Source organism: Mytilus californianus, unplaced genomic scaffold (genome assembly GCF_021869535.1).
Source record: "Mytilus californianus isolate M0D057914Y unplaced genomic scaffold, xbMytCali1.0.p SCAF_10, whole genome shotgun sequence".
NCBI classification, from domain to species: domain Eukaryota; kingdom Metazoa; phylum Mollusca; class Bivalvia; order Mytilida; family Mytilidae; genus Mytilus; species Mytilus californianus.
The window spans coordinates 35721879-35866057 of NW_026262582.1; the positions used below are offsets into that span (position 1 = coordinate 35721879).

At 31.9% G+C, this 144179-nt stretch overlaps 6 protein-coding genes and 1 long non-coding RNA gene across 8 annotated transcripts; 3 read left to right on the plus strand and 4 right to left on the minus strand.

The window, feature by feature from the left end:
- Positions 1-1882: 1882 nt before the first annotated feature.
- On the minus strand, positions 1883-14379 carry LOC127718027 (vacuolar protein-sorting-associated protein 25-like). The gene is made up of 6 exons (XM_052223919.1): positions 14326-14379; positions 10311-10456; positions 7724-7777; positions 6633-6724; positions 4726-4801; positions 1883-2076 (listed from the first exon to the last, which is right to left on the minus strand). Exons 1-6 carry the CDS (start codon positions 14364-14366, stop codon positions 1964-1966), a joined length of 522 nt encoding a protein of 173 aa, XP_052079879.1. The 5' UTR covers positions 14367-14379; the 3' UTR covers positions 1883-1963.
- A 180-nt stretch (positions 14380-14559) lies between these two features.
- On the plus strand, positions 14560-33299 carry LOC127718028 (NEDD8-conjugating enzyme UBE2F-like). The gene is made up of 7 exons (XM_052223920.1): positions 14560-14635; positions 18039-18153; positions 19482-19645; positions 20262-20364; positions 22412-22470; positions 29098-29160; positions 30155-33299. Exons 2-7 carry the CDS (start codon positions 18051-18053, stop codon positions 30206-30208), a joined length of 546 nt encoding a protein of 181 aa, XP_052079880.1. The 5' UTR covers positions 14560-14635; positions 18039-18050; the 3' UTR covers positions 30209-33299.
- Positions 33300-36392: 3093 nt separating this feature from the next.
- LOC127718029 (transcription intermediary factor 1-alpha-like) lies at positions 36393-40963 on the minus strand. Its single transcript, XM_052223921.1, has 2 exons — positions 40884-40963; positions 36393-38365 (listed from the first exon to the last, which is right to left on the minus strand). The coding sequence occupies exon 2, from the start codon at positions 38289-38291 to the stop codon at positions 37386-37388; it is 906 nt and encodes a 301-aa protein (XP_052079881.1). The 5' UTR covers positions 38292-38365; positions 40884-40963; the 3' UTR covers positions 36393-37385.
- Positions 40964-47668: 6705 nt separating this feature from the next.
- LOC127718030 (uncharacterized) lies at positions 47669-54621 on the minus strand. The gene is made up of 2 exons (XM_052223922.1): positions 54547-54621; positions 47669-49601 (listed from the first exon to the last, which is right to left on the minus strand). Exon 2 carries the CDS (start codon positions 49510-49512, stop codon positions 47791-47793), a length of 1722 nt encoding a protein of 573 aa, XP_052079882.1. The 5' UTR covers positions 49513-49601; positions 54547-54621; the 3' UTR covers positions 47669-47790.
- A 3068-nt stretch (positions 54622-57689) lies between these two features.
- Positions 57690-65633, minus strand: LOC127718031 (uncharacterized). Its single transcript, XM_052223923.1, has 2 exons — positions 65552-65633; positions 57690-59810 (listed from the first exon to the last, which is right to left on the minus strand). The coding sequence occupies exon 2, from the start codon at positions 59729-59731 to the stop codon at positions 58013-58015; it is 1719 nt and encodes a 572-aa protein (XP_052079883.1). The 5' UTR covers positions 59732-59810; positions 65552-65633; the 3' UTR covers positions 57690-58012.
- Positions 65634-76304: 10671 nt separating this feature from the next.
- LOC127718032 (uncharacterized) lies at positions 76305-96127 on the plus strand. Its single transcript, XR_007989534.1, has 4 exons — positions 76305-76396; positions 77429-77469; positions 80258-80473; positions 95740-96127. It is a non-coding gene; the product is annotated as an uncharacterized LOC127718032 (long non-coding RNA).
- Positions 96128-127301: 31174 nt separating this feature from the next.
- On the plus strand, positions 127302-131713 carry LOC127718033 (uncharacterized). Of its 2 annotated transcripts, none has more exons than XM_052223924.1 (3): positions 127302-127435; positions 130583-130789; positions 131391-131713. In XM_052223924.1, exons 1-3 carry the CDS (start codon positions 127418-127420, stop codon positions 131592-131594), a joined length of 429 nt encoding a protein of 142 aa, XP_052079884.1. In that variant the 5' UTR covers positions 127302-127417; the 3' UTR covers positions 131595-131713. The 2 variants fall into 2 exon arrangements, with proteins under 2 accessions (XP_052079884.1, XP_052079886.1); XM_052223926.1 differs by lacking the exon at positions 127302-127435 and adding an exon at positions 128418-128525.
- The last annotated feature ends 12466 nt before the right edge of the window (positions 131714-144179 follow it).

Genomic DNA, 144179 nt, shown 5'->3' on the forward strand with positions numbered 1-144179 from the left:
GCCTTTTATAGCTAACTGCAGTATGGGCTTTGCTCATTGTTGAAGGCCTTAGGGTGACCTATTGTTTTTAATTTCTGTGTCATTTGGTCACTTGTGGAGAGTTGTATCATTGCCAATCATACCAAATCTTCTAATTTTATATATGCAAAACATTCAAAGTCAATGAACCATGACTGAAGGTGCAGGGCCAAAGAACTTCCATGGAAATGAGAAATATTAATGCTTATAAAACCTGCATACCAAGTACCATCGACTTATCATAAGTGGTTCCATTAAAACTAACCTAAACACAAACTTAAGCTTGTGAAGCAGGCAGAAGTCAATGAACCATGATGATAGGGTGGTGCCACATAATTTTAATGACAATGAAACTTACAAATGATTATACAACTGCATACCAATATCATTGACTTAACATTAGTGGTTTAACTATAACTAATCTTACCACAATCTTTATAACTTGCGAACTATGCAAAAAATTCAAAGTCAATAAACCATCACTGAGGGGAAAGGAGCCAAATAAACTCAATGGAAAGGAGATGTGCCTATTCGAATACAAATTTTGCATATCAAATAATATTGACACACTACTAGTGGTTCCCCTTAAATACTTACTTTTCACAAATTTTTTTGCATGCTTTTTTTCTCTTGTGAAATTTGTGTGTTAAATCATGTAAAAAGTAAAAAAAAAAACATAAAATACTGAACTCTGAGGAAAATTCAAAGCTGAAAGTCCCTAATTAAATGTCAAAAATCAAAATAAATTTGTTTCTTTTCTTTTTTCTTGTGACATTCACTGTTGATAAACTTATGGTGACCTATAGTTGTTAATTTCTGTGTCATTTGGTCTCTTATGGAGAGTTGTCTCATTGGCAATCATACCACATCATCTTTTTTTATATATTGTGAGCCTTTCTTTTTTCTATAAAACCTATGCTTGTTGCTTTTTTCAAGCTATTGAGTGGTGAAAAATAGATTACCTTCAAGATTTTTTTATGTAGGAACAGAGGCATATTTGATAAAGATATCAGTACTTTTGCATATATCAAATCAACTAAAATTGGCCAAATGCTATTTTGACAGAAGCAATATAACGTTGCCATAATACAACTATACAATGAGTTATTTTCCTTACACCCCCAAAAACTTAGCACTAGTGCATTAAAAAAAACACAAATTTCAAAAAATCTTTCAAATACAACAAAAATATGATTTATTCTTCTAACACAAAAAATATCAATGTTCCTTGAATTTTTTTATTTTTTTCATTTCGGAAATTTGTGTTGATGGCGGATCCATGATAGTTTCTGTTACTGTACATTTTAAACTTCATTGATTTGTTTCACAAAAATATAGGATTAAAATTGATCATAAGTTAAAATGAAATGTTTATGACTAACAGATATTGTTTCTTGTTAGATTTTTTCCTGATAAGCCATAGATGGAGTTGTACTGACAAATCAACTAAAAGATGCATTGAAAAGCAAAATGAACTTAAATCATTTCGGGGCTTTTTAATAGCTGACTATGCGGTATGGGCTTTGTTCACTGTTGAAGGCCGTACGGTGACCTATAGTTGTTAATTTCTGTGTCATTTGGTCTCTTGTGAAGAGTTGTCTCATTGGCAATCATACCACATCTTCTTTTTTATAATTAAAGTAGAACATATAGTCAATATATATATATATATATATTGGCTGTTGCTTGCTTATCATCTACATTCATGACATGAAACTATTAGGTTGAATGGTGGGATCAATGGTATATTGGAAATAACCAGAAATTTTGCCTTACAACAGGCAACCTGAGGATCCCTTAGTTGTTGCAAGGGTTCTTTTAGGTGCACAGAGTATGACACTCTCTCATCAATATACAGAAAATATTTATATATGATAGATATTTTAATAGTACAACAATGTCTATACATACAAATTATATAAAAATTACTATATCACAGATTGCACTAAAAGAATTTGACACCTTCACTATCGTCAAACATCATTATTTCTGCTTTTCTTTGCATCTCTAAAGTCTTTATAGCTCGTAATAATAACCATTTTTCAAGACCATGAAATTCTGCAACAAAAAACATACAATCAAAAAAAATATATTAGTCCTTAAACTGTAATGTACTATATGTTTCAGTGATATAAAATCATAATTTTTCAATAAAACAATAAAAATTTATACCTTGAGGGTAGACACTAAAATCATTATTTTCAAAACACTTAAATAGTCCTTTTTCATATTACCAACTTTTGACTCTGGAGTAAATTTTTCAACAGGTTACCTACACTGTGGTAGGACAATCTGGTACATGGTCATGTAGGAGCAACTAAAAGAAGTAAAATCAAGCTTACAATCTGTGTAATTGGGGGGAAAATTAACTGTTTTATTTGTTCATACACAAAAATTATACATTAAAAATTACAGAAGCACATTGGGTGCAAAGGCTTAGTTGCAATCTTTATGGATTTGTTGTTGAAGAAATAATTTAAAATGTCAGGTACTATTTTTTTAATTTTTATGTTTATCTACTTTATTTTCCGCCAAAAATGCAAAAAAAAGTTGACTGATAATTTCCTACTTGTCTTATTTGCAGATCTTGACCTGCTGATCAATTTTGCTGTTAAAAGATTCTCTCTGTCAAATGTATTTTTCAAGATAATAAAAAAACAAAAATGGGCAAAAAAAAAATCATTTAAGAGCAATAACTCCTGTAATGAGTCAACTGACCATTTCTGCCATTTATCTATACTATTAAATGAGAAGACCTCATTTTGTGTGTCGCTTCTCTTCCTTCCACACTGAATTAATCATCAAGCCTTTATGTCCTATAGGTACCATGTATAGTTGCATTTGTCATCCTCGCTTTTGATTATTCCATATGGGTTATTTTGTGAGAAAAAAACGAAAGTAAAGACGTCCGGATAATGTTTCCGTCATCGGACGGACTTTTAAGACAGACAGGATTGTTTAAAATTAGGGAGCTACCATTTGAATTTTATGGGGGGTGGGGGTATATTGAATGATATTTGATAAAATGGGCAGAACAGGAGTTTTGAGTAAAACAAAAGGCATGGTGAACAACTTGGCAGAAAAAAAAAAGACGGATGACAATGTATGTAAAAAAAGTATTCAAAGGCTAAAATGAAAAAAGGCAGGACTGAATAGAGTGAAAAATAAAAAGGCAGGACAGAGATTACAACTGAAAAAATAGGAGGAAAATATTTTTCATCCCCCCCCCCCAAAAAAAAAACATAAAATCAAATGGTAGCTCCCTTACACAGAATATTTATAACTATTAGTAATTGACTTATTCTGTGTAATTTTAAACATGATGTCTCCATTATTCCAAGAGGTAGAATTATAAGGATTAAACGGCTTGGTTTTTTTTAATTGGATTGTCCGCTCACAAACTGAATAAAAAATCAATGTTTAATCCTATATATAATATATGACTTTTTTATATATCCATTACGCATAAAGAAATGTGCGTTTTCAGTGACCGAACCAACTCTATCTTAGGCAAACCAAATTAAATTTAAATTCACGCGGGTGTGTCCTAGTTTAATTTATTTGCAGATCTTATCTTGCTGTTTAAAGTTGTTTCATATATATTATAGCTTTTAATTTTTATGTTTATCTACTTTATTTTCCGCCAAAAATGCAAAAAAATGGTAAAGAAGTTGACTGATAATTTCCTACTTGTCTTATTTGCAGATCTTAACCTGCTGATCAATTTTGCTGTTAAAAGCTTCTCTCTGTCTTGTATTTTTCAAGATAATAAAAAAACAAAACAAAAATGGGCAACAACAAATCATTTAAGAGCAATACTCCTGTAATGAGTCAACTGACCATTTCTGCCATTTATTTAATTTATTTGCAGATCTTATCTTGCTGTTTAAAGTTGTTTCCTATATATTATAGCTTTAAATAAAATAGCAGAAAAGAACACAAATTAGTCATTCAAAGCAACAACTTCTATATTCATTAAATAAGGAGTTGTCTGAAAATTTTGTTCTAATAGAACAGTAGGTAGATCTTCATATTGTGAATATTTTTGCCCTGGTAGATTTTCTTTATCTGTAACAGTTTTGAAGATAAATATGCAATAACTGGCATTTTACCCTTATGTTGTTTTTTTAGAGTTGATAGCCAAGTTGGTTGGCAGGTGGAATCATCCCATAAATAGATTGATTGGTTCCAATTGACCCAGTAGTTTCAGGCTAGAAGATTTTTGTAAAGGTTTACGGACAACAAGAGACAAGAAATGAAAATAGTTCACATTAGCTGTTTGGGCCATGCCTAGGTGAGCTTAAAATGTAAAATAACTGGCAAACGAATTTAATGCCTCGTTCACACGTACATTTAATTTGAATTGAATTCGAATCGAATGCGAATCGAATTCACTAATCGCATTCACACACTCTTCGTTTTTAATTCGAATTGATTCGAATTAACTAAATCGCATGATCTTATTCCCATTAGAAATGCGTTTTTGTTAATACGAATTAAAAGATAACGTTGTTTGGACAGTAAAGCGAATTTGACGCGCATTGCAATTCGAATTAGAATTTACGTTTGGACGTAAAACGTTTCAAATGCGAATTAAACTAATTCGAATTACGTGTGAACGTAGCATAAATAATAAAAAGAATGAAATTTAGCAATGTTGAGTATTCCACTAACTATTTATTATTTTACTGATTGACAATTACTTACCTGTTCCTTCTGAGTCCTCTCCATTAGTTAATTCATAAAAAGTACATACAGTATTAGTCATGGACTTTGATAATATCTGAAAGACAATAGAATTGATTTATTTCTAAATAACTATTTTTTATATTATTTTTTTTAACTTTCATTGACAATATACATTGGCCTTTGTTAGTCTTGTATCATTTTTAATTTTAGTTTCTTGTGTATAATTTGGAGTTTAGTATGGTGTCCATTATCACTGAACTAGTATACAGTGTTTAGGGGCCAGCTGAAGGACGCCTCCGGGTGCGGGAGTTTCTTGCTGCATTGAAGACCCATTGGTGGCCTTTGGCTGTTGTCTGCTCTATGGTCGGGTTGTTGTCTCTTTGACACATTCCCCATTTCCATTCTCAATTTTATATATCAGCATTTATAATTTCATATACAAATGTATCAAATATTTTTAATCTGGTCTTTTGTTTTTTTGTCAATTTTTTTCTATTTTGACAAATTTTCTATATTTGGTAACTGTGATGGTTACATCTTATTGCTGGCATAGTCATTAACAGTACCAGTAATATATATAAAGGTGATCAGAAGTATGTTTTTCTTCCTTGTTTAGTTATCAACTGAATTCTCATAGTGGATGGTAAATTCTGTCATTTCCTCAAAAGTTTGATAATAATTGGCACTTTACATGATGAGCAACATGATAAAGTGATGACAATAGTTTTAAGTGTAACACCACTAATTCGGGCCAGGTCAGAAAGCACATACCAGAAAGTAGTACATATTTAACACAAAAACTTTCAAAATGTGTAGAATATTTTGGCAATTTTGGTATCAAATAAAAGCTGAATGACAGGTGATCATTGTTGAACACTTTTTGACTTATAATTTTGAAAAACAATAAAATTGCATGAAATTTAAAAAGGAGGGTACATTTTGCCTGTTTGTAAGATCTGAAGTACCTGTTCTGATACATCTGAAGTTTCTGGAACCAGTTCTCTCTTATATGCCATTAAAGGTATGTTGATTTTTTCAGTACAATACATCATGAGGTGTTGCTTTGACATGCAATGATTGTCACTTTATTTGAACTTAAGACAAAAGAGCTGTGCCTGCTTGAAATTGAGGAATTTAACATAGAAAGCTATGGGGCCATGAATTAGTGGTGTACTTCCTTAAGTTTCCAAATATACTTAAAAGTTTTTTAAATGTAATATTGCAATGCTATAATTTAAACCCGTTGGTTGAAATTTTTTTTTTACAAATATAGTTTCCGTATCATTCAAATTCTTTTTAGGTAAAACAAAACAAATCAATTTTAACTGTGAGCTATTGGTAACTGATGATACTTCCACAATAAGTACTGAGAAAACAGGAAGTAAATAAGCGATGAATGTGATAACACATCCCCCATAATACATTGTAGCATGCTGATAAAAATATTTATACAAAATTTTGTGGTGGTCTATATCATAATTCCTGAGAAAAATGTGACAAAAATATAATTTATGGTAATAATGTGTAATAATACACAAGTTTTCTGTAAAAAAGAAGTTGATGGGTCATGAATGTTAAAATGCATCACACTGTCAGGAAATTTCATATGAAGCATTTAAAAAAAAAATCAGGAATATTTGATTTGTAGTTCCTGAGATAAATGAGACACAATTTCATACATGGACTTTATGTGTAAGAATGTATAAGTATTATGAAGTTGATGAGCATTGAATGTCAAAATTCAAAATGTATCACACCCTATAGCATGGTTACAGTGGCTGAGAGGTAAATAATATTTGTTTGCCTAAAAATTTAGACAGATTCAGTTTTTAATATGAAAAAAAATTTAACCTCTTCAATTCTAATCTTTTAAGGGCAGTAACTCTTACTGCTGGAGATTCCAATGAAATTATACTACATCTTACCCATGAATATATTAAATTTCCCCATTCCTCAGGAGTTCTCCACATTACCAAACATTGCTTCTTTGTCTTGGGATCTTTCCATTCTAAGTGCCCTATAATCATATACAATAACAGTTCAGTTATTTTTCAAAAGAGCATTCAACATGTAAAACATTTTATCCTGCAATCAGCCAACTATTGTACACAACATGTACACAAATATTTTTTTTCCTTTATTTGTACTTATATTTCTTGTTTTTGTACTTGTACTCCGCTTCCATGTTGAGCAAATGGTGATGTGAATATTTCTTTTTGGATGACAGTTAATTTTGGGGTTCTCCATGTGGTCCATGTATAGACTGTCCATTTCTTTGAAAAATCAAAGAACTATTTGGATTAAAACAACTAAATCTTAAAGTTCCAGGTGTAAATTACAGGATAAAAACAATAAGCCTTGCTTTTCGTCCTGTTTCAGTGTACAAATAAATTTCATATTTTCCAACAATGTACATATATTGTATATGTGATATAAATAAATTTTTTTCATCTTAAACATGCTAAACAACTTCAATCTAACATATGTACAGGTACTAATTGTGGAAATTAAAGCAGCAAACTCTATCAGTGATCAGCTTAAAACACAAATGTTGTTCTAAGTCAAACACAGTATCTAACAATTAAAATGATACATAAAAATTGGATTAAAACAGTCAATAAGAGACTATAAATATATATACATTATCATGATTATAGCTATACCTTCATATAACATATTTTGAATTTCGGATTAATTTCTTTTTTTTCAAATTAAAAATTTGATATAGTTTGTTATTTAATTTTGGAACTAAAATACTTTGTATAGCTATTCTTTACATATACAGTTTTTTTTCACCATAAGTGTCAGGGAAGTCAACATATTTTTGGACAAATACAATAAAATATGAAAATAAACTAAAACATTTTTTTGTATTTCCTGCTTATTAAATATGTGACGATCTTAAGTTTCATTTTTACAAGGGTTTATAAGAAAATGAATGTCAGGACCTACAACATGTACAAGAAATAGCAGTAAAATGTGGTAATTGATTTTACTTATTTGAAATCAAACTAACCTGTTCTACAAAGTTCATCTAACACAGTATATAAACCATCTAACGAAAGTTTTCCTGAAAACTATTAAGGTCAACATACATTTGACAAATATACATATATATGTATTTGAGCAACACAATAGGTGTTACATGTGGAGCAGGATCAGTTTCACCTTCTGGAGCACCTGAGAAACCTTCCAGGTTATTGGTGGAGTTTGTGTTGCTCAGTCTTTAGCTTATTGAGAAGTGTTATGTAGACTGTGGTCTTTCTTCAACAAGTTAAAGAGTTTTATGATTTCTAATTACCACTCTTTTTTTTTTTAGATATCTCAATAGCACAGTAAGAGTGGCTATTAATAAATCAGGATTTTATTTACACCATACTAGATTTTTTCCTCCACCTCCAATAATTTTCCACCTTAGCCTTTTACTTGTTTTACAGTAAAAACATATAGACTAAGTACATGCTCAATTGTTAACTTTTGATGTAGATATAAATCTTTAAGTTTAATGAAAAGATAATAATGATTACAATCTGTAGTTCCGGAGAAAAATGAGACAAAAATTTCAAACATGGACATTATGTGTAAGAATATGATTACTACTGTTACAAATTAAAGAACCTTAGTGAGCGCGCTCACATACCCCAGGTCCCCACATTGTCACTGGAGAAATAAAATAACTGTAAGAAAAATAAATTGTATAAGAAAAAAAAATTAAATCATAATCTCCTGTCGATATGCACATCTACATAGTATGTCCTTATTATCTACAAAGTTTCATGAAATTCTGTTGTGTGGTTTCAGAGGAGTTGCGATGACAAACTGTTGCAGAGGTATGTTGAAACAAATAAGTTCAAAGGGGCGTAACTCCTAGAAAAAAAATTGAATCATAATTTCCTGTCGATATGCACATCTACCTAGTATGTCCTTATTATCTACAAAGTTTCATGAAATTCTATTGTGTGGTTTCAGAGGAGTTGCGATGACAAACTGTTGCAGAGGTATATTGAAGCAAATAAGTTCAAAGGGGCATAACTCCTAGAAAAAAAATTGAATCGTAATTTCCTGTGGATATGCACATCTACGTAGTATGTCCTTATTATCTGAAAAGGTTTCATGAAATTCTGTTGCGTGGTTTGAGAGGAGTTGAGATGACAAACTGTTGCAGTAGTACATTAAAGTAAATAAGTTCAAAGGGGCGTAACTCCTAGAAAAAAAATTGAATCGTAATTTCCTGTCGATATGCGTATCTACATAGTATGTCCTTATTATCTAAAAAGATTTCGTGAAATTCTGTTGTGTGGTTTGAGAGGAGTTGCGATGACAAAAGGTTGCAGTAGTATATTGGGCAAATAAGTTCAAAGGGGCGTAACTCCTGAAAAAAAATTGAATAGTAATTTCCTGTCGATATGGACATCTACGTAGTATGTCCTTATTATCTGAAAAGGTTTCATGAAATTCTGTTGTGTGGTTTGAGAGGAGTTGCGATGACAAACTGTTGCAGTAGAATATTGGGCAAATAAGTTCAAAGGGGCGTAACTCCTGGAAAAAAAATTGAATCGTAAATTCCTGTCGATATGCACAACTACATAGTATGTCCTTATTATCTTAAAAGATTTCGTGAAATTCTGTTGTGTGGTTTGAGAGGAGTTGCGATGACAAGAAACAGGACTGACGGACTGAAGGATGGACAGCCAGACGGACGGACGGACAGACGGACGGACAGACGGACAGAGGGACGGACGCGTCAAAAACATTATACCCTCCGCAACTCGTTGCGTGGGGTATAATTATAGAAGAAACGAAATCATATTTGAACAAGTCTTCATGTCTTCTTATTTGTTTAATGTGTACCAATAAATACATGAAATATGGAAGTGATGCTATAATTTCTTGAAAAAAAAATTATATTTAAAAATTCACAGTTTGAGTATACCATTGTATACGAGGATATTGTATGAAATGTATTGGTAGAAAACTGGAATATATACAGAATGATGTTTCAGAGTGAATTATCAATCAATAATAACCCGTATACACTGAAAATTTACCACCAAAAAGTATTAAATTGAAATACCTTGCATGGAATCTGATGTTCAGTAGTTGTCGTTTGTTGATGTGTTTCTCGTTTTTATATAGATTAGACCGTTGGTTTTCCCATTTGAATGGTTTTACACTAGTAATTTTGGGGGCCCTTTATAGCTTACTGTTCGGTGTGAGCCAAGGCTCCGTGTTGAAGACCGTACTGTGACCTATAATGGTTTACTTCTATAAATTTTGACTTGGATGGAGAGTTGTCTCATTGGCACTCATACCACATCTTCTTATATCTACTTGTGTGTACTGTGGTTTCATCAATATTTGTGGGATACCAACTTTGGTGGAGGATTTTATTGGTATGGGTAAACCACGAATTTAGATGTTCAACATAATACAAATTATCTAAAGGTGTGTAAGCAGAGTAAAACCACGAAATCATATATCCATGAATATACAATTTTCCCTCAATACAGGAAAATTGGTACCCACGAAAATAAATGAACCCACAGTAATATTGAGTGAACAATGTAAAATTATTTCATGTATTTTACACTTCAAAAGGATACTATCTATCTCTTTGTTATGACACAGTTGAGAGTTGAGTATCTCTGTAACATCTATGCTGTAGGACTTTTTCTGTTTGTGGTAGTTGAGAATCAGTGAACACCAAGCTTCCAATTGTTTCTTTCTCGTATCTGAATTAGGTTGAATCCTGCAGTGAAGAAAATAAATTTGTGAAAAATAACAGATTCATGTTTTGACATACAATTTCTCCATGACAGTACCTCTATCATTTCTGTTTATTTTATTCATTTAAACAAAAGTTTAGGAGGTTTCTTGTGTTTCTAGTGATTTCTGGTTATACAGGAGGTTTCTAGTGATTTCTGGTGATTAACAGGAGGCTTCTGGTGATTTCTGGTGATTACCAGGAGGTTTCTGGTGATTTCTGGTGATTAACAGGAGGTTTCTAGTGATTTCTGGTGATTAACAAGAGGTTTCTAGTGATTTCTGGTGATTAACAAGAGGTTTCTGGTGATTTCTGGTGATTAACAGGAGGTTTCTGGTGATTTCTGGTGATTAACAGGAGGTTTCTCATGTTTCTAGTGATTTCTGGTGATTAACAGGAGGTTTCTAGTGATTTCTGGTGATTAACAAGAGGTTTCTTGTGATTTCTGGTGATTAACAGGAGGTTTCTAGTGATTTCTGGTGATAAACAGGAGGTTTCTAGTGATTTCTAGTGATTAACAGGAGGTTTCTAGTGATTTCTGGTGATACAGGAGGTTTCTTGTGTTTCTAGTGATTTCTGGTGATTAACATGAAGTTTACACTGTTTCAAGACCATGTCAGTTGTCTTAAATAGTATATATAAATTCTGTATACTTTAACTGAGAGACATATATATTCTAGAGTGAATCACAAACATTCTTTGTGAAAATTCAACTACAATAGTGATTTTTACTGAAGCCCTATGTGTGAACTGTGCATACACCTTTTAATTTTTTTGTTCTTTGATCACTTTTGATCAATTTGGACATTATATTTTTTTTATAAAACTGTGGTATTAAATGTATGCGTTATTTTCTATTCTGAGCGCTATTCCACAATATTAAATGGAGTTTTGATTTTTGGATATTGGTTGTAGATCATTTAAGGTTGTATGCCATCTGACATGTCTGATGAATGCAAAATCATTCAAAGTATGTAGGATGTGGGGGGATTTCGGAAGTCCCTTTCTACCCTTAGCAGTCTGCACCAAAATCTTTTCTTACTACTTAGGTCAAAAGACCAGTATTCCAACATTTTTCTTATACATCTTTAAACAAAGCTTTGCAAAAAACTTACCAGTCTGAATTAAATTTTACTAGTCTGGGACATCGAACTAGTGGCTAACGGTGCAGACTGCCTCAAACACCTTTTAAATGGAATAGTTTTGGAAAAGTTGGAATTTCAAATAAATGGAGTTACATACTTACAATTTAAGAATTGCAATGTTGGTATTTAGACTCCTTTAGCTTTCATAGCTACTGTGTGTACATAAATTTGTGGGTTTTGCACATTACACAGTGCATGAGTTGCAAAAATATAGTGTAATCAAGGCCTATAAAATGCAATCTTCAATAACTTTTCCCATAGTGCTACATATTTTGAAAGGTTGTAGTGATAGTGGTTAGTAACCTGGTACAGCATGTACAGATCTACTCAATACAGGGATGATTTTATTGATAACATACTTCTACTCTGTTATGTAGTGGACACATTCTCTTGAGACAGGCAGTCATTTTAAAAATAAAAGCACATTTATGCATCATAATTACATCACGACTTGAAAAATTGATTCTTCAAACAGTTGTGACTAAATTTTCTATAACATACATTGTCATCATTGTAACGTGTAAGTATAAATGAAATTCAATGATACATTGATAAAGGGTTCCAGGTGCCAGGTAGACAAGGATTTTCCTATAGCATGTGTATAGTTTTTAAGCATTTTGCATTTTGCTCTTGCCAATGAATAGTACATCCATGGTCATTATTCTGGCTGACTGAAATTAGACAATTTTTAATTCCTTAATTGAAAAACACTGTAACCAGAGAGCACATTGTCTCCTCTCTGACTTGAACCCAAGATCTCTATGTTACAAGTAAGGGCTCTATCAGACTGAGCTAAAGAAGTACTTCGCTAGCTCAACTGGTTACAGTTGGCTAAGTATTAATTTACTATTCAAGGGAAGCAATCCTGTTACACTTCCCCCTGTTCAAGAGTCATCATATCACTTTGACTCTCACAAAACACCTGGCTCATACCTGTCAACCTCTAAAACTGAAAATGCAGGTCATGACCTGCATTGAAGAAGAAAATGTCAGGTCATAACGCATACGAACGTTTTCGGTCCAAGTTTAGTTCATGTATTGAGATTTTTTTTTATACACTATAACATATATATCATGTACATGTACCACTGAGTTTCCTAAAAATAATAACTTTTGTATTTGTTAAGTATATGAATATTTATCATTACCCAGTAATTAAATATCTTTCTAAAGCAATGCCCTCTTATTGTTTTATTCACACTAGTTTACTTCTTTTTATTAATGAATGTCATAAACCCAAGCTATACATGTAATTAGAAATCAATTATGGCTAATGTGCTACTATACACCATGTACACAGGAAGATAAATAGAAAGAAGTAACAGTTAGTGGGTTTCCTTTTCCTGTTCAGTGTAATATCTAGAGCATATGGATTTAAAGCTTTTAACATTTAAGTGATAACAAAATTATTCTCTCCAACAGTAATGTATTAAAAGGTTCAAATTGTTTTATAATGATTTTTACAGGATATTTGATATTTGCAAACGGCAAATCTTTAAATCAGCCTCAGGACATAGAATTGTATGTCAAGCTTGAATGGCTTCAACTTTCTGGGTTACAATTAACAATCCTCGAATTGTTACTTTTCAATCACATGTAATGTTTTGGTAGCTGTCATTGGCACGGTAAATAAGTAAATTCTAAGTTTTGACTTTTCAATTGTTTACCTTTTCAAAGGAAAAACTCCGAGAAAACCGAAAGTATATTTGTCAAATTGACTTCTAAACACCAGAAGCAATACTGGTCAGAAATACGGGTGAAAACAGGGTCATTTTATGAAATCACGGGTTATTTGAATACCCGGCGGGTATTTAAAAAATCCTGTGTGAAGCAGGAAATTCTCTGGTGTGATCCGCAGAATACGGGTCAGTTGACAGCTATGACCCGGCTAGATATCTTCTCTTACCACCGTGGGTTTTTTAGTTGGGCACCAAATGTTACCGGAGAGTAATTCATTTTAGAAAATCCCATAGGTTCCGCCTCGGACCGTGTTACATTAGGCCCTCTAACCGACTGAGGTAAGGAAGTATTTTTGCAAGCACAACCAATGATGACTGGCTAAGTGTCGACTTTTGAAGTGAAGCAATCCCGTCACACTCAAACATGACAAATGAATGAGAAAGTTCAGGCTTTAGATATTTCATTGGGAGAGTAAATCTAGTTTCAGCATTTTATTGGTATCTGGTGTCTAAGAAATGTTTCTTCTTATTGTGTTGAATGCACTTCTTATGAGCACAATAATTATGGAAATGTATAGGGTAGGAATGCCCTTTATCGTCAAGCGTCAAACATCTGTTTTTTCACTACCGTTAGCATCAAATCAGCCTTAATTTTTTATAGTCATTTGTCAAATTTCATTTTGTAGCTACCCTTAGCATGATAAGCGTCCACATGGAGTAAAATGTTTATCGTTAACGTTATTTTAACAAATGTAATGTGGGGTACCCCATTCTTACCCTCATGTATCGTGATTTTTTTGGGGGTACGTATGGATAGTAAACCTGGCAAATTGTAACAAACCCCTGTCCTGTGCAGCTGTAGCCTGTACAGTACTACTCACTGAGTGTTAAACAGCGTTTGACAACATCATGAACATTGACAATTGTTTGTGACATTCAATATAAAATATAATGTAGGCACATTCGAATCATCAAAAAAGAATGCAACCTCAATTTAAATGGGTTCAACAAGTTACAAGTGTGTTATTACGTGAAGAAGGGTGGGAAATTGTACTGCCAGGGCCATTCCATTTTAAGTGCGTTCCTTATATCCCTAAAAATGGTCCATGATATTAAATATCAATAACAGATCAAACACGTTTAAACACAAGATGTTTGAACTTTTTCTGTTTTTAGCAATGATTTAAATATATATCTTGTTTTATATTTCTACAATTATGTAGTGTTTTATTTTTTATTGCTGTAAGCAATTTTTTTTTTCAGAGTGTAAACTTCCGGTTCATGGACCTTTCAGACAAAAATCTGTTTACAACGAAGAAACTCACAGAACTGTCGAAATTGTACGAAATCGAGTCCTTATAAGTTATAAATAGGGAATTGTAAACTAAGGAATTAATATATTTACATTAACAGTTTGATAAAACTTCAAAAGATCAGTGAGTCAGAAGGTTCCCCTTACAATTTACAAACAATCTATATAATAAATAAATTTACTAAGGTATCCACAATAAGATGTATAAAATAATATGAGACATGTGTTTCCTGTTGATCCTACTCCTAATTTAATTGCTGTATGATTGTTTTATTTATCATCATACTTTCTGTTGTAGGAATTCATTTGCGTATTTGATACAAATGTGTGGGAAGTCGTATGCTCTTTTATAACGAATTCACAAATCCCTATAAGAACGAACCAAATCAAATCAAATTTATTTAAAGTCGGTAAAAAGCATACAATTAAAATTTATTTAAAGTCGGTAAAAAGCATACAATTAAAACGGACATACTAAAAGTTCAAACATACATGTTACAAAATAACATCAGACAAGCAAGAACACAGACACATGCCAATCAAAGCAATAATCAGTCAGGAGACTTATTGAAATAAGTGATTTTTAAATCGCTTATTTAAGTAGCAAATTCAAAGTTTTGTCACAAATTGTGATTTTGTAGTTTTACCAAAATTTTAAACACATATATAGGTTTAATTTAGATAATATCTTTTCATTAGTAAAATTGAAAAAAATGAACTTTTTGCTTCTTTTAAGGTGGATCGGGACTATTTGACTGGGCATAATGTCACGCATGAATTACCATGCACACGAAAAGTTCGTGTCGTAAATTCACTATCATTTTTTTTAATATTTTGATTGATTAAAAATATTAAATCATTGTACTTTTGTCACTCAAAAATTATTATCTGTGAAAGACTCAAAATGATATTTCACCCAATTGCACCATTTTCCCGCCAAATTTTGGGTTTTAAGGCAAAATATTTTTTTTTCCTTATCGGTGACCTATGTTTTTTATTTGCTCATTCTTTCAAGCTATATTTCAGCTTTTTATATTACAGTTTTGGACCAAGTATCACAGAACGTTTTTTTGATATTCCGATAAAAATATGTCAACACCTCTTTTTTCCCTATCATTTCATTGAAAAAACGGTCCCTTTTACATACCTCTTTTAGAGTAATATTTTGAGCTTAAATGGTCCGGGACCCCCTATTTTTTTTCGAACAATTCGATTCACTCTCTGTAAAGATTAAAATAACAAAAAATACGGCACTTCTGACAGAAACTTCGAATAGGCCCGAGCCACCTTATAAGCAGCAAGGTTTATGCCTTTGATGCAATTATATAGCTGCAAATTCTATTTTAGTTGAAAAAATGCTATAAAATGGCTTTGCATTAATGAACTGATACTTTCTTGAGATTTTTCCCAGCAGTAGGAGTATTTTTCCTGTAAATTTCAAGGTTTCATCTTATAGATTATGTAATAAAATTCGACTGTTCGCGATAAAAAATTCACTGTTCGGGGGTGTTGAAATTAGTGGGGGTTATTAAAATAATGATACTCAAAGCAGTGATTTTTTGGAAGGAAATTGAGGTATGATACTTAAACCTGACATGACCCGGTCATCCTATCAACACAGATGTTGGTCCCTGGATCATTAGTATTCTATATTTAAAGCTACAATAAAATTAAATCACTTACTCTAGTGATTAATTTGTACTACTTAAATAGGTGATTATTAAAGGAAGACAACTCTTACTTCCAACCTTTATGGACATAACGTTACTTGAATCAGTGATTTAGAAAATCACTCATATAAGTAAGTCCCCTGACTGCTTAAAACAAGGAAATCTCAAATTTAATTTTTAACAGTATAAATATAAGTTTAGTCTGCAACTGCATAAAAATGAAAAACCTGAAAACACTGCCATGTTTTTGAAGGTTTGTCTTACAGTTAGTGGTATGATCCAAATTGACCCATATAACATATAATTTACAATATATACTCCCTTCAGACATGTCAGAGTGTTGTAAAAAAATAGCATTTAACTATGTGATAAATTGATTGATTGATCGTTGTTTAACACCACTTTCAGCATTATTGTGCTATTTTGTGGCAGTCAGTTTTTTTGGTGGAGGAAGCCAGAGAGAGTCACCGAAATTTGATAGGAAAACAAACAATTCTAGTCAATTAAGTTTGCAGTTGAGCGCACCTGCCACATGCGGAATTTGAACTCACAACCTCAGTGTTGACAGGCTAGTGATACAGGCATTGTAGTTAAGAAAATTGAGCATGTTGAGAGGCTGTCAAAGACAGTTGTACATGTCTGCATTGTTCAAAATCAACCTAATGTAAGCTGGTGTATAAGGGCATACAGACAAAGAAGTTGTCATTAAGTACCCTTCAAAGTTTTCTTTATCATGTTTATATGGAATTTTTCATAGAAATTATCACTTACCTGCAACTTCAATTGACAATTGGACCTTTTTGCTGACTATAAATTAAAGCGATACCTCACTTTATCGCTCTTGATGTTAAAATCAACCCAGTACAAACTGTTTAGGTTATGAAAAAACTTTTATTCTATAATGTACCATATTTATCAGGCCAATAATAAAGCAATGACTACCAGATGAATACAACTGTTTAGTTTTTATTGTGCAGCAGTAGTCATGGTAGTGGGATGGTACATTTGTACATATGATCATGATTTTGTTATGCACAACCATGATAACACATGCTTGTAGATAAATTATACCTTCATAGATGAAAGATAATAATTTCACAAATAACCAGTATCCTTAATTGGATTGTTACATATACTTATTTTTATGAAATGTATGACATGCTGATTTTACTTGTGCTTAATTTGTTATACATGTATTTTATATATCATTGTCATATTTTTTAGTTTCTTCTGTTACCTATTCAGACATCGGACTCAGACTTCTTTTAAACTAAGTTTTACTGTGCGTATTGCTGTGTGTTTGTTTAATCTACATTGGCTAGAGGTATAGGGGAGGGTTGAGATCTCACAAAACATGTTTAAACCTGCCGCATTTTTGTCCCAAGTCAGGAGCCTCTGGCCGTTGTTAGTCTTGTATGTTTTTTAATTTTAGTTTCATTTATATGTTTAGGAGTTTAGTGTGACGTCCATTTTCACGGAACTAGTAGATATTTTTGTTTAGGGGCCAGCTGAAGCCCGCCTCTGGGTGCACGATTTTCTCACTGTGTTGCAGACCCATTGGTGGCCTTGAGCTGTTTTCTGCTCTTTGGTCCGGTTGTTGTCTCTTTGACAATTCAATTTTATGTATATTTGTAATTTTGTACATTTATCCTCTATACCTTCTATTGTTTAATCAATTCCATTAAACAAGTTTTTATAATTGTTTTTCAATTTATTTGACATGTCAAATAAGAAGATGTACATAGTATTTTATAATTTCAGACACTACAGAATATGATTACACTGTCAAAAAAATTAAAACAACAGAGTTCCACAGGAAAGAAAGAAAATGAAGAAAATAAAAGAATATCTATCAGAGATAAACTGTTAGTGAAAGGTAAACGAGAAGGTTCCATAAGGCCCCAATTTCATAGCCTCTATTTCTTGGTAAAATTTCATTAACAGTCATCATGGTCATATACATTATGATTATGATTTATGAAAATTTATCATAGTTAAAACAATGACTACCCACTGTCACTATTAATGATTGAATAAGTCTTCCTATTTTTGATTTACATATCCTCATTCTTTTTAGGAAGTCAAATTACGCATCAAATCAATTTTTCACCAAAATCCATTCAAACCTGTAGGCCAATTTCTATGGCTTTTTAGGACCAAAAACATATAGCCTGTTTATCCATGGGAAAGATATTTAATAAAATTATAAAATGAAGGAGATACAGTATTATTGCCAATGTGACAACTATCAAATGAAGTGAATATAAGCAATTATAGGTGACAGTAGGGCCTTCAACAATGAGAAAAACCGATACCGTATAGTTGTCTATATAAGTCAATTATTAACTTAACAATGTTCTCATAAGTCAGCTATAAACATGATAAAAGGCAATTATAATATTCACAATGTAGCTGTCTATTTCAAAACCTGTAGTGTTTAGAGCCATGCATCACAAAATATTTAAAAAAATGTAATTTTAAAAATAATGTTGACTATCATATGTGAAATAAGGATTTGAACTGAGTTGTTTGCTCCACTATGAACATTATATTATCTATTATTTTTCATTACAATTAACAAATAACATAATGTTTCTTAAGTTAATTGAATACAGCAAAAGTTTACTAAGGAAATTTATTTTATTAATGGAGTTTCTTAATTAAGTAAACACTTTCTTATCTGTTATCAGTCTTTAAGATATGGATATTTTACTTTGACAGCATCATTATACATCTTACTAAGTTACTTGTCACAGAATAATAAAAATTTTAGATTTTAATAATTTTCTTTATATAAGATACCAATGATGTCAAATAATTAACAATTCACACTACAAAGCACTAGATTACAATGCTATGGTAACAATTAACAATGAAATGAAAACAATTTAACAGTCTCTGTAGAATACACTAAAATCTTCTGTCAGTGACTATACAGTAGTATCATTGTCAAGTGGTGTTTGTCGTGGTGAACCCTCAGGTGTGTTCTCAGACTTCATGATCAGGGTAGATAACTCTTGGACTTTGTTCCATTTCTTCTCTGTGTTGGTTGTAGTCTTATGGATACCAAGTGTAATTTACTTTTGGGACAGAAGACATGTACTGTAACTTTTATGTATGCTTGGTATCTGTAACAGTAATTTTATATATGCTTTGTATCTGTAAAAGTATTTTTATATCATGAGGTTTTCTTTCTATTAACAGAGGTTCAAGAAATGGAGGAACATTTACCTAAGACTTGTAAAGTAAACTTTGAGGATCCTAATACTCTTCATAAATTTTCTTTGATAATCACACCTGAAGATGGATTCTGGCATGGAGGAAGATTTAAATTTACGATAAATATACCTGACGAATATAATATATTGGTAAGCTTAAGTACACTGAGTAAATAAGATTGACCATGAAGGTTATTTGTCCAATAATTATTTTGCTCATTTAGAATCGAGGTTACAAAGGCAATTTAAATGAACAAATAGATTTATGGATAATGTGTCAAATACATGAAATAGATTGAATAGTTTATAGGCTAAAAATTTACAATCAAGATGAATCATTGAAATGTTTCCAGTACAGTATCACTGTCAACTATGCATATATCACATATATTTCACCAGCAGAGGTACAGATCCAGTGGTAGCAACAAAAATATATTATACTGGTCAATTTGAATAAATGATTGACTTTTGGTGTCTAAGACCGCTGAGAACACTCTTAGTTATATCATGGCATTATATTTTTATAAGGGGCAGAATCTAGAGTACCTGGAGAGAACCACAAACCTTTTACAGTTAAACTTGCAATCCTAGTCAATTCTAATTTGAGTCTAATGCCCCTTGCTACGAGAGGGGTTCGAACTCGCAACCTAAGTATTGAAAGGCTAGTGGTCACTAGGTGAACTACTTTAATTAACCACTCAGCCATTGAGGCCCACATGTTTTGTATGAAAGGTAATGACAATTAAACTTTGATTTTGTGTTACAGCCTCCTGTTGTAACATGCCAAACCAGAATATGGCATCCAAATATAGATGAAGAAGGAGAGGTCTGTCTTAGTTTATTACGCCAAAGTTCTTATGACAGTTTAGGTAAGGTTGAAGTTCTTACGTAAGATAAGATAGGGTCAACATGATACATGTATGTCATGCCTTAAAAAGAAACAAAAATGGATCAGAACAAAATTTAAGAAAAAAGCGATACTTCTGGTTATCTTTTATTATATGTATTATTAAAGTGATGGTCTCTTATTGAACTGGTTTTCCATTCTTGTCATTCTTTTTTGAAACAAAAAGATATGAACTGCATTGGATAGAAATCGACCTTATTCAATTGAATATCAATACATCTGTTAAACTTTTCTGGGTTGAAAAAATCTCTACAGAAAGTCTGTAACTGTTTGAAAATTGAGTTGTTTAAGAACCCTACAAAATGAAACAAAATTCATCTTTTATTTTGTATTTGAATGTTCCAAAAATCAAATCAAAATCTTATACATTTACATGTATACTTGCACTTGCATAAGGTCAATTTCTATCTGATGCAGCACATATTAAATAAAATGGTATTTAAGAGGGATTTATAGATTACAATATATGGTATTGCCAGTTGTCTATCTTTGATGAAAATATTATAAACTTTTGCTGTATACTTTTGTTTTGGGGTTATCACATTGACAATTACCCATCTAATCATAGGAGTTTTGCAATAAATTTCTGTAAAAACACTTGAGGTCAAATTAAAAGTAATAACACATTATAATATTATTCTTATAGCCATTAAAGAAAAAACCAGCTGCATAGGCTTTTATTAAGCTTTGCAACAGAAAGTGAAACTTTAAATTAACTATTTAAACACAAGTGAACCAACACCTGGTAAATCTTCTGTCAGTAGATTCCATAAAGTGGATACCTCGGGTATGCAGGGTCGTTACGATAAAAACATAAAAAGTAAAAGGTCCAGTAACAACAACACTTTAAGGAATGCTCCAGTAATTTATTGAGATCGACATGTTTCGGTGATGAGCCTAGCCACCGAAACATGTTGATCTTAATAAATTACTGGAGCATTCCTTAAAGTGTTGTTGTTACTGGACCTTCTACACTTTAAATTAACTGTTTTATTACCGGTATATATGTAGATTAAAAACAGAATACATCAATTTGAATGCATATATGTATATATTAAGGTCAAGAAAATTAAATGACACTAAACTTTAATCAATCAACATGGACAGGTTTGAAAAATAATAAGATGTAAGTTTTTTCAATTTGATTATTTCATTTTCTTCAATGGAATTCCTGAAAAAATTGCACCCAATTGTGTTGTAACTCATTTGGTACTCACTCATTACACAAAATCCTTACTTACACACATCAAGAGACATTTGCAAAGGAACATCACTTTGATTGCTATTCTTCATCTCAAAGTCAAAATGAGGTTTTCAACTGGAGCAAAAGTTTAAACTTTAAAGAAATCACTAGCAATGCCTTTGTCAACTTTAATGATAGCAACAACTGTATGTATGTTAAGGAAACATTTTCTTGTCCAGTTTTTTATAGAGTTTGAAAAAAGGATACATACATTGTACTTTTTAACAAATATATAAATTATCATCTATGAAAATGGTTTTGCCAACAAGACACGAACAATTTTGAATATACATTAATATTGTATATCATATATATACGAGTGTTCAAAATTAATTTTGATTTCAATAATGATTTATACAATATAGCAGTACTACCAGTTACACTTTGTTTTTTAATTCTGTAAGCAGTCACTTATGTAACAGTTTTGAAATAATACTGTCAATTGATACAAATCATTTTTAAAAGGTACATTCAGAGAGAATAGATTTTCAGACATGTTGAAAGCCATTAATGTTCACAGATAACAGATTTCCAGACATGTACATGTATGTCAAAAGCAATTAATCTGTTCTCCTTCAAATGCCATTCATCTGTTCACTTTCAAAAGTCATTAATCTTATTCTCCTGTGGTAATTTTGAAGACTTTCATTACAGTAGATAGATATATATATATACAAATGCAACTAACTTAACACAAAATTGTATTGTACCATGTTGATTGTTATATGTATATTTTAATATGGATATTCCTATTACTTTTTTTCAGGTTGGGCTCCTACAAGACGATTAAAAGATGTGATATGGGGGTTAAATTCTTTGTTTTCTGTAAGTATGCATTAATATTTGTTGATATGTTGAATGTCTACTTTTTCATTCATAAATCATCCTGATTGTCAGTTTTGTTCAGGGAAGAAACTATATTGTTCCAGAATAAACCAATGGTTTAATAACTATCACATTAACTGACATGCTCTAATATGATGCAGGTATTACTTAGAAAAGAGGACAAAGTTCATACTGTCGCAATGATACTTATGGGTAATTAGATATACATATTGGGGGAAATCTCATCTCCTTTATGTACTTGAAATTGGGTTGAGAGTACAAGTAGATTTTCAAGGTACTAGTTGACGTGCATTTGGATTCAACCAGAACAAGTGGCTGCAAGTAACTGAATTGTGTTGTACAGTGTAGATGTACACAGCTACACACTTATTTGCATTGTTGTTTAGTATTTTGGTCTTTTTATTAACATATTTGAAAAGGTACAAACAGTTAAATTTTTCAAACTAATTCTTATTCTAGGGAATGATCTATGACAAATTACTGTAAACCAACTTACTTTGCAGACACAGTTTTGATGTTCAATAATTTTTAGCTGATTTTGCGGCAATTATTTTCTCAATTTCTTGTTGTATATGTATAAGAAAATTGCCATGTTTAGAAAATTTAAAATGATTTATATAAAAATATTTTTGTGCTTCTGAAAATTGCATAAAAATAAAGATTGTGAAAATTGGTTGGTTTGCAATAGCTTGTTAAGGGAAGTTAGTATTGTGCACAATGATGAAATTTTACTAAATAAGAAATAGGATTTATCTCCCCTACATTATACAAAATGTTCAAACTTAAATACAAGGAAATTTTAAATTAAAAAGCTTAAAGTAATTTCAGAATTAATTTCTTATGCTTTGCCTGTTGAAAGTAATATATTTTAAACATGTTTCTTTATCTATTTTGTTGTTTCTTGTAAACTAAAACACCAAAATAAATGCAAATACAACATGCACCTTTCATGTCTGCTTTTTCTTGTGATAATTTTTTGATACATTCAATAACTTACAATTTTTTTTTCTTTTCTCAGCAGTTCTATTTTTTAAACAGTGTAAGACTTTTCAAGATTATATTGTAAAGTGGATTTTAAAGGGTTTCATTAAACTTGATGGGTGAAAGTTATTTGAAAGAAATTAAAGAAATAACCTGTTATAATTTGATGTGTAGTGTGATAAAATAAAGGTTCTTTCCAGACACAAATTCACACAAAAATACACAAGCACACACTCTGAAACACATCTATTTCTGAAAAATAACATCGAAGACATATAAATATAAACGTTAATCTTCTTGGGTAAATCTGTGTATAAAAAACTCGTTCAATATTCCTATATAGTTATTAATACATTTTTAACCGGATTTTCGAAGGAAATATTAGTTATTAAAATGGTGACATACGGTGGGCGGATGGGCGGATCTACTGGCAGCTGCCAAACAGCTTGTCAGCAGAATAACAAGAAAATGCTTTAACAAATTTTTTTCAAATTTAAATATGTTGTTTCCTGGGATTTAATGAAGGTCTGTATAAATTTTCAAGATTTTAGTATATCTCCTTTGTGAGTTATCACCATTTTTAATATCCAAAAGTAGAATTTTTAAATATTTTACTCTTGTTATCATGTTATGATTTGTCTTATCTCAGAATAAAAATTGGAATGACAGATTTATTTGAAAATTATCTATTTCCTAAGTGGTAATGATTATAAGCTATATCATTAGACATTTTGAAGATTATTACATTATTAATTATGTTAGAGTACTATGTTAAACAACCATAGTTCTGTTCAATTAGATATAAGAAATATTTTAGCATATGATAATGATTTATTTTCATTATTAATTAGATTTTGGAAATATTTTAGCATATGATAATCATTGGAGTGACAGATTTATTTAAAAATTTTCTGTTTTCTGATAAGATCTGTAGGAGTGTATATATAAAGTTTGAAACTTACTAGTATTACTGTATAAATGAAGTTTGGAATTTACTGTTCATTATTAGACATTTTGTAGATAATTAAGTGTCCGTTAATCATATATATTCTTACCCCTACCCCCCTTCAATTTGATAATGTGCTTATTAGGGTCGAGATCCCTACTCCTAAACCATATATATTCTTGTATGGGACAATAAAACAAATCAAATGAAATATAAGGATAGTCCTCGGGTTCACATCTACCCTCCTTTTTTCGAAAACTTGTAAATGTGCAAGCTCCCCACCCTGAAACCATATATATTCTTGTATGTTGCAAATCAAATGAAATAAAAGGTGAGTCCCCTGGGGTCACCCCCAGCGTGTCTGTTTGAGAACTTGTAAATGGCCGAGATCCCCACCCCTAAACCATATATATTTTTGTATGGGACAATAAAAGGATCAAATGAAATATAGGGGAAGTCCATTGTGGTAACCCCCCACCCCCTTCTGTTTGAGAAATTGTAAACGGTTGAGATCCCCACCCCTAAACCATATTTATTCTTGTATTTGACAATATAGCAAATCAAATAAAGTTTAGGGGAAGTCCACGAGGGTAAACCCCACCCCCTTCTTTTTGAAAACTTGTAAATGGTTGAGATCCCCACCCCTAAACCATATATAATCTTTTTTGGGACAATCAAACAAATAAAATGAAATTTAGGGGATGTCCCCTGGGGTAACCCCCAACCCCTTTTTTTTGAAAACTTGTAAACAGTCAAGATCCCCACCCCTGAAACCATTTTTCTTCTTGTATATAACAAAACAAATCAAATGAAATAAAAGTTGAGTCCTCTGGGGTCACCCCCACCTTTTTCCTGTTTAAGAACTTGTAAATGGTTGAGATCCCCACCCCTAAACCATATATATTCTTGTATGGGACAATAAAACAAATCAAATGTAATATAGGGGAAGTCCATTGGGATAACCCCCACCCCCTTCTTTTTGATAGCTTGTAAACGGTCAAGTTCCCACCCTGAAACCATATATATTCTTGTTTGGGACAATATATCAAATCAAATGAAATATAAATGAAGTCCACGGGGGTAAATCCAAACCCCTTCTTTTTAAAACTTGTAAACGGTTGATATCCCCACCCCTAAACCATATATATTCTTGTATGTTACAATAAAACAAATCAATTGAAATAAAAGTCAAGTCCCCTGGGGACATCATACCTTCTTTCTGTTTAAGAACTTGTAAACGGTCGGGATCCCCACCCCTAAACCCTATATATTCTTGTATTGGACAATAAAACTAATCAAATGAATTATAGGGGAAGTCCGTTGGGGTAACCCTTACCCCCTTGTTTTGATAACTTGTAAACGGTCAAGATTCCCACCCAGAAACCATATATATTCTTGTATGGGACAAGATATCAAATCAAATGAAATATAGGGGAAGTCCAGGGGGGAAAACCCTACCCCCTTCTTTTTGAAAACTTGTAAATGGTTGAGATCCCCACCCCTAAACCATATATATTCTTGTATGGGACAATAAAATAAAGCAAATTAAATTTAGGGGAAGTCCCCTGGGGTAACACCTACTCTCCTTTTTTTTTGAAAACTTGTAAACGGTCAAGATCCCCACCGCGAAACCATATATATTCTTGTATGTTACAGTAAAACAAATGAAATGAAATAAAAGGTGAGTTCCTTGGGGTCATTCCCATCTTCTTCCTGTTTAAGAACTTGTAAATGGTCGAGATCCCCGCCCCCTAAACCATATATATCCTTGTATGGGACAAAAAAATCATATGAAACAAAGTGCAGGTCCCCTGGAAAAATTAATCAGTTTGTGTGTGTTATATTTGAACATAAATCAAATATATAGAGGGTTCTTTAAGTGCAGAATCTAAACTTGTTTTTAATTAGATAATAATCTATTTTTATTATGAGATAAAGTTTTTGACATTGATAGATAAGTTGCAGATCTGTATTATTTTTTGACACATGAAAGAAACAATATTAGCAACTATTGATTAAATTTGATTATAATATGGAAATAGATATATCATATCTGATTTTAGAGAAGTATTTTGCTTGTTTTTTACTGGTTTATGGAAATAAGTTTGAGTTATTTGTTTTGAAAAGTGATTTGTTTAATTGATAGATATAAAATCATATCTAATTTTAGAGATTTATGAGTGGTTAAGTCATATTTAATTTTAGAGAATTATTTTGGTGTTTTGTTACTGGTTCATGGTTAAGTCGAGATCCCCACTGCTAAACCATATATATTCTTGAATGGGATAATAAAACAAATCAAATATCATTGAGGGGGAGTCCCCTGGGGTCACCACACCCCCCTTTTTTTGAAAACTTGTAAACGGTCAAAATCTCCACCCTGAAACCATATATATTCTTGTATGGGACAATAAAACAAATCAAATGGAATACAAGGTGAGTCCCCTGGGGTCACCCCCACCTCCTCCTGTTTAAGCACTTGTAAACGGTGGAGATCCCCACCCCTAAACCATATATATTCTTGTATGCAATAAAACAAATCAAATGAAATATAGGGGAAGTCCATAGGGGTCACCCCACCCCCCTTCTTTTTGAGATCCCCACCCCTAAACCATATATATTCTTGAATGGGACAATAAAACAAATCAAATGAAATATAGGGGAAGTCCATTGGGTTAACTCCCACCCCCTTCTGCTTGAGAAATTGTAAACAGTTGAGATCCCCACCCCTAAACCATATATATTCTTGTATGGGACAATTAAACAAATCAAATGAAATTTAGGGGAAGTCCATGAGGGTAAACCCCACCCCCTACTTTTTGAAAACTTGTAAACGGTTGAAATCCCCACCCCTAAACCATATGTAATCTTTTATGGGACAATAAAACAAATCAAATGAAATAAAAGGTGAGTCCACTGGGGTAACCCCCACCCTCTTTTTTTGAAAACTTGTAAACAGTCAAGATCTCCACCCTGAAACCATTTTTCTTCTTGTATATTACAAAAAAAACAAATCAAATGAAATAAAAGTTGAGTCCCCTGGGGTCTTTTTTGTGATTGAGTTATTTTCCTTTGAACAGAAATTGTTAATTATATGCATTAAGTTTGATTACACTAAGCCTTTATAGATAATTTTCACCTGTTTATAAGTCCTGTAATCAGTTTACTAAACATATGGTTAATGTCTTATCTTGAGTGACAGATTTATTTGAAAATTTTCTGTTTTCTAAGTGTTGATGATTAAAAGCTTTATAGTAGTAAATATAGTTAGAAATTTACTGTTCATTATTAGACATTTTGAAGATAATTACAGATAAGTTTTATAGATTTTTAAAAGACATTGTATTAATGATAAATAAAAGTTTTGATTTTTTTTTTCTTTACTTTGGTAAATTGTAAATTGTTTGTTATTCTGCAAAAACTAATTTTCTGAATGCTATATATATTTTTTGGATTAGGTGAACTCCCTTTAAAACTTAGCTTAGATTGTCTATTAATAAACATATATTTAGATTTCTGATTTTGAGCCCAGTTATCAAGTTGGTCCAAATTAGGGTCCAAAATTAAACTGTGTTTGATTTCAACATAAATTGAGTATATATAGGGTTCTTTGAAATGCTGAATCTAAACCTGTATTTATTTTCATTATTAGTTAGATAATACCACATCGAGGTACTAAAGGTCCTAAATTAAACTTTTGTTTAATCAACAATTGAATTCTTGGGTTCTTTGATATGCTGATTTTAACAATGTTTGAGTGTTAAATCATATCTAATTTAAGAGAACTTAGTCATCGCTGGTTGTTGTTATTATACTATTGATTATAATTTGAAAAATTACATCATATCTAATTTTATAGAACTTAGTCATCACTTTATTCATTATAATCATATCTATTTATCAAGTTTGAGTTATTTCCCTTTGCACAGAAAATATATGGATAAAATTAAATTGTGTTTCATTTCAACTTAAATTAAATATATATAGGGTTCTTTCAAATGCTGAATCTAAACCTGTATTTAAATATTAGATTTTTGGGCCCAGTTTTCAAGTTGGTCCAAATCAGGGTCCAAAATTAAACTTTGTTTGATTCACAAAAATTGAATTTATGTGGTTCCTTGAAATGCTGAATCTTACCATGTATTGAGAGATTTTAGATTGTGAGCTCCTTTATCAAATTGGTCTACATTGTGGTCCAAAGGGTCCTAAATTAAACTTTTGTTTGATTTCATTGAAAAATGAATTTTTGGAGTTCTTTGATATGCTGATTCTGACAATGTACTTAGATTTTGGATATTGGACCATAGTAGGTAATTAAATAAATGTCCAATTTCAAATATTTCAGTTCTTTGACCACATTCATTTTGTGTCACAAACCTATGCTGTGTCAAATATTCAACCACAATCCAAATTCAGAGCAGTTTTAAGCTTAAATGAAGTGTCCATACTTGCTCAACTGTTCAGGGTTTGACCTCTGCAGGAAAATCTGGTTTGCTGTCACTCTGACAGCCTCTTGTTAAATATATTTTATAAATGTAAAATCTGTTGGAAAATGACAGAATGACAGCTTCCATTTCTATATTTTTTTTAGAAAGTCCAGAATAGTTGGAGAAAAAATTGTATTACCTTCATTAGATATGTTTGTATTGTAGTTGATTATAATGTTTGTATAATTTCAGGATTTATTAAATTTTGATGACCCATTAAATGTAGATGCAGCAGATCATTATAGCAGGAATAAGGTAAGATGCAGCAGATCATTATAGCAGGAATAGGGTAAAAAAAGACTATTTTACAGAATGACATTTAATCATATGTATCATGTGTACTGTAAATTCAGGAAAGTGCCAGATTAATAATTGCAATTTCAGAAACACCTGCATAAAGATATATGTATAAGATTTCAGAAAACAAGTTCCTATTATTCCGATACTCACCCAGTCACATTATTCACATTAATAAAAACCATGCAATAATTTCTGAATATACGGTTTTAAAAATAAGGAAATGTGGTATGATTTCCAACGAGACAACTATTCACAAGAGAATAAATAACTTGGATGCTAGCATGTATTGGTCACCCTTTGGCCTTTAACATGAGCAAAACAAATAAAGAAAGAAAGCTATAAAAAGCCCTTACATGACAAAATTTAAAACAATTCATACAAGTAACCCAACAACCTGATTTATATACAAAACAAACTAAAAACAAATATGATTTACAACAACAAATGACAATAATACAGCTATATTTTACATATTAGAGTAACTAAATCAATTTTTATAATTATAAATGATAATTTTTGCCATAAGTAGTTTTTTTAAGTACTTTGGAAATGGGAAAAGTATATAACTTATATACTCTAAATAATAAGCCATTTTTGGTAATAAATTTTGGTGTTTTGAAAAAATATTACAATAGCCGATATATTAGTTTAAGCGATATCCGATTAGGTGGAGTTTACTGTATCACAATTGTGATAAAAGAAGACAGGAATTGTAGTTACGACAAGTGGAACATATTGAAAGTTGTATGGGACATCAATTTTCCATAACGGTCAACCAAATCATTATGGTTATTGCAAGTATGGTGCTAGGATTTATGGGATACAGTGCTTTTGTTAAATCCCATGGTGCTTTATGAAAACTTATGGAAAACACTGAGTTCTGTTAAAAGTAGAAACTTATCAGTTAGATTATAAGATTTCGTTTAATATGATTCTTTTTTTTTTACAGGAATCATTCAAAACCAAAGTGAAGGAATACATAACTATGTATGCCACTAGATAGTGATACCTAAAACCTCCAGTTATTGCCATGTGTTCATTTATCAAGACTTCATTTTACATCATGCCCTTTCTTAAGGAAAGGGAGATAATTTGATATTCAGGTGATCTGATACCTTTTAAAGGTATGCTGAATATTGGAGCATGAGACATGCTGTATGAAAAGGAGATGTTCTCTCATCAGTTGAAATGGAATTTGTGATAATTTGTGAAAATGATTTGCCGTGAACTAGAATGATAGAGATTGCTACATGTATGTAGTTTGTATGACTGCTTTATATTTACCATCTTATCCTGCCAGCTCAGTGATTATAGACTTTTTTTTAGTGCATAATCCCTGAAATTAAGAATCCAGTATTTATAAAGACAGTAGTGTACATACTGTCTAAGAAGTTTCCTGTGAAACTTTATTATTTATTTGTATACTGGGAATTTTAGAAATTGTTGTATTTGATGACCAACTGACAAATATGCCAGATTACTTTGGATTCATTATTAATCGTGGAATACAAATTTTCGTGGATTTCCTGGGTAAGGGTTAATCACAAATTTAAATGTTCAATAGAGTCCACATTTTCTATAGGCTTGCATATGCATGCAGACTTTGGTAAAACGAGGATATTAAATATCCACGAAAAATACAATTTTTCCTCAATGCACGAAAATTGGTACCCACAAAAATAAATCAATCCAAAGTATTTCATGTGATATCAATAAATGCAACAAAAAAATAAAAAAATGTTTGGGGAAGATTTTAAACTGCGTATTTAAATTGCAATATAATTGCATTTTTCAGAAATAAGAAAATTGTTTAAAAAAGATGGTTAGTTTAGGAAAATTGTAATTCTAAAATGCATCGATCAGTTGTATAATCTTATGTTATGACAGTACTAATTTTCGGATTCATTACATATTAATTTTTCATCAATTGAATATTTTAAAATTTTAAGACATGAGTTTAGTACTATCTGAATGTAAATTTGGAATTTTTGTTAGCTATTTAATTTGGTGATTATTGAACCATTGAAAATATACAGAAATTTCTTAACTAAGAGTAAGACTACTTTATCTGAATAAAAGTTCTGTTTATTTACTCAGGGTTATATTTAGATTGTATCAGCATGTGTATTTATACAATAAAAAAAAAGGATAGGGGAAATGGTTATTTTTATTTGAAAATTTATTATGATCATGTCTTTTACTGCTATATGTTGATGTATGAATTACTGTAAGGTTTATGCTGCAATAAATGAATGTTTAGTTCTTCAGATTTTTTTTAAACAAGAACATAAATTAGGTTAAAGAAGGCATTTTTCCAACAGGAATAAAGTGAGAGCAGATCTCTAGATTTTCACTTCAGATTTAATTTCATAACATAAGTGGCAGTACTAGTGCTAATGTAAAAATGTATTTAACCCTTGTTCATGAAAATGTGATGATAATAATTTGGTGTTTAATTCTATTTATTTATCCTAACGTTATTATATTGTAACAATGACATTTCACCATCGTAGCCCTTTTTGTACAGAATTGGTCAGTAACATTTTAATATCTTTACTTAATTTAAGTTTTTGGAAAACTTATTTTTGCTTTCAATCTTTTTTCAGAACTTTTTGATACACAAAATGTATTAAAAGTAAATTGGATTTTTCGTTTTGCATGTTCTATATTTAGTATAACACCTTTCCATTACAATCTTCAATTGACTCATGAATGATTGTGGTTTAGTGCTGCATTTAAATTTTATGTTTCATCAAACTTTAACTTTTCTGATATAACACTGATAATTTACAATTTTAACCCTGTAACATGGTACAATACATGCGATATAAAGACTGGCAGACATACATATTTTGCTATAAAAGTAGTCATTAGAAATACTTTTGGGTAAAACCCATAGTGTGTGTTAGTGATATTTGAATGCTATATATATATAGCTAGGATTCACTTTTCAATCTTTGGGTCAACATGATCTACCTATTGTATTTGATTCTTGGAACAATTTTGCTTTTTATCATATTATTAAGGTAATTTTAATAGACTTAAAATGCGGTATATGATTTTGCATTTTATGATTGAAATTAAATGCGCATATGCTTTAAACAGGGTTCTTTTTTCTATCACCAACTCATTTTACATTTGTTTTGATGATTTTTGTTCAGTTTTGCGTTAAAATCTATATCTCCTCAAAAATCGGTTGTAATACTGATATTTCACAATTATAAATCATTTTGCAATGTGCTTCACAATTATTGATTATGTTTCAAAATATGTAAGACTTCTGTGAGATTATCCTCTGTTAATTAAAATATAATTTACTACATTTGTACATTATAATTGCATAATGTCTGTTTAGTTAAACAGTTACTGAACATTCAGAAATTTTTGCATGGATTTATTGTTGATTGTTGAACAATAGACACAAATTCGAGATTAATTTGTCAGATTTTGGAATGCTGATTTAGGTCAGGCCATATAGTTTTTCCCTTTTCCTTCATTCTGCCATTCTGACATTCCACAATGAACAGCTATACAGACTTTTTTAAATACCTTCACACACTGTGCTGATTTTTAGTATGCAAGTCTACTATGATGAGTTAATGATTGAGTTTACATTTAGTTCGCTCCGCTGATTTATCTCAAAATTGCGGACTTTGAATATTTTGTGAAAATAATAGTTATACAGACTTTTTTTCTAAATACCTTCACTATTGAGCTGATTTTTATTATGTGAGTCTACTATCATGAGTAACAGATCGAGTTTATATTTGGTTGTGCTCCTATGATTTTTGCCAAAATTACAGTCTTTAGACTTTGAAAATTTCCACTCCTATTAATGGCCTCAAGCTATTTTGGAAAGCGGGCCCATTCATGTCATTCCGACACATCTAGTTTTTATTGCATCAGATATCCTGTCACAATTTTTTGTCATAATAAAAACTTTGCAAAAAATTCAGAATGTACAGTATCTCAAATTCATAGAAAACTATACATGCCATAATTGCAAAATGTGATGAAATAAATGGATTTATAAAAAAAAATTAATATCCTTTATTCCTATTGCTTCCATTAAATATGGTTATTGTTTGTTTGTACATATGGTGTCATTTGTTATTTTTTTTTAAAGACAACTGAAAGTGGCTGTATTAGATGACCACACATTTGTTGGCTCACCAGAGCCCAATTGTCCAATGTGAGCTCACTACACCCATTGTCATCTTATCTTTTAGTTGTAATTGCTAAGCCGTTTGGAATGGTCATTAACATTATATACATGAACCTACCAAACACTTAATGGTCACCACATCATTTGATTTGCTTAGAAATTTCTTATGTATCAGTTTGACCAAATAGAATTATAGTTTAATGTATAGTATTGAATTTGCCCTTTAAAACCGAATATTCATCTGTGTTCTCTCCAATGCTTTTTGGATCTATATACGTTTTGTCAACTTCTCTACATCTGCTAAAAGATATTTTAATATGTGTTTTAGAATACCCTTTTGAAATGTGAAATTCTGTTCGGCCTTTTATTTTAATAAGATAACATATTGCCCATATATCTAAACATTCATTGCTTTTTGAAGATACCAAGGGAACATTCAAAAATTAAATGCCGTGATGAAATGACAACGCAATGGCAAAAAAAAAATAAGACGACAAAAAGACCAATAAGTTCCCAAAACACAACATAAAATACTTAATACTAAACAATCACAACCCCACCAAAAACCGTGGATGGACTCCAGTGCTCCTGAAGTATAAGCAGACCATTTTCCACTGGTGGCACCCATCTTGTGGCTCGAGGTAAGTACAAATTCGGTGATGATTCTCATTCAGTAATGTCACAATTGAGGTAAAGAAGACCTGGTTGTAGTTACGATAATTAGAACATTCTTATAAAAAAATGCAGAAGATACCAAGAAGACATTAAAAATTCAGAAGTCGAAAAAAAACTGACAACAACATGGCAAAAAAACGAAAAAAAAAGACGTAATTACGAACAAGTGAACAAAACATAACATAGGAAACAAAGATTGAGCAACACAAATCCCACCAAAAATTGGGAATTAACTCAGGTGCTCTGGAAGAGTGATCAGTTTCTGCTCTACAACAGGCACCATTCTTGCTCAAGTACAAATCCGATGATAAGTATTATTCAGTTATGTCACAATCGAGATAAAGAAGATGGAATTGCACTAAATAGCAGAAGGCTAATTCAACAGTCTAATAGTATTAAATGTTAAATAAGAATGCAACTCATTTATAGTTTACTACTACAAGTGTATTTTTTGTTAAAAAAAGATAGAACGAAGAATTTAAATACCGTCACTAGCTCTAGCTAGTTACCTCTTGGTCTATTTTTTGTCTAGGAGCATCACTGTACACTATAATAAAATTAAATGTAGACGCGCTCTTAGGTAAGCCTTACAAACTGGAAATGATTTAGATAAAGATAAAAAAAAAAAATTAAGGTACATTCATCCTTCCTCATTCTATATTTGCGTATTCGGGTTTATTCCCCCTATATTGCATATGTATAACTTTTACAAATAAGTGTATAAAAAGAAATTATTTGACAGATAAATCTATACTCTATTGAATTTCATAATACTAAACATCTTACAAGCTGGATGCGATTTTTCTCTTTTGAACAAATTTCTCCAAGAGGAGTTCCATAATAATTCATTTAGTAAAGGCTTCAATCTATATTTCTTCATTTAGAACCTATAGATCACGCAAAACACTCATGCACTAAGAAGTTGCCATTGAAACATCAGCATCAGATTTATGACTTAAACAAGACAACTAGTACTCCAAAGAAACATGTATTACTTTAAACTAAATGCATAGCCAAAAGACTTGAAACGTTTAAATTTTGTGCTTCTCTGAGGGAAAGTGAAATTATATCCTGCATGAATGCAAGTCTGTTATACCTAAAATATCATTGATGTATCATGGGTACTTATTCTATTCGGAAAATATGTTAGAGTTGATGCCGGCAACGCGGTTGCTATAAAAGTAACTCCTCTGACTCGTTAAAGGAATCGTGTCAGTATTTTGTACTCATTGACTGTGCATGAGTGGAAAAGTTAGTTTATTGACCCCGAGGTGCAACTATTGCCCTTATCGCGTAGCCGAAGGCAATAGTTGTATCGTAAGGGACAATAAACTTATTATTCCACGAATATCCAGTCAGTAAGTGTTTTATTATGCCGAAAGAGACAACAGCCAATAAATATCGGGGCTAAACCAACTATCGCAATATAAAAAGAAGAACTCAACCATACTGTTAACTAGTTGTTTTAAATGGTTGCATTTCGTGTGCCAGATAGTACGACACCTGTACGTTTGTGACGTTACATGCCTAACAAGAACGTCGTTCTATATATGACGTCACACACTAATGACGTTATTTTGGGGCCCACGACGAAAAATATTACACTGCTTAATTTTTGGTATTTTATTTGAAAGAGATGAGCAATGATGAGAACCTTGCATAAATTAAAACACGGACATATGTATTCCTCCGACACAGCCGCTGTGGACACATGTGTTCCTCCGGCGACAAGAGGGTTAACGTTTACTTCATATATATTCTAAATGTTAACGCATTGACGTCAACCCTAGATGCAATAGGTAAAACGCGACGTCGTTACTCTAGTTGTATTCTCAACATCCTCCAAAACCGTAGCTGCAGTTGAAATTCCGCGAAATATAATAACGCTTGCGGTCAAATAGTTGGAAACTATTGACTGGTCAAATAGTCCAACACTTGCAATTTGAAAAATAGTGAAAATATTGTGTACTTATTTTATACAAAAAATGATAACTGAGGTATGTTAAAACGGACTATAACCATTTGTGATACAATCGTGGGAATTAGATTACTATAAAACAGGGTTTAACCCACCATTTACTTCGGGAAATGCATGTACCAAGTTAGTCAGGAATATGACGGTTGTTTTTTTACTCGTTCTATTGATTGGCAACTTTTGATTTTGTCAGTTTTTATTGTCTTCCCCTTTTTGAGTTTACCTTGGAGTTTGGTATTATTGTTATAATATTTTGATTCATTTGTGGAAAGAAATAAAAAATTGCAAAATAAACAGATTATTTTAGTGACTGACTGGTTTGCTTTTTCTACCCACGATAACTTATTTATCACATTTTAAAGAAACACCAAATATTCCAAATACATTTTATTTTATGTAACTTCAATACATGAAAGATAAATTGTGATACGTTAAATGTAAGTTGACCCTTTCAGTTTAATCCTTATTCGATAAGACATTATTGAAGATATAATTGTTTTCAGGCGCAGAACGTTTACAGGTGAATTGTACATGTATCAAACATCAAATAGGAAGGCAACTCCGTCATAGTTTGCTACTAAAAGCAAGTTTTTCGTTTTATCAAAATAAATTGCACGAGGATTTAAAATTCCATCTTTAGCTCCAATAAGCTCTATTGCATTCTTTCCGTCCGTTGATATACATGTAACTACGATATTGTTTGATTCAGAACCAGCAACATAAATGTTCGAATGTGAGTCTAAGGTTATGCCGTACGGTCGTCTGAGCAACGAACTGGAATATATCCATTTCACCTGCCCACAGAAATCGTAACATACGACAGAATGATCACGCCAGTTAGAATGAAAAATGCAATCCTCAATGGAAGCAACGTATGCTTCATTTGCGTCTTTAGGTGCATTCGGCAGTGTTTGAATGTATGTCAAATTTTGTTTTAAAAGGTTAAATATTTGAATGCCTTTCTCAAATGTACAACAAATCAATGACCAATCGTGATAGCTTAAACCAAAACAGAAGTCATCAAGATAAACAACTTTGTCGAGTTTCTGTACTATTTATATCAATTAAGTAAATTTTGTGTGGATAATTTTCACCAGTTGATACAGCTACCGTATTTGAATCGACCACTGCGAGGCCATATCCAATGTTGAACGGCGCACTGTTGATATGCAATTTTGAATGGAATTCACCATTCGGTGCATATTTCATTATACAATTTTTGTGTGCTTGTAGAAATAGCATTTTTCCAGCGTCTGCAATTACACATCCAGTAAGACCGTTGCCATCTATGTTAATCTTACGTACCAGCCTGATATTTATGTTTTAAATCAATTTCTCTCGCGGAAACGATTTTAAGATTTGTGCTTATTTGTTACCTTTCCAGATAAAAGCAACATGTTTTTCACGATTGTCAATTTCTATCTCCCCAAATGTCTGTATTTCTTTGATCAACCCGTCTAGTTTATCATTAAACGTACATTTCATCGTTAAGTTGTTAAAGCATCCGTTATCGTTTAATAATTGGACGTTAGTTTCATTGGTGGAAACTCTTTGCTGGAATGACTTTGATCCGATGAAGATTTGTAGATTGGATGCAAACATTTTAACAGATTCAATTTCTTTTTGAATTTCCTTTACTTTCTTTTTTTCGTCCTCTAGTGCCACTATCACATCTTCTATACTCTGACAGTATTCTTTTTCTATTGCAGATACTTTTTCTAGTAAGGCTTCTTCTAAATTGTCTAATCGTGTATTGATTTCTTGACGTTTTTCCTTAATTTTCTCTGCAATCATCTGCTTCTGTTCACGCAATTCAGTTAAATTTCGATGTCTATCCTTTAAAGTGGAAGAAATGTTGATTTCAAGATCTGTCAGAACGTTTTCAATATTGTTTAAAGCTACTGACTGGTGTTCTAAAGATGGCGTTAGAAAATTTTCAACGAAAATAGTTTCTTTGCATTCTTTATGACCTGATATCAAACAGAGTTTACAACAAAGAGATTCATGAGATTTACAATAAAATTCAAGGAAGCAGTCATGCTCCTTACAATTATGGCTAATTTTCTTGATAAAGGACGGTACTTTGTTATAATTCTCTATAGGGATGGTCTGATGTGATTTTGTCGACTTCGATATCTTATGGTGATGGCGACAGTCTCCACAAAGAACCTCTTCACATTGTGGACAGTATTCTTCCGCTGACTTATTAAGGTCCCTGCTTTGGCAAATGACGCAGAATGATTCTCTTTCGTTTGTGGCCATTTCTATCATAGCTTGTCTTAGTTGATGTTGAATAGAGTGCCTTATAGTTTTGACATTTCTTCATCTGCAATCCACTTTTTGACCTGAGGAAAAAATATGAATGAATAAAATGATGATCATTAAAGAATTATACTATATGTTTCACGTGAGTGAAATAAAAGTTGAAAGGCTGTCCTTTCATAAAAGACAATACATCGTTATGGTATTAGCCTTCAAGGTTCCCACAATCCATTACCATTTTTTTCAATATGACAAAACTATGGGTCCTACAAAGAAACTTTTACTCAAGAGAACTTCACATGACTATCACGTGAAATTCAAGTGAAAATTGTAACGTGAACTTCACCTCAAATGAGCTTGTACTTGAAAACATTCACGTGAATTTCACGTGAACTTAAAAAAAAACAAATTGGTAATTTTCATGATATTAATTGAGTTTGAAAATTGAGATATAATTTGAATAACTTTAATTTGGATATCCGTAAATTCAACGTGAAAACAAAATCATTTTATTTTTATGTGATATTCACGTAAATTTCTCATGAAATTCTGTAAATTCTATTGATTTCGCGTTATTGCGGCATTTTCTAAGATGCAGAAAATCTTAAGTAATTGGTTTTGTTTAATCATTTACAAGAATGGTACATTGAAAGACGATTTGCTATCAGCAATTGGTGCGGTTCAATATGCCAAAAAATCAACACTTTGATAAAACGTTCGTTACTTGTTGATTGCACATTATTTCAACCTCATTTGAATCCGTTAACATGCAAAAATAAGAGACCAAAAAATTAATGACACCCACTTTCACCATTTTGTATATTACGATAATGTTTAAACATCACTGTTTTAGGAACAAGTACTTTTCAAATAACCAAAAGTAAAAGAGAAAATAATAAGCTAATAGTTCATTTGCTAATTACCGATTTGATTTTGTTATCACACACATTTTAAACTTCTCTTTGTGAATCGTAGACTGGTTCTAACCCGGACAAAATTGACTTTTTCCCACGCAAAACATGATTGAAAGTGATATATCGGCGTTTTAACAAATTTTTAGTGGAAATAACTTCTGGTATCGAAAGTATTTAGCATCACAACAAAATAAATGTAATTAAAAGATTTGAAAAACTAAAATGTTACACAAATTACGCACAGATGAATTTACGTTTTCCGCTAGCTCTCCATTGTTAATGAGAATTTTGTCCCTCCTAACGGAGACAACTAAGAAGGGGGTATCTAATTACAGGGTCAATTTCGGAAATTGGCAAACAGACTATTAAACATGTAAACGTCTTTTCTTAAAAGTAGTATCTCACACATACACATAATATACAGTTACATGTGAACTCAAATCAGACTTAAATACAGGCTCTAGGGGTAATATGGAACCTCTTTTAGTGTTCGTGTTAGTAAATTTTCTTTAATATTTTAACTCAATCATTTAATGTGATTACATTAACAATAATTAATTTGCTACCCCACTTTTCTGCACTTTTGTCCTTTTGTTAAAGAATAGTATGTGCGTAGGTGCTAGGGAAAGGTCAGCACCTCTTAAGATATAGGTAAAGGGTAAACCCTTATAAACATGATAACAGAGCAATTTAAATAAGCGTTAAGATATGCGTGTCTTCATTTACACGCGTATATCATTTAATAACAAGATAAATTATTTAAGCGGTTTTTTAAAATAATATACGCGTATATATTTCAACAAAACGCGCGTGTACTTTTTACATGCAGTATAATGTAAGTGTTGTTATCCAACCAAGAAGATTATACTCTAACTTGTTAATCATCTAAGTAAAATTGAGAATGGAAATGGGGAATATGTCAAAGAGACAACAACCCGACCAAAGAGCAGATAACAGCCGAAGGTCACCAATGGGTCTTCAACGCAGCGAGAAAATCCCGCACCCGGAGGTGGTCCTCAGCTGGCCCCTAAAACAAATTGTGTATTAGTTAAGTGAAAATGGACGTCACACTAAACTCCAAAACATATAAATGAACTAAAATTAACAAACATACAAGACTAACAAAGGCCAGAGGCTCCTGACTTGGGACAGGCGCAAAAATGCGGCAGGGTTAAACATGTTTTATGAGATCTCAACCCTCCCCCTATACCTCTAGCCAGAACTGTAGATTAAAGAAACACATAGTAATACGCACAGTAAAACTCAGTTCAAAAGAAATCCGATGTCAGAATAGGTAACAAAAGAAACCAAGCAAAATGACCATAAATGAACAAAGGACTACTAGCAGTTACTGACATGCCAGCTCCAGACCTCAATTAAAATGATTGAAAGATTATGTTTTCATCATATGAAAATCAAGTACAATTCAAGTAACTTTTTGCTTCTATTCAAAATAATTCTTATCATTCTTAACCGATGTAAAATGTTCACGATGAATCAACAATGATACTGATTTCTTTTTTTAAATGCCGCCATACTTTGTGTACTGTTTGGTGTATGGTGTGTTTTTGCGTGTACTTTTTGTTTTGCTGGCTGGAAGGTTTCGAACATTTGGTTTGATGCGAAACATTTGAAAAACAGATTGACCCATTATGTAATTTAGAATTTTTGTTTTCCCCGTTCTTACCTGCTTATAACATCATACAAATTTTAGTTGTTGTGTATCGGTATACATTTATTTAAAACTTTACTATCATTGATTACTGATTTTACCTGTGTACAAAAGTGTGTAAAAGATCGGTACAAGTAGGATACATATAGATATCAAAATATTTGAGATATTTAACCGTCCTTCTATTGTATACGTAATTCAATACAATTCATTACAATTATTACATGAGGAAAAATCTCAATCATTTCTCCAAACTTTTAGGTTAATTTAGTACCTTTTGTTGGAACGTTTAAGGTTTTGCTCTCCTTTATATACGCATAAAACAATGTTTGTATTCTCAATTAAATCAGCCACCTTTAATTTGACAGCAATGAACCAAACTACCAAATAACCTTGAATTTTGTAAGATCAATCGAGACAAAATTTAAAGGTCAAGACTGATTTGAGAGAGGTCGAGACTGAGTTCAGACTATACCAAGAATATCAAGTACTCAATCAGACTTATATAGTAAAGTCGAGACCAAAGTCAAGTATAGTTAAGCACAGTTAAGTAATGTCGAGATTATGCCGAGTCTTGTTAAGTAAAATATGGTCTTTTCAGACTCTGAGTAGTTTGTAGTGTAGCCTTCAACACTTATGTTGTGAGTTCACACTTCACATTTAGAACATGCAAACATGTGACTTTGAGATGAAGAACAGCAATACAATTGGTGTTTCTTTCGCCTTTTGATTTTTTTTTTGGTGTGCACATACTGATTGTGTGTCATGGATGGATACATCATATATTTTTTTTCTATTGAAGAAATGATAAAAGCTATTTCTGTTTTTCTTGAGAAATATATTTTCATTTCTTAGATAAAGCATATAGGAAAGTATTCGGATGGGAACGTAGTGCTCCGTTTAATGCAAATGTTTTCCTTTACTGTTATGAATCTCAAAGCTACATAAAGACATAGCAAAACACCAAACTTTATAGATATATTAACAGCACAATATATATACAATTTATGATAAACATGATAAACGCACGGTTTTATTTCAATTTTATTTTTATGCTGTTCCATCATTTTCTTCGTGTGGAGTGTAAGTTTCTCCGTTCGATCGATATGCTCGTGTTTGCAATGAAGTCTTGGATTTCAATGAACATAGCATACCATAATATTATTGATGAAGTCAAATTATTAAGAATCGTCCTTTAAATTTGCCACCTTGACTTAATATACACATGATACAAATCTCTACAGATTATGATTATTCGTTATTTGTTCAATAAATGTCTCTTGTATGTACGTGTTGTTTATCTTCTTATAGTGATTGATGTATCATACCTAGTTCAACTTTTGATGTGGTCTGGTCTTCTCCGCAATAAGTTAACTTGTGACAAGGGCTGCTTCACATCGATTTTTCAACTATTAAATAAATATCCTTGTGTCTCATTGTAAGAAATACGATACACATAAAACTTGGATTGTAACAAAATCACCATAAGATCTGCCTCTTAAGAAATTAAAAAAATATATATATACTGATTACCATGCTAAAAGACAAACGTCCTAGGTACATTGCTTTTTTGATAAAAATCTAATTCTGCAAACCATGATATAGAAATAGGCATTCCACTTTTTCTTCAATATGTCTGCAATAAAAATCAATAGTCTTTATATCTCATGATGATTTGTATACAAAAAACTGCATAGTCAGCTATAAAAGTCACCAACATGACAAATGTAAAATAATTAAACGAGAAAACTAACAGCCTGAATTATGAACACAATTATGAACGAAATACGAATATGATATACGGCAAATTCCATATAAGAAATTGAAATGTCTGTCAAAATGAATAAATAAATAAAAATAATAATTACTGTTATTTTAAAGATAATCTGTGAATGTTTTGAGGAATAATGATGTTAGAAGAAATTATAAAAATAATTTTTGGATATGATTGTTTCCGTTTAAAGTAGAAATGATTAAAACAAGTTGAAAAAATGCAAAAATTTTGACAGAATTAACTCCCATTTTTTTACACAATGTTTATGTGTTGCAATGCTTTATGTTGACACTTGTATACTGGTATTTACTAGTGTAGTCTGGTTATTCAAACATCCCTGTTCCCAAATTTGTTACTTTTTTTAGTCAAAAACATCTGTGATATATATTTTTTTTCACTTTCAAATATCTTGCTTTATAGCTCAGTGTCTGTCAATAAATCTTATGTCAGGAACATAGCTGTAAAAACTTTCAAAATCATTGCCAGTTAAATTTGTAAGTCATGCTGTGCATAAGAAAACACACATGTTGATTCTTTCATTTAACTTTATTCAAGCAATAGTTTTAAATTATATGTTTCCTACATAAGATCTGTCAAACTTGTTTTCTTATGTCTGAAACATTTGAATGTGCTAACAGTTGAAGTTCTTTGACCTGTAGTGAAATCTTGTTAGATGTTAGGCTGCAGTATTTTCCAGGAGTTTTAAAAATGACTTTCAACTAGGATTTGATTTCCAATGTCAGTCAAAAAAAACAAATATATATTGTCTGTCAAAATATCTTATGTATGAAAAATCTTATGTCAGAATCAAGTCTGTCAAAATCTTGTGTCAGAAACTCAATTTGTCTGTCAAATCTTATGTCAGAAATAATAAAGTCTGTCAAATCTTATGTCAGAAAAAATAAAGTCTGTCAAATCTTATGTCAGAAATAATAAAGTCTGTCAAATCTTATGTCAGAAAAAATAAAGTCTGTCAAATCTTATGTCAGAAACAATAAAGTCAGTCAAATCTTATGTCAGAAACAATAAAGTCTGTCAAATCTTATGTCAGAAACATAATATTTAAGGCTTCGTTTATTTAAAAAGGATGATGCTCATAATTTTTTTTTTTGTCAAATTGTCTTTATCTTTATTATTAAAGCATGTATTCAAAAACAGAAGTTCATTGCTTATGATTTTTGCCTAACGTGCTTATGGGAGTTGTTTCACTTTCTTATATGGAATCTGCCATACAGCTATAAACGCGACCACTGAATTACAGGCTCCGGACTTTGGAGAGGCACATATATAATGTGGCGGGGTAAAACTAGTTTGTTTGCGCCAACCCTCTTCATAACCTGGTTCAATTGTGCAACGACACAACACAAGAACAAACTAAACGCTAAACAAATATGATAAACAGCACTTAACGACAACCACTAAATAAAAGGTTCCTTACAGGCACATATTCATATAGTTTGTTTAATAAAATTTATATATTACTAGTTTTAATTTATGTGGGCAAAATTGTATATAAATTCAACCAGAAAACCCGAAAACATAGTTAATTCGTTATAAACAATAAATGCAAATAAAAAGATAAAAAAAAAACGCGCTTTCTCAATAATATTTTTACAGTGTGGTGTACTACTTTTGGGACAAGTCATATCAAACTTTCAGAAAAACTTCAACTGTAACTCAAAATTTTGACATTTTATGCCGAGGGTGTCTTTAAGTCTGTTTGACAGCTTCAGACATGCTAATTTTTAATCTTTTTTTGACTCGACCAAATCACTTCTTTACTTTGAAAATCGTTGCCAACCTGTTTTTAGTGTAATTTCATTCCCCTACTTGCTATTTTGGGAGCCATAATACATGAGGATAAATTGGGAACGGGTATGAAAAAAAATATTTTAAAAGTTATACACTGTCCACACAAGAGACTCTATTTGTAGAAAACGAAAATATAAGGACGAAAACTGTGTTGCCAGATCAGATGGGAGTGTACAACGAGCGGGTACACATTGAATATGATAAATTTTCAGCTAAGACTCAAACATTTTTCCTTTTTTTAAGTTTTAACAAGCATTACAGAAGTGTTGCTATCTCAGGATTGTTGTATAAACATTGATTGTCAGCTTCCACCAAAACTGCCATATCTTTTCTTTCAAATAATAATAATTTGCCAGTGTCTCAAATCAAAAATTAAGTCACTACGGGACTTATGATTGGAATTTGGAACTAAATGACTACAGAATACTTTTTTCATTAGTTTAGAGAGTGAGACATTTAAATTACCTATACTACAGTTTTTAAGAGCAAAGAAACTCACATTATCGTGTCTATTACCGGCGTCTTGTACTAACAATACAATTTTCTAGGAACGGCTTGGGGGATGATTTTGGAAATAAATATCCTGGCAGAGTACGAACTGGAAAAAAAATAATCTTCTCCACGAGACAAATAAAAAAAAAAAGACCTACAAATTGTTGAAATTAATTTGTAAATTGTGACAACTAATTGGTGAAGCGAAATAAAAAAAAAATGTAACCTGGCAACAGGTGAAAATGATTATTCCACGCAAAATAATCCTAAATTTACTTAATCAAGCACTGCGCTTCAAATTGAAGATTGTACAATTATTCAAAATAGCAATATATAATACTAGGAGACAGATTTGTAAAAGCAAATTTGCTTGTTTCTGAATCCTTAGTACTTATTTCATTTGTATAATATCGTTTAATGTTGATTTATCTGAATAAATATTGTTTAAATGAATACTATTACTTTATATCTTGATAATAATGATAATGAGAAATATATATGCTTATTGTTTTATGATGTACAAATGCAGCATGGTTGTTTATTATATGGAAATGTCTTTAATATTTATATCAATTTGAATTCTTAGATTTGAGATAGATTAGGTAACAGATGCCAGAAACTTGTTTTGGATTGATTTTGTCTCCTTAAAGTATATCAGTACAGGAGTACCTCTAGTAAACAATGTTTGGTCCCTTTTTTACTTAACCTTATTATGACAAAAAAAAGAAAATATACTTTTTTTACCTGGATAAGTCTTTGATATTCAAAATGATTTGAATACATAGATTATAACACGATACTCTAGTGGTCTAAGTAGTCGAACTACTTTATTAATAGCCTGTCAACACTTATGTTGTGAGTTCGAATCCCGCTTGTGGCAGGTGCGCTCGACTCCAATCTCAATTGGCTAGGATCGTCAATTTTCTGACCGTTAGTCGGTGGTTCTCTCTAGGCAACTAGTTATTCAATGATGATTTTGAAAATGTATGAACATTTTCTTATTGTTACCACTTGTCATTACGCAACGAGCAAATAATCGGTCAATTAAAATGATACCGTACCTCAGTTCAGGCCAATTTCATATTATACAAGATTCATGCCATGTGTTATTAAACTCGAACGAAGAGGATCCTAATTTGAAAAAAATGCTTTAAAAGTAAGAAGTGGTATGATTGCCAACTCTCAACTAGAGACCAATTACCGAAGAGAATAAGTAACCAGTATAATCCGATAAAAATGAGATATAGAAACCATAACCCCAATTTCCCTCTTTTTTAGTATTATTAATTATCAACGGCAATATGTAAAATGTGTGTTCATTTATCAGTTGTTTTTCTTCAAAAAATGCCTTTTTTGACACTGGACGTAAAACAACTATCTTAGTCAATTTTACATTGTTTTGATATGCATCATCCGACTAGAAAGTTTTCTACCCGACTTGAATTTTTACGAGTTACGAAATGGTATTAGATAGAGTCATCATAATCATTAGCTGCTGTCATCGATATCTTTTTTCTTTTACTTAACTAACATTATTCATTTTTTCAACAGTTGATTTCTTCACTGTGCCTCTCCATCAATGAATTCAAGTGTACCCCCTTTCTAGTTATAAACACAAAATAATTATTCTTCTTCTACAAGTTTTTAGAAAAGTTTATCAGAAATATACGTCCTGCATCTTACAAATGTAGGATTTTCGTCACTATAGTTATATATATATCTGTTTAATCCGCGTGGTATTGAATATAAATCTGTCGATGATAATTGACAGTATGTAGCCCTGTAGCTGATTTTCGGTACATTTTGTCGTCAGGTTATTGTTTCATTGACATATAATCTATCTCTCTTTTTAAGTGCTCAGCACGAAAAACTAACTTTAAAAGATGAATTACAATATGAGGACAAATTCAGTCAAAACTGTCAGGTAGGTATGACCATCTTAACAATCATTCTGTCAATCCATTACACATGTTACAATAGCATTTTTCATAAATTTTTCCCACAAATGATCTGATTATTTCATATTTCCAATCTTCTTATTTTAAGTATTTTGTAAAGAATTTACAAAAACTTCATCGGAAATTCAAGAACGATGTAGTTTTAGAACCAAGACGGAAACAACTTGATTATATGTACTATTACTATAAAAGTTATAAGTTTCATCCAACTGTCTGGGAAGGTATTGTGTTAATAGAACATGCTGCAAAGATAACAGGTGCATTTTTCCATTGACGAGTAGAATATGTAATATGTATAAAAAAAATCTTGAACAAATTACACGTTAACAAAACTAGGTCTATAAAATATAAGAAGGTGACTTAATAGAGACGAAAGAAACCAAAGAACACTCAAACTCAGTAATTAGAAATATGCTGACACATCCATGGCAAAAAAAAAAAGACCAAAAGACAAACATCTTTCCACTTAGATAGGGGTACTTATCAATCGTGTATGTTTTTTATATTACATACGTTATAATGACCGTGTCCGTTTTACTACTTTTGTTACCAATATAGTGACTTGGCAATACTGGAGATATACACTTTCAAATCAGGTGACTAATATTTGAGCTTGAACATCGACTAAACAGTTATAGATTCAAAAAGATTAATTATATATTCCGGAATGATAAATGTGTAATCTGGCCTGATAGTCGTCATATAAACATATAAATGCAGTTGTGAGTTAGCTGGTCCTTTGTACACATCAATGAAGCCTGAAAAAAGTGATTTATTCTATAAGCTCAATAGAAAATTTAATCTAAGACATTTATTTTATTCTGAATTTGATAACAAAATTGTGATTCCAGTAGTAAATGGTTTACTCCATGTAAAACTATATGCTTTATATAACGTCATACAGGAAGGCAACACTGTTATAGTTTGCTACTAGAAGCAGGTGTTTGGTTTTATGAAAGAAAATGGCACGAGGACTTGAAATTCCATCACAAGATCCAATTAGCTCTTTCGCCTGTTTACCATCTGGAGATATCACGACTATATTGTTTGAATCAGAACCAGCAACATAAATGTTCGAATTAGAATCTAATGTGATGCCGTACGGTTTTCTGAGCAACAAATTGGAATATTTCCACTGTACCTGCCCACTGAAATCGTAACATACGACACAATGATCATGGCAGTTGGAATGAAAAATGAAATTGTCATTTGAGGTAACGTAGGTACTACCTACTACGGAAGGTGCATTTGGCAGCTTCTGCATGGCGGTTAAACGGTGATATGACTTGTGACATATGTTAATTCCATTGTTATATGTGCAACAAATAAATGAACCATTGTGATGGCTTAAACCGTAGCAGTAGTCGCCTAGCTTAAACACTGGACCGGATTTTGCACTATTCATATCAATTAAGTAAATCTGTTTTAGAAAATTTTCACCACTTGATATAGCTACTGTGTCAGAATCAATCACTGCAAGGTCATATCCAATGCCGCCAGTTTTAGAATTGATATAAGATTCGGACAGGCGTTCTCCTTTTTGCCCATATTTAAAAAGCTTATTATTGTGTTTTTGTAGAAAAAACATGTTTCCAGATTCTGACATTGCACATCCAGTTAGATCATTGCGATTTATGTTAATCTTGCGTATTAGTCTAACATTGATGTTTTCAATCGATTTCAATACCGACAAAGGTTTGAAAATTTGTGCTGATTTATCTCCCTTCCATGAAAATGAAATATGATTTTCACAATTGTTCACCTTTATATCACCAAAGGTCTTTAGTTCTTGTATAAACCTCTCTAGCTTTTCATTGAACGTACACTGCATTGTCAAATTGGTCAAGCTCCCATTATCATATAATATTTTGAAGTTCATTTCATTGGTTGAAACACTTTCCTGAAATGCTTTTTTTCCCATGAAGATTTGAAGACTAGATGCAAACATTTTTACAAAATCAACATCTTTTACAGTTTCGTCTATTCTCTTTTTTTCGTTCTCCAATTTTTCAATTACTTCTTCTATTTTCCGACAGTATTCTTTCTCCATTGCAGATGTTTCTTCTTGTAATGCTCCCTCTAAATTGTCTAATAGTGTATTTATTTGCTGACGTTTTTCTTTAATTTTTTCTGAAATCATCTTCTTTTGATTACGTAATTCGGTCAAATTTCGAGTTCTGTCCTTTATAGCGGAACAAATGTTACTATCCAGATCTTTTAGAACTCTTTGAATGTTATCAAAAGCTGCTGATTGGTATCCTGAAGATGGTGTTAGAAAATTTGCAACGAAAATAGTTTCCTTGCATTCCTTATGACCTGATATCAAACAAAGTTTACAACAAAGGGCGTCATGATATTTGCAATAAAATTCAAGGAAGCAGTCGTGCTCATCACAGTTTTGCTTTATTTCCTTGATAAATGATGGTAGCTTTCTATAATTGTCGACCGAGATTGTCTGGTGCGATTTTGACAATTTCGATATCTTATGATTGTCTGTACATTCTCGACAGAGTGCCTCTTCACACTGTGGACAATATTCCTCCGCTGACGTATTAAGGTCCCTGCTTTGGCAAAAGTCGCAGAATGATGCACTTTCGTTGGTGGCCATATCTTTAATAGCGTGATCCTTTTTTTTTCTGTTAAAAGAGAATGCCTTACCATTTCGATATTTCTTCTTCTGTAATCAACTTTTTCAATCTAGGACAAAATATGAACGAAGAAAATTATGCTTATTAAAGAGCAATAATATCTGTTTTGTGTTGCTGAAATGAAATTGAAAAGGCTGTTCTGTAATAAAAAAAAATGTTATTGTATGAGCCTACTATATGTCCAACCATCCTTTTTTTCTTATAATAAGAAACATATTTGGGTACTTCTTAAACTCAAAATAAAATTCTTTCAAAATCATTTAATCTAAGGGTATAACTGATTGATAAGTACAAGTTTTAAATGATAACGTTTTTAAAATTTAAAAATGATTGCATCAATTTTCGAAAAACGAACAAATTTCGGAATCCCATTGTAGGATATGCATGCAAACGCAGAATACATTCACCTGGTCGCCGCACTCGGGATCGCTTCATTTTGAGTTCATGTCATTTTTCTCAGTTTTTGTTTCAACCTTTCTTCTAAATGGCTTTATGAGATTTTAGCATAGGTAATTTTCTGTTGTCTGTATTTGAACCTATGCATAGGGTAATATCGAGTGAAAAATGAAAAGTGACAAGGTTTGCTTCCAGAGACAAAGACCACGTGAAATTATTTAATTTAAACTCCCATGGGAGCTTTCATCACAGTTCAAAAACAATGTTCAAAATTGAACAAAATCTATATATATTTCAATTGATTGATTGTTGATTGTTGGTTGCCTAACATCCACAGGCAATATATATTTCAATTCAACACATAGAGGTTTTTACATGACGTCATCATTTCATAGATACTCGATTACCTGCTTTTACTTTTTATAATATAAATTCGACACCTGTGTCATTGTTTTATTATAAATTTATCAGTGTGTGAGTTTTTGTTGTACACAAAGGGGTTAATATACGGTTGTATGAGAATTAACCACATACAATATATATTTATTCACTTCCAGATTTTGTACCGTTGTGTTTTTTTTCGTGGACACTCTTAGTCCCTATTTTTTTCATTTACATTCATTGAAAACCCAAATTTCTTATCGTAAAATGCATGTTGTCCTGTAAACAAAAATATAAATTCAGCAGCTTCGTCAACGTTTTGAAGCAGGTACTTAACAAAGAGGAAAGTAATGAAAATAAAATTAATATTTCAACTGCATGTTAATTAATTTAGTATTTGACGTTTTCTTGTTCCTATCTATACGATATTTCGTTAGAAATAGTTTTTATGCTGACCCAATTTTTCTGGTTTTCCACTTGCATCAGAATCACATCAACTTAGGTGCAAGAGAAGGGCCAGTAGCGCCTAAAATATATTGTGTATATCATGTATCATGTTTAATGCAGTCCTTTATTAAAGACCAAATCTTTAACGAGGATCTTTTGAATTTATCACTATTAGACACCTGATCAATTATATTATATTATCTTTTATATACGCTTTTAGGTGTAATACCACCAAATCATAGTACGTCACATCCGGTTGCATACGAAAATAGGTCGAAAAAAAATATTTCCTTGAATTTGACAGTTGTAGGTAATTGATCCTACATTTCATTGCAGTAAAACATTTCTGGGTCATAAACATATATCTTGGGTATTTCACAGCACCATTATTTTTTTATTTGGGGTTTCTATAGAATATTTTGGAAACTTGAGGTTACATGGTTACTAAAGCTTGTACACAGGTTAAAAAAGGGGGAAAATTTGATTGGTTAACTTCCAGTGATGGTTATTTTCTTATATGCAATGAAATGTAATGTGAAATTTTTTCTATAGTACTGGACAGGATCAAACTTTACTCATGCCAAGTATTTCTTTATTTGAAACAAAGATAAATTCTGCACAATTTTTTGAAAAGTGCAAATTTAACAAAGACTAATAGGGGAAAATCAATGGTGGTATTACACCTAATATGGGAAGCTGTACATGCACCTTTGACCTTGTGAGTACTCTCATGTGTTAAAATTTCTTGCTATTTAAGTGAAATATTACTAATAATGAAATATTCTGAGTGGATTGAGTCTCCAAAACACATTTTATGAGAAAATTTCCTTGAAATAGGACTTTACCATGAATATTAGTTGATAGAATAAGCCATACTTAGAGTTTTGGGGAGCTTTTTCTCCTTTTTTCTTATATTCTGCTATACTAGAAAATTTTTCCTAAGAAATACTTTAATAAATATATAGTTTTAGGTAAATGAAATTATTTTTAAAGCAGTAACAACAAATTATTCACCAAAAGAGAAGCTTTTTATGTCCCTCTCTGGAACGCGGCGTAAATTTAAGTTTTACGTAAGGACTTATTGAAACCTCCTTGGAGACAGTAAACTTTTATACGGATAGTTCATTCAGCTTGAAAACTTCAATTAATCATTTATTATAACATTTCTATCATAAATGAGTGAAAGTTACCCCAAAATTTTTATTTATTGGCCTATAAAGTAGAAATTTGAGGAAATGAGAGGTATAAATGGACCAAAAGAGACCTTATAAGGAAGACAAAGAGGTCCATTAGTAGTATTTATCATCCTAAAGTCATCTTTTGTATCATATTCAACTGTTTTTAGGCAGATGAGATAAATATTTGATCATTTATTGGTCCACACTATATTCTAACATGATACGGCTTGGTTTGGATTTTTCGAAGAAATTTAGCTCGAATCGCTGTAGATGTCGTCTTACATTATACTAGATTTTTCTCAAACTATTGAACTGATTATGACAAAACTTGACAGGAATGCTTGAAATAACCAGTCTTACAAAGGAAAAAAGTCACATTCAGTTTATTTAACAAATAAGTCTTCTTTAGGTGTAATACCACCAAATCATAATACGTCACATCCGGTTGCATACGAAAATAGGTCGAAAAAAAATATTTCCTTGAATTTGACAGTTGTAGGTACATGTAATTGATCCTACATTTCATTGCAGTAAAACATTTCTGGGTCATAAACATATATCTTGGGTATTTCACAGCACCATTATTTTTTTATTTGGGGTTTCTATAGAATATTTTGGAAACTTGAGGTTACATGGTTACTAAAGCTTGTACACAGGTTAAAAAAGGGGGAAAATTTGATTGGTTAACTTCCAGTGATGGTTATTTTCTTATATGCAATGAAATGTTATGTGAAATTTTTTCTATAGTACTGGACAGGATCAAACTTTACTCATGCCAAGTATTTCTTTATTTGAAACAAAGATAAATTCTGCACAATTTTTTGAAAAGTGCAAATTTAACAAAGACTAATAGGGGAAAATCAATGGTGGTATTACACCTAATATGGGAAGCTGTACATGCACCTTTGACCTTGTGAGTACTCTCATGTGTTAAAATTTCTTGCTATTTAAGTGAAATATTACTAATAATGAAATATTCTGAGTGGATTGAGTCTCCAAAACACATTTTATGAGAAAATTTCCTTGAAATAGGACTTTACCATGAATATTAGTTGACAGAATAAGCCATACTTAGAGTTTTGGGGAGCTTTTTCTCCTTTTTTCTTATATTCTGCTATACTAGAAAATTTTACCTAAGAAATACTTTAATAAATATATAGTTTTAGGTAAATGAAATTATTTTTAAAGCAGTAACAACAAATTATTCACCAAAAGAGAAGCTTTTTATGTCCCTCTCTGGAACGCGGCGTAAATTTAAGTTTTACGTAAGGACTTATTGAAACCTCCTTGGAGACAGTAAACTTTTATACGGATAGTTCATTCAGCTTGAAAACTTCAATTAATCATTTATTATAACATTTCTATCATAAATGAGTGAAAGTTACCCCAAAATTTTTATTTATTGGCCTATAAAGTAGAAATTTTGAGGAAATGAGAGGTATAAATGGACCAAAAGAGACCTTATAAGGAGAACAAAGAGGTCCATTAGTAGTATTTATCATCCTAAAGTCATCTTTTGTATCATATTCAACTGTTTTTAGGCAGATGAGATAAATATTTGATCATTTATTGGTCCACACTATATTCTAACATGATACGGCTTGGTTTGGATTTTTCGAAGAAATTTAGCTCGAATCGCTGTAGATGTCGTCTTACATTATACTAGATTTTTCTCAAACTATTGAACTGATTATGACAAAACTTGACAGGAATGCTTGAAATAACCAGTCTTACAAAGGAAAAAAGTCACATTCAGTTTATTTAACAAAAAAGTCTTCTTTAGGTGTAATACCACCAAATCATAATACGTCACATCCGGTTGCATACGAAAATAGGTCGAAAAAAAATATTTCCTTGAATTTGACAGTTGTAGGTAATTGATCCTACATTTCATTGCAGTAAAACATTTCTGGGTCATAAACATATATCTTGGGTATTTCACAGCACCATTATTTTTTTATTTGGGGTTTCTATAGAATATTTTGGAAACTTGAGGTTACATGGTTACTAAAGCTTGTACACAGGTTAAAAAAGGGGGAACATTTGATTGGTTAACTTCCAGTGATGGTTATTTTCTTATATGCAATGAAATGTTATGTGAAATTTTTTCTATAGTACTGGACAGGATCAAAATTTACTCATGCCAAGTATTTCTTTATTTGAAACAAAGATAAATTCTGCACAATTTTTTGAAAAGTGCAAATTTAACAAAGACTAATAGGGGAAAATCAATGGTGGTATTACACCTAATATATACCAACAACATACGCATATAGATAAATAGAGCAATAGTACACGCAAATTGTATCCTACCAATGTCATGATTACCATACTCCCACTTGTGTACTGGTTCAGTTATATTTTATTGAATAGAAAAATAATAATGCTTTACTAAATAATGTGGAATTTACTTGATAAAGTAACGACGCGTTGGTTAGGTTTTAACGCCTTCAAAATGAGTGAACTGTTTCGGTATATCAGTAGATGTTTTTTAATGGTAGGTTTCAAAAATGTTACAGGATATAAAACATTTGAAAACATAAAGATATAGCCCATTTTGAAACTAAAAAGCATTGATTTCCCCTTTCTTACCTGATTGTAATAGTGTAGGACATCAAGCTGTTGTGTGACTTCATAGATTAAATCCACAGTACCTATGACTATTTATTTTACCTGCGACAAGTGTATAAACGATCAATGCAAAGAAGGACACAATAATAGATAAGAAATGTTTAAGATGTCTATTGTCCTTTTTTGTATGTCAACTAATAAAATTCACTACATTCTTTCTGAAATTCTTCTTTATTATGTTTATTTTAACATCTTCTGTGGGAACCAAAGAAAAGAATCTAAAAATATATGAAAGATTCCAATTTTCTGAAACATAAAATGCGTTTAATTGTATATATCTAGGTCCTGTCATGCCTTTATACTTGTACAGATGCACAGGTTTGTTTATACAATCATTATATCATTTTATGTAAACACGGCTATATTTAACAACTGCTTCTGATGATTTCAAACTGATAAATTATGTGTGCGACGATGAATGTGATTACTGAAGATAAAATACAAAATTAAAACACTTTATGATGGAAATCATTTGATTGTCCACTAAGAAGAGTACAGTTATAACTATCAATTAAAAAACATAATTATTGCTGATTCGTGCTAACATTACAAATTTCTTTTTTGCATGACAATTTATCTGTTCAGTGACTGATTAATTCAATGATACCAACCTGTTAAAGTATCGATTTTTATCGACTTTTTTTATATCTAGTACATCATGAATATTGTCAATTATCAAACGCAGCATGCAGAAAAGAACAGAACAATCAGCGCATCTGAGCTGAGATACTAACCTGTACGACAATACTTGAGATCAATCCCAGCTCTTGGTGGGGTTCATGTAACTGTATGTTTAGTTTGTCATTTTTTAACGAATGGGTCTTTTCGTATTATTTTCCAAATCTTTTTAGTTTTTCTTCGACTAATGGGTTTCGAAAGTCCTGGATTGGATCTTCCGCCTGTTTATTTGAAATGCAAATATATTATCAAAAATGAATTTGCTTAATAATATCTTGCCACTAGTGGAGCAGGATCTGTTTACCCTTCCGGAGTACCTGATATCACCCAGTTTTTGGTGGGGTTCATGTTGCTCAGTGTTTAGTTTTCTTTGTTATGTTTTGAGTACTTTTATTTGTCTGTTTGTCTTTTTCTTTTTTAGCCATGACGGAAAATTAAAAGTGTTTACTTGTATTGATATACTTTGTAAAAAAAAAATGACGGTCAAAACAAAACTACTTTTAACTCAAATTGGACAATTTTGAATTTGACGAAAACTAAACGTGCTACTTCGACACCGTACCTGTTGCCAGATACATAAGCTAGGCTCCATTCAATACACTTATTTCGCCAAGTCAAAGACTGGCGTGTGTACCTAACAATAGTTCAATATATCAAATATATTTCACCTTCCTGTATAACTAATCGTATCTGAGACGTAGATATAATCAATGAAACGTAATGGTAACTAACTGAACCGTCATCGCGAGGTGAAGGCTAAATTATTTTCTGTCAGGCGGAAAAGTCACTTCAAGGATACCGTTCAGCTATCACATACAGCGTCTGACAAGAACGTGTTAAAATCAACAGAAAATGAATTCCATCTCAGTAGGAGACTGACACACTGAACCAGATTTTTAACATGCAGTTTCATAAGATAGCAGACCGCGGAACATCATGTATAATTTCATAGACATACTTATCCAACTCCGGATGGAAAACTTCTATATGCAACGTGATTACTGGAAACACAGCAAATACAAAATGTTCTAGTCTATAATGGTTTACTTTTTTAAATTTTGACTTGGATGGAGAGTTGTCTCATTGGCACTCATACCACATCTTCTTATATCTATTAAGTATGTCCCGACGGGGGTCGAACGCACGGACTCTCATAGGATGAGAGCAAACTGCATCGAATGCATCATTTGGAGATTACCAAGGTGACATATGCCAGATAGATGTTTTCATGGGGTTTCTTCCTTTACAGTGGAGAAGTGCACATAGACTGAGTGTTGTATCCCTTCCCTTTCTTTATCTTAATAAACAATTATACCGAAAATATCAGTAGCCATTTTAGATTATTTGCAGATGACATCTCTTTATATGCCATTACTAATCAGAATGGGATTTGATATTTATTTCTTAGACATTAAGTGATGATCTTAAATTGCATGATAATTTCTTAAATGTTGTCAATAGACGTTGGGCAAACATCAATCAAATATGATGGTCAGGAATATGAAAGTTGTTTTCTGTTCGTTCTTTTGGTTGATAGAGTCTAACGTTTGATTCTGTTAGTTGTTATGGACTTTTTTGAAATTATCTGGGAGTGCGGTATTTTTGTTATACATTTTAAATCAATCAAATTGATACCATTCAACTTTGCAGGAGAGTTTTATACTATATAAGATTCCTACCCTATGTTGCTAAACGTCAGGAACGAACTGGATCCTGATGTGAAATTTAAATGTCAATACACAATTGTAAATCTAAACTCGATTACTCATATCATGTTTCATGTGTTTATATTTATTTCAATTTGATTTCGTTCAGAAAATGCATGTATTATTTTCGACTAGATATTAGTTTTGTTTTTAGTTTGTATTATGACTTTCAAGCCAACTAGATTATTCATGAGATAAGACATATTGTAAATATAGATATCAACATTATACATGGTAAGTAACAGATTTGTCAAACTCAAACATTTATTTAACGGTTGATACAATGTAACTGTACGTTAACCTCTATATCAATCAACCGAGAGTTGTCTTATCCCGATTTACGCACTTATAAATACAATACAACCTGAGAATGTTCTTCTAATTCCTTTACAGTTTAAGAATATGATTTTTACTTAAACCTATCTTGGGCTGTTTGTAACCACAGAGATTGAACAGACTCTTGTCTTTGGTTGCAGATGCTATGTTACCCTTTATATGTTTCTTTTTTAATTTTTGTTGTTCGGTTGGATATTCATTGACGTGTCCTCTTTTATTAATATCAATCACGAACAATTGACGTTGTTTGATGAACCATCAAATGAGAACAAGGCCATGCAAAGCTGTCAGACGGGCACGCACACTTTTCAATCAATATTACTCTTAACTTTTTATAGTGTCTAAGAAACGTCGTAACTGAAATTATTAAAAAAAAAACATATCATACATAAATCTTTATTGGATGACATTTTCTGCACACGTTAATCTTTTTTCTTCGAACAGGGAAAACATACTTCTAGATCTTCATCAAATAACTGATGAACATTTTTGCATTGTTAATTTTTTATCATGGAACAAATATTTCCAATAAGATTCCAACTTTTATTCGGCATAAACGATAGAAAAAGACATTATTCCAATAAACAATATAGTTGTCTATATACGGCCTTTTGGTTTATTGTTAGTGAACTCTTTTTTTTCCATTCAATATTATACGTTGGACATATGGTAGTTTTAAGCAGCATACCGTTTACACGTTTACTGTATTAAACGTCAAATAGAAAGGCAACTCCATCATAGTTAGCTACAAGAAGTACGTTTTTGGTTTTATGAAAAAATACGGCACGAGGATTTAAGATTCCGTCACTAGATCCAATGAGCTGTTTGGCCTGCTTTCCATCTTTGGATATCACAACGACATTATTTGATTCTGACCCAGCAACATATATGTTAGAATAAGAATCTAAGGTGATGCCGTACGGTTTTGTGAGTAGTGAATCAGAATATGTCCATTGTACTTGGCCACTGAAATTGTAACATACGACAGAATTATTCCGACAGTTGGAATGAAAAATGCTGTTTTCATTTGAGGTAACGTAGGTTCCATCTACCATATTGGGTGCATTGGGCAATATCCGCATGTTAGTCAATTTGTGGAACAAAGTGTCATATAGTTTAATGCCATTGGCAGATGTACAACAAATAAATGATCCATTATGATAGTTTAAGCCGTAACACCAATCGCAAAGGTCAAACACGTGACGCGTTTCTGTACTATTCGTATCAATTATGTAAAGTTGTTTTGGGTTATTTCCACCACATGATACAGCTACTGAATTAGAATCAACCATCGCCAGGTCATATCCAACATTGTACTGGCCTGAGTTGATACGTGATTTGGAATGGAATTCACCATTAGGTCCATATTTCAGCAGATTATTCTTGTGTAATTGAAGAAAAAAAAAGTCTTCATTTTCTGAAATGGCACATCCACTAAGATTAAAGTGCTGTGTACTTATCTTACGTACTAATCTGGCGCTAATGTTATCAATCAAAATCGCTTTAGGAACAGTTTTAAAAATTTGAGCTGATGTGTCACATTTCCAGGAAAACGAAGAATGCTTTTCACATTTGTTCACCTTTATATCACCAAAGGTCTTTATCTCTTTTATAAACCGCTCAACATTTTCATTGAAAGTACATTCAATTGCCACATTGTTTAAGCTACCATCGTTATATAAACTTTGGACATTTGTTTCATTGACTGAAACACTCTCCTGGAATGCCTTTACTCCTATGATGATTTGAAGATTGGATGCAAACATTTTTACAGAATCAAAATCTTTTTGAATTTTGTTTACCTTCTTTTTTTCGGCCTCTAATTTAGCAATGACTTCATTTATTTTCCGACTGTATTCTTTCTCCATTGCAGATGCCTTTTTTTGTAATGCTCCTTCTAAATGGTCTAACATTGTATTGATTTCTTGACGTTTTTCCTTGATCTGTTCTGCAATCATCTGCTTCTGATCACGTAATTCGGTCGTATTTCGAGTTCTGTCCTTTATAGCGGAACAAATGTTATCATCCAGATCTTTTAGAACTTTTTCAATGTTATCTAAAGCTGCTGATTGATGTCCAGAAGAAGGCATAAGAAAATCTTCAATGAACATAGTTTCCTTGCATTCCTTGTGACCTGATATCAAACAAAGTTTACAGCAAAGAGAGTCATGGGATTTACAATAAAATTCAAGGAAGCAGTCGTGCTTCGCACAATAATGCTTTATTTGCTTGATGAAAGAAGGTAATTTTTGATGTTTTTCTACTGAGATGGTCTGATGTGATTTTGATGATCTCGATATCTTATGATGGTCTCTACATTCTATACATAGAGCCTCTTCACACTGCGAACAATATGCTTCCGCTGACTTATTGAGGTTTCTGTTTTGGCAAACGTCGCAAAACAATGCACTCTCATAAGTGGCCATTCCTATAATAGTTTGTCTTAGTTGAGGTCCAATATTGTGACGTACAATATCGAAAAAATCTACGCTCTACACTTTGAATCTAGAAAAAATTGAATGTAGAAAATTATACTAATTAAAGAGCAAAAATATCTGTTTCTTGTAGATGCTAAGAATATTGAAAAGCTGTTCTTGAAAAAAACATTGTTATGGTAAACGCTTTCTTCTTGTCCCAACATTCATTAATTAGTTATCAAAGGTACCAGAATTATAATTTAATACGCCAGACGCGCGTTTCGTCTACATAAGACTCATCATTGACGCTCAGATCAAAATAGTTATAAAGCCAAACAAGTACAAAGTTGAAGAGCATTGAGGACCGAAAATTCCAAAAAGTTGTGCCAAATACGGCTAAGGTAATCTATTCCTGGGATAAGAAAATCCTTAGTTTTTCGAAACATTCAAAGTCTGTAACAGGAAATTTATAAAAATGACCATATAATTGATATTCATGTCAACACCGAAGTGTTGACTACTGGGCTGGTGATAACCTCGGGGACGAATCGTCCACCAGCAGTGGCATCGACCCAGTGCTGTAAATAGTTATCAAAAGTACCAGAATTATAATTTAATACGCCAGACGAGCGTTTCGTCTGCATAAGACTCATCAGTGACGCTCAGATCAAAATAGTTATAAAGCCAAACAAGTACAAAATTGAAGAGCATTGAGGACCCAAAATTCCTAAAAGTTGTGCCAAATACGGCTTAGGTATTCTATTAAATTCGTTTTTTATAAAATGAAATAAAAAAAAATAATAGTCCTATTTGAACTCAAAATTAAGGTATTTCAAAAATCATGGATCTTAGCGTCAAACTTACTAATAAGTACATCCAAAGTTTTACACTGTAACGTTTTAATTAAATATTTGAACGATAGCATTAATGGTAACATGCATCATATTGTATAGGATCTTGGTAGAAGGGTAAATAAAGTTTTGTTTTCTATAAAAAGTTAAATCTACTTCATTGGACTATCTTCCTATACAGGTCCCAAATAATCTTTTTTACAAATTCGTACGCCCAATCTTGACTGACAGCTCAGAAATTTCATTTATGGATAGTTATTTGATCTATCATAGGGCTAAAATTCGGGAAAAAGTGGGAAAAATTTAGATCCAATCTTTTTATAGACAAAACTCCATTTGAAAAAGTTTTTTTTGAAGTTTCGTAAATTTATATTGGGAATAAAAAAGTCTGCTTCAAATGTTGGGGCACAATCTGAACTTGGAAGATTGCCAGTAGAACATTTCATTTCAATTCAGTCTTAATTTATTTAGCAAGACTTTACACCGAAAACATAAACCCCCTCCTAAAAGAGGCTTTTGGGTTGTCAAAATCTATTGACAACACCGATACATATTCTTGGTATACATATGTCATGAATATTGTACCTGGTAGCGATATCTTATTTAAAATAGAACATTGTAAAAATCTGAAAGAAGTTAAACCTCTCAATATTCTTATCAAGAAAGAAATAGAAAACAGAGATAAAATTTTAGTTAAAAATAAATTTAATAGTTATGTTGAAAAAAGTAAGTTATTTTTATACAAAAACATAAACTTGGTCAAGATAAAGAATTTTACTTATGGTACAACTATTTTATTATAAGAAAGTGTTTCAACACACTCAGTATAAGTGACCGCAATCTTGAAATTGAAAAGGGTAGATATTTAAAAATCCTCGAGGAAATAGACTTTGCAAACTATGCAATGCTCTTGAAAACGGGAAAAATTTCCTCTTGGAGTGTAGTATAAATAATAGATTAGGATTGGATGTAATTACAAAAGTAAAATGGGAAGACGAATTTATGTCACTTCCAGAAAACCAAAAAAATATTAAATTGTTAAACCCTATATCAACATAACATTTGAAACTAATCGGCTATTTTTTTAAACAGTCATTAGAACTGAGGACAGAAGCAATTGTTATTGCATTGATATATGTATATATGTGTGTATGTTTTTGTCACAAAGATGTTTTAATTGTTTATATGACAATACAGATTATTACATTTAATTTTCAAATGTATCAAAGTGGCTTAGTTTGAATTCGCATCGCGGGTGATGTATGCATAGCAGGAAACGCTTCTCCTGTCGACGATCCGGTCTCGCTCCTTTTTCAATTCATGTGATTCCCTCGGTTTTTGTTTTTGTTTTTTTTTTTGCTATAATTTATATCTTCATCATGTTCATAATGTATTGACGAAATTTGAACATCGGTAAACTACTGTTGCCTTAACTTGGACGCATGTCTGTGAATCTGAATATCGAGCAAAAATATTGTCAAGTAAGAGGGTTTGTTCTAACGGTTTCTAACGGAAAAACCCCGTGTGAAATCCTTCAATTTGTACTTTGATGCGAACTTTTAATGCAGGTCCGTAACAATTTCCTAAACTGAACAAAATCTTTGAATATTTCACAAAACGCATAAGGGTTTTAACATAACTTCATCACTACATGAATCCTTGATTAGCTGTTGTTTTATTTACTCTTACAGTACATTTACCCTTAGAATGGAATATAGAATATAGAAAACATTTTATCAAAAGTTTAAACTAAATGAGTCATACATGTAAGGCTCAATGTTGTTGACCTGACTTTCCCGAGATTCAATTAATGATAATTACTCGTAAAAGTGGCATTAGCTATGATTTTGATAGTATAAGATGAAAAGATTACTTGCTATTATCATACAGGTTGGATCAATGTTGTTAAATACATTGATTTGACCTCATTTGAATCCGTAAGGATGTAACCTATGATATGGCCTCAGTCGAATATCGATTACGCATTTGCCCAGTGTTTTGAACGATTTGTGAAGAAATAAAACTATCTAGTAAATCGAGAAGACCCATTTCAATGCCTGAATTGTCTCTCTATAAAATCGTTCTTAAACAAGTAATTTTCTAACGATGAATTGCGTTACCAATGATATGAATCAAACAGAACAAGAAAAATCGCCATTGGTGCACGTAAGTATCTAAGAATCATATTCTAATTTTGTAAATGCATACTTAGATAGCAATGAATATTGGGGGTAATATGCTAATCTCCAATATTCGAAGGACATTACAATGGTTTATTAAACAGCATCCAGTCCCAAAATTCGGATCGAATGATGATACATCATGAACATTAAATAAAATTGAGAATGGAAATGGGGAATGTGTCAAAGAGACAACAACCCGACCATAGATCAGACAACAGCCGAAGGCCACCAATGGGTCTTCAATGCAGCGAGAAACTCCCGCACCCGGAGGCGTCCTTCAGCTGGCCCCATAACAAATATGTATACTAGTTCAGTGAAAATGGACGTCATACTAAACTCCAAATTATACACAAGAAACTAAAATTAAAAATGATACAAGACTAACAAAGGCCAGAGGCTCCTGACTTGGGACAGGCGCAAAAATGCGGCGGGGTTAAACATGTTTTTTGAGATCTCAACCCTCCCCCTATACCTCTAGCCAATGTAAAAAAAAAACAAACGTACAACAGTACGCACAGTAAAACTCAGTTCAAGAGAAGTCCGAGTCCGATGTTAGAATAGGAAACAAAAGAAAATAAACAAAATGACAATAATACATGAATAACAACAGACTACTAGCAGTTACTGACATGCCAGCTCCAGACCTCAATTAAACTGATTGAAAGATTATGTCTTCATCATATGAATATCAGGCACAATCCCTCCTGTTAGGGGTTTAGTATTATACAGTCATAAAATATATGAGAAAAACATAACCCGTGTCATGCCAACAACTGGTTTTAGAATAAATATGTTAAATTCCGATGCAAAGACCCTATAAGTGAATCAATATTAAAGCCAAAATATGCAATCTTTAATGACCTGACAACAGTATCGTAACTATATCCCTTCTTAATAAGTCTGTTTAAAGGTTTTGTTAGCTTTTGAGGTGAATACTGACATTGTTGTGCTTTGTAAAGAATATTACCATAAAAGATTGGATGTGAAATACCCGAACGTATAAGATGTCTGCATGTTGAGTTATATTTACGAATGATGTCCTTATACCGATGATAAAATTTAGTAAATGTTTTGACTAGTTTATGATATCGAAAAACCTGGTGTAATTATTTTTCAGTAATACATAAATTTCTTTCGCTAAAATCTAATACGTTGTTACATACACGAGCGAATCGTACAAGTTGAGATATATAAACACCATAAGATGGTGACAAGGGAACGTCACCATCTAAAAATGGATAATTAACGATAGGAAATGAAAAATCATCTCTTTTATCATAAATTCTTGTATTAAGCTTCCCGTTAATGATATAGATATCAAGATCGAGAAAAGGACAGTGGTCATTGTTAGTATTAGCTTTATTTAAAGTAAGTTCAACAGGATAAATTTCTTTAGTATACATACTGAAGTCGTCATTATTGAGAGCCAATATATCATCCAAATATCAAAAAGTATTGTTAAATTTTTGTATCAGATGTTGTTCCGATGGATCTTTGCTAATTTTAGTCATAAATTGTAACTCATAACAATACAAAAACAGGTCCGCAATAAGTGGTGCACAGTTAGTCCCCATTGGAATTCCGACAATGCATTTTTTTATAGTTTCCAATGGAAATTTTTAAAATTTTGATATACTTTATGTTATAAATCTAGTTTTAGAGTATTAGTCAATATGATGGACGTGACTTTGGGGGTATATGCTGTTTAAGCTTTAAATGAAAGTTACGCTTTTCTCCATTGAATCTCGCTTCACATGATTTAAACGTGACAATCTCTTCATTACACGTGAAATTTTAAAATGGATTTAATATATAAACTTTATTAATGCAAAATTTACAATAATTTATAGACTTCATTTTCCCTTAAAAAATTTCCAGCTAAAGGCCTCTATTATAATATTTTTTTCTCTGTACCCTCACCAATCAAAGATAAATTGTGCACTTCATCTCGAACATTAACCATAACGCAAATATTTGGTATTCTAGTAGCATAACATTGTATTCAATATTTTCCAAGTATGACTTTTATAATGTATGAAATTTTCAAAACGATTTAATTGCAAGCTGTTAATTTGTTAACGATTTTGTATCGCTATGCTTTAAGACGAATTTAAACAAAAAATATGTTATACATTGAAAAACTTTTTTTTAAGGTAAAATGCATATTTTCTTAAAATTTGAAATCCAAATTTAACATTCTTAAGTCCTGAATTAAACTACTTGTAATACATTTTGAGAAAATGAAATTAACATGTATGACAATACTTGAAAATTGTTAATATATTTTCTGTTTTTCGTGACCGTATTATAACAGGCACATAAATATCTTTAAATCCCCCCCCTTTCCCATTCTTTTTTAAACAACAGACATCTACGTCTTGAATGGTGGCGATGTTTCAAATGTATATATTTCTATCTACAGAATATGCGTATATATATAGTACAAACATACGCGTATATATTTTATGTACGCTAATGTTACCCGAACAATTTCATGGACGGCATACTCATATTATGTCTTGTGTACCACCCAAGTAATCGTTCTATTTTTCAATTTGAAAACATAATTCTTTACTGATGTCAAATTTGCTTGATGAATCAAGAATGATATATATTTTTTTTTTGAAAAGTTGTCAAATTTTGTGTACTGTTTCGTGTATATGTACAGTTTTGTGTGTAGTTTTCTTTTCCTTGCTGGTAGGTTTCGATAGTCTAACTGGTTGCACAAATGCAAATCAAAAATAGATATTGCCCATTTTTAAGTTTAGAACAATCATTAATTTCACTTTTCTTACCTGATTGTAACATCGTCGGACTTGAAACTGTTGTGTATCTTCATATATTAAAACTAAATTATCTGTGATTATTGATTTTACCTGTAGTTGTACAAGTACATATGTGTATAAACGATCAATACAAAGTACATGTAGGACATATAGATTGAAAAAAATGTTTAAGATATTTGGTGTTTCTCTTTTTCGTGTCAATTAATACAATTAATTCCACTAATTATTTGAAAGTGACTTCTCAGACATTCTTTTTAATATAGTTTATTTTTGGCATCTTCTGTGGGAACAAATGAAAAGGAATCTCAAAATATATGAAAGTTTAAAAAATTGTAAAACAAACAATTCATTTAAATCAAACTTATCCTGTCATGCCTTTATACAGGTGCACATGTTTGATGGTACAAGGCTTACATTTGTGTGTGTAAACACGGCCATATTTGGTAGTTCTTTCTGATGAATTTTAACTGATATATTTACAAATTATCAAGTTAGTCTATTTACTTTTTTTTTCTTAATTTCTTTTCTTAATGTACACGTCTGGTCTTTGTTTTTGTTTGATGTTTTTCTGCTTTGTGTCGATCTGATGAGTTAAGCCTTTTTCAACTGATTTTTATAGTTTGTTCTTATTTTGTGCTGTTACACCGCTGTCCCAGGGTAGGGGAGGGTTAATCACTCACAAACATGTTTAACCCCGCCACACACGTTATGCAAGAGCATGTAGTTTAGTGGTTGTCGTTGGTTCATGTCTGTCATATTTGTTTTTCGTAAATTGTTTTGTTATGAATTAATATATTAGGCCGTTAGATTTCTCAATTGAATTGTTTCACATTTTTCATGTCTAGGCCTTTTATAGCCGTCTATACGATATGGGTTTTCTCATTGTTTAAGGCCGTACGGTTGCCTATAATTGCTTACATTCACTTTATTTGAACTTTGGTAGATAGTTGTCTCCTTGTCATTCATACCACATCTCCTTATTTTTACATAAAAATGATTTTCTTGTCCATTAAAAAGATGAGAGTAATAACAATCAAAACCCTTCAACTTCATACCTTATTTGGCCTCGTATCTTTGATGATTTTTTATCACTATAATTATTTATGATTCGAGACAGTTCATCTGTTTGCTGATTAATGAAACCAATGATATTAACCTGTCGAGTACCCCATTAGGTATCGTTTTTCGTTAATTTATTTATTTTTTAAAAATCGATACCTTTCTCTCCACACCAAAAAATCGTCAACAATCAAATGCAGCATAAAAAAAGAACAGAAAAATCCACGCATTGTAGCTCAGATATCAACCTTATTAACAGTATATAAGAAGGAAAAGCGAACTAAATTTACATTACTACATACAATGTATGTACAGTTCTATGAACGGATTGTCATACATCGATACTGTTTACTTATAGTTGGACATTGCACACGACTGTTTATGACATTGTTCTTCTAAATCCATTGGATTTCCACTAATTATTACTTACGTCTTGGAGAACATGACATTTATTAGTTGTAATTTACTTTGAACTAGCTTTCAGTAACTGCGAATATTCTTATATTTATGGTATTTTTGTGTCTATTGTTTTTTATGTTAGTTGTTTTTGTGCCTCGTACCAATCTTTTGTGTTATGCCAATTGCAACTGATTTTTACAGTTTGCTATTATCTTGTGCTGTTACTCCACTGTCCCAGGTTAGACGAGGGTTAAGTGATCACAGAAACGTTTAACCCCGCCACATTCGATATTTGCCTGTCCCAAGTCAGGAACCTGTAGTTCAGTTTATGTCTGTCATGTTTGTATTCCGTAAATTATTTTGTTATAAATTAGACCATACGACATCTCTTTACTTTGATATGTAAACCGAGCAATGGATATAAGAACGTGTACAATCCATATTTTACTTATCACTAAAACTGAAAAAGCACGTTATTAAAAGACATTTTAAGTGGTCATTGAACAATTCGAATGAGATTAGGAACAACGGCTTTATGTCGTACTGAAATGTCTGACCGACAGATATGTATAATCAAGACATTCTACATTCTAAAATATGAAGTTTTAAACAACACTTGAACAAAGGGCTAACGCTGTCACCGCTTGGTTATCAGCCCTGTATCTTGCATTATGCGACGTTGAAGGCAAGACAAAAAGATAACAAACCATCCATTTGAGTTAAAGAATGATTGGTTGGTATGTACAACTTCCAGGTATATTGCTGCATTGATGAATCAAAAAAGCAATACATGAGGAATACTTGCGTTACAAACTTGGTGACGGATACACAATTAACCATGTAACCGTTATTTCCAATCATCAGTTGACTATCAAACAAATAAATTTAAGGCGTTTTTTTCTGAAATTGATATATGTGTAAATTTAACAAAATACTCTCATAAACTTAAGGTTAATTGAAATCTATTGAATGCAATCAAGAGTCATGAATGCTGATGCATCTGAATGATGCATATACTAAATATTATTAATGTATTAAAATATTTAGTATATGATTCTTGTGTAGGCTTACTCAATACAAACCAAACATATCACTTTATTGGAAAACATTTTCCGCATATGATATCGTTTTGCTTTAAATAGAGAAAATATCTTCTTACACAATTTCATTTTAATTACTGATTATGAAATTAATGAAAGAAAAGTGCACTTTTCCAATTAACAACAGATATGTCTTTATACAGTCACATTAGTTTAACGTGTTACCTTATTTTTTTTTTCATCGATAAAATTAAACATTAGACATTTGGTAGATTTCAAACATCAACAGAAAGTTCACACGTTTACTGTATTAAACTTCAAACAGAAAGGCAACTCCGTCATAGTTAGCTATAAGGAGTACGTTTTTGGTTTTATACAAAAATACGGCACAAGGATTCAAAATTCCGTCACAAGCGCCAATGAGCTGTTTGGCTTGTTTCCCATCGCTGGATATTACTACGACATTGTTTGATTCAGATCCAGCAACATATATGTTGGAATATGAATCTAAAGTGATGCCGTATGGTTTTCTAAGCAACAAATCAGATTATATACAGAAAGTATTAATTTTCGAAAACTTAAAATTCATTTTTAAGATATTTCTAGGTGTACAGTATTAACTTTACTCGGGCTTAATAACCCGTTAACATAGCACGTCCATACTCGTCAAATTCCCTTGCGAATCGTTACTGATATATGTACAAAGTATATATATTGTATAAAGTTAATTTTTGAGTCAAATAGGTGACTTATGGGTTCAATGGGTCGGGTTAAACCTGAATTTACAAACTCTGTAATTGTGTTATATTTATTTATACATATTCACAAGCCATCGTGTCTATGACAGTTCGTATTATCGAAAAAATATACCACAAGACTAACAATCCTCAACTTGCAACGCCTTTCCGTAGACAAAAAGAGGACTACTGGATTCGACAGTTGGGAACTGCGACACCATATGGTTGCAATGACAAAATTGATGGTATAGGTATTTTATCTAGTCCTTCCTGTAGCTCGGTGAATGTGATGAACATTTCCAACTCTACTCCTCGACGTAGACGCAGTCATAGTCATCGTCATTATACATCACCTACTTTGCATGATGTCCCTATTAATGACTTGCTGCCATTTATACAAAAGCCGTTAGGTATTCATCACATTCGCACGAAACTTTATTCATTACCCCTTTCAAAACTTCATTCTCTGTTCAATTTATGTTTGGAAACCACTGTTACAAACCCTCATTCAAACCAATATTAACTTACAGCTATCATTTCGGATATTGCTAGTCACAGACTTTTCAAACCAGTTTGCATTGGAAAAGATGAAAAAGAGAAAAGATCTTTTCTTAAACTTTCCTTTGCCAACAAAGGTCTCGATGGCGTCAACTTAGGCAATATCCTTCATCATAAATTAGTTCAGTCGAAAATACCTCCTTATTTTAAAGATCAGTCTGTACCAATAATTTCTTATACCTATACCAAACCAATTTATTAACTAAAATTTTCAATTACAAACACGTTTTGCAGGATCTCAACATTGACGACATCAAGTCTAAACCTCCTGATTGCATCTGTGCTAGTTCCCAATTCACATATAATCCGGCTGGCCACGTTATTACCGGAGACCTCAACATTGTCAATAACACTTCCCTGCGAAATTTGTTATCCAAAGGTACGAAATATCGTGAGCATAAATCCATCAATTGGAAATACAACTTTAAAATACTGATGGATTCAGTCGAGGATTATGCCATGCAATGGGCTAAACGCGAGAAAGAAGACGTAGATACCCTTTCCGTATGGATTAAGGCTGTGAGGTCGTTGATACAAATCCGAATTAAGAAACTAAACGGGTCTATAAATACCCACGCTACGTCAATTTTAAAGACCAAAATGTTGCAAAACACTTGTCCTACCGCCATGACAAAAATGTTGTTGTCCCCGCAGATAAAGCCCCAAACAACATCGTTTTCGTGTGTAAATATCATTACATAAACTGCTTGATAAATGAATTAGGTATTGACAATTCTTTTGGAAACTCAACATATACCCTCACGACACTTACCAAAGAGGAAATCCTGGATAATCATAGGTCTGTTCTATGTTCCTTTGGAATTTCAACCAACGTTAAAGAACTGGATCTTCCATCACTTTATTGGATACCTAAACTACATAAGTGTCCTTACAACCAACGGTATATTGCTGGGTCTTCCAAGTGCTCCACGAAACCTCTTTCTTAATTATTAACATCTTTTTCATCAGCAATCAAAGCCGGGCTCCAAAGTTATTGTGAAACTGCCTATTCTAGAGGTGGCTTGAATCAGATGTGGATACTAAAAAATTCCAAAGATCTTTTAGAGTACATACAATCTAAGACTCTCTCATCTTGCAATAGTATTAAAACATTTGACTTTTCTACACTTAACACAAGTATTCCTAATTCCAAACTAAAAGACAAATTGAAAGAGTTGGTATTACTAAGTTTCATTAAAAAGTATGGCGAACGTAGATACAAGTATCTTGTCTTGGGGAGGGATAAATCCTACTTTGTAAAGAATAACTCTGATTCAAACAAAAAATTCTCTGAAACTGACATTATCAAGATGCTTGATTTCTTGATTGACAACATATTTGTTACGTTTGGAGGACGTATTTTTCAACAGACTGTCGGAATTCCAGTGGGAACCAATTGTGCCCCTCCTCTTGCCGACTTGTTTATTTATTATTATGAGGTTGACTTCATACAGGAACTTCTTAGGAAAAAAATTAAGAAGTTAGCAATATCCTTTAACTTTACGTTCCGCTATATAGATGATGTTCTCTCACTAAATAATACATACTTTGGTGACTATGTTGAACGAATCTATCCCATCGAACTAGAGATAAAGAATACTACAGATACAGTTAAGTCTGCCTCATATCTTGACTTACATCTAGAAATTGACAATGAGGGTCGGTTGAAAACAAAACTTTACGACAAAAGAGATGATGTCAGCTTCCCAATTGTGAACTTTCCATTTCTATGTAGCAACATTCCAGCAGCGCCTGCATACGGAGTATATATCTCCCAATTGATACGATATTCCCGGGCTTGTGTTTCCTATCATGATTTCCTTGATAGAGGATTGCTGCTTACAAGGAAGGTATTAAACCAAGAGTTCCAAATGGTGAAGTTGAAATCATCCCTTCGTAAATTTTACGGACGCCATCACGAGTTGGTTGACCATTATGGAATAACCGTTTCACAGATGATATCGGATATGTTCCTTATGTCGTAACTACAATACCCTTCCCTTTTCACGAATGTGACCTACCGAATTAGACTACTTACCGGATTTGTAATAACATAAGCAACACGACGGGTGCCACATGTGGAGCAGGATCTGCTTACCCTTCCGGAGCACCTGAGATCACCCCCAGTTTTTGGTGGGGTTCATGTTGCTTAGTCTTTAGTTTTTTATTTTGTGTCATCTGTACTCTTATTTGTCTGTTTGTCTTTTTTTATTTTTGGCTATGGCGTTGTCAGTTTGTTTTCGATCTATGAGTTTGACTGTCCCTCTGGTATCTTTCGTCCCTCTTTCACTATAGTAAACTAATTACTTACTTACTGTACGAAAATGCCTTCGAAAACGCAGTCAAATAATTATAGTGACTGCTGAAGAGGAAATATCAAAAACTTAATGATGCAAATATAGAATTACAGTTGTGTAGCTGGTAATTTTATCTTATTTCTTTGTTTTTCTTTTTCTCTCAACTTAAATTACACATGCCAGAAATAGTTTATTGTCAATAATAAGAGAGCAATGATCTATCTTCAATATCTATGGCCGACTCATGATACTGTGGATTCATTATTATTCGTTGGATACCAATTTCGTGGAAATCGTGGTTATATGTTAACCACGAAATTAAAAGTTCAACGAATGGCAAATTTACTATAGGCTTGTATGCAGACATTGTGAAAAACCACGAAATTAAATATCCACGAACATGTAATTTTTCCTTAATCCAGGAAAATTGGTACCCACGAAAATAAATGAATCCACAGTACTTGTTATAACATTTGATTGAATTGTTCCTTATTGAGGATCTTTTTTTTTGAAATTAGAATTTATTGAAACATGAACATCTAACTATAATTGGGGATAAAAATAACTATGTTACATATTAATCTAACATGAACATCTAACTATGATTGGGGATAAAAATAACTATGTTACATATTAATCTAACATGAACATCTAACTATGATTGGTGATAAGAATAACTAAGTTACATACTAATCTAACATGAACATCTAACTATGATTGGGGATAAAAATAACTATGTTACATATTAATCTAACATGAACATCTAACTATGATTGGGGATAAAAATAACTATGTTACATATTAATCTAACATGAACATCTAACTATGATTGGGGATAAAAATAACTATGTTACATATTAATCTAACATGAACATCTAACTATGATTGGGGATAAGAATAACTATGTTACATATTAATCTAACATGAACATCTAACTATGATTGGGGATAAGAAAAACTATGTTACATATTAATCTAACATGAACATCTAACTATGATTGGGGATAAGAATAACTATGTTACATATTAATCTAACATGAACATCTAACTATGATCGGGGATAAAAATAACTATTTTACATATTAATCTAACATGAACATCTTACTATGATTGGGGATAGGAACAACTATGTTACATATTAATCTGACATGTACATCTAACTATGATTGGGGATAAAAATAACTATGTTACATATTAATCTAACATGAACATCTGACTATGATTGGGGATAAAAATAACTATGTTACATATTAATCTAACATGAACATCTAACCATGATTAGGAATAAAAATAACTATGTTACATATTAATCTAATATGAACATCTAACTATGATTGGGGTTAAAAATAACTATGTTACATATTAATCTAACATGAACGTCTAACTATGATTGGGGATAAAAATAACTATGTTACATATTAATCTAACATGGAATCTAACTATGATTGGGGATACAAATAACTATGTTACATATTAATCTAACATGAACATCTAACTATGATTGGGGACAAAAATAACTATGTTACATATTAATCTAACATGAACATCTAACTATGATTGGGGACAAACATAACTATGTTACATATTAATCTAACATGACTATCTAACTATGATTGGGATAAAATTTACTATGTTACATATTAATCTAAATAATAACACATAGATAAGAAAAACAGATTATAATTGAAAATAGAGTATATTAGACCTGGAAGCCTTATGTGCTGACAGGCACGAAGAGGATGAGTGAGTCAGTGAGAGTAGGCTATACTGGTTTCTCTGACAATAGTAGATCGAACAGAGGATACCAAAAACTAATAGCACATGATACAGATATCGGACTTGGTAAATAGACATTTGTATAAACTATGTTAACATACTTTCATCGTTTTCTTTTCATTTACTAGTATGTCTGGTAATCATTCGAAAGTCAATTTACCCCCGTTAACACACATTGTTCTGTTTTCTTTTTACTACACTAACACATAATATAGTACAGTGTAACCTGCCTTATCCGAAATCTGAGGTTTTCAACATCCTGCATTAACCGACACATTTTCATGGTCCCAAAATATGCATATCTTTGCAGGAAAACCTCAGTATTCCGACACCCTACTTAATCCAACATTTTTTTCTGCCCCCCCCCCCCCCCCCCCCCCCCCACCCCCCCCCCCCCTAGTGTGTCGGATAACAAAGGTTACACTGTAAGATTAGAATATTTGAACATTTAAGATATTTACAAGACAGTAGTTCTAATATTTTTCTAATAATGTAACATGACTCACAATGTTTACAGAACTAAGATTCACCTACTGAATTTTCAAAGAACTTTAAACAACATCATATTTAAGCAACCCGTAAGTGTATTTTATCTTTTTGCCGTAAATATTTGCAATTCTCTTACACTTACATTGACACATTTTGTATAAGAGTTTAGTCTAGTTCACATGATTTTGGTCAATATTCATGAGTTTTCTAGTACATTAAATGCCTTCATTGTGCAATTCGTATGATAAATATTCTATAAAAAACATTCATAAGCTTTTTTTAGATCTAAAATATACTATCAATCTTGATATAGATATGTTTTTGTTCAGAAGGATTTGATATATGGTTGCATCATTATTATATAAAAATCATCGCAGTGTCCTTGACAAGGAACAATAAGTTGTATAAAGGAAATATTTCTTGTCAGCGATTATTTTTATCAACAAACGGAAGAAGGTAGACTGATAATGTACACAAGGAATAAGAAACAGAGTTGTTGTGTTTTTTGTAACTTTTAAAGTAAAAAATACAAATGTTATTGATTTTGAGTACTTTAGATTTGTTTATCGTTGGTTATTCCTATACGTAGATTGAAGTTATTATGTACTTTAAGTAGATTTTCCCCCCTCCTATAGGCAAATGATAAGGAACAAACATTGTGAACTGATATCTGATTTCATTTAAAATTTTGAAATATGGTCTTGTTTCTAAACAAGATAAACGATGGACAGCAAATGATAACGGTATTTGGAAATGTCTAAAATCTGAAATATTTGGTAAATTTGTAAACTCGCGGGTCTATGATGTTGGTATAATGAGTGAATAACGCTAATACGTCAGAATAATATATGCAAAAGACTATGTAGTTTGATTTCGAATTGTCACTGTTTTGTACCAATATTTATCGACCAGATATTAATTTTCAAAATTATAATATGATGTATCAATTTCATCTCCCAGCGGTTTGTTATTCTGTATACATAGTGGATATTGTTCTCTTTCTTGTTATATGGCACTGCTAATGGAGTTTAAGTCCTTTTGCCTGGAAGCCATGCGTTGTCAACCTTTTTAATGTCTTAAAATAATTTTTATTTTGAAAAAAAAGGATAATTCATTTTGTATCCCCGGCAAGAACTATGCTCATTTTAAAAATATTTTAACATGGTTTAAATTATATGGGGAACAATTTTCTAACCGTTTGTTAAAATGGATACATGTAATGCCTTGTTAAACTTGTATGAGAAATATTCTAAGGACACATCAAAGGATATTAATAGATCTGAAACGTCCTATCAATTTGAATATAGATATGGGTTTTCCATGAGCTTTCGTGTTTATCAGTTGTGACATAATCATGAGTTTACATATTAACAATATCCTTGAATACAAATAAAAAGATATTTATAGCATTAATGAATTTCCTTTTCAATTAAAAAGGCGTCTCATGAGTTAGCATATCTCAAAATTTACGAATAATTGGTTTTGTAATAAATGTGATCTGTGTTTTAACATTTTAAATGGTTGTTCTTGTTTTTTCTAAAATAAATAATCTTGCTGTCCCTATACGTAGATGTGAGCGCAATGTTTGAGAACTGATAATTTATCAATCAAAGTTAGGAATGGTAGATACAGTCCCCTTTATACTAGCCCCCAGAGCATATCAAAACTCTTTTACAAAACAACAATAACGGATTCAAAAGTAAATCTTCTTATCTTACATTCACCGAATTGAACGAATTATCAGAATGTATGACGTTATTGGGAAAAGTATCGATACTGAAAGTGAGGCAAACGATTTCTAAGTGTGATTTAAATTCATAAATCGAAGTGTCAAGGCCTTGGCTCAAAACCGATTAAACGATGAAAAGTCAAACAACAGTCTTCAAAACACATGAACGCAAACTGAAGACAGCGCACAACGAATCCTCACCGAAATTAAACATTTAAAGTGAACTGAGGTGTTTAAAACAAGGTAAGCAGGTTCTGCTCCATCGTGTTGCTCATGTACACATTCGGTGATAAGTCTCATAAGGTGATTTCATATTGGGTAAAAAATGGGATTGTGATTCCAATCAATATGTTCAAATGTCACAAAATAGCAAATATAATGTCGACCTTGGTGTAAATAAGAATACCTAAAGCTTTACCCAAAAGAACTAATTCTTTAATGAAAAATTAAGACTGTTATGTAAAGAGCATGATGAATAATATAAAAACATAAGAATGCTATTTTAAGATTTCAAATGCAGCTATGTATCAAAATATAAAAAAAAGATTTTCAAAAAAGTTATCGTGGTTATTACGCACCTGAAAATTGTTTACTTAGTGTTATTTTTAGGCAAAACTAATCTTTGATTGCATCATTATTATATTAGTGTGTATTCGGTTCCCTTTAATAAAAAGTTAATATTAGACTTTATTAAACGTTTCATATAAAAAGTAAAACAGCAATTGTAAACCTGTCAGTTCATATTTGAAAAGGATGAAGTGGGCTGATACGGTAAGAAACAAATCTGACAATATATTTTAGCACCAAATGCTATTGTTTTTATTTTCTACTACGATTATCCCAGCAGGTAGAAGATGTGGTTAAAATTAAACCTATCTACATTCGTTTTTATAATTGATTTATTTCTTTTTTGTCACTTTTCTTATATTGTCTGCTGTTAACATGATAACATGATTAAGGAATATTCAAGATATGTCATTATCTAAGTCAGCAGATCTAGGGATAAATACCTAGCCGTTCTACAACTCTGCACTCTTCAACCAGGTTTGAGAACGTACGAACGATCACAACAAATTCCGGAGGATATTTCAAAAAAGACATTGTTTGTTGTGAATTCGTAATAAACATAAAGTGCTCTTGGTGAAAATATGACAGTATAAGACTGCTGTACACTATGTACATACTGTTTCTTTATTTATAATTTCATTAATATGGTAGTATGAATTTCCAATCATATAATACATCATTAATGGCAGACATGCATAATATTTTCTTTAAATTATTCAGTTTACGCACACGTATGACTTAAGCAGCTATTGTTAAAAACAACATTTGTAGATATTTTAGTATTTATAATGCTAATCTACATTGCACATGTATACAGTATATACAATATGTATATGTTATCAGCAAGTGCTGTGGAAAGGTAAGCACCTGAGATCACAATATCATAATCCATACATGTGACAGCCATTGTGTGCAACTTTTCTAAATATGTTTTTATTGGAAATCACGCAAAAGCGATAAATACAATTATAAACAAACTATTTTCAAACAATAATGATTGCGCAGTTGAAAAATTGTGTCTGAAGTGTTATTTTGAGACACATATCATAGACTTTATCTAACGTTCTATATAACATGTATAAATAAAAAGAACTGCAATTGTTCAACTGGTCAGTTCATACTGGTTCAACATTGGCTTGTAAAAAGTAGACAGATATGGTAAGGAAAAAAGCCGACTTTACACTTCAGGAAAATAAAATTATCATTTTTTATATTGTGTTTGCTAATTTGGAATAGGATTATACCAGAAGATAGGAGATGTAGGCAGACAGCAGCAGGTAAATTCAATGGTCGTATTCCGCTATACATTTGATTTATTTACTTTTTAATTCATTGTTTGATATAAATGAATATCCAGAACTGTTATTTGGGAAGTCAAAAGATATAAACACACACCCCGTTATACTACCCTTAACCCTTCAACCAGCTTTGCAAATGTGAAAACGACAAAATCTTTTGCGATGGATAAGGAAAACCTGGAAAATATTGTAATGTTTTTTTGTGACTTCTATTCATTAGAAAACGAAAATGCGATGGATGGAGTGATGACAGGTTGGAAAAGCTGTACATGCTGCTTCTATATTTGTTATATATAGATATTACGGTGAAATCAATTCCCGAAAATCAGAATCATAAAAAATAGTTTATAAATGTCAGACATGCAGAATAACTTTGTTTGGAATATTTAGTATACGCACACATATAATTCAAGACAGCTATTGTTTTATACCAACTATGTAGATATCTAGTTGTTTGAAATTAAAATTTGCCATATAAATATATCTGTATTATGAAAAATCTTTTATCAAATTTAAACATTTTTGCTTCCTTTTTAGTGTTAACTATTACTTAGGTGAAAGATATCAATTGGATATAATTAAACATCATAAATCAAAGAGAAAGTGAAATCGGGATGACAAAAAAAACAAACGACGAAAAGAAAAACAACAGTCTAAAAAACACCATATAGAAGTGAAAACTAAAACTAAAAACAAGCACACCAAAATTGGGGTGCTCTGGAAGGATAAGCACAAGATCCTGATCCACACATGTGACACCCGTCGAGTGCTATTCCTATCAGATATGTTGTTATATCAATTTGAATTTGGTGTTACGCCAAAGCTGATTGGCAATTGATTCATTTCATTTACAACCCTTTGATATAACCATATAGAAATTTTAAACTCAAAACATGTTTTTTAGGACGCATGATAGACATGACTTTTGTCGGTAAAAACAACACAGCCGTAAAATAATTTAAAGACACAAATCACAACATTGAAAACTAAACTAAAACAACACGACATCGTTAAAACAAAACTAAGACTGATTGTTTGTGCGTCGAAAGGATATGCAGATCGTGCTTCAAATTGAGCACGAGTCGTGTTGCACGATGTGCCTAAAATTTGAGGATTAATATTTGCAATTCTCTTACACTTACATTGACACATTTTGTATAAGAGTTTAGTCTAGTTCACATGATATTGGTCAATAATCATGAGTTTTCTAGTACATTAAATGCCTTCATTGTGCAATTCGTATGATAAATATTCTATAAAAAACATTCATAAGCTTTTTTTAGATCTAAAATATACTATCAATCTTGATATAGATATGTTTTTGTTCAGAAGGATTTGATATATGGTTGCATCATTATTATATAAAAATCATCGCAGTGTCCTTGACAAGGAACAATAAGTTGTATAAAGGAAATATTTCTTGTCAGTGATTATTTTTATCAACAAACGGAAGAAGGTAGACTGATAATGTACACAAGGAATAAGAAACAGAGTTGTTGTGTTTTTTGTAACTTTTAAAGTAAAAAATACAAATGTTATTGATTTTGAGTACTTTAGATTTGTTTATCGTTGGTTATTCCTATACGTAGATTGAAGTTATTATGTACTTTAAGTAGATTCCCCCCCCCCCTCCTATAGGCAAATGATAAGGAACAAACATTGTGAACTGATATCTGATTTCATTTAAAATTTTGAAATATGGTCTTGTTTCTAAACAAGATAAACGATGGACAGCAAATGATAACGGTATTTGGAAATGTCTAAAATCTGAAATATTTGGTAAATTTGTAAACTCGCGGGTCTATGATGTTGGTATAATGAGTGAATAACGCTAATACTTCAGAATAATATATGCAAAAGGCTATGTAGTTTGATTTCGAATTCTCACTGTTTGCTACCAATATTTATCGACCAGATATTAATTTTCAAAATTATAATATGATGTATCAATTTCATCTCCCACGGTTTGTTATTCTGTATACGTGGTGAATATTGTTCTCTTTCTTGTTATATGGCACTGCTGATGGAGTTCAAGTCCTTTTGCCTGGAAGCCATGCGTTTTTAACCTTTTTAATGTCTTAAAATAATTTTTATTTTGAAAAAAATTGATAATTCATTTTGTATCCCCGGCATGAACTATGATCAATTTAAAAATTGACTCTTAATTATCACGAGATTCATTTCATTTATAACCCTTTGATATAACCATATAGAAATTTTAAACTCAAAACATGTTTTTTAGGACGCATGATAGACATGACTTTTGTCGGTAAAAACAACACAGCCGTAAAATAATTTAAAGACACAAATCACAACATTGAAAACTAAACTAAAACAACACGACATCGTTAAAACAAAACTAAGACTGATTGTTTGTGCGTCGAAAGGATATGCAGATCGTGCTTCAAATTGAGCACGAGTCGTGTTGCACGATGTGCCTAAAATTTGAGGATAATTCTCTTTGGTGATATCAAGGACAGAATTGTGGTTTTGACAATACAATATATCCGTGGTCATCAGTATCATAGATAGTTCATAACAATCCACTCTTTATTAGTGTTTATACAAAACAGACGTCGATCATTGTCGATATGTATGCGCAATAAAATATATGTAGATGTAGGGCTGTAGTAATTTACGATTGCTGATCACCGATTACATATGAATTAAAGAACGGGCAATGTCTTCGTTGACTTAAGTTTATAACCATGGCCATATTTTTGTAAACGATGGCAAATTGAATTTCTTATGTTTTGCTTTTTTTCAGGAAACCCCTTGTTCATATTGTACAAAACCAATCATAAAGTGCAAGAAGAAAAAACAAGTTTGGAAAAAATTACTAAACAACAGTTATAATGCTTGGCTTCTTCGAAAAACAAGAGATGTTCCCAATACATATGGCCTTTACTGCATCAGGGCCAATGATGAAGACGAAGTTCTGTACATTGGGTACTCAAACCGGAGTGTTCGAAAGAGATTGTTGGTAAGTTTTCTAAATTGAAATAATAAAAAACAATGTTTTCTATATTCCTAGTAATCTAACCAACTAGTTTCTTTTCGGAGTATGTGTACTTATTATTTCATTTTGCTATTTTGTTATTCAAAGTTTGCAATGGGCAGCAATTGCTCTTTGATTAAGAGTTTAATCCGTCGACATAATCAGGTTACAAAAAGGCAACTTTGTTCGTACAAAAAGTGCAAGAAAGGTTAGACTTTAACTGTTTTCACACTACCGAGCTATTGGTTATTTTGAAAAAATAACACTTTATAAATTAGCTTCTATCGAATCGCTTTACATACCTTACAGTCATAAGGAAGGCTTAAAACAAAATTTAAAGCAAAATATGAATAGGTATTTGAAAACGTCAGAAACTTTAACTTTAAATAAAAGAATAGCGAAATCCATGGAAGGTCAAAATTTGCATGTAAGACCCTTAGCTTCTAAATGATTTCTAAATTTATGAACGGAGAATAAATGATAGGTATGTAATATATCAACCCAGTAGCAAAGCACTGATGATACCTTCGAGGACTTGCAGTTCAGAGCACTTTTCTGTAATTATTTATAGTGGTTTCTAAATGGTTAAATCAAAGTCCGTAAAACAACGTAAGTTTAAATTATAGTTGCACCTTATATATTTGCTAGTTAATATCTACTAATACCGGTTTAAGATGATTTCTACTCTTGTGGTGATTAATATTCCAGAGTTAACACATGAATGGTCTGAAATTTTTAATAAAATGTTTTTAACGCTAGTTTAATATAATTTTTGATTTCATAGTTTTGAAATCTCATATCTATCTATAAAAATCTATAGCAACATTCTACATGTTCTAGAAAATTGAAGTAGAAACCATATTGTTTTATGTAACTTCTTTTTAGGCACACACGGGTGGTTACGACCGCCAAAAGATAGGAAAGTTCTTGAAGGGCAAGGACTTAAAAGAATACTCAATATCTTGGGTAAACGAGAAGAAAGCGGAATGTTTGGAGGAGAACTTCATAGACTTTGTAACAATAAAGCAAGGATTTCGCCCGATGTTTAATTTAAAACGGGGACGATCATGTGGGTCAAAAGTGGAATGAAAACATATACTGTATAACCTTTTGAATTATATGCTTTATTTTACTAAAACTTATTTAAACTGTCAATTGAAAAATAAGTGTTGATCAATAAAATGACTTGTTATTCTTAACCTTTATTTTAACTTTTCCTCGATGTATTTATAGTATTTCACCATTTCACATGAAATTTTCACGTTTGTTTTGTTTTTAATTTAACTAGCATTTTAAATTAAAAAATGAGAAGATGGTAGGATTGGCAACGAGACAATTAAAGTAAAAACCAAAGATGTAAACAATTACAGGTCACATTGAAAATATATACCGTAAAGTAAGATTGGAGAGAACTACTGACCTTCAACATGAAAAGTAGAAATCGTAGTCAATTATGATTGGAGTCAAATGAACTCACAACATAAGTGTTGACAAGCTTGTAATACAGTAGATGCAGTACTTCATAGACATGGCCACCCAGGCTCCGAACCTTAGATTCTAAATGTTTTGAATAATTTTGAAAAGTATGAATAATTTTTATTTTATTATGACAAATCTTTCTTAGACTGTTAATAATGCTTTAATAATTCTTGTACCTTATGGGCTGCCTATTATTATAGCAAAAAAAAAATGTTTCACCTTAACTACTTTTATTTAGACCATTTATTTTAAAGTTCATTTGTCAATTATCAATCATCAGGTTTAAAAAGCAATATCCTTTTGAAAACATTAAACCGCCAAAGCCTAAACAAAACAGACAAAACCTCTTAAACCCAAGCTTTGCTCAAGAAGTTGCATCCTACGTTTTAACATACTTCACGAATTAAAACTTTACAGACACAATATATCATTTTATCATTCTACTTTAACTTCATTACTATCTCCTTCTCAAATTCGTAATTAGTCTGTTGTTTTTGGCTTGATTAATATATTTTTTTTTATATCAAAATAAAAGTTACCTTCATTATATGGTTTATCGGTGACAAATTAAAGACCAACGAGCAGAAGGTGTGATTTCAACTAAATATTTCTGTCTAGTGATCTGATTATGTGCAGATCTTACCCTTACGGAACACCTTAGATCACTCCCAGTTTTTGGTTGGGTTCGTGTTGCTCAGTCTTTAGTCTTTTATGTAGTGTTCTGTGTACTATTGTTTGTTTGTTTGTCTGTTTGTCTGTTTGTCTGTTTGTCTGTTTGTCTTTTTCATTTTTAGCCATGGCATTGTCAGTTTATTTTCGACTTATGAGTTTGAATGTCCCTCTGGTATCTTTCGCCTCTCTTTTACCTTCTTCCCTGTATGCTAAATTATTGTCTCATTTCCCATTTCTCACGACAGTTGCAACTAGTTTAGCAGGTATAATCTATCCGTCTGCTGTACTTGAATTTAACCTCACCTGGTTTTTGGTAGGGTTTCAGTTTTCTCATTTAAGTTATATTCCTTAAAAAAAACAAAAAAACTGAAGAACCCCAAGTGTAACCAATGACATGTTATTATTCCACAACTTATATACGACTTCAAGGGGCTTATATGACAAGTACAATATTATCTAGACTGTTCTTTCGATCATTTATAATGAACAAACATATATGTTTCGGTTATAACAATCGACATTTGAGACTTGGATATTTGAAACTCCTTTTCAGAAATTGATTATAAGGGTACTAATAGTTCCGTTTATTGAAATCAGAAACGCGACATTGGAAACGGGAAAATCTAACAAGTTGTGAAATATACACAACGTAAGAAAGGGTCGAACGAACATAACCGTCCAAAAATGGAAAATTAAGAATCGGGAACAAAAAATCGTCTCTTGTCATAAATATTAGTATAACGTTTCTCGTGTTAAACTAAAGCAATCAAATCAAAAACAGGACCTTTTATGTTATATGTATTAGATGTAATAAAGTTAGTTCCTTTGCGTAAATTTCAGCACTAAAATTAGAAGAATTTTGATTATCGTAAGCAAAGGTATTATCAAGGTAACGGTGAGTGCTTTTGAATTTATTACTCTTAGTAATTTAGATGGATCTTTACTGAGATTGTCCATAAAATATGATTCATAACGATACAGCAATAAGTCCGCTTTTAAAGGTGTGCCATTGATGTTATATGAATAACAAAAACCTGTTGACATACTTTATTGTCGAAAGGTACATAGATAGTGTCAAGATGAAAATTTACAGTTTTAGTCATTATCACAACTCCAGCAAGTATATTTAGCATATTTGCCTTTTTCATTATAGAATAAGGCTTTTTATGTGTTGCAGGAATAAAATCTGCAACCAAAAAAAAAAGGGAACAATTGATTAAATAAGAGAATTTATGTTTAAGATTATTGTGTGGTAGTGTAGTGTACACTACAGTAGAAAAAAACTTAAACGGTAGACCGAGTTAAACACACTATGAAAAGCATTTAACTTATCCAAAACATCTAAAGAGTCTGTCGTGAATTCACGGGAGTTGTCAGTTGTTACTCTGTGGTTTACATGTTGGTATGTACTAATATATTATCTATTTATGACTTAGAAACACCAGGCGTCCGTCCGTCCGGTCTAGTTAGCGCTCTCACGTCTACAATTCTCGTCAGTATTTTATAAAATCTATATCATAGGTTTATAACAGCAATGTCTTGGACAAGTTTGAAAATCAGTGCCGATCATTTATTTTTAAATGAATTATGCACTTTGGAAACATTAACGTAGCTTAACTGTATTCAGCCATTTTGGATTGTACAATAGCAATACATAATCGGTCTAGTTCTTTGCCTAAATTTGCAAATTTTGAGACAGATTCACAATTTAGGTGTAAGACTGTTTAATTGAAAAAAAGAAAAATAAGTGATTTATTGCATTATTCAAATTGTTTTAACTAATACCGAATATATGTGTGGTTTTAGAATCAATTTTTCAACTTCGCCACTTAAAGGGTGATAACTCTTAAAGTAAAAAGTTGTATACTATATTGATAGTGAAATTTTTATTTTTTACTTGTAGCAAGAAAACAAGATCGTTGATTCAATATTCATTTTTATTTTCTTAAAGCATATTATAAAACCTATCTTCTCATATTTTATTTCAAAATTATATCTCATAGATTTCTTTTTATTCACAAACATGTGTTTTTTCATGAACAATCTCTGCAAATTTGTGCAATTTTACACGACTTGTAACTTGAAAAATAGCACGGTGACCTATACTTTTTATTATATTTTTTTGACAAAAAGCATAGTAAAATCTTCATTTTGGCAAAGTATGAGAAAATTTTATCTGAGGAAATGTATACCGATGATCCAACTTAATTATATGGACATTTGCATTGTTAGCACACTCTTGTGTACAACTCTTGCCAGAATTTTTATGAAACTCCTGTCAAAGGTTTAAATTAGCAAAGTCTTGGATGAGTTCAAAAATAATTGCCGATCAATTACGTTTGTAATTTTAAAATATATGCCCTTTTGAAAAATTGAATATATGGAAAATTGCATCGTTAACGCTCTCATATGTTCAATTCTTGCCAGAATTTTTATGAAACTTATATCATAGGTTTATATCAGCAATGTCTTTGATGAGTTATGCCCCTTGGAAACATTCATTATATGGAAAATTGCATTGTCAACGTTCTCATGTATACAATTATTGCCAGAATTTTATGAAACTTTTATCATAGGTTTATATCAGCAATGTCTTTGACACTTTCGAAAATAAGTGCTGTTAACGAGTTATGCCCGATGGAAATGTTAATTATAATAGAAATCATATTGCATTTCCTCTGAAGCCTTCATTGCTCTAAGATATTATTTTAAAGTTTAAAGAACAAAAACAAAGTACTTTTTTAGTTATTGCCCTTGTACCTTGGATAGATAATATATTTGCATTGCGAGGGACATTGGGATTCTCTTCTTTTGTTAACATTGCTATATAAGCAGGTTGTTTGGCTAGACATAAAACTAGGTCCAACCCACCATTTTTTCCTTAAAGTGTCCTGTACCAAGTCAGTAATATGGCAGTTACTATCAATAAGTCCGTTTCTATGTATGTTGGCGTTTGTTTTTGTTGCAGTTCAGTGTTACTCTTTGTCCGTTCTTTTTCTCTTATGGTTGATGTGTTTCCCTTGGTTTTAGTTTGTAACCCGTATTTATTTCGCTTAATCGATTTATGACTATAGAACAGCGGTATGCTACTGTTGCCTTTTTTTTTAGGAAGAACAGCTAGATTTGATTAAAATTGAAATTGTTTTTTTCTCACTACAATATGCAGTCGACTAGTTGCAACGGAAAATTTACCAGATAAGATCCTTTTTTTTTGAAAGATTAAATGATAGAATGTATGTAATTATTTACTTTCTTGATATTTGACCTTTATTGTTTGCAATATGAAATGTTTTGCAACAGCGGCCTCTTTTTTCTTATGCTTCATCTCTATTTTCTTTCATCAATTTTTTCAACAATATCTTTTCTAATTGACATAACAACTGGGTCATTTCAGGTTCTTTTCATGTCGCTTCAAGTCGATTTGTTCTGAAATTATATGATTAGCGATCGTATTTGTTTTATTATCCTCATTTGTCCCGACTAGCGGTAGTGATGTTCATTTCCACATCAATAAGATGTTTTTCCCAATATAATATAAAGCTGTTGACGGACTTCCGATGGAAGGTGTTTCTTTGAAATCCTTATGACGTGCTATAATGTTTACAGAACGAACAATTAAGACCTTTGCCATGAATTCTTATAACAGTCGTTCTCTACATCATTCTAATGAAAGACATACGCTTTTCATAATTTCAAATGATAAATGTCTTCTATAGAGAACGTCCCCACACAGTGCGGAAAATATTTCTCTACCAATAGAATGCACTTATAGTATTTGCCAGGTTCATATCATTTGTTTGTTAAAGATACGAATCTTCTCGTTTTAAGTACTGAAATTATTTTGTTATAGTACACACTCTAGCGCTTGAATTGAAAGGAAAAGCAAGAATACAAATGACGATTAGGCATATGTTCATTAATTATCATTTTCCAAGGACACTTAAAATGAAAGAAATAACAGTTTTACAACTGTACAAGCAGAGTGACTAACGATTGTTTTGGCTTTTTGTATAGATTAAACAAACAACTTGCTATCTTGATGTTTATATACAATCAACAACAGACAAATCACACACCGGTTTAACCTTAATGAAAAGATTATGTCCGATTAATTTGTTTTGGCATTTTGATAAAAAATGATTCAGTCTTCCCACGAGCATACTTGCATTTTGATTCGTATGTCGGTTGATGCATGCAAAGCAAGAAACGCTAGCTGTCGACGCATCCGGTATCGATCCTTTTAGGGCTAATGTGAATCTCGAAGTTTTTTTGTTGTTAACTTACTTTGTCTTCGTTATCAGTTTAAGCGATTTGAACATCGATAAACTCATGTTATTTATATATAGCCCAGTAAACATGACATTAAGGATAGTATGAAACTAGAAACTCTGCTTCATTATTATATCTAATATTTGAAATGACACAGATTGACGAATTAAAATTAGGATCTGTGACAAATGTGACGATAGTAGTTTTTCCATTTTACAGCACCCACAACCCTCATCGTATGGCGTTTTTATTTTTCGATATATACGTTATGCACGTGGGTGTTCAAAGACAACTATTTCTTCAACAGGAGTGTTCTATTTCCTATTGTAAAAATTTGACTGAATTTGGATCGCAGGACGGAAGATACATAACTTGCAGACGCCTTAACTCTCGATGCCCCGCGTTTGTGTAGAGTGTATGCAATACCCGCAGTTTTTTTTTAAATTTTGCTCTGTGTATGAATAATGGACTTAATCATCGATTTGATGGCTTTGCCTTAAATTTAGAGTTCTGTACTCAAGACCCAGGCACAATCAATTTAAACATTAGGTTAAGGTAAACAAATAAATTCATGCAACATTTAAAAGTACTCAAAATATATTTTAACACAAAGCACAACACAACCAAAACAATCTATGATACCAAATTAAACAAAAAATCAAAAAAATGTATCTAAGCTACTTGAACTGAATAGTATTGTAAAAAGTAAAGTGTAATGAAAACTCAGTGTTTAATTCACCAATTAAATAATCAAAAAATCAGCAATGAAACAAGCAAAATTATAGGATTAGGTTAAGCCATATATACCTATATGCTAACGAAAATCATGTAGGATAATAGTGCATTACTATAATATGTTGTTTTTTCAATAAATCACAAGAATCTTATGTTTTCAATTACATTGATATACGGTTCATGAGTACATTTAAAAAGGATTAGTAAAGCATTAGGTAATAATTATGACGAAAACAGGTCATTTTACAATCATAACTAACATACTTTTTGAAAAAGCTAATACTACGTGTACATCAATTAAAATTTAACAAGGGCTATGAGCAAAATATGATTAGAACTTCTTCCTACTGTTATAACAGCCTTTGGCAATCCTAGTCAATTAATTGATTTGTCAATGTTTTATGATACTTGTGTTCATTTCTGAATCACATACACATTTCTGTAGCAAAATAATCAAGTGCACTTAAAAACAGAACAAACATTTCTGAAGTAAAATTACCCAAGTTGTTTTGAAATGTAAATTTCATTCAACGTTTCAAATACTAGATTTTCTATTGTTTTGAAATAAACATAGAATACATCATCAAGCAAATTTCACGGTTTGCAAGGCCATCGACCTAAATGCTACATTCAATGGTAAATACGTTGTTTTATATTATATTGAAGTTAGCAGAGTTGTTTTCATTTTGTTTAATAACTGTTGAATGCTTTCTAACAGAGCTCCAAATAGAAAATGATTAAGTCTTTCGACGTACATACTGACATTTCTTACTCTCGACTAATCTTATATCTGTTCTTATTACTGTCAAAGAAAGTCTTGAACAAATGTTGTGAAGATGTCTATTTTTCAAGCTAAGTCAATCGGTTCAGAGTTCTGAAAAACTTAAAAATCAATATAATTCGAGCTTCTAACAAACACTAACTTGAAGGTGTCATAAAAATCATTAAAGGTATAAATCTTTCATTTAGTAGATCGGGCGGACAAACGTTTCACCTTCATAAGACACATCTGCAACGTGTGTTATCAGTTCGAAGTTAAAACCAATAACGAATTAGAAGAGCCTTGAAAACAACTAATTTTATATTATCAGTTGTGAATGAGGATAGGAAAGCATATTTCGAACGGTTTAAACATTTTATAAACAGCACGTTTCTACACGTATCGATGATATATCTTACCAGCTCAAGACTACTGGTTACTGGACTGGTAATACCCTCAGAAACAAAGCGTCCTAAACATCCTCCACAAATATTGTTTCATTTTCATTCTCATAACTTGATATGGAACAACTTTTAGAGTACACACAATATTGGCATTTGCAATTTCTGTTGAGTGCTATGAGTTAATATCATAATATTTATTAAAGGTACCAGGATTATAATTTAATACGCCAGATGCGCCTTTCGTCTATATAAGACTCATCAGTGACGCTCAGATCAAAATAGTTAAACAGCCAAATAAGTACAAAGTTGAAGAGCATTGAGGACCCACAATTTTAAAAAGTTGTGCCAAATACGGCTAAGGTAATCTATTCCTGGGATAAGAAAATCCTTAGTTTTTCGAAAAAAATTAAAGTTTTGTAACAGGAAATTTATAAAAATGACCATATAATTGATATTTATATCAACATCGAAGTGCTGACGACTACTAGGCTGGTAATACCCTCGGGGACGAAACGTCTTCCAGCAGTGGCATCGACCCAGTGGTGTAAATATTTATCGAAGGTATCAGGATTATAATTTAATACACAAGACGCGCGTTTTGTCTACATAAGACTCATCAGTGACGCTCAGATCAAAATAGTTATAAAGCCAAACAATTGTGATAGATTTTGTGATGACTCGTTCAATTTGACAATGTTCGAATGGACAGTAATTCTTTGATGGTTTTGTTGTTTTTGAAATGTGTTTTCTAAGATTATTACGTAATTAAAGCAGAGATTATGTTCATATATTTTGTTTGTATAGGGATTTGAGTTTTTATTATAGTAACGATTGTTCATTACTAACAGTTCAGTCAAGAATGCTTAAAGAAAAAAGGAAAGACAAAAAACGTATAGACAAATGTTCTATACGGAGTTCATTAACTGAGGTCCAATATCAATTGTATATACAGAATATGTTTTAAAATCTAATAACTATTTTATGCTCCTACATGTTGATTAGTCAGTGCTTGAATTATATATGTAGAAGGGGAACTGAAGAAGTATTCAACCCGATTGCTGAAACTCCCGTTACATACGAATGAAATTCATCATTTGTATTGGTACATAAACCAGCACAAGTCTTCTAATTATATGGATGTGATTTATTGCAGTAGCTTAAGGTCAATGAAATGGTCATGAAAATATTTTTGTCAAATATGCAAAATTTGAAAGTTCATAAGAATTGTATTCTCTTTCATAATATTGTAAACGGGCATATTCACAGTGCATAAAGAAGAAAAGGTTTTGAAGCATTTTCTAAGGGAAAGATTACATGCTTCCTTTCATAAAACAACAAAACATAAGTTCTAAATACCTATGGGCTGTATTGTGTTACAAGTAATGATGGTGGTAATGTCTATTATATTGGGTATTCAACATGCAGTGTGCGACACAGATTGCTGGTAAGTTTTATAAATAGAAATTAAAACCAAACAATGATGGTTTTTTTTCATAGTTGAACATGTTGAAGCAACGACCTACTTTTCAGAGTGCGTATTACAATTTAAAAATGAAACACTTGTTATTCTATTATCTTTTCTGTTATTCGACGTAATGATTTCTTTCATGACACTTATTTAATTAAGACGTTTAGTGTCACCCTTCCACAAAATAAGGGAGTATACAATTACAACTCTGTTTTTACAGCCCGTCTAACCTAAAATATAACATGTGATAATTGTGCTTTGGAGTAAGGAATTATAACCAAATACAGGACAAGGAAGATCTGCACTGTTCCAAATATAAATGTACCATAATTTTTACCCATCTTAAGCCGATAAACTAGTTATAAAAAAGGGAAATTATGGTTTTAGCGAAGCATTGAAACAATACAAGCACCCTTTACCCGGTAAAATACCTCTTTAAAGTAATTTTCCATTTGTCTGATAATCACCGTTCCAGAGTTGTGCCCATGAATGGTCTCCATCTTGTTGCTAAGAGATTTATAAACGTAGTTTTGATATAAGCAAGCATTTTATAATTTTGACATCCTTATATCTATTCATAGTATCAGGATGAAATCATATTTTAACTGCTAAAGAATTCAGTTTCAAATGTTTGTCTCAATTTTGTAAAACCGGTAGCTTCATGATGATAACATTAATTTTAGCTTGATGTGTTGAAAGACCTTAATATATGTTTTTCATAGTTTTCCGTTCAATGAGTAACTATTATGTGAGGAAATACCTTAATATATGTTTTCATAGATTTCCCTTCAAGGAGTAAATATTGGTGTTGCAAACGTTTTCAATATATTGATTGCTTTATATATTAAATATAAGTGATCAATGGTTTTAACAAGATATGCATTTATGCAAATTATAGATCAGAACTCTCTTTGAGGCACACACTGGCGAATATGAAAACTGGCAATTGATAGATTCTTGAAAAGAAAAGATTTAGTCTCTGATGCATGATTTTTTATTATTAACTGTTTTTGGCTTTTGACAAGCTTTCAGTAACTGCAAGTATCATTAAATCGTACTTTCGTGTTAATTTGACTTGACACAATTTTTAATGCATTTTTGTTATTCAATGTTTACTTATTTGGTGTTATATCTCGTCTCACTATTCTAAATATGTACCACCTTTGATAAGCATTTAGTATGACGATAAATGTTCACTTCTGTACGCGTACTGTGAACAACAAATTTATTTATTTAAAAATAATATTTTCGTACCCCTAACAACAATATTATTTTATTTAAATTTACCTTATTTTATTTAACAGATATAAGAAGATGTGGTATGAGTAACAATGAGAAAACTTTCTATTAAACCATTTTGTCCCAGGTTAGAGTTTTTTTTTATATTGTTCTACAGCTTTATTTGTATTAATATTGTTTTTATATTGTGTCATAGATCAAACTTATTTGTTCAGTGTATGTTTAGCTGTTTCTGTTTATATGTCTTTGTGATCGAATTAAGCTATTTCAATTGATATTTTATAGTGTGTCTTTTTATGTTGTAATAGTACACTACTGTTTCAGGTTAGGGTGAAGGTTGGCGCCTGTTAAAACGTTTAAACCCGCTGCATTTGTATGTTCTGTATGCACCTGTCCTAAGTCAGGAGTCTGATGTTCAGTGGTTATCGTTTGTTGATGTGGTTCAAAAGTGTTTCTCTTTTCTCGTTTTTTATATAGATTGGACCGTTGGTTTTCCTGTTTTAATTGTTTTACACTAGTCATTTTGAGGTCCTTTATAGCTTGCTTTTCGGAGTGAGCCAAAGCTCTGTGTTAAAGACCGTATTTTGACCTATAATTGTGTACTTTTAACACATTGTGACTTGGATGGAAAGTTGTCTCATTGGCACTCATACCACATCTTCTTTTTTATATTAAATTAATTTTCGGTATCCTAGGTAACAGAACGGGAGGCTGCGTGTTTGAAGAAGTTTTTATTGAATATGTTACCCATGATCAAGGGTTTCGACCACAGTTCAACTTAAAAAGAGGACGATCATATATATATGCATGTTGACCAATGGAGGAATGATTTAATATAAATTGGCAACATTTCTGTTGTATGCCGTATTCTCTTAAATTTTATTTTCAATTTTCATACGTATTCCAGAAATCAATATTTTTAATTGATGTGGCTAGCTAAAGACTTTGACTTTGGTGCATTCATAATTATACAAACAATATCTGATAATGTCATATTGACTGTTAATGAAAATATCAATTTAAATTCAGCAAAATTGTTTCTTTTTTTAAATATTAAATCTTCCTCCAATAATCTTTCTAAAGCACATTCAACACTGATACAAAGTGACCATAAGTTGAACGAAAAGTAATTTTTTTTTTTAGATGAATCATTATTTTAGTATAAAGTTAAAATAAAAGTGTCTCACAAAGAGGAATTTCTAAATTAAACCAGCCCTTGAATGATATGATTACAACCAGAATTTAATTGAAATCGTTTTCATGACTACAAAGTTTGGTGTACCTTATACTTTTCCATTGACTAGTGACAAGGAAAATTAACCGGAAGTGACCCTAATCTAGAATCTGTAATGATAAAGATTATCTTATTCCATTACCTGTCGTTTCACGTGTCTACTAAGTTTGGTAATTCGTAATCTGAAATTCTCTTCGATTCTTAAAATTAATTATGGTCAAATGCAAACAAATCATTTGAACGTTCAATATCATTTAAAACTTCTTTTGCTCTATTTGTTTTTTCTGTACATTCTTCTTCCAACGTTGCAATTTTTAAAGCAATGTAACTGTGACAGTTAATATTATTCATAGAATGAACTTTCTCGTTTTCAGCTATCAAATGCTAAAAGAAAAGTGAAAGAATATACAAATAATGGAAACGCCAATAGTCTGATATTATAGATTTCCTTACGTACTGAAAGCTACAGATATAAGATAGTTATAAGTGAATGACTAATGTTGTTTTGACTGTTCGGAGCAATGAAAAAAACACAAACTTACATACCCATAACATAGTAACAAATATAAATCTCGATATTAATCAACAAGACATGGCAATCATCCACTTGTAATTTCTAAATCAATTAAAGGTATTTCAAAGTAACATAAACTCAAAATAGTTAACAGGATGACTAAAATTGAGTACGCCAATCGCGAGTTTCATCTACATCATCATTGATGGTCGAGTCAAAAAAGTTAAAGAGGCCAAATTAAGTACGATGTTGAAGAACATTGAGGGCCTAAAATTTATAGCACAAGAATTTATAAAGTATGGTTTGTACCCTAATGTCTAAAGACAAATATAACAACACCAAATATTGATGACAAATTCCACAGTCATACAAGTTCTTTTTTCTAAAAGTTAGATTGAATGGAAAGAAAAACGTGTTTATTGTAGAAAGCCAAATGTCCAAAAGTGTCTACATATCTTGCATAATACAATAGAAGTACACCAAAATGAATACCAGCAATCACATAAATATAGGTGCATATAGTGAAAAGTAAGATAACAAAAATATCGAACTCCAAAGAACATTAAAAACGGAAAGTCACTTAGTGATTGTTTACCAAAAAGGCTAGTAACATCGGCATCTGTGACTCTGTAAGTAATATAATACGTGTTACTTTAATACGACCACCTTTTTTTAAATGACATAAATATAAGTGCATATAGTGAGAGTATTAAATACCCTACATTATATCAACTCATCCTGACTGATTTTTTTCGAAAGTCAAATATCCGACTTCAAGTTTCCTCATGCTCAATTGAAAGATCGAATAAATCGCTTCATTTAACAGAGGTTGTCCTACCAAAAAGGAAACGTAGATACATTTCTTGCTGTAGGTCATTGAAAATCTTTCTTTGTGAAGAACCTCACTGATTCCGAAAAATAACACACAAAAGATGAAATTATCAAAATGCCTGATCTTTTGTGTTACGTTTTATGACCCCTTCTGTAGACATATGTATTACGAAATTTTCAAAGTGCAATAATATAAAAACAGCAAACATTATTAATACTAATGATGTGAAATTTTATACATATACCAAAGGGAAACATCTTTCAAAGCAATATTATTTATTGTTTTTTGCATTCAATAGAAAATGGGGATTTTGTGGCAAAATCCACAGATTTAAATACAGAGATTTTTCGTTTTAAATTTTAAACACAAATTACTCACTTATTTGTCCATGATATGCTAGCGTTTATTGTTTACAAAACTTTCTGAACAATTTTTGCATTCCAAAAAAACCTCGTGCTGAGCCACTAAAGTCGAGCGCACCCTAGAAGGTGTACTTGTATTGGTCCATATTAATATTTGTTTTAACCAATATCTTAATTTATAAACTTGTTTTAAGGAAACCATTTCTAGCACTGCATGAAGTAATTTATATATCAAGCACCGAACTGTCAAATACTAAAGTACGAGGGGAAAGGCTGTGGATTTTCTATGAAATTTCCATATGTCTAGCATTGAAACAACAAAAGGGTACACATTCCTTAACGACATCTTTGTTGAGTTTGGTGAATTGATATTTGGACAGACAGACTGTATTTCAATGGCTACTAATTATCACTTTTCTCGGCCGAATGTTTTGTACTCATATGAAGTAGAACACCTAAAAAAACCTTCTCAAAGTCAAAAAGAAAGGACATCAGGCAAAGTTATTTAATTTCACTTTCATACATATTAACGATGTTCTTTCAAACAATTAATCGCATTTTAGTGAATGCTTTGCTTGCCTTTTTGGGTTTAGCCAACAATTTTGATTCCAAAAATAAGGTCAGATGTACAAATTTTTATTTGAATATTCATTATGATTTGTAACTTTTTCTACTTTACTTGTTTTTCTGCTAATTTTTCGTTCAATGTTGCAAATTTCTGTAATGCTATGCAACACGTTGACAGATTATATTTCCAACAGCGTATCTTCTAATTTATATACCAACGAGTTTATTGCCGGTCGTTGCTCGTCGATATGATCATAAAATAAATATTTTTGTTGTCAACTTTGGCCAAATTTCTTATTCTGTCCTATAGCATAACCGATGTTCATTTCCACATCAATGAGATTTTGTTTTTAATATTATCTACCGCTGCTGACGGACTTCCGATTGAAGGTGTTAAAGTCTCTTTAATGAAATTTTTTTTGTAGCCCATATGACGTGGTATATAACATCAGCAAGTATATGACCTTTTCATTTAATTTTAAACATAGTCGAGCTCTCCATAGTTTTAATACATTGTAAGAGGCGTCAATTTTTCACAATTGCATATATAACATGTATAGTATCAGTTTCAAACAGTGGCAGTCCAATATTGCGGACAATGTTTCATCGCCAGTTTAGAAATATCGTTGTTTTGTAATATGTTACAGGGTGTATTAGAAGCAATTGCAATTTTCTTATTATTTATTTTGCAAAAATTTTATCTTTCTCATTTTCAGATATCAAATGATGAAAGGAAAAAGAAAGCAAAACAAATAATGGATAAGCGAATCTTCTAATATCATAGCTTTCCATACTTTCTCAAGACTATAGGAATGAAAAGTCACCAGTGGAATGACTAACGTTGTTTTAAATGTTCGGTTCATTGAAATAATCATATACTTACAAACTCTTGACAAAGGAACAACTAGCAATCTCGATATTTATCAACAACACATGCCGGTATTGATGAGAAAAACTTAATTTCTGTATTCTTTCAATTTTTAGAGCATTTTTCTTTATTTATAAAAAAAAAAAGAAGCTTATTCTGTGAAATTTGAAGAACATGATTTTACAAATCATTTTTTCTGCAATTACTTTATTCATTATAAATTATAATTGTTTACATTGTTTATTTCTGTAATAAGTATAGTATTACCAAATTCTTTTTATTTTTCAGTTATTCTTCATACTTTTGCACCCTTTTATTCTCTATTCTGTTCATCCAATCCACACCTTCGTACATGAAAATCTCGATTAAATTATTTTAAAGTCTCATAGCACAGAATGTATAAAGTATGGGTTGTTGTAAAATTTCTAAAGACGAATATTACAACCACGAATATTGAGGATAAATCCCACAGTCATACACGTTATTTTTTCTGAAAATAAGATTTAATGGAGAGAAAACTCTTTCATAAAAGAAGGCAAAGTGTCCTAAAGTGTCTATATAACTTGCATAATACACTGGAGGTACACCAAAATAAGTAATATCACATAAATATAAGTTCATATAGTGAGTGATTACAAATGGAAGTTATATCGTCCATTATTACTCTTGTAGTAAAAAGTAAAATAAGAAAAATACCGAACTCCAAGGAAAATTCAAATCGGAAAGTCCCTTATCAAATGGCAAAATCAAAAGCTCAAATAAAGGCAACAGTAGTATACCGCTATTCGAAATGCATAAATCGATTGAGAAAAAAAAACAAATCCGGGTTACAAACTAAATCTGAGGGAAACTCATCAAATATAAGATGAAAACAACGACACAACAGAAACTCAACACTAAAATGCAACACACAGAGAAACGAACTATAATATAACAATAACCATTTTTCTGACTTAATACAGGATATTTTAAGAAAAATTGGTGGGTTGAACCTGGTTTTGTGGCATGCCAAACCTCCCACTTTTATGGCAATGCTAAATATAACATTAAAATGACAAGATTACATGACATGACTAAAATACAAATAATCGGGAGAACATACAGGACAGAGACACACACAAATAATAGCTATCAAAAGGTACCAGGCTTATAATTTAATACGCCAGACGCGCGTTTCGTCTACATAAGACCCATCAGTGACGCTCAGATCCAAAAAGCCCGAAAGCCAAAACAAGTACAAAGTTGAAGAGCAATGAGGACCAAAAGTTCCAAAAAATTGTGCCAAATACGGCTAAGGCTATATGCCTTGGATAAGAAAATCCTTAGTATTTAGAATAATTCATACTTTTGCAAACAGTACATTTATAAAAAGGACTATATAATAGATATACATGTTAACACGGATGTGGTGACTAACTACAGAATAATAACGAATACATAAAACAACCTAAACCAAAACATAAAAAAGGCACAGCCGAACAACGTATTCTATGTTAGCCGAAGAAATCGACGCACAGTGTGACGTCACATTTAAATTTCTATAAATGTCCAAAAAATAGGATAGAGTTAAAGATTAGGTTTGTAATACTGATATAACATGTATTAATAACAATGAAAATTACAATACTTACAAACACATCAAACGAATGGACAACAACTGTCATATGCCTGACTTGGTACAGGCATTTCCTTATGTCGAAAATGGTGGATTAAACCTGGTTTTATAGCTAGCTAAACCTCTCACTTGTATGACAGTCGCATGTAATTCCATTATAATGACAACAATGTGTGAACAAAACAAACAGATACAATAGGTAAAAATGTCAAAAATAGGAGTACAGCAGTCAACATTGTGCTATAATCTTAATCACTATAAAACAAACAGATATGTCAACACAGAAAAACAAAATGGCATATAGACAAAGCACATAAGCAAAAATGAAAGACAAGAATACAAAAAAATGAACACAGTACAACAACACATTGGCGGGATGCATAAATACCGAGCCAAGGCAAAAGGATAATACCAAAAATGGACCAAACAGTAAAGGTTAATAATTTACAAAGACAAATTAAAGAACACTATAACACGTTATTAAGATGATAAACAACGTCAGTACCTAAAATCTATACTTCAATACGGAATATTAATCAAAAAGGTCTTGGTATCTTCCGTTGAATTTTTTTAGAACAAGGACGAGGCGTTCTTTGAGATAATCCTGGTTCATCATCTTTCTGCACAGACACTAGTGCTGTTTTATAAAGCCTGGGATAGCAGCTGCAAGCTCTCGAATACCAAATGAGTTGGAAAATGTATACCCATATGCAGGTGAAGTTGATTTATTGCTACTTAGGTGGGGAAAATTGATAATTTCAAAATTAAAATCGGCTCGTTTGTCATAGATTCTGGTACTAAGATGACCGTTTATGTCAAATTCGAGGTATAAGTCTAAAAAATGAGACAGAGGAAGTCGTGTCTGTTGTTTCTTTAATTTGTAGTTCTGGAGGATATATAAATGAAACCCAATCAGAAAGTTTGGATTGTTAATGGAAAGAACATCATCAATATATCTGAATGCGAAATTAAATGATCTGGCTTCTTTCATCTTCTTGTGTTTGACAAGTGTCTTAGGAACTCCGACTCATATGAAAATAAGAAAAGGTCGGCAAGGAGAGGCGCACGGTTCGTTCCTATAGGAATGCCGACAATTGCTGAAAAAGTCTACCTCCAAACTCAACAAAATGTTGTCAATAAGAAACTCTAGCAAACTGATCACTTGTTCCTTTGTGTAGCATTTACCTTTTTGTTCATAATTAACAAAATATGCCGTATTGTATCCCAAAGAAATAAATGTATAGCCTATGCTAGCATTCTTATATTGAAAAGCATTGTGGATTATTTCCTTTAGACGATTTATCAATTTCACATGGGGAATGGTGGTATACAGATTTGAAAAATCAAAAGTTTTGATAAAATTAATTTCAGAGGAAGATCGAGATTTAAAATTATGCAGAAGTTATTTAGAGTTTTTAAGAATCCACATATTGTTAATACCACTACGTGAGTAAACAGTTTCACAGTATTTTTGAAGACCCTCTATTACTGTGAACAGAATTTTTGTCAATCTAATGGACAATTCTTTTGTAGAACATGCAGATGAGCCGGCAATGTAGTGTTGTTTGTACGGAATTTTGTGAAGCTTAGGTATCCAATACAAACAAGGTAAGTCCTCAGATTTGCTATTTAATGTAATGTTCATTGAAGCCATGAAGGACTTATGATTCGCCAAAATCTCATCATTGTCCAATGATATGTTTTTGTATGTGGGATTACCTGAGTACTCATTTATTCCTAATTCTTTTACACGACACTCGTAGTAGTACGATTTACATGCAAAGACAATTGTTTGAAGCTTTGTCTGCAGGAACAACAACATATTTATCGTGAAGAGATGATAAACATTTCACAGCTTCTTTGTCTCTGACAACGGACTTTGGTCGATCATTCACACAGTTTTTCAACTTATAAATTCGACGTTTTATCAGAGACCTGACTGTTTTGACCCAATCTGACAAAAGTGTCCAGTTTAACTTCTCGTTTAGCCCATACCCTGGCGTAGTCTTCAATGGAATCCATAATTATTTTGAAGTTATGGTTCCAATTGATGTGATTGGGTTATCTGAACTTAGGACCTTGAAATATCACCTTTCGGATACTGTGGATTTATTATTGTTCGTTGGATACTAATTTTTGTTGATTTCGGGGTACACGTGAACCACGAATACAAATGTTCAACGAATTACAAATTTTTTATAGGCTTGTATGCAGTCTTCGGCAAAACCACGAAATTAAATATCCACGAACATGTTAGTTTTTCCTTAATCCACGAAAATTGGTACCGACGAAAATAAATTAATCCACAGTATGTTCATGTTGAATTATGTTTAGATCCCCAGTAAATACATGACCAGAGGGGCTGTAAATATAAGGCGAGTGGGAACAGTCACATTTCAGAGGGTTTTTTAGGTATTCTTCTACATCAAGGTCCTGCAATGCTTGCTTATAGTTAAATACTTTAGGTGCATTGGTTTTGGTGTAACTGTAGGATACAATAGGAACAGACTGATTTTGAAAATAAAGTGGAATTTTAGATGTTACCTCCTTGTGATGAAGAACGTTGCTTGCTGATGTTGATTGCATCAATTCCTTTATTTGAAAACTGAAGTGGAAGGAATTTCCTCTTTTCATCATGTAACCTCCTTGTGATGAAGAACGTTGCTGATAAGACCTACAAAGTTATTCAGTGGTCTTTGAACAACCATATCGCAAAATTTTGAGTATTTGTTTATTTAGATAGCGACAATAATGATTTTATTTTTGGCGACTGTCATTTTAACAGGATTATAGACGATTACACATTCTCGTTAAATAAATTTGCAGATATGCAAACCTTAATGTCTCGTCAAAAAATTGTCCGAATATAGTGAATTGTATAAGTTATTTGCCTTTCGTATCGTGTTCAAATGAACACTGAAAACATTAGGCCTTTTAGTTTAAAAATGGAAGTGTAATCGTATTGCAATTACTATAGTATTTTCGACCAAACTTCCATTGCATAAAGCTGCCAATTTTAAGCTATTTCTTCGGAATTTAAACACGATATTTATTATTATGCGCCTAATGAAGCTGTCTTGATTAATTGTATTCGTATATTTAATCTAAGTTATAACATTGAACCTACAGTCAAGGGAAGTAATTGATTAAAAAGGGCAAGACACATTTAAATCTCATTACTAAAGTACCTTACAATTTGCCATATGTGTAAATGAGGGCAAGAACAACTGTCATACGCCGTTCTGAAACCTCAGACATATTAGTTATGGATTCTTAAGATATTCTACCTTTTTAAATACCCTTTATCGCTATTTAGTCCAATCCGGAAATAAACAGTCACTTAGAAAACTTTCTGTTTTTGTCAAGTGTCGCAATATCAATGGTCAACAGCTATGACCTGCGGGAGGAAAAAGTGAACATTTTAATCTAATTTAATTTGTGAAACACAAATTAAAGCTTTAAAAATGCTCTGTTTGATGTGTTTACAATGGTTTAAACATATGTCTCTGTAGAAAGATGTATGCGAAATATATTATTCAAATTTGTTCATTCGACTTCTTTCGTTAACAATATATCGACTTGAAAAAATTTGACACGTTCACAATTGAACAAGGTTATCAGAATTTACAATTGACGGTTGACCATTCACCAAACAGTTAGAAAATTATATTGATTAAATGCGTTTATCGGATTTGATATATGTGTAAACTGGACTAATACTCTCATAAACTTCGCATTGATGCCTAAAATAACGTTGTGAGGAATTGGACCACTTTATAATTCAATGAAGTCCAAAAACTGTGTTTAATTCTGTAAGTTTGAAAAACAGAAAATTCTTTTACTATGTTTTCAATTTGATAATAAGGTAGGGAAAATGTGCTTCCAGTAGTGGAAGGTTTATTGTGAGAAAGCAGTTTTATGTAACGTCATAAAGGAATGCGACTTCCTTAGAGTTTGTGACAAGAAGTAGGTTTTTGCTTTTTTCAACAAAAAAATGGCGCGTGGATTTGACATCCCGTCACTAGCTCCAATAAGTTCTTTTGCCTGCTTTCCACCTTTGGATATCACTACGATATTGTTCATAACAAGCAACATAAATGTTGGCATTATAATATACGGTGATGCCATATGGTTTTCTTAGCATTGAATCGGCATATTTCCATTGTACCTGTCCATTGTAATCGTAACATACGACAGAGTTATCATGACAGTTTGAATGAAAAATTTGTTATTTTCATTTGAAGTAACGTAGGTATGATCTACCTGTTGTGGTGCATTAGGCAGCATCCGGACGTTCGTCAATATTTTAATGCCACTGTTATATGTGCAACAAATAAATGAACCATTGTGATGGCTTACGCCGTAACAGTAGTTACCTAGATTAAACACTTGACGCGATTTTACACTATCCATATCAATTAAGTAAATCTGTTGTGAGTCATTTCCACCACTGGATACAGCTACAGTGTTAGAATCAATCACTGAAAGGTCATAACCAATGCCGCTTGTTTTAGCGTTGATCCATGATTCGGAATGGAATTCACTTTTTTGCCCATATTTAATAAGCTTATTTTTGTTTCTTTGTAGAAAAAAAAACGTTTCCAGCTTCTGACATGGCACATTCAGAAAGACCATTGCGACCTTATGTCAATCTTACGCACTAGTCTGACGCTTATGTTTTTAATCGATTTGTCTCCCGACATAGGTTTCAAAATTTGTGCTGATTTGTCACCTTTCCATGAAAATGAAACATGCTTTTCACAAATGTCAATTTCTATATCACCAAATGTTTTTCCTTCGTTTATTAACCCCTCCTTTTTATCATTAAACTTACATTCCATTGTCACATTATTCAAACTACAATTGTTTTTGGACGTTAATTTCATTTGTTGAAACATTTTCCTGGAATGCCTTTGCTCTCATGATGATTTGTATATTGGATGCAAACATTTTTACAGATTTGACATCTTTTTGAATTTCATCAACTTCCTTTTATTCGGTCTCCATTTTTGCTATTACTTCTTCTATTTTCCGACAGTCTTCTTTCTCCAGTGCAGATGCCTTTTCTAGTAATACTCTTTCTAAATTGTCTAACCTTGTATTTATTTCTTTACGTTTTTCTTTAATTCGTTCTACAATCACCTGCTTATGTTCACGTAATTCTGTCACATTTCGATTTCTGTCCTTAAATGCGGACGAAATGTTGATTTCCAGATCATTCAGAACTTTTGCAATGTTTTCTAAAGCTGCTGGCTGATGTCCTGCAGATGGCGTAAGCAAATCTTCAATGAATGTAGTTTCCTTGCATTCCTTATGACCTGATATCAAACAAAGTTTACAGCAAAGAGAATCATGAGGTTTACAATACAATTCAAGAAAGCAGTTATGCTCCTAACAGTTATGCTTAATTTGCTTGATGAAAGATGGTAATTTGTTGTATTTTTCTATAGAGATTGTCTGGTGTGATTTTGCCGATCTCGATATTTTATAATGATGTTTACAGTCTCCACAAAGAGCCTCTTCACATTGCGGACAGTATTCTTCCGCTAACTTATTAACATCCCTGCTTTGACAAATGTCGCAGAATGATACAATTTCATTAGTGGCCATAACTGAAAACAGCTTGTCTTAGATGAGGTCAAATTTGGTGTCTTATTGTATCGAATTTTCTGCATCTACAATCCGCTCTTTGAATCTAGAAAAAAATATTAATTTAGAAATTTCTGTTCACTAAAAAGCTAAAATATCTGTTTTTCGTTGATCCAACAAAAACTTAAAAGATTGTTCTTATCGTTTTGGCTTATATAAGCCTAACAAGTCCTACAATCCACTAGAACTAGTTTTTTTACAAAATGATTTTAAAAAAAAATGAAGGACCTATTCGAACACAAAATTGAAATATTTCAAAATCATGTTATCTAAGGATAAAACTACTTGATAAGTGCATGCAAAGTTTTAAACCCTAACGTTTTTTGTAATATTAAAAAGATAGCATTAATGTTCAAAAAGTCAATTTATCAGTAAAATAATGGAAAAAAATGAAAATAAATTTGTTCAAACATCTGGATAATGTCCATAAACAAGCTTCTCTCAAAATTTCATAAAACTCCATGAAGGTAGACAAAATTATTGATGTCTAAAACAATTTTAACCACAGACTGAACCTAAATGTAGACGACGCCAACGAAGGAATCTAGGATCGCTTTGTCTCGCTTTCGCGAAATAAATGTCGCAGGCTCGACAAAAATGCCAAATTTCGTTGACGTGAATTTCACGAGAAATTCTATAAACCTTATTTTGCGTTATTGCGGCATATTTTAAATGTTGAAAGAAATCAGTTTTGTTGTTTGTTTTGTTTTATCATTTACAAGAATGTATTGAGTCATGCTGTGCTATTAGCAGTCAGTATGGTTCAATTTTGTCAAAATAGGCTCACAACTGCGATGATAAGTTATTTACGTGTCACTTTTATTCAGTCTTGTTTGAATATGGAACTTTTTATGTCAATGCAACAGGAACACCGATTTCGTTAATAATTCAGATCGCAAAAAGTCACTCGTAAACAGATAATTTTCTCACTTTGATTTACATTATTTTCCTTACTTCTGATATGAATCAAACAGAACAGGGTAAATCGTCATTGTGCTATTAAATATGTTTATTTGCGATTCAATGTTTGTCTACTTACATTTATACATATATTTACAATACATATCGGGCTTAAATGCTCATTGCCATTTTTTGGAGTTCATGTCGATTGTTCATATGATGGCATATATAGTCCAAAAAAATAACAAAATGTTCATAGTTTATAAAAATTTAATCCCCTGTGTTGTTTCTTATCGAACGTTTAAAATTTTGATATACTTTGAAATAAAATTTTAGAGTATAAGTCAATATAATAGGCATGAGTATTGGTGTTAATGTTGGCTAAATTTCAAATGAAATTCACGCTAATATCGACTTAATATCACTTCACATGATTTTCACATGAACTATTTGTCGTTTGAATTTCTCGTGGACTTTCTATGTATATGAAAACTATAAAAATTTAATTTGATGTATCAGCTTGATTAGAGAAAATTCACCAACTTTTTGAGCGTTAATTTCACTTGAAAAATATTTTCCTGCAAAAGGCCTTCATTGCAATTTTCTGTCTGTCTCTAACAACAGTGTATTAGTTTTCGTTAATTTTATTCAAAATTGGGTCAATATGGGCGATGATGACGTCACCACTGAAATACAAGCTATGTAAACGCTTAAATATTTTGTATCGTTGTGCTTTTTTAGCTAATACTCTTAGTCCTAAATGTTTATAATTTTGAAAAGTTAAAAACCCTTTATAAAAGCTTACATTTCTGAAATTTGTAATACGAAATCAGCACCTTGCATGCCTCAAAGATCAGTTAAACTTTGTGATCATTAAGTTTACTTAACATTGCTATTTTATTTCATATCGAAATATTTATGCGTGTGACAACAAGTTATTCGTTACATTGCTGTTTAAAACGTCAAAGCTTTGTGGCAGGTAATTTAACGTGTTGAAATGACCCCCCCCCCTATCCTCCCCCAGCCCCATTAAAAGAAAACAATTAAATGAAAACCAGTTTCATCATTACTTTCTGAAGCTTATGTTTAAAAATTCAAAGTTTTTGTAGTAGCAGGTAGTTTTAAAGTACCAACATAAAAAAAAACGATAAGCTTTTTTCAACGTCTTTTCTTAATCAAACATTAGATTCCTACACCTTATTTTAAATATATGAATAAGACTTCAAAACAGGCTGTAGGGTAGTATGGATTCCTTTTTAATCAATATTTAAACTTATTGTCACTTATCTAATGTGAATACATCTAAATTAGTTTATTTCCTGCCACACTTTCCTTATTGTCCACTTGTTTAATAGTATGTACTTAGGTGGTAGGGAAAGGTCAGCAGCTCCTAAGATATAGTGTTGTAAAGTTCATCCCCCTATAATCGACTAAATCATGTAAGCGTAAAGATACACGTATCTTCTAAAGTGGTACATTTTTAAGAGTACATTTCCACAATATACGTGTTTGACGCGCAATATAAATGTACGCGTTATTATCCGACCAATGACACCATACGCTTACTTGTGAATATCCTAGTAAGTATCATTTTTTGGTTCAATTAAAAATCAATCTTATAATTCTTTACTAATGTGACCTTTGCTTGGTAAAACAACAATGATTCTGATATCTCTTTTTAAAGGCCGTCACACTTTGTGTACAGATTGATTTATGATGAAATATAGAACCATTGTTTTCACCGTTCTACCTGATGGTTACAGCGTACAACTTTGAGCTGTTGTGTATCCTCATACATTAAAACGTTACTATCTATGCTTATTGATTTTACCTGTACACAAGTGTGTAAATGATCAATAAAAGAAGGACACATAACTATTTCAGAGGTTTAACTTCCACTATACTGACTATGTAAAATAATACAATTCGTTATTTCAAACATTATTTCCAACTAATAGATTTAAGAAGATGTGGTATGATTGCCAATGAGACAACTCTCCATCCAAGTCACAATTTGTAAAAGTAAACCATTATAGGTCATAGTACGGCCTTCAACACGGAGCCTTGGCTCACAACGAACAACAAGCTAAAAAGAGCCCCAAAAAAAGACTAGTGTAAAACCATTCAAACAGAAAAACCAAAAGTTTATTCTTGCATCTTCTATAAAAACAAAACGAAAAGAAATTTCAAAGTCAAGGAAAGTGATTGATTGCTTTAAACATAAACTCCTTTAGATTTTATTCATCCATGTCATGCCTTGTCGTAAAAGAGGTACCAAAGGGATACTCAAACTCCTAAGTCGAAGATAAACTGACAATGCCATGGCTAAAAAAGAAACAGACAAACAGGCAAACAACAGTAAACACTTAACTAGGGGGTGATCTCAGGTGCTTCAGAAGGGTAAGCAGGTCCTGCTGCACATGTGGCACCCGTCGTAACACTTTTCCAGATGCACATGCTTGTGTGGAGAAAATTGGGTGGTGTAAATACATCCGTATTTATACATAAGAAGATGTGGTATGAGTGCCAATGAGACAACTATCCATCCTTCACAATGTGTTCAAAAGTAAACAACTATATGTCAAAGTACGGCCTTCAACACGGAGCCTTGGCTCACACCGAACAACAAGCTATAAAGGGCCCCAAAAAGACTAGTGTTTAACAATTCAAACAGGAAAACCAACGGTCTCAACTATATAAAAAACGAGAAACGAGACACTTATGAACAACACCAACAAATGACAACCACTGAACAACAGGCTCCTGACTTAGCGGCGGATTTAAGCGTTTTAACAGGCGCCAATTCGTTAAGATGAATCATAATTGATACACGTACGGTAATGACCATAACTGGTCTATTATTCCAGTGATTACTGTAGAGGAAATACTTCATACTTTATTAAACATATATTGAATAATAGTTGACCAGTTGAGTTGCTTATTTTCATAAATCCTTTTTACTTCCTTCTTTCTGTTTTCCTCTTTATAGGTTGCACTTTGTAAATACAGCTGTTTCTCAAACCACGCCTCTTTTGGGGAGATATATAATATTCATAGATATGTTAATTTGTTAACGTACTGGTTCCCATTTATGATCTCTGTGTTTCATCTCATAGAGACATCACTTGGGAATGTAACCAGTATAGAAAAAACATGGTAGCGCCTAAATTTTAATTCTTAGGAGGTGCAAAAATGGAGGTAAGGGTAGTATAGAATTTTAGTATAAGTTTAAACTCTTAGAAGTTCAGGGCATATAAATGTTGAAAATATGCCGCACAGCCCTATATTTTGACCTTTGAATCAAATAGTAGTGCATATAAACTTTCCGTTCTAGGATATTATTGTTCACGAAAATTCATAGTAAAAGTGTCACAGTTTTAGCCGCAAAGGGAGTTCCTATGGGAAATTGCATTGTCTATATTTGCAGAATTGCAACCTTTAATTACCGTATACAGACAATTGTTTTGTTAACTAAGAAGAGCAGAGTAATTAAAATCAATTAAATACAATGACTATTGCTGATAATTTTCAATGACCTATTTCTTATTTCAGGACATATGTTTTATGATAAATTAAACCAATGAGATTAACCTGTCAGATATCCCATCCCTTCAGGTATTTTTTTCTTAAATTATTTTTATTCAAAAAATCTATACTGTTCTCTCTATATCGTTTAACTCTTCAATTTCCAACACAAGTCATTGAAAAAAAAACAAAACAAACATATCATTGTCATTTTGCTTCTAATAGTTTCTTCTGTTACCTATTCTGACATCGGACAGGGGAGTGTTGAGATCTCTCAAAACATGTTTAACCCCGCCGCATTTTTGCGCCTGTCTCAAGTCAGGAGCCTCTGGCCTTTGTTAGTCTTGTATGTTTTTTTAAATTTTAGTTCATTTATATGTTTCGGAGTTAAGTGTGTCGTCCATTTTCACTGAAGTAGTACACATTTTTGTTTAGGAGCAAGCTGAAGCCCGCTGTGTTGAAGACCCATTGGTGGACTTGGGCTGTTTTCTGCTCGTTGGTCGGGTTGTTGTCTCTTTGACACATTCCCCATTTCAATTCTCAATTTTATACACATATGTCTAACAAAGACGCCACCAAAAAAGTGTTTGAAGTTGATAAAACAGAATAATAAAATCTAATGACATATACATTTATTAGGTTTTGGTACTTCCCAATGCACTGTTTGACTAGTTGAATATTCAAATGTCCCTTTATTATCTATTCAAATCAATAAATATAAAAATGACGACACGTGATATGATTGTCAATGAGACAACTATCCACCAGCCACCAGAGTTTAAGTTCAGCGGTAGTAAGAAATGATAGGCTACCGTACGACCTTCAACGATGATAAAAACCCATACCGTATAGTCGGCTATATAAGACTTCGATATGAAAAATGTGAAACAATTCAAACGAGAAAAACTAAGAGCTTATTTATAACAAAACCATTTACGAAAAACAAATATGACAGACATGAACCAACGACAACCACTCTACTAGAGGCTCCTGACTTTAGACAGGCTCATACAGAATGTGCCGGGGTTGCACATGTTTGTGAGCGATCAACCCTCCCCGAACCTGGGACAGAACTATAACAGCACAGCATCAGAAAAAACTGTAAAATTCATTTGTAATTGGCGTATTTCAAAAGATCGATACGAGGCACAAAGTACCACTAACATGAACACAAAGAAACAAAGCACAAAAAAGAAGAGTATTCGCAGTTACTGAAAGTACCTCACTACAGTTATTGCGTGAGGGCGAAAACTTTAAACATTTCCCTGAACTTTCGATAGTGTATTTTGTACCTTCTGTGGGACAAAAAAAAAAGAAATTTCGAAATCGAGGAAATAACCTTGCCTTATAACTTTTCCAGTTTTATCATGCGACAGTAATATGGCCGTATTTGTTAATTTGTTCTGTTAATAAACGACAATAACCGTACTTAATCTATTAATTCCGGTGGTTAGTGTAGAGGATATACTTAATACTTTATGACACAAATATTGAATGATAGTTTTCCAGTTTAATTGCTTATTTTTATTATTCCCTTTTTTCTTTCTTCTTCTTGTTTTTTTTTTCTTATTTAACGCATATAAATCTTTAACACTTACACATGATTTTATTGTCAAGTAAACAGAGCAGAGTAATACAAATCAATTGAATACAATGATTATTGCTGATTCATGATAATTTTCAAAAACATTCCATTTATCATATTACAGGACATATGTTTTCCACTTCTTTATTAACGCAAACACATGATTGTATTGCCAAGCAGGAAGAGCAGAGTAATTACAATTAAGTGAATACATTGCAGATTCATGATAATTTTCAACAATATTTCAAATTTCATATTGCAGGACATATGATTTATAATTATTTAAACCAATGATATCAACCTGTCAGTCCCCCTTTTAGGTAGCGTGTTTCCAATAATTTGTTTTAATCTATACTGTTCTTTACATTTTGCCTTCGTTGACACTTATGACTTCATTACCCTTTACACTAAATTAACACGTAATTTTATTTAACAGTAAGTTTCTTTCTTATTCAATGGTATATACAAAAAAGAGTTAATGGCATTCATTACCATTTCAGTAATAAAACTTTGATAAAAAATAATACATTTTGGAAATGCTTAAAGACAGGCGAAATAAAACAAAGTGATATTCAAACTTTAAAGTCGAAAAAAAACAGACAATACTAAAAAATAAAGCAACAGCACACAAACCCCTTTTAAACAAAACAAGGGGTGATCTCAGGTGCCCAGAAATGGTAAGCAGATCCTGCTACACATCTGGCTTCAATCGTGCTGTTCATGTTAGTACAAAATCGGTGATAAGTCTAATTTGGTAGGTCACATTCGAAGAAAAGACGACGAGATTATGTTTACGGCGTTGGAACATAGTGGTCGTCATCTTTAAAACAGATATTCTATAGCGGTCAACCAAATTGTGATGGTGTCCGTAAAATGTTTGATGAATGAATTCAACTTCACAATTTGAAATCCTAGGTTATAAGCTCCCTTGTAAGCAGAAACCCTCTGTCAATGATATTATAATAGGACATGCAAGCTCTGGATGTCATATCAACTGGGAGATAAGAAATGTTTTGTTTTTCAAATCTAAAAAACTTGATCATGTTTTGGCAAATGCGGGATTTAAATCCTGCTTTGAAGTCAGATGCATGGATTTGTAATCTCATAAATGCATAATAAGTTCGTGTTCAAGCCTAACAGAATAAATGTAAGCATTGACGGCTACTTCAACTGCATCGTCGAGGCTGTTGCGAGAGAGTGATTCATGTGACTACTTTGAAACTTTCCTCGAAGGTGAAATATGAAAAAAATTCATTGTATTGGATGATACTTTCCGCACCTGATAACTTTTGGCTTTGAAAAATGAAAAATCTTGATTCAATTTTTTTACATGATATAAATACATGCTATAGAAAGTTGTATTCATACATTAATGAAGGAAAAGGAAATATTCCTATTAACTTGAATACATGACAAATGAATTTATACATGTTATATACGGCAACTGTTAGTTTAATGTCTTAATTTATTCATTCTTCAGTTCATAAAAATCTTTAAATAAAAGATCATTTTAAAGCAGCTTCATGCTTATTGCTTTACTTATTCAAACCTCAAATAGAAAGGCAAATTCGTCATTGTTTGCTACTAGTAGTAAGGTTTTGGTTTTATCAAAATGAATGGCACGAGCATTTAAAATGCCGTCACTAGCTCTTATTAGCTCATTGGCCTGTTAATCGTCCGGTGATATAACTACGATATGGTTTGATTTAGACGCAGCAACATAAATGTTATCATTAGAATCTAAGGTAATGCCGTGTGATTCTTTGAGTAATGAATCGGAATATTTCCAATTTAGCTGCCCACTGAAATCGTAACACACAACAGAGTCATCAAGCCAATTTGAATGGTAAACGTCAGTTTCATTATAAACATCGTATGTGTTATATATATTTTTCGGTGCGTGGGGCAGCTGCCATAGACTAGTCAAATTTTGATTCGAGCTGGCAAATATTTTAATGCCATTGTTATATATACAACAAATAAATGAACCATTGTGAAAGCTTAAGTCGTAACAGTAGTCTCCTAATTTTAACACTTGAAGCGTTTTTGCACTATTCATATTAATTAAGTAAGTGTTTGTTCATTTCCACCACTGTATGCAGCTACAGTATTTAAATAGACCACTGCAAGGTCATATCAAATATTGTACTGCCAATATCCTGAGATATATGATTTGGAATGGAATTTACCATAAGGTCCATACTTCAACAGATTATTCTTGTGCGATTGAAGAAATAACATATCGCCGGTTTCTGAAATGTCACATCCAGTAATATCAGTGCGATCTATTTTAATCTTACATGTACGTAGTAGCCTGAAACTTATGTTTTCAATCGATTTCGCTATCGAGATAGATTTAAAAATTTGTTCTGATTTATCACCTTTCCAAGAAAAGGAAACCTGCTTCTCACAATTGTTCATCTTCATATCACCAAAGGTCTTTATCTCTTTTATAAACCCCCTAGCTTTTCATTAAACGTTCACTGCATTGTAACATTGTTTAAGCTCTCATTATCATATGCTATTTTGACGTTCATTTCATTTGTTGAAACACTTTCCTTGAATGTTTTTGTTCCAATGAAGATTTGAGGATTAGATGCAAACAGTTTTACAGAATCAACTTCTTTTTTAATTTCGTCTTATTTCTTTTTTTCGTCCTCAAAATTTGGAATTACTTCTTCTATTTTCCGACAGTATTCTGTTTCCATTGCAGATGTCTTTTCTTGTAATGCTTCTTCTAAATATTCTAACAGTGTATTTATTGTTGGACGTTTTTCTTTTATTTTTTCTACAATCATTTGCTTCTGTTGACCTAATTCGGTCACATTTCGATTTATGTCCTTTACAGCGGAAAAAATGTTACTATCTAAATCTTTTTAACCATTTAAATGTTATCCAAAGCTGCTGATCGTTGTCTTGAATAAGGCGGAAGAAAATCTTCTATAAAGATAATTTCCTTGCATTCCTTATGACATGAAATTGAACAAAGTTTTCAACAAAGACAGTCATTCAAGAGAAAATTCAAGTCTTGCTCCTCACAGTTATGCTTAATTTGCTTGATAAATGATATTTCTCTACTGAGATGGTCTGATGTGATTATGTCGATCTGGATATCTTATTGTGATGTCAACAGTCTCCGCAAAGTAACAGTACAATTGTTGACATTGTTGGCATTATTCTTCTGCTGATTAATTAATGTCCCTGCTTTGTCAAATGTCGCGGAATGAAGCACTTTCATTAGTGGCCATATCTATTTATAGCTTGTATTATATTTATCGATATTTCTACAATCGACACTTTCACCTTAGATATAAATATTAATTAAGAATGTTATGCTAAAAAATACTTGTTTCCGGTAGATGCAATGAAAATTGAAAAGGCTGTTCTTTAAAAAAACAATTGTTATGGTATTAGTTTACAAATATGCCCTTTTATTATAATTTTATAACCCCCAAGGGTGAATGGGGAATAGAAGTATGGTCACCATTGGTCTTCCTCCGACCGGCAGTAAAACCCTCGCCAAAGTGGGGCGTCCGTTTGGCGGTGCAGGATGTACAAATTTGCAGCCACGTCCGGTCAGAATGGGAACGTTCAATCCGATGCCTCGTGTAAAGAAAGGGCCACGCTCTTTGCACGTTAAGAACCCTTGCAACAAATCTTTGAGGGGTTCATAGGTGACCTGTTGCAAGGCTAAATTTCTGTCCCTATCCAATATACCCTCATTTCCCGTGGCAGTCAAAATTTCTCCGACTTTAATTCCGGACGCCTCTATTACAGAACCTACCTATTGTGTTTGTTGTTAATTTGTTCTCGTCCTGAATATGCATGAAATATTTTCCACTTGACGTTAAGCAACCAACAATCAATCAATATAATTTTATATACTTTTTTACTATTCAAAAGAATCTTTCAACAAGGGTTCTACAATGATCCCAACGTCCCAAGCTTTCATTTGATACCAAAACTACCCAAATATGCCACCTGTGACAAAGATAAATCTATGCGTAGGAACTATTTTGATTAAAATTTGTACTACTTTCTTGTATGTTATTTCTAACCGGGCCCGAATTAGTGGTTCTATACCTTCAGTTTGTGTTGTTTATATTTATTTGTATCTTCTTAATGGATTTATGAAATTTGAACTTTGATAAGCTACTGTTGCCTCGAATTTGATACATGATTGTGAATCGGAATATCAAGCGAATATATAGATAAGTGAGAAGTTTTGTTCCCACAGCCAAAATTGAACAACATCTATGTGTATTTAAAAAAACGCATAGCATTTTTTTTTACATGACATCATAACTACACATATCCTTCATAAGATAATTTATTTTTTATTTTTGTAGAATCTAAAGCCTTAAAATAGAAACAAACAAAACCTTTAATTTAAAGTTTGAATTAAAATGGAACAAAGATGTAAGGTAAAATTAATAGAGCAAAATGATGTTGACTTGACATTCCTAAGAGATTCAAGTAAGATAATTTCTCGTTAAAACGGCATTAGCTATGATTTTGACAGTAAAATTTGAAAGAATAAAATATGCTTGTTTTGTTTCAATGAGTTACAAGAACGATATATCAAGTGCTTATATTTTATTCACTATAAGCATACAGTTTGGTACAATTTTGTCAAAATTAGCTCAACATTTCGCTGATACATTCTTTTTTTTTAATTTTGAGTTATTTCAATTCAAATGCATGTAATGTATGATGTGACCTCAAACTGTCTAGCAAAGCAGTAAGATCCAATTTTGTTGACTAAATTGTCTAGCAAGAAATCAGTCTTAAACAAACAATTTTCTAACGATGATTTACGTTATTGTTTTTATTTATAATATTAATCAAATAGAATAAGAAAAGTAGTTGTACTATTTCACGAGCTTATCTCAAAATCAAAATTTGTCTTTTTATATTTTTACTTTTATTTACAATTCTAATATGACGTTCTTCAAACGTTCTGAGTACACACCCGTGGTAAAATATGAATATATTGATATGTCAGCTGATCGCCAACGTCATGAATTGTTTCGGCTGTTCCAATCTTACTCCCACGATGTTTGCTTTTTATCATTGAGTTACCCGAGGTCAGACGGTGTAAATGACGTCATTGAACGATGACGTAAGAATATAAGCATTCTACGGGAAAATGCACGAATTTGCATCTGAAAGTCGTCAACACATGAAAACATAAACAAACGATGATAAGAATTTGTTGAATGCCCATTTTCTTAAAAAAAAGAAAGGTGATCAATCAACTTCGTCCAAACCTGTCTTTGTATGTTATTGTTAATCATTTAAGCATTTCACTTATTCAGTTTTCCTCCTCGTATTTTACGTCGATATTAATAGCATGTTCAATTACGAGAACAGCAAAAATTTCCCTTCACCTAGAGCGCTTTGAAACAAAAGAACTCCTGTGTTTGTCCTAATAGAAGTAATTCGTGGGGGCTGGAATTTATATTGATTTTACCAAGGGTTGGCCCTTTTTGCTGATCTTTTACCACTCGCTTTTGCTCGTGGTACACTATTTAGCATAAAGGGCCAACCCGTTATAAAATCACAATGAATTCAAGCCCCATTAATTATTTCTTATTGAACAACTGGGCAATATATTTGTCATTCTTCGGAGGGCATGTCATTGATTAATTAGACTTCACATGCACGTCTAGTCCAGAAATAAGCAATGAATGATGATACATTGTAAAGATACAATGCTATGTTTATTGATAATTATTTCCATTGTTTTGAAATACATTAAGAAATGTTATAAATCAAATTTAAGAGTAGCATTCAATAGGACGGACAATAATTTTGGGGAAAATGCTGTTCAAACTTCAAATGTTAATTTCGATTGACACTTGCTATATTTGATTTTAACGGCAAATACTCATTACATGAATTACATGTAAATTTTTTCAAGTGAAGTTTGGAAATGCATATAATGTATAAGCTTTATTAACGCGACAATTCCCAAGAATTTATAGATTTTTATTTAATTTTTATTGTTCCCACACCAAACAAGATTAAAATGTACACTATAACTCGAACATTTATCTTAACGCAAATATTTGGTATTCTAATGGCAAATAAATGTATTCAATAATATCCAAAAACGATTTTTTTTCAATGAGTGATCATTCCAAACAAATGGGATCAAAGCAGGCGTATGTGACGACATCGATCAAAATCAAGCTGTTGATTTGCTTAAAGATTTTGTATCATTATGTTTTCCATCCCACACATTCTTTTTTAATACATTTGAGTTTAATGTAATTTTCATGAACTTTGGAATTCAAATTCGACAAACTTTATAAATTTATAGAACTATCAAATTTTGTGATCATTAAGTTACTATACATGACCTTATTTTAGCATTAATATTTTATTTTCAAAATGAAACGTTCTATGACTCAGAAAAAAAATTGTTATTCTTGACGTTGCTGTTTAGAAAGTCAAAGTTTTGTAAAAGGTACTGGAATATGTTGAAATGACCCTCTAAAACACTATAAGCATTTTCTACATAATACCTGATTATACAAATTCACTGTAACATATACATGCATTACAATATACGATGTCAGCTATAAAGGCCATGAAATGACAAACATAAAACAATTCAAACGAGAAAAAAACTAAAAGCATAATTTATGAACAAAGTAATGAACGAAAATACAAATATGTTACACAGCAACAAAGGACAACCACTGAATAACAGGCTTCTGACTTGGGACAGGCCATAAAGAATGTGGCGTGGTTAAACTAGTTTGTTGGCGCCAAACACTCCACCTTACCTGGGACAGTGTTGTAACGGCACAACATAAGAACAAATTATGCAAAACAATAAACGAAAAACAAATATGTGAGAAACAGCAAAACAGCGACAACTGTAATGGCCTGACCATTAAGTATAACCGACGATTGGGTACAAGCAAGAAAGACTATCAGGTGGTGATACTTTATTCCTAAACCAATCTAACAAATGGTAAAAAGTCTGTGGTTAGCCACACATTGTGTCCAAGTTGACGTTTGTCCTTGAATGTTCTCTAGTTCTGTGATGACCTTGCAGTTCAGTTCGAGATACGTGTAAGAAAGGGAACAGGTAACGACGATAACGATATTTTGAAGTTCTTATACGGTTAACAGATGAATAATCCTCCTAGATCAGGAACACATAAACTGATTAAGAATATAATCCAACGAACTATATGAATTGAGAAACGAGGTAACAGAATAACAACCACTCAATTACAGGCTCCTGACTTGGGACAGGCATTTACATAATGTGGCGGGGTTAAACTAGTTTGAAAGCGCCAACCTTCCCCATAACCTGGGACAGTGATGTAACAGTTCAACATAAGAACAAACTATAAAAATCAGTTGAAAAAGGCTTAACGCATCAGATGGATACAAATAGAAATACATCTAACAAAAACAGAGAGTGGTCGTGGCAGGGTACTTATACATCCCCACAACAAAAAGACACTAATAAAATTGAGAATGGAAATGGGGAATATGTCAAAGAGACAACAACCCGACCAAAGAGTAAAGATCTGAGAGTACTTGCAGTTACTGACAGCTAGTTCAAAGTCAATAACAGCTAATAAAACAATCATGCATCTTAGACTAAAATATCAATCTGTACACATCCAACATCCAATGGATTTAGCATAAAGACGTCATTAACAGTCAGAGAAAAACATGACCTAGAGCAATGCCACGATACAGGTATCGACAGATTGTAGAGCCAGGGATGTGCATATGTATACAAAAATAATATTCAGTTAATAGTTCTTTACTGATGTGCAGTTTCTTAAATGAAACAACAATGATGTTGATTTCCCCTTTAAACGGCGTTAGTTTTTTGTGTACTGCTTAGTTTATGTGTGTGGTTGATTTTGCTGGCTGAAAGGTTTCGAAAATTTTACTTCATTCAAAATACCTGAAAATGTGACTGAATATGAAATATTAAAACCATTTATTTTTCCGTTCTTACATGATTGTAAAATCTTACAACTTTAAGCTGATTTGTATTTTTATAGATTAAAACTTTACTGTCTTTGCTTATTGATTTTACCTGTAGTTTACATGTTTCGTGAAAACAATCAATACAAAGTAGGACACATAAATATTTTAGAAATATTTTATCAAACATCTTGTGCATGTTGTGTAACTCTTTTCTCCATGTCAATCAATTCAATTAAGTTCAGTTATTACACGAAGGCAGCTATAAAAAATTAAAATAACACTTTATGAAATTTATTCGTCCAAAGCGCTTTTTCTGGATTTACCGACACTAGGAACGCTAAAAGCCGAATATTTGAAAAAAAAAAATTGACAAAAATACCAAACTTCAAGGCAAATTAAAAAAGGGGAAGTTCATAATAACTGACAAAATCTAACGTTATCAATCAACGGAACAAGTGAAAAATATCTGCCATATTCCTGACTTGGTACAAGCATTTTCCGAAGAAAATTGTGGGTAAAACCTGGTTCTATAGCTAGCTAAACCTCCCACTTGTATGACAGTGAAAGCCAATGATGTATAATAACTAAAACTGTTAAAGAGCTATATGACAAAACGATATCTATGAAAAAAAAATAGCCAAATCCATCTAAGGTCAAATTTGCCTGAGCGAATTGAAACTTGAGTTTTCTAAAAATTTCTAAGTTTATAAACGGACCATTTTCTAAAGGTTTGTTATAAATCATGTCAGTAACAAAGTACTAACCACTGAGCTGATGATACCTGCAGTGACTAATCGTCCACCAGCAGCGGTATACTCGAATCGCTGATATGTCACTTAATATAATTTCTAGAACACTTTAATAGAGGAAAGACTCTTTCTGTGTTGATTATTTCTGGAAGGTCTTTTATTTATATGTCCCTATTTAACTGACATCGATTTAGCTGGGGAAGGTTGAGGATTGAAACAAGAGGCGCGAATTTGCTCATGCAGGAAAAAATTTAGCTTGTATAATTGACTCCAAAAATCTACATTCCGAAAAATTTTAAACCCCGCCCAAATGAATTTTAACAATCTGCTTAAGCAAGACAGCATTGTTGAAAAATATCAAAGCTATATCTGATAATTTCTTACTGATGTGGAGTTTTCTCTATACAATTATTGAACGATACAAAGATTTTAGTTTCTACTTTTTCAAACACCGTTAAAAAATGCATGTTTGTTTTAAGTGTATTTTTGGTTTTATGTAAAGCTTTGCTTGCTGTAAGGTTTGGAAATTTCACTTGAATTAAAACATTAGCAAAACAAAAAAAACCCAGGTATGGCCAAATTTGAAATTTAGTGCCATGTTTTCCCATGTTCTTACCCGATTTAACATCGTAACAATTGAAGCTGTTATGTATCGTCCTATTTAAAGGGTGTGGTATTGTCTTTGTTGTGATTAATTTTACCTGTGATGTTCACACATGTGTAAACGATTAGTACAAAGTACATCAAAAACAATTTGATTTACTGATTATTGTAAAACTTTGACTGTACTATCAAGTTTCACCAGAAGGGCCATATCCGTCAATACTATCTGGTGAACCTTTATTCTACTGATTATTATAAAGACAATTCAGAATAATTTATGACGCACAATTTAAACTATAATAAGGGGATGATCATTTGATATTATAAGAAGAGAAGGAGTGCTGGAAAATTTGGAAATAAATATTTTTTTTAGATAACTGAACAAAATGGCATTGTCAATAATTGGATGGAAATGAATATTCTGCCTAACAAAATGCAGAAAATTGTGTACATTATTAGTCCAAATAATTATGACGTCTTGCAAGCTATTTTTATTTTTTTTTCTGTGACGCCTCCCTACGACGTCATAACGCTGAAGCCATTTTTTACGTCTGGACTTTGAGAGAGAATTTTGGGGGAACTGCTAGAAATGTTCAAACTCGGTAAAATTTGGCAGACCCGAAATTCCGGATAATACAAATCGAACGATCCGGAAATTCGTGTCCATTAAATTTTACCGATTTTGAGATTTTATACTCTCCGGAAGTGACGTATTTTGGAAATTCTAGGAAACCATTTTGAAATTAAAGGAAATTTTTGCTCACCTCAAATGGAATCGTATCTTTTTATATCATTTCTTTTGGATATTTCTGGAAATATTTTGCATCAATAAGCACAAAAATGGTAAGACTTTGTAACTATACAAAAATTTCTAGCCGGCAATGAAGATTTCATGCCAAAATTGGGTCTCAAAGTTCCCCCTAAAATTCTCTCTCAAAGTCCAGACGTGAAACTTGGCTTCAGCGTTATGATGTCGTAGGAAGGCGTCACAGAAAAAAAATTAAAATAGCCTTGCAAGACGTCATAATTTTTTGGACTAGTACATTATGTGAAAATAAGTTTTGCGCAACAAAGATCAGCTAGCTAAATATACTCATCATATATACCAGGCCTCAAATTTTGTACACCGACGCGCTTTTGTCTACATGACGCTCGCATAAAAAAGTCTAAAAGGCCAAATAAAGTACGAAGTTGAAGAGCATTGTTGACCCAAAGTCCTAAAAGTTTTGCCAAATTCAGCTATGATAATCTATTCTTGGGGTAGAAAATTCATGTTGTTTCGAAAAATTCTAAGTTTTATAAACAGTAAGTTTATACTTACGACAATATCAATGATAATTCATGTCAACACAGAAGTGCTGACTACTGGGCTGGTGAAACCCTCCATACGACAGCTCCAGCTCCCGGTTGAAAAAATGCCACTCATAAATAAGTACATCAACTGATGTCAGGTGTGGGACAGTATGATTTCTTATCGCCTGGTTAAACTTTGAACTTGCTTTCAGCAGTCAACTTTCTATAAAAACAGGTTCAACCGACCATTTTCCTCTTAAAATGCCTATACCAAGGCAGTTCTATTTGTTTCTATGGTTTGATTTTGTCAGTGTTCATGGACTCTCTTTTTTTTAAATTACCTTGGAGTTTTTGTTGATACTGTTTTCAATACAAAACGGTGTGAAATTCTTTACTATGGTATAATTTATAATTCTTTTGTGTTTTTTTTTTCTTGTACCATTATGTTTAAGTTAAGTGCTTTGTTAATCTATTAATTAAAAAGGGGGAGTGGAGAGATTTCAAAAAACTCTCCTTCATGTTCGTGAGTCCATAAGAGTTCATAGTGGTTGTCTTATGCCATACTTTTTTATGTTTATTGATGATGACTGTATGTTACACTCTGGGTGTTTTTATGTTCTTTTATCGTTAGATTTCGGCCGTCTTATTGACATATACCAATTATGTAGTTTTTTATTTTCACAGAAACGAAATAAAAAAAAAGTCATTTCAGGGAAGCTATTCATTGCAGAAGTTAACTGATGTTTAAAGTCATCGAGAGGTCAACATGCAGTCTTCACAATTATATATGTATGTGGGATTCGCGTTGCTCAGTCTTAAGCTGTTTTTATGGGGGTTTTTTGTAGGTTGTTGTTTGTCTTTTCATCGTTTCTCATGTTTTTTTTCAGTTTGTTTTCCACTTATGAGTTTGCAATTCCTTTGGTATTTTCTTTTAAATAGTTCTATTTTTAAGAAGTTGAGAATAATTTAAATATATATTATATGTTTGTCGAAAATCTGTCATGAATTCCGAATTATCCCAAATAATCAAAAAATAAATATTACATATTCTATGGTTAGTGCACATCAATGAAAACGTTTCTGATGTGGAGTAGCGAAATTTTCTTTGGTAATCGAGATGCATTGTGGGAAAATCGTAGACGAATATTTTCATTTGTAAGAACAAAAGAAGATTTTTTAGTAAATAATTCTTTTCCTTTTTAAAAGTGGGACATATTTAACAGGACAAACATCTGTATAACTATTTAACTTTATTTCATTATTTTGATGCAAGCAAACTTGGATTTCACTCTTTTAATATGTTACGGAGTGTTGAATGCAAGCAATTTTCGAAACGTATGATAAAAATTGGTTATACTATGTTTTTCGACAAAGCATTTTTTCTAATGAGAAAACTTCGTGTGATTTTAAGACATTTTTGGAACACAATTTAATTCTGCAAAGGTGATTTTGCATAGCACTTCAATCTTATTCGGTATCCGTTCGTCATTTGTATAAACAAACATGATATGTGCATTGTAGGAAAATGCACATTTTTTAAAACGAGCTCTGGAAATTTGAATAAGGGAATTACATCCGGAGTACATGCATGAATTAGCAAATAAAAGTAGCACCACATGTTTTTTGTTATTTTTTAATTTTCTATTTGTTTATTTTTATCGATTTGACTTTGGCTTTGTAAAATAAATTCATGTGCCGCTGTCTGAACTGATCAGCAATATATTCACATTCACAGGATTTGTGTATGTTCATTTAGATTGATATTGGTGTCTTGTAATTTTAAGTTAATAACACACACGCACAAAATAATGTGTAAAGTATTGTTGCTTCTGGTTATCTTGAACATGTTGAATGCATTGCTATTCCATCCAAATATCACTATATTCTTTCAATATGTTTCTTATCCAGCATTCTACTATGACGTGAAGTGCTAACTTCATAGAACACATATCTTTACACTTGTTCAAAACATTTATCTGTTGTGTGTAGAGACATGTTTTCGCTTAAGTAATGTGTTTATTTCTCGATAGACAAAATTGTTTTTAAGCAAAGTGAAAACAAATGTTTGTTTCGTTTGAAAATAAGTTAAAGAAAAATATTCCTGTTTTGAAATTGAAAAAAAAGGTAGTTTGTTTTGAATAAAATTTAAAAAAGGAGAAGAAAACTGACACAAAAGAAGACGAAAACTGACACAGACGCTGCCTTCAAGAAGAACATTTATTAACTATTCTAAGTATATGTATGATAACATTTATTTTTTGTTTGTTTTTGAATTGTGTTTAGAATGTGAATATTATAATGAGAGAACTGTGAAAGCGTTTTGTTTCTTATTTGCCTTCCTCAGGAACCCTAAAACCTATAAAAATTGAAATTTAATGATGTAAAAATACATGTACTTGAATACATTAGGAGCTACACGAACACCAGAAACATAAAACTAGCTAAAAATAAAATAACAAAAATACCGAACTCCAAGGAAAATTAAAATCGGAAAGTTCCTTAACAAAAGGCAAAATCAAAAGCTCAATCACATGATACAAATGGAAAACAAGTGTCATATTCCTCACCTGGTACAGGCCTTTCCTTATGTAGAAAATAGTGGGTTAAACCTGGTTTTATAGCTAGCTTAACCTCTCCAATCCATCCAACTTTTCTAGAGGGAGATATTTATGTCTTGATACGCCTAATGCGCATTTGGAAGGTATTTCAGGTATTGTATTTTTCATTACAAAATCCTTGCTTACGCTTTGTGTCAATACATTGACCAATATAGACCTCGCCCATGGGGATAAAGCATGACATGGAGTGTTGTATTATATAACTACAACTAAATATAGATTGTACAAGTCTCAAAACACGTGTTATTTTTAGATTTGAAATTCAGTAATCAATCTAAATATAAAGTTTGTACGGATTTTCCAACGAGGTTTATTTTTATCTTTGGTGTAATGACAAAGTAAAAACTTACAACAATGGTTGCATCATCATTTCATTACCCATTTTTCTATATTTATTGTTTTTGTCTGATAAAAATATCAATATCATTAATCAATTGTGCCTCTAATATCAGTTAATTCATATCTTATCAATATTTCAACAGAAAAACGTGCGAATTGAATAATAACCGTAAATGAATATTATCAAGGTTTTCTTTTTTTTTAATAGGTAAATTGAAATGAATGTATCTGTTGAATAAATTGCACTTTGAAGTTTAATTTTTTGTTGTTGTAAATTTCTTTTCCGTCAAATACGCGTATACATTCTTGAAATGGCACCAACTCATTAGTAAAAGATGGTTAAGACCATTGGATTAAGATTTATAGCTTATATGTTATACTGACAGTATAATGAACAGATGTAAAGAAAATGTCATATTATTAAATTATTTATGGTGAATGAATGCATTTTAACAGGAGAGAGAAAGAAATTAAATTATGATGGTGAGTTATTGTGTCACTATGATTATTTTTCGTGAATACCAATTATATGCTGCGTCATAAACAAATATGTACAATTTGTACTTGTTTTTACATATTCCTCGTAATGTTGTAATGACAATAATTTTTTCCCTTAAATCTGATAAATAATTGCTGATAGATCAGCTATTTATACTTTTAGGAATTTTAAATTGTCGCCACCTTTCCATCAATATTGGATACTTACTTATTCGTAATTTATATATTGCTGATTACACCATTTGTTTAATGAATCAACATGAGACAATATTTGAACCATTGTGTATAATTGCCTAAAAAAACTTAGTTTTAAAGGAAGTACTGATCATAGACACTTTTCTTATTTGACTCCTGTGCAGCTTTATTAGGGAACTATTATCCACAAGGTAGATATATTTATTTATTTGTTTCCCTTTTCATGTTTTGTTAAGGACTATCGGGACGTTACGTTACCATTGAATACATATACATTATCATCCATGATTATCACATAGCTTTGAAATCGTCTGGAGAAAAATGTAGTTAATTAAGGGACATTTAGTGCATTTCTAACTTTAAGGTTTTTTTTATATTTCTTCTTGTGTGAATGCAAATCTGATTTTTAGCATAAGATATATATGAATAACTTTCATTTTATAAGATATGTTATTCTGTTTTGTTTTGTTAATCCAGTTGGTTCAAAACATTTTAGCATAGTACAGCCTAGTAGTCAGAAATTCTGTGTTGACCTGATTTATTATTGATATGGTTATATTAATAAGTTAAACGTTTATAAAACTTTGAATTGCACAAAATACTCAGGATATTCTACCCCAGCAGAAGATCATCTTAGCTGTATTTGGCAAAACCTTTCGGAATTTTTGGTCCTCAATGCTCTTCAACAGAAAAATAAATGAACAAATTGCTTTCAAATTTTATTCAAATCTCTTTCAAATCGTGATTCTGCGATTTGTTAGAACCATTTCCTTGGAATGCATTTAAGAAATTATAAACAAATCAGAATTTGCCAAATTCCCCCAAACTTTTTGATTTCTTTCAATTGTATGATTTGTAAGTAATTTGTTTCTTTTCTGACGTGATTGCTTTATGATTTGTTTACTTAGATTGGCGTATGAAATGATTTGAAAAAGATTTTTTAAATTTGTTACAATGAAAACAATGTTATTGCATTCGGATTTTCTAGTTGAGATCAAATACTGTTCTTTATCAACTGAACGAAAAAGCTTGCAGGATGAAGAGCGTAAAATATATGATCAATGATTACAGTGGTAAAGAATCTCAGTAAATAACTTATTATTTCACACATTCAATTAATACTATTTAAACATGTCGAAAGTGTTGACCTTTTAAATTCGGAAATTGTGCATTTCAGTATCTCGTAATAAATATGTACTATCAGGATTAATTTTCAAAATAAAAATGTGTACAAGAAGTGTGGACAGATTAAGACATGCAATTAAAGATTAATTTCCTGAGTCAGCAGACAAAATTCACTGGAAAGTTTTATGTTTTAATTTTTTCATGATGTTTACTGGCCAGGTCCAGGGCTTAAGGGGCAAAGCTACATTAGTAGATTGGGCCCAGACTAAGACCCATCGCCTATTCGACATCCTTCTAGTAAACGTGGTTGCCCATGTGTTTGTCAAATCTCGTTAGAGTCAAATTCGGGAGCAGCAAGGGAAACCCTTCACAGAGGAAACAATTCGTCCCGCATGGCAACCAGAGATAGTAATCGCTTAACAATCAGAGGAGTAGTTATGGTAAAATGAAGATAAGTGCTTTTCAAAGTTTGTGGGTCTCAGGGGCAGAATATATTTTGAACTAGATGTAAATAATTTAATCTGTGATTTCTTGACAATTTGTTTGTGATTTGCTAATGAATTGGAAGCAATTTGTTCGTGATTTGTTGTTGTGATTTGTAAACTCATTTGCATGTGAAATTTTATCACTTTCAAAACATAAAGAAATCATACGGTTTGGTTATCATTTGTTACCATGATTTGTTCCTCAATTTTTTCTCTTTGAGTGATATTGTAGTTTCCAACAAGCGGAATATTCACTGAACATTTTGAAAGCATGAAGACTTTGAACTTCCTTTTTTACTGCCTCCTTAAACAAGTCCTGTTTAAAATGATTTTTTTCCAACAGGTAAGCAACTTAAAAACAGTAATATTTTATTACTTCCATGAAACCTTCCAAATCAGTGAATCAGTGAAGACAAGTATGAAAAAATGTTTGCATCGGCGGTAGAAAAAAATGCCGCTAACGCTACGGAATAAATATATTAACAAATATTATGTCTTCCTATGTTTTAATGATCATAGTGCATCACATGAAACATTTTAATTACAGCACACAACAAGTTCGTTTGAAAACTATTTGCAAGCTGTATGCTTTTTTAGATTTGTGAAATGCAACTATTTTTCTATATTTAGATATGGATTTTCCAATAAATCAAAATGCAGTTTGCATGTCCGAAGAATTATATTTAGGTACCAAATATTACTCTTGGTTGCATCATTACTATATAATTATTTCACCAGTCTCTTTGAAAAAAGGTAAACGGTTAACTATTGTTTTCATGAAAATTTCCACATCAAAATATTAAAATAGAGCAATAGTTCATCTAGTCAGTTTGGATTTTATAAAAAAAAAACCAAGGATAAAAAGAACAGATCAGATAGGAATTATATGAAATCAATTTCAAAGCAAAACGATGCTTCTTTTTTGCAATTTTATTGGGGTGTTAACCTCGTTGACCGACGCACATTCTGGATAAAGCCCGGAAGTTTCAACTACGTACCACATTTGGCCTTTTAAATTTTAGTTTTATTCGAGCGTCACTGATGAGTCTTATGTAGACGAAACACGCGTCAAGCGTTCAACATCATAAGCCTGGTATCTTTCATGAGTTTTTTTTTCTCTTATATATGGGCGTATTTGTAAGGAAAGTAATTAGATATTCAAAAAATCTAATGCTTGAAAATACCATCTGACTTTTAAGGATAACACGACATACCTCAATACGGCCATTTTTTACTTCTTTAATATACATATCAATATCCACCAAGTGTGTTTTTTTAAACATGTCATGCGTACTTTTTAGGAACAGGAATTCCCAGGGGCGGATTCAGGCGGGGGGCGTGGTGGGCGTGCGTCCCCTAAATTTTCAAAGCATGGGTTGTCCTCAGCTTAATAAAGTATCTGAAGAGACTATAGAAATATATTTCGATAATTTTACCTCAAAAATATTTAAGTTTGCGCCCCCTAGCCTAAAATCCTGGATCCGCCCCTGATTTCTACAGGATGTGTTAACACCCAAAATTTAACTATGTTACATATATATATATGTAAGTGAGATGAAAATATCGAACAATTTTCCTTAGTCTAAATGGGTTATCTAGACAAGCTAATTTCCTCATTTCGAAATAGACTTGTCTTGCCCTTTCCATAGATGTATAGATAGCTAAAATTAAAACATGCTTATTTATATTATACATGCTATATAATTATTTAGAAAAAATGCCATTAAAAGATTTATTAAAGATACATAAGTTCAAATATTGTTAAATATTTTACCATTTCAGTTAAATACATTAACTTTGTACTTGTCCGTATTAACTTATATTGTAGTTTCCAACAAGCACAATATTAATTGAAAGCATGAACACATTGGAATCCCTTTTTTACTGCCTCCTTAAAATAATCCTGTATATAATGTATTTTTTTCCAAAAGGCCGGCAATTTGAAACATGTTTACATCGGCGGTAGAAAGTAATGCCGCTAACGCTCGAAATAAATATATTAACAAATACTATGTCTTCCTATGTTGTATTGAAAAAAGTGTATCACCTGAAACATTTAAGATTAAATACACATTCAGTTCGTTTGAAAACTATTTGCAAACTGTATGATATTTTTAGATTTGTGAAATGCAACTATCTTTCTATATTTAGATATGGATTTTCCAATAAGCCAAAACACAGTTTGCGTGTCCGAAGAACTATATTTAGGTACCAAATATTACATGTATTACTCTTGGTTGCATCATTATTATATAATTTTTTCACCAGTGTCCTTGAACACAGAAAAGCGGTTATTTATTGTTTTCATGAAAATTTCCATATCAATATAAAAACAGCAATTGGTCACCTAGTCAGTTCAGATTTTATCAAAAAACGAGGATGAAAAGAACAGATAAGGTAGGAATGATATGAAATCAGTTTCAAAGCAAAACGATTTTTTTTCTTAAATTGAATGCATTTATTTGTACTTTTGTTGGGTTGTTCCCAAAAACATTTATTGATTTAAAAATACAATCTGTCTGTAAAGAGAAATCGACTAATCTCAGTACGACAAATTTGTTTTTCTTATATAAACATGCATATCAATATACATTGTACGCCGAGTGTTTTTTGATAACATATAAAACTGACTTTTTGAAGGAGCAGGAATTTATGGCACATTTATATAAGTCAAATGAGAGTACCAATCATTTTTCTTTAAATTTAAATGAGGTATTCAAACAAGCAGATTTCCTTATTTCGAAATAGACTTTTCTTACCTTTTCCATAGATGTATGCATGGCTAAAATGAAATTTACTATTTTTTTTGTATTAACTAAATAAGAGTAATCAATAAAAATGTTATTAAAGACGTGTTAAAGGTAAAGAGGAAAATATACTGTCAAATATTATACAATTTCAGTTAAATACAACAGCTTTGTACTTATCTGTATTAACTTATATATTGTAGCTTTCAACAATTGCAATATTCATTGAAAGCATGAACACTTTGGAATCCCGTTTTAACTATCTCCTTAAACTATTCCTGTATATAATGTATTTTTTTTTCAAAAAAGGTGAGCAACTTGAGAACACATTAAGGTTTTTTAATAACTATTTTCAAGCTGTATGCTATTTTTAGAATTTTGAAATGCAACTAACTTATCTATATTTAGATATGGATTTATCAATAAAACTATCATACAGTTTGCATGTCCGACGACTTGTATTTAGAATATATTACTGTTGGTTGCATCATTATTATATAAATATTTTTTATCAGTGTCCTTGAATAAAGATAAGCAGTTATTTGTTGTTTTCATGGATTTATACGGATTTTCCAATAAAGATAAACGCAGTTTGCATGTCCGGAGAATTATATTTTAGTACCAATATACGCTTAACAATTGTTTTCATGAAAATTTCCACAACAATATAAAAACAGCATTTGTTCATCTAGTCAGTTCAGATTTTATCAAAAAAAACGAGGATGAAGAGGACAGATAAGGTGGGATTATATGACATTACAATACAAGGCAAAATGATACTTTTTTTTATTTTGGAATCTGCTATTTTGGTTTTTTTATTTAATATTCTGGTATTTATAATAATCGTTCAAAAACTATTAATGTTCAAATCAAAGGTTCCTCTGTTATTGATACAGACTCTTTTATTCCTACCTGCTTTCTACAAGGATTTCAAAAAGATATACCGTTTTAACGACCAAAACCTTTTTATTCTGCAGGTAACCCAATAAAAAGACCAGGTTTGTTGTAACATTCAATAATTATTCATTTATACTGACATTGGTGCATATTCGGCAATTTCGAAAAGCTTCGTTTACATCTTAAAATATATATTAGCCCGTGTAAATTTATTGTTAAAAGTAAACATGGTAAAGGAGAAGAAACAGAGATATTTGTTGGGTTTTTTTGTAATATAACTATTTTCGACCATGTCATCTGTATCTAGAAAGAAGCATCTCGTGAACAAGAGGGTACACATGAAAAGATTTGACCTTCGCCCTTTGAATTTATTGAAATTAAGGCGAAGTAATTCACTCCTCCACAGAATCTTTTATACGAACGCAAAATATTTTGCATATGTAGTCTAACTTTCAACCATGGTTCTAAATTTAGATTTTACTTTCCCCAAAAATTGCGGAATAGAAGACACATGTTTATTTTCTGCCCTTGTGGATAAAGTTGAAAACTGAGAGTTGATGTTATTGTTTTTATTCTTCGACTTATAAATATTGCACTAGCGGTTGATTAACCCCTTGGTATCTTCTTACCTTCTATATAAAAGTACCCTCTCCTATGTGTCTAAAGCAAAAACAATAGAGCCAGGCTAACTTACAATAGGATTCTCATATTTGTGATTGGAGTCATTCTGATAATTACCTTGAGACAGCACAAGCATACTTGTTTGGTTTCGTGATAGATCACACGAAGTCATTTCTCTTTCGTGTGCCCATTTTCTTGCTTTCTTGGAGTAAGGGAGATAGCTCACGTAACTAAGACACATTTTTTATCCCGAATTCCGCTAGAGGCGTGTAATTATCTTTACTTCGAATTAATGCGACATTCTTTATAGTCAAAGTTTTGGAAATAATATTGAAAACCATGTAACATTTGACAGTATTTCTAAGAATTTTTTTTCGGATATAAGTGGCGAATTCCTAATATAAGCTGGCAGCTTCGTTCTTCAATGCACATTGTGTTGTGATCGAGTGAATAATTTAACTCAAATCTGTGCTAGAAACCGTTTATTAATTTAGAATCCACAGTTGTTTACCGATTTTTAAATCTCATAAATTCGTTTAGAACATACAAATCAAAGTAAAAAGTACATTTGAGCAATTCACACGAGCTACACAATAAGCGAAATTGGATGCCTCGACAAGGTAAGCTACTATGTATTCTGATATGCATGCTTCATCCGCATTACCACTACTTTCACAATATGAAATAGAAAACAATTTTGATAGATTCTTAAATCAGATGACTATTGTATTATCTGAATATTTGAGAACGCAAAAACATATTGCAATTGATATACGACATCCATTTCGTGATTGTGACCCTAAAATCTTTGTAATGTTGACAAAACAGCAATACAAACTCAATTTATTTGTCTTTTTTTTTCACGTGATTTTGTGTGATTAATAAAAAAATTACATATCCTTATTCTAATAAATAAAAAGAAACGATTACTTTTACATTTTAATCTGATAAATTTATTGAATGTGCAAGATTGGCGTCAATATGCATACTATTTTTTTTTATTCCAACCAAGTTCGCAAATGTGACATTTTCAAGGACCAATTATAAATAGAAACATCCACAATATAAGTAATATACAAGATACATATACACATAAATAGATTAATAAGATGTTGTGATACAGTATTGTACAATTTCTACAACCATTAAAAACAATTTTAAATTATTGTCAAGTTTGTTTTTCATTGAAACATGTATGTTGACGCCAAAGAGCGTATTGTCTTATCTTCCTGTTTTAAGTAAGACAAAATGAAGTTTTAAGTATTGTATTTTCTTTCAGACAAATAGTTGTTTCTATTGTAAACAGAAAGTATGCACTAAGAAAAGACAAGTGTGGAAGCAGCTTATCAATACAGAATATAGTGCTGCGCTTTTGCGAAAAACTAAGGCTGTAGCAAAAAGCCATGGCCTTTATTGTATCAGAACTGTAAATGGTGAAATTCTATATATAGGATATTCAGACCGCAGTGTGCGGAAAAGACTTTTGGTAAGTTTAATAATGTACATTCGAAAACAAATAACTTCTCAATCCAAGTTAATCAAACTGTTGTCTTTTTGGGGCGTCTTTAAATTCAAAACGGGACACTTTTATGAGTTATGTTAGTTTGTTATTTGTTTTAGTGAAGGTTTTTTTTTTACAGAAACACATAATTGAGTCCTTTAATGAATAACGTAATAACCGTTCTTACCATTTTGCTTCAATTCAAAAGTACACCATAGACATTTCTGAACATGGCAAACAGAAATTTCTAAAGAAATCTTTCAATTCCGTTTTCTTTTCAGAAGAAAATGAAAACATCACGACATTGAATATTTGCATTAACTGTAGGTATTAAACATTTGAACCGTTGTTGTGATACCTTTTCACAGTTATGATCCTTTAATTGTCGCTAAACGGTACAAAAGTGTTTGTTTGATAAATAAAGTTCCATTTAGGGTGTCACCTTATAACTGTATATCAATAAAATATTTTTCATGCTTCCTTATTCTTGCAAAATATTTTGAAACAGTAGCTTATAAAAAATTTGATTTATCTATAGGATGATTGTTCTTTTTCACAAAATAATGAATTAAATCAATCTTTTCAGGCACACTGTGGGGGTTATGATAGGCAAGCAATAGGCAAATTTCTGAAAGGCAAGGATTTGAGAGACTTTTTACTTTCCTGGGTTGAAGAACGAAAGGCAGAATGCCTAGAAGAACAATTTATAGAGTTCGCTGCACAGGAACAAGGAGTTCGTCCTAGATTTAATATGAAAAGAGGACGATCATGCGGACGGAAAGAAGAATGAATCTATACAATTGTATACATTTGGACTATAAACGTTATGTTGTTATGATCCCATTTGAAGAAATTAATAAATTTTATATTTTACAATCTTAAAACGAAATAAATGAATTTCTATTCTAATTTCATTTATTTTATCTTTAGCTTTGAACATATCGTACATACACAAATATATGGAATACGTGTTAACCAATGTCTAAACATAACAAAATGATTAAGAAGACAAGTCAGGGAACAAACACAAACTAATGGAATCACATGAACTCCATGACCGCTTGCGTCGTTGATAATGTAAGCATCTACTGCTGTGAACACAATACACACTAGGCGAATACACTCAAGTCGGCATCTGCAAATATGAATATTACATCAAGCACAAAACTGAATGTTTAACGAATTTTCGATAAAATGTCTCTGTCCTTCTTTGTTTAATAAAACATCTTCGCTTCACTTACTTTCATTTGGAATTTATACTCAATGTAAAGTGTTTATGCTTGTAATTTTAATGTTATGAATATGCAATAAAACAAATACCTTTATAAGTTTAAAGAAACTGCATAAAGATGACAGGCGCCACCTAGTTTTACATCAAAGATGATAACTAGAAGTAAAAAAAAATTCTGCTGCATTGTAAATAAGAAAAAATTCCTTTTTTTTGTTTAGTCAATTGCATAATTAATGAATTCAAAAGCTATAGACAAATTGTATAATCTTATCATTCTACTACTAAATCAATGGCTACTTATGACAGGTATATGTACCTTCGGAGACTGAAAGTCCACCAAGTTGGGAATCGACCGAGTATAAAAAAACCTCACCACTTTATAAATGTCCATAAACTCTTAGTTAAGTGGTTGGTAATGGCTTTCTACTATATACATGATATTACATAAGTTTTCAATATCAACATAAATCTGTTTTATGCCCCCGCCGTAGCGGAGGGGGCATTACGTTTTACCTTTGTCCGTTTGCACGTCAGTCCGTCCGTCCGTACATCCGTACATCCGTACATCCGCACGTCAATACGTCCCAAATTTGGTTACCGTTCTTTAAATCTTTTATGCCTTACCCAAATGTTATGAAATTTATACACAATGCTTATTACCCCAAAACACAGACCCAATTTGAATTTGGGTGTCGTCATTTTTACATGTCTAGCGTTATGCCCCTTTATAAATGGAAAAATTACTGAATATTTCGTTTCCGTTCTCCAACTTCAGTTTGCCTCAACCAAGTATTGTGAAACTTATACACAATGCTTATTACAAAAAATCTCAGATCTTTTACGAATTTGGGTAGCATCTTTTTGACCGTTCTTGAGTTATGTTCCTTTACAACGTAATGTGCAAGCGGGGCATCATCTGTGTCCCATAGACACATTCCCATTTTTTTTCTTTATAATTTGCTTTACAGCAAACTAATCATAGACGAACGAGCAGAAACTGTCATCGTCACTTCATACTTCTGTTTAGTGATCAGCTGGTGTTCACGTATCAATTGCAACGGTCTTTGATTGATGATTGTTTAATTTTAAAGTCTTTTATAACAAATGCACCTTTCAATGAGGAACTCTCTACCCTTCCGCTGTGTTTACGGATCATCCAAGCATTTGAATACGGTTCATAGTGATAAATCTGGAAAGGGTTTATACCCAATAAATGGCCAATTTGTTTTGTAATCACATGAACATGATGAAGTAGAACACACAGTAAACCTTCTCAAAATCAAAAAAGAAAAGACGTCATGCAAATTCTTTAATTTTACTTTCATACATATCAACCATGTCATGTCACTCAATAAATCTCCTTTTAGTGAGTGCTTGCTTGTCTGTTCTGGTTTCTCCATCAATTTTCAGTTATTAAAATTAATTATGGTCAGATGCAAAAATTTTATTTGAATGTTCATAATCATTTGGAACTTCCTTTGCTTTTGGTCTAATTCTATTTTTGTACATCATTCTTTCAATGTTGTCATTTTTAAAACTATGTGACTGTGACAGATATTATTTCTTATAGTGTCTCTTCAAATCTATACAAAACCGGTGTTAACCGGTCGTTGCTTGTCGATATGTTCTTCATGTTCTTAAAATAAATACTTTTGTTGTCAAACTTTGGCCCAATTTCTTATTCTGTCTTGATAAGCGGTACCGATGTTAATATCCACGTAAATGAAATTTTGTTTTCAATATCATTTTCTGTTGCTGACGGACTAAAGGTCTTAAAATCTCTGTCGTGAATATTGTGTTTTGTGTTCTAGTCCTTATGACGTGGTATAAAACATCACCAAGTACACAACCTTTGCATTGAATGTAAAACATATTCGAGTCTTCATGATTGTAATAAAAGGCGTCATGTTTACATACATGCATATATAATATATTTAATGTCGGTTTCCTACAGTAAGAGTCCAATATTGTTGACAATATTCCCCCACTGGTTTAGAATATCGTTGTTTTGTAAATTGTTACAGAGTGCATAACAAGCAGTTGCGCGTTTTATCTACATCATCACTGACGCTCCATTCAAAAGGTTACAAGGGTCAAATTAAGAAAGACATTGAAGAGCATTGAGATCCCAAAGTTTATAGCACAGGAATTCATAAAGTATGGCTTGTTTCCAATTGTCAAAAGACGAATATATCAACACCAAATATTGAGGACACATCCCACATTCATGCAAGCTATTTTTCTGAAAATAAGATTGAATGGGAAGAATAACTCTTTTATTATAGAAAGCTCAATGTTCGAAAGTATCTACATAACTCGCATAATACAGTAGAAGTCTCCTGCAATCACATAAATATAGGTGCATATAGTGAAAAGTAAAATAAAAAAAAAAACCGAACTCCTCGGAAAATTCAAAACGGAAAGTCATTTAGTGAGTGTTTACAAATAGGCAAGTAATATTGGCGTCTTTGACTCTGTTAGTAATATGATAGGCGTTTCCTGAATAAGACACAATTGATATAAATACAGTCCTTGAATGGTGTAAACTTCCCACTAACACCATACACCATTACACCATTCACCATACACCATTACACCATACTACCTGTGCCATTATACCATACACGTTACACCTTTGCACCATACACCTTACACATTACACCATAATGCAATTTAATTTCAAAGAAAGCGTGCGATTACAAAATTATTTATTTATTTTAAAAAACGAATTTTGATTACAATATTGTAAATTAATGTATATAATTAAAAATCAGTTCTTATCAATATTTTACATAGTTTTAAATGTCGTACACCCTTCATTCACACAATTCCCGATCGCACGTTACACCATTACACCATTCCCCTTACAACATACACCATAGCACCATACACCTTCTACCATTGCACCATATGCCATACACCATTTCACCATACACGTTTTTTTTTTAAAGTTAACACCATCCAAGGGCTGTACAATACTCTATATTATATCTACTCAGCTTGACTGAATTTTTGGCAAACGTACATTATCAGACTTCGAATTTCCTCATGCGGAATTGAAAGAGCGAATAAATTGCTTCATTTAACAGATGTTGTCATCAAACCAGGAATCGTAAATAAATTTGGACACGGTTCACTTTAGGCCAAATATGGCCTTCAATTTTAACTTAATCGTAACATTTCAAAACGGTATTTCACATCTTAAATTTTACGGTAATATTGTACCGAGGGAAACACATCAACTATAAGAGAAAAAACGGAACAACAGAAACACTGAAAGAGCGGTAATCATTATGTTATCCGTGCAAACTCAACGAACCATTAAAAAAACTTATTAGTTAATGTTATCTTATTAATGTTATTATAATATCTTTGAATATTGTTTACATTGGCACAAATATTCATTTTGTCATCAACAATTTAAAACATACCTAAATTTGTATTCTTTTCGAATGGTTTTTTGGGATGTATAAATACACATCCACGATTATTTTCTATATCGAGATTAATTTATCTATACATAACATTTTATCTTACCTCCTATACATTTCTAGGAATATAATTGGTTAAAAGCAACCGCTTGTAGACCGTGTATATTCCATATTGGGTTAGTAAGCCGAGCTTATTTCAATATACGGTAAGTAGTGGTGTTACGTCCCTTTATAAGAACAACACGGTGTTGAGGAAAAATCTTCAAGGTTTCAACAGACGAAGAAATTGATGATGAACGATTGAAATAAATTCATAAAACACTTTTAAAGCTAACAAGTTGTTATTGTTGGCATTTTTTTTTTGGTTAGACCAATAGATGTATCTTCTTAATACTTACGGTATTGAAGACTTGATCGCTTTGATAGGCCACTAGTCTAAATAGCACAAGTTAAGCCGGTAAGATAAATTCGTTACATAGTGTGCTAGTGACCTAATACGATATATATGGGATCAGTAAATTCCATATGGGGATTAGAACTTCGCTCTCACCCCATATGGAATTTACTGACCCCATATATATCGTATTAGGTCACTAGCATACTATGTATCTAATAATACACATTTAATATAAGGTTAAATCCTAACTAACATTCTGCCTGTCGACAATTTTATTTTGGCATTGCAAAAGTCATGTCTTCTTTGACTGTCCATGGCGTTAAAACACTAAATCCCTGGGATGAGTTTTTTTGATTGATTTTAGTCTTTGACGCCTGAATTTGTATTAGTAATTGTTTTCGGCTTTGCACTAGCTTTCAGTAGTTGCGAGTATGTTTGCTTGTTTTTGTGTTACATGTATTTCTCGTCTCACTATTTTTCATATTTACTTCCTTTGATAAGTGTTGAGTATTATGATAAATTTTCACTTCTGTTCTCGTACTATGAACAACAAAATGATTTTGTAAAAAATATTTCCGTACTCCTAACAACAAAATTATTTCATTTATAGTTACCTGTGTACTTTATTTTATTTAACGCCATTTTGTCCTAGGTTATAGTTGTATTTTTGACATTGTTTTACATATTGTATTTATATTGTGTCATAGATCAAATTTATTTGTTCAGTGTATGTTTACTTGTTTTGTTATTATTTCTTTTTGATCAAGTTTAGTCATTTCAATTGATATTTTATAGTGTGTCTTTCTATGTTGTAGTGTTATACTGCTGTTTCAGGTTAGGGTGAAGGTTGACGCCTGTTAACGATTAAACCCGCTGCATTTGTCTGCCCCTTTCCTAAGTGAGGAACTTGTTGTTCAGTGGTCGTCGTTTGTTGATGTGGTTCATAAGTGTTTCTCGTTTCTCGTTTTTTATATAGATAAGACCGTTGGTTTTTCTGTTTGAATGGTTTTACACTAGCCATTTTTGTGGCTCTTTATAGCTTGCTGTTTGGTGTGAGCCAAGGCTTCGTGATGAAGGCCGTACTTTAACCTATAATGGTTTACTTTTTACAAAATGTGTCTTCGATGGAGAGTTGTCTCATTGGCACTCATACCACTTTTTTTATATCTATATAATTTGGTTCTGAAATGGATCTATTTCAAAAGCCTATTCTTAAAATAAGTCTCTTCATAGGAGTAAAGTCTTGGTTTCAAAATCTAGTCAGCACATAATTGATATATTGTCAAAATGCTATGATTTTGTGCATTTGTCGGACATAAAAGCTTGAGAAAAACCCTTGGCCGCAACCTAGGATCCAAAATGTTCTGTAATAAAAAGTTGCCAATGAAGATATTGAATCCCTAGACACACAAACTTTCTGGATCATTGGTGGCTAAAGTAAATTACTAGTATACTGAAAACTGTTAAGAATTACTGAAAATATGACACAAATAATGCATACTTAAGGAGTCAATATGTCATCTTTTTGATGTGATGTGCCAAAATGAAGTTTTTTTTTTTGTATTTCTAGTAGTATCTATCACATCTATTTCTATGTGAACATTGTAGTATTTTGGCCTGATAAAAACATCAAAATCTTAATGCCAAGTTTGACCCTTCGTGAACATACTCCAAATTTGTTGCTGTAGGTACTTAAAAATCTTTCTTTGTGAAGAATCGCACTGATTCAAAAAATTAACACACAAAAGTTGAATTTATCATAAAGCCTGACAACATCTTTGTTGAGTTTGGTGAACTGATATTTCAACAGACGTATTTCAATGGCTACTAATTGTTTACCTTTCCTGGCCGAACTTTGTGTACTCATATGAAGTAAAAAGTAAAATAGCAAAAATACCGAACTCCGTGGAAAATTCCAAACGGAAAGTCCCTAATAAAATGGCAAAATTAAAAGCTCAAACACATCAAACGAAGAAAAAACAACAGTCATAACCCTGACTTGGTACAGGCATTTTCTTATGTAGAAAATGACGGATTGATCCTGGTTTTATAGCTAGCTAAATCTCTCACTTGTATGACAGTCGCATAATATTCCATTATATTATAAAAATGTCAAAAATAGGGGTATAGCAGTCAACATTGTGTTATAAACTTAATCTTAATCTTAATCTTAATCACTATAAAAACAAACAAATATGTCAACAAAGAAAAACAAAAAGACACATAGACAAAGCACATAAGCAAAAACTAAAGACAAGAATACAAAAATTTACCATAGCACAATAACACAATGACGGGATGTATAAGTACCGAGCCACGTCAAATGGATATTACCAAAAATAGACTAAACAGCAATAATTTACAAAGAAAAATAAAAGAACACTATAGCACGTAATTAAGATGATTGACAAAGTCAATACGTAGAATCTATACTGCAAGACCATCGTGTATTATTTGTGAATGTATACGGAATATTTATCAACAAGGTCTTGGTATCTTCCGATGATCTTTCTTTTAACAAGGACGAGACGTTCTATGACATAACAATGGTTCATCAAATTTTTGCTCAGACACTGGTGACGTTTTAAAAAGTATAAGTACCAGCTGCAAGCTCTTGGATACCGAATGTGTTTGGAAATGTATACCCCATATGCAGGTGAAGTTGGTAAATTGCTACTAAGGTGGGGGAAATCGATAATTTCAAAATTAAAATCGTCTCGTTTGTCATAGACTCTGGTACTTAGATGCCCGCTTATGTCATATTCGAGGTATAAGTCTAAAACACAATCCGTGTCTGTTGTTTCGTTAATTTCTAGTTCTTGAGGATATATTAAAGGAACCCAATCAGAAAAGTTTGGATTGTTAATGGAAAGATCATCATCAATATATCTGAATGTGAAATTAATGCGACCCTTTTTTGGAAAGTTTAATGAAAGAATGTATGTCACTAAAATGATTTACTTTCTTGATGTTTGACGTTTATTATTTGCAATGTTTGCAACAGCGGCCTCTTTTTTCTTATGCTTCATCTTGTTTTTCTTTCATCTTTTTTTTTCAACGATATCTTTTCTAATTGACATAACAACCGGGTCATTTCAGGTTCTTTTCATGTCGTTCAAGTCGATATGTTCTAAAATTATATGATTATCGACCATAATATTGTTGATTATCTTAATTTATCCCGACTAGCGGTAGTGATGTTCATGTCTATATCAATAACATGTTTTTTCTTTCAATATCATATAAAGCTATTGACGGACTTATGATGGCACATAACAGGCTCCTGACTTGGGACAGTCACATATACATACAGAATGTGGCGGGGTTAAACATGTTTGCGGGATTTGAATATGTTCTTAAATCATCATTTTCAAAAGACACTTAAAATAAAAGTAATAAAAGATTTATAACAGTACCAGTATCTTGATATTTATATATTCAACAACAGACAAATTGCACACTGGTTTAACTTTAATTTAAAGACTATTTCCGATTGATTTGTTTTGGTATTTTGATTCGCATGTCGGTTGATGCATTCAAAGCAGGAAACGTTACCTGTCGTCGCATCTGGTCTCGATCTTTTTAGAGCTAATGTGAATCTCGCAGTTTTTGGTTTGTTACCTTACTTTGTCTCGTTATCATTTTAACAGATTTGAACATTGATACACTCATGTTATCTATATATATATATACCAGTAAATAAAGGACGAAGTAGTATACCGCTGTTCATTAGTCATAAATCGATTAAGCGAAAACAAATCCGGGTCACAAATCAAAACCGAGGGGAACACATCAACTATAAGAAGAAAACAACGGAACAACAGACCACTGAACTGCAACAAAAACAAACGCCAACTGTAAACTTGACATTAAGGATAGTATGAAACTAGAAAGCCTGCTTCATTATTATGTCTTATTTTTGAAATGACACAGATTGACGAATTAAGATAAGGATCTGTGGCAAATGTGACAATTTCAGATTTCCATTTTACAGTACCCGCAACCCTCATCTTACTGTGTTTTTATGTCTCAATATATACGTTATGCACGTGCATGTTCAAAGAAAACTTATTTCTTCAACAGGAGTGTTCTATTTCCTATTGTGAAATTTTGACTGAATTTGGAAGATACAAAAATTGCAGTCGCCTTAATCATAGTCTGACTGATTGGTGAAATAATTGTGGGTTTGATGATAAAAGCATCAAATTTTGCATGGTGGTAGGGATGGGTATTCCGAACAATATTAGCTATGGATCCACCTCGAAATTTCAAAATGGCGGCTTTTTTTAAGATGATAAAATATCAAAATAAACAAATGTTACTTTTTTATAATTAGGTTGCCAAATGTTTCTTTTTGGTACAAAATACTTTAAAAGTATGAAACATGATTGCCATTATGAACAAATAAGATTTATTTTGTCATTTTAGGTATTGGTATTTTTATAGCTGTAGATACTAGATTTTAAGATATAAACTAGTGTAAACAATGTCAAAAAGGTGCAAAATTGTAGATCCTGAATTACCATCAACATCTTCTATATCAACCGACTTTGATTGGAAAGAATGTATTTTTTGCCAAGAATAGACTAAAGAAAACTTACAGTGTCCCGCTCATAGCAAACGATCTGACCTAGAAGTAGGAACAGGATACAAACCACTTGAAACAATTTTAAAACGATGTCAGCTAATTGACTGGTTCCCGATTCCTATTAGATTAGAAAATTTCACTGGAGAAAATGGTTTGGCTTTAAACCTTCAGCTGCACAATGCAAAATGGCACAAAACATGTAGAAATAAATGTTAAGAATTAAAGATTGAAAGGCATGAAAAGCAGAAGAGGAAAGGAGAGACAGGTGAGCAGGTTGGGACTACAAGTAAAATGACACGACAAAGTGTTGGTTCTGCAACAATGACAATGACCGAAGATTGTTTCTTTTGTGGTGAGTCTTCAGGAGATCTACACAAAGCATCTACGTTTGAAATAGAAAAACATGTACGTAAATGTGCACTCGACTTGCAAGATACAGTATTTTTGGCAAAACTAAGCGCTGGAGAGACGATTTCCCAAGAATCAACTTATCATGTTAAGTGCCTGACAAATTTATATAATAGAGCTAGACCATTAAAGGTTAGTGATGAAAGTTCAGACTACCGTATCCACGGATTTGTTCTTGCGGAGCTGGTAGTGTACATAGGAGAATCAAGCATAGACTCTGATGTCATTCCAGTATTCAAATTAGCAGACTTAACAAGGATGTATACCTCTCGCATAGTACAGTTTGGATTAGATACATCTGGAAGAGTTCTTGCAGGCCCATAAACAAGGAAGAAACGTGCTTCTCCTATTCAACGATGATGTTGGTGCTGCAATCAAACAGGCAACCAAAACAAACAACGACGACGATGCAATGATACTGTCTAAAGCTGCACAGATAGAGCGAAAGGACATGATGGCGATGCAATTTATATTCAAAGGAAACTTTGAGACAGACTGTCAACAAAACTCGGTTCCACAATCATTAAAAACATTAGTCGGAATGATCCTTGGTGGACCAAATATCAAAATGCAGTCAAGCAATTCTATTGAAGAACAGACGACACTGACTATTCTACGGCTGCTTCAGTTTAATTCCTCTATTCGCAGACGAAAGGATTGATCCACAGTATTCCATTCAACTGAACGAAAACCACTCGCAATTTATTTAGGCCTTCTGCTGCATGCTGAAACGAGGTTTAATTGATAAAATGTACTGTTTAGGTTTATCATTATCCTATGACAGAATTATGCATTTATCTACTGCACACGCAACTCCATCTGTGAAGAATTCAATATTGAAAATGAGGTGTGTCCCACAAAACGTCGGAGTGGTGTTTTTACAACTGCAGCAGTGGATAATATTGACCATAACCCGAGTTCGACAACTGCTCAAGGATCGTTGCATGGCACTGCTATTTCACTTTTTCAGCATCCGGTTCCGGTTCCAGGAATTGAGGTTGTGGAGAGATTAACCATACCAATTGATACCACATCATCAAAGAGGGAAAATCTAAAACCTTTACCAGAAAATTATACAATCGTCCCTCCTGTTGTTATTTCAAAAGAACGAGCAGGAATACCAACGATTCATTGTCCGATGATTAATGATAGTACCAAGTGCATTGAATTTAGAGTACAGGTATGTTCTTATTTTCAGACGCATGCTGAAAGACAAATGTCTGGTTGAAAACCACAATATGATACCAGCTCCGATAAGTAGCAATATACAACTATAATTGTAGCTGTAATTTCATTGTGTTTGGTAGGTTAGTCATTAGCCTGTTGTGCTTTGAAATGTTTGAACTAAAAGTATACATTCTGCTATTTCCATAACAGTATACGTTAGCACAACTTGTAGTATTTGTTCTATAACTATATCTATACTTACATTTATAATTCTAGCACTTTATACATATATCAAACTAATTCTTACCTTCAGAAAACTATATACCTATATCAATAATACTTACCTTTAGAAAACTATATACATATATATTAATACCGGCAATACTTACCATATGCCTTGTATATTTATAGCAATGCTTGAACTGCTCACCCCTCATAAGATAGTAACACTCATTATTTGCACATTTGCTATGTTAATTGCATGTTTTACTTTCTGTATGCACACATGAATTTTAGAAAAATTTACAGTTCCTTACTACTACCACAATATAAAGTTAACAACATAATGTTACAGGTGGCTTGATCATGTGAATAACAAGATTGAAGCAGATGACATTGAAGACATGGAATATTTCCGGGCAGCTTTCCAAGCTAGTCAAGCCACATCAGATATCAATGCACCTTAAGATATCAGTTCACTGTTACCCATGTTTCAGGAAGAAGCTAAATCTATCGCAATGATTAAACATTCAATGAATATAGTAAAACAATGTGTTCAATTTTTAAATCCTGGACAGATACCAGTGAACATTTGTGATCAACCTCTCTATGCACTTGCGAAATCGGTTCAGTGGAATTGGCTAAACAGATTTTCAGAATAACAAATAGTAGTCGTGTTTGGAGGTCTTCACATACAAATTGCCGCGCTTAGAACCATAACCGATTGGTAAGACAATAGTGGTTGGACTAGTGCCTTGAGTTAAGCAAACATGTCATCATCAGGAACAGCAGATTCGTTTTTGAGAGCTTCTCATGTCTCAAGAACACGAGATTCCTATGAGGTAACTGCAAGTGCATTGTACATTCTTATGCAACGATTATACAGGCTGTTTATGGAAGAACGCAACCCTGAAGAAATTGATGTCATTTTTAAGGAATGGCGTGAGCTGAGAGAAAATGAAAGTCCACTTCATCACTTCTGGTCTTTAACATTGAGGTTTGAATTGTATATTCGGCTGTTTGTTAGATTATTAAGAGAAGGTAACTTTAAGTTGTATAAAGATTCTATGACACAGATTATTCCTTGGTTTTTTGCTTTAGACCATCCAAATTATGCAAGATGGTTTCCAGTACATGTACGGGATATGATGGCATTGAACAATTCAGCCCCAAGTGTTGCAACATAATTTTGAAATGACAAGTTTGTGTTGCATAAATCTCATCGTAAATTTTCGTCAATTGCTATAGACCAAGCACACGAACAGAATAATAAACTTGTCAAAGGAGAAGGTGGCTTGACTAAAAATATGGCACAACTTCAGCGTTGGATAGTGTCTGGACCGGAAATGGCCAGAGTAATAAACGAATTCCAATCATCACAAGAATGGATCAAACGAGATCAAAGTAAAGGACCTGATGTTCGACATCATGAACAAATAAAAAGTAAGCAAACAGCTTTGTGTGCTGTTTTTTAAGGAAATGGGACATCCTTTTCAGAAACAAAGTACGGATTTGTTGATTCTAGATACACGAGACATCAATATGTTGATCAACGTGTCTCGGAGACTATTAGAAATGTAGAAAATCTTGGAAAAGAACAATACCATCAGTTTGTAGCTGACAGACTTGAAAATAAGTCAAAGTACCTCTTTGTACCAAATAAACAAAACAACCTATTGCTGTTCAGTCGACAACAACTGAAGACCGAGACAACAGACAAACAGCAGATAACATCTTTAAAACAAAACTGTTCTTTGTTTTCACAATTGTATGTTTCATGCCAAGTACGAAATGGTGACTTAGATGAATTCTTTCGGCATGAAACCAAATCTCCAGCTCTATCACAGTCTGAGAAATGCGTCTAGGATCAAAATCTGACCTGTTAGTTCCATTGGAAAGATTAACAGTGCTGCACGATGAAGCACCGAATGCAG

Excerpts from the sequence above, each read along its gene's own strand:
- LOC127718027 (XM_052223919.1), bottom strand. The coding sequence starts at position 14,366 with ATGGAATGGCCCTGGCAGTACAATTTCCCACCCTTCTTCAC. Across the intron at positions 4,802-6,632 it reads GAAATTTAATATATTCATGG|ATATTATCAAAGTCCATGAC; the intron begins GTAAGATGTAGT and ends ATTGTCTTTCAG. Across the intron at positions 2,077-4,725 it reads AGAGGACTCAGAAGGAACAG|AATTTCATGGTCTTGAAAAA; the intron begins GTAAGTAATTGT and ends TTTTTGTTGCAG.
- LOC127718028 (XM_052223920.1), top strand. The coding sequence starts at position 18,051 with ATGATTACACTGTCAAAAAAATTAAAACAACAGAGTTCCACAGGAAAG. Across the intron at positions 22,471-29,097 it reads GGTTAAATTCTTTGTTTTCT|GATTTATTAAATTTTGATGA; the intron begins GTAAGTATGCAT and ends GTATAATTTCAG. Across the intron at positions 29,161-30,154 it reads ATCATTATAGCAGGAATAAG|GAATCATTCAAAACCAAAGT; the intron begins GTAAGATGCAGC and ends TTTTTTTTACAG.
- LOC127718029 (XM_052223921.1), bottom strand. The coding sequence starts at position 38,291 with ATGATAGAAATGGCCACAAACGAAAGAGAATCATTCTGCGTCATTTGC.
- LOC127718030 (XM_052223922.1), bottom strand. The coding sequence starts at position 49,512 with ATGGCCACCAACGAAAGTGCATCATTCTGCGACTTTTGCCAAAGCAGG.
- LOC127718031 (XM_052223923.1), bottom strand. The coding sequence starts at position 59,731 with ATGGCCACTTATGAGAGTGCATTGTTTTGCGACGTTTGCCAAAACAGA.
- LOC127718033 (XM_052223924.1), top strand. Across the intron at positions 130,790-131,390 it reads GTGTGCGGAAAAGACTTTTG|GCACACTGTGGGGGTTATGA; the intron begins GTAAGTTTAATA and ends CAATCTTTTCAG.